The sequence below is a fragment of the Astatotilapia calliptera genome, chromosome 3 (genome assembly GCF_964374335.1).
Source record: "Astatotilapia calliptera chromosome 3, fAstCal68.1, whole genome shotgun sequence".
Lineage (NCBI taxonomy): Eukaryota > Metazoa > Chordata > Actinopteri > Cichliformes > Cichlidae > Astatotilapia > Astatotilapia calliptera.
This window is the reverse complement of record NC_137424.1, coordinates 75572166-75716344: the sequence shown is the minus strand read 5'-3', so window position 1 is coordinate 75716344 and position 144179 is coordinate 75572166. Positions and strand designations below refer to the sequence as shown.

At 43.4% G+C, this 144179-nt stretch overlaps 4 protein-coding genes across 4 annotated transcripts; 3 read left to right on the top strand and 1 right to left on the bottom strand.

Annotated features, from left to right (window-relative positions):
* Nucleotides 1-36218: 36218 nt before the first annotated feature.
* LOC113019727 (E3 ubiquitin-protein ligase TRIM35-like) lies at nt 36219-38418 on the top strand. Its single transcript, XM_026163547.2, has one exon. The coding sequence runs from the start codon at nt 36219-36221 to the stop codon at nt 37608-37610; it is 1392 nt and encodes a 463-aa protein (XP_026019332.2). The 3' UTR covers nt 37611-38418.
* Nucleotides 38419-57083: 18665 nt separating this feature from the next.
* On the bottom strand, nt 57084-98076 carry LOC113015623 (uncharacterized). The gene is made up of 16 exons (XM_080296095.1): nt 97118-98076; nt 96845-97032; nt 96249-96301; nt 88942-89312; nt 88629-88837; nt 87854-87980; nt 87594-87743; nt 81392-81667; nt 81048-81149; nt 77128-77363; nt 75585-77021; nt 72243-72786; nt 71130-71303; nt 61746-61919; nt 60410-60583; nt 57084-59431 (listed from the first exon to the last, which is right to left on the bottom strand). The coding sequence occupies exons 1-16, from the start codon at nt 98074-98076 to the stop codon at nt 59422-59424; spliced, it is 5184 nt and encodes a 1727-aa protein (XP_080152221.1). The 3' UTR covers nt 57084-59421.
* An 11214-nt stretch (nt 98077-109290) lies between these two features.
* On the top strand, nt 109291-111589 carry LOC113019674 (nuclear factor 7, brain-like). Its single transcript, XM_026163468.2, has one exon. The coding sequence runs from the start codon at nt 109291-109293 to the stop codon at nt 110710-110712; it is 1422 nt and encodes a 473-aa protein (XP_026019253.2). The 3' UTR covers nt 110713-111589.
* Nucleotides 111590-141020: 29431 nt separating this feature from the next.
* LOC113019734 (nuclear factor 7, brain-like) lies at nt 141021-142778 on the top strand. The gene has a single exon (XM_080299249.1). It carries the CDS (start codon nt 141021-141023, stop codon nt 142410-142412), a length of 1392 nt encoding a protein of 463 aa, XP_080155375.1. The 3' UTR covers nt 142413-142778.
* The last annotated feature ends 1401 nt before the right edge of the window (nt 142779-144179 follow it).

Genomic DNA, 144179 nt, shown 5'->3' with positions numbered 1-144179 from the left:
AGTTAAGGCATGCACTCTTGGAAGCACCATCTTTGATACATCCGAGGATGATAACAAAATCGGCCTTTCTATTGAAGACAAACTGTTCCTAGAGGTCATGAAGAGAGAGATGTTCATAGATGACAGCAACAGCTGGGTAGCTCCACTTCCATTTAAGGGACCTCGCCAGTGGCTGCCCAACAATCGCGACCAGGCCGTCAAACGCTTATCCTCTCTTCAGCGCACCCTTGAAAAAAGGCCTGAAATGAAGAGGCATTTCTTTGCTTTCATGCAGAACATATTTGATCGTGACCATGCTGAACTGGCTCCTCCACTTGAGGTGGACAAGGAGTGCTGGTACTTACCTACGTTTGGGGTGTACCATCCTCAGAAGCCGGATCAGATCAGGGTTGTGTCTGACTCAAGTGCAAAGTGCCATGGCGTCTCTCTCAATGATGTTCTCCTCTCTGGACCTGACCTCAATAATAGCTTATTGGGAGTATTGTTGAGGTTCAGACGTGAAACTGTTGCAGTAACCGCTGACATTGAACAGATGTTTCACAGTTTCATTGTAAGAGAGGACCATCGAAACTATTTGCGCTTCCTCTGGCATGAAGACAACAATCCTGCCAATGACATCTGTGAGTATCAAATGAAGGTTCACGTGTTTGGCAACAGCCCCTCACCATCCGTAGCTATATACGGCCTTCGATGTGCAGCAGCTCATGGTGAAGAGGAATTCGGATCAGATGCACGACGCTTCATTGAGAGGGAGTTCTACGTTGATGATGCGCTTATGTCAAGGCCCACAGCCAGTGAAGCTATTGATCTAATGAAGAGAGCACAGGAAATGCTTGCCACATCTAACCTTCGCCTGCATAAAATAGCATCAAACAGCTCTGAGGTTCTTGATGCGTTTTCTCCAGATGACCGTGCAAAGGGGCTTAAAGAGCTAAATCTGGAGACTGATGTGACACCTACACAGCGAAGTCTTGGTCTGATATGGGACCTAAAGAAAGACGCCTTTACCTTTCGAGTAGCAGAGACAGTGAAGCCCTTCACAAAGAGAGGTGTCTTAGCTACAATCAATGGTCTTTTTGATCCCTTAGGATTTGCTTCACCGGTTACAATCCAGGGAAAGATGCTGCTGAGAGAACTTTCAAGTGAGGCCCTAGACTGGGACACTCCACTGCCTAGAGAAAGGGAGGCCGAGTGGGATACATGGAAAGAATCTCTTGTCGATCTCAAGAATGTACATATTCCAAGGACCTACGCTTCTGCTACGATGTCAACAGCAATCAGAAAAGAGTTACACATCTTTTCAGATGCCTCCACTAAAGCCATTGCAGCAGTTGCATTCCTAAAGACCACTGGCGAAAATCAGAACCATCAGGTGGGCTTCGTTCTAGGAAAAGCAAAATTAGCCCCACAATCTGCTCATACAATTCCAAGACTGGAATTGGGAGCTGCTGTGTTAGCTGCAGAGCTTGCTGAAGTCATCACAAGTGAACTGGACCTAAATCTTGAGGCAGTTGAATTCTACACAGACAGTCGTGTGGTTTTAGGCTATATAAGCAACCAGACGAAGAGGTTCTATGTATATGTTGGCAACAGGGTGCAGCGAATCAGGAGGATTTCAGAACCAAAACAATGGCACTATGTCCCTACGAGCTCTAACCCTGCTGACATAGGCACACGCTCGGTGCCTGCTGCCATGCTTGGTGACAGTGCCTGGCTTAAAGGACCTGCCTTCTTGTTACAAGCTAGTGTTACAAGAGAAGCTGAAACCTATGACCTTGTGGACCCCGAGTTGAATGATGAAATACGCAGTTTTGTCACTCACACGAGTAATGATGGGTCTCTGCTTGGATCGCAAAGGTTCAGACGTTTTTCCTCTTTGAAGAAACTCCTCAAAGCCCTTAGCTTGCTCATTCATATTGCAAAGGTCTTCAAGAGCAAAGATGAAGGTCCCTCTTGCAGTTCATGGCATCATTGCAAACAGTCTCGCACAGCAGAGGAACTGACAAAGGCTGAGATTGTCGTCATCAAAAGTGTGCAGAAGGAAATGTTTGAGGAGGAACTTGTCTGTATTGCTAATGGTAAAGACATACCAAAACACAGCTCTTTACAAAAACTCAGTCCCTACTGTGATGATGAAGGACTCTTGAGGATAGGTGGAAGGCTCAAACACGCCAACATCGACTACAAGGAGAAACATCCTCTCATTATTCCAGGTGGTAGCCATGTTGCCAAGTTGATAGTAGAACACCATCACCAGCGAGTAATGCATCAGGGACGGGTGTTCACAGAAGGTGCAGTCCGTACTGCTGGATATTGGATTACAGGAGCAAGGAGGCTAATCAAACAGATTATCCACAACTGTATCACCTGCAACAGACTTAGGAAGAAAGCAACTGAGCAAAGAATGGCAGATCTGCCTTCTGATCGTATCAGCACCGAACCTCCTTTTACCTTCGTGGGTTTGGATGTATTTGGCCCTTGGTCTGTGGTCGCAAGGCGCACAAGAGGAGGCCAGGCAAATAGCAGAAGGTGGGCTGTTCTTTTTACGTGTCTTAGCACACGTGCTGTGCACATTGAACTGATTGAGTCGATGGACGCATCAAGTTTCATCAATTCCCTGCGTCGATTCTTCAGTTTGAGAGGGCCTGTTAAGCAGATTCGATCCGATTGTGGGACTAATTTCGTTGGTGCTTGCCGGGAGCTAGGTTTCACACTGACAGACCCCGACGTGTCAAGCATTAAAACATACCTGGGAGAAGAGGGATGCACCTGGATCTTTAATCCACCTCACTCTTCTCATATGGGAGGAAGCTGGGAATGTATGATAGGGTTGTCCCGACGTATCCTGGATGCAATGCTTCTCCAAACCCCGCACTTTCACTTGACACATGAGGTGCTTTCTACTCTAATGGCAGAGGTAACAGCCATCATTAATGCTAGACCTTTGTCTCCTATCACAACAGATCCTGACACACCCTTCCTGTTGACACTTTCCATGCTTCTCACTCAGAAGGTGTGCACTCCTCTTCCCCCTCCGGGAAGTTTTATTGAGAAAGATCTCCATCGACAGCAGTGGAGGCAAGTTCAACACCTTGCAAACACATTTTGGACAAGATGGAGACGGGAGTACTTAGGGACACTGCAAAGCCGGAACAAGTGGCAACGTAACCATACAAACCTCAAGGTGGGAGATTTGGTGCTCATCAAAGACGCACAAGCGAGGCGCAATGAATGGCCAATGGGACTTGTCAACCAGATCTTCCCGGATAAGGATGGCAGGGTCAGGAAGATTGAAGTGAGGGTCTCAAGAAATGGAACTATTAATACTTACCTGAGACCTGTGTCAGAGACAGTGTTATTGATGTCCCCAAAGGACTGAGAAGTATGTGTGTCATGATGGTAAACATTATATTCAGATATAATCTGTAAAATCTTGCAGTTTATGATGTTTCAGTTGGTTCATAATGGTATTTTACAATACCAGATGGGGAGTGTTATGGCATGCATAGGTTCTTTCTCTTCAGCACCCTCTGCTGGTCATAATGGGATTTCTTACCTGCTTTTATTTTGGTGGGGTTTTTCTGTGTTCCTGTGGGTAGAGGAAACAGGAAGCTGGTCGCTTGTTAGCCTGCAGGATATGTTGTTGCTCTTTAAAACGTTTCTGCCTTGGAGAGTTATTGCTTGTGAGTATTAATGTACAACATGTTTACAAGTTTGTTTGGTGCATTTCTATTACATAGATTTGTTTAGAAACCAGTTATTTCATCTGCTATGTTTATCTTTGAGGAAGCTAAACTCGCTAAGTTGTATTGTGATCAATACTGAGTCGCTGTTGATTACACATACTATATAACAGTATAGTTCATATCCTAGAAGTGTGTGTAAAGAGGAAAAGACATCTTGTGACATTTACTTTGTGTTTGTTTTTAGTTTTACGGGAAGAAAAGGATGTCAATCATTGAACTACTGACGAAGTAAAAAACCTTAAACTTACTTCCGCCTCCAATGTTCATTGAAACCGTTAGCTGTCTGTCAAGTTGGGCAAAGGGACGCACAATAAGGACAGAACATTGTTAGTTATAAGACAATTGATAAGTGTATTTGGTAATACTGAAGCTTAAATGAATTTGTTCAAATCTAAACTACCATTTGCTTTCATTTTCCGCCAAAATCTCCGGCGTCTGACGTCAGTTACAACATGAGTCGCTTACCTTGTCCGTCACTTCCGTTACTCCAGTGTTTTCCTAAGTCTTAGCTTTACTGTGCCGTTAGTTCTCTCTACCAACCCTGCACTTTGTGGGTGATATGAACAATGATGTTTTAGTGTTATCCCTAGATGCTGTGCCATTAATCCAATCACTTCATTTACAAAGTGTGGACCATTATCAGTATAAAAAGTCTCCGGAATCCCGTGTTCAGGGATGATATTCTTACATATTGCTTTGGCAACCGAAATGACATCTGCTTTCCTAGTTGAGACAATTTCTACCCACTTTGGAAAAGGGCACACTATCACTAAACAGTACTTATAGTTAATACAGTTGGACAGCTCTATAAAGTCAATGTGAATAACTTGAAATGGGTGACTAGGTCTGGGGAATTTCCCTCTCTTAGGTCTCAAATTACCCCGAGAATTGTGCTTCGCAACATATCGTACATGAACTGCAAATTTTTTTTTTAAAGGTATTAAATCCTAGAGTATAAAAATGTTGCACTGCTGCTGCCATCATCTCCCTCCTTTTGGGACACGGCATGGCCCATGGCTCAAAATAGCAGCAGTCTTATACAAATTCTAAGGCAGTATTGGTTTGTCACACAAATAATAAACAACATCCTGCAAGCTTGCTCCCTTTGTGAGTCACAACTGTTTTTCTCCAGTAGGTGAGTGGGCCTACATGTCTGCCAGTGCATTTCGCATAATAGGCAATGTCTGCTGATGTTGCACTGCTAGAATGTTAACACCATGTGCTCCTAAAGCTGCCTCTTTTGCATTCTTATCTGCAAAAGCATTCCCTAATGCAACTGGATCTTTCCCTCGGGTATGTGCTGCACATTTACTGGATAATAATACTGCCTCCAGCAGATTTTGCAGGAGTTTGGCGTGTTCTACAGGTTTCCCTGTTGAGGTTGTCATACCTCGATTTATCCACTGTGCTGCAAAGAAATGTAATGTAGCAAATGCATACTGGCTATCAGTGTATATTGTCACATTTTGTTTCTCTGCAGCTTTACACACTTCTGTTAAAGCTGCTATCTCTGCTGCTTGAGCAGACATGGAGCATGCTAGTTGTCCTGCACAGATAATTTTCTCACTATCTACTACAGTAAAACCTGTTTTAGCCTGTCCCTCTGCTGTTTTAAAACTTGAACCATCAACAAATCAAACCTTTCCCTCACCAAGTGGCACATCTGTTAAGTCATCCCTTGGCTCACACTCCTTCTCCACGTGCTCTCTACACTCATGAGAAATGCCCTCTTCTTTCGTTGGCAAAAGGGTTGACGAATTCAGAATTGTGCACCATTTTATGGTTATGTGTGGTTGTGAGAGTAAAAGTGATATTAAAGACAAGTGTCTTGCAGCTGACAGAAATGTAACTTTAGTCTGCAGTAGTAGACATCTACCTCGTGTGGAACTAACAGTGTCAAAAGGTGAAATAGACTATTTCCTGAAACATTGTATAGCTTAAGCTGTTGCACATACTAATCTCACGCATGGAGGTAAAGCACAAGCAACTAGAGCTAATCTTTTAGGATAGTAAGTTATTGGCTTCACTTGTGGACAAAGTGCTGTTCGTTATTTCACAGTCACCTGGCATTTGTGCAGTTCACAGAACCACAAGTCCATCGCTGGACTTCCTCTGCGCTGTCACTTTTGGAGCTTGGCACGCTCCCTTCATCCTCCAGGTTCTCATGTTCCAACGCTGCTGAAGATTTTAAGGCAGAGCACGTCGTACACCTTAGTTGTCTTCCTCAACGTCAACGTCGAAACTCTTTCATTTTATTTAAGATTTTGCTGCGCAAAGTCTCCTCATGACGATCTCCTGGAAGCCCAGTAGCACAGCCCTCTGTGCGATGTCTGCTGTGCTGAAGGTTATCTCTGATCCTCCTGAAGCCTCTATCCTGGCCTCAGCTTCCATCTTGTGGACGATCCTCTCAGTCACTCCTTCTCATCATGGCACCTCACGACATCTGCAAATGAAAAAAATGACACTCCTCTCACCACATGGCTTTCGCCATGTGTCAACTTCCCAATGAGACATGTACAAGAATGTTGCACATTCTCTCTAAAACAATCTCCAGGGTTTCCCACTTGGAGCAGCGATACTCCAACCTGTAACCCTGTGTAAAAACATTAGTCAGCAATTAAATGTTTGGATTGTTTAACTTCCAGCTCCACCCAGAGCCTGTATCCTAGAAGACAAAATCTTTAAGTTAAAACAACTTTACATTTGCAACCAACTGCAGCTCATAAGTGTAATAAAGTATTCAGTATCTCAGAGACAAGTATCATTGCAGGTTTATTTGAAACTCATTAAACTCCTACTTTTTCCATAATTTGCTCCAAATCATTGAACATCTCAGCATCATTCCACATTGTAATCAGTGACCTTCCTTAAGTTTGTCTAGGAGGACATGGGTCAGTCTGTAGATTTTGGAGGAGGAGTTCCAAAAAACATAACAACATTCCATACGTGAAAACAGCACCCCCCACAGGGCTGAACTCAAACTCTGATGTTTTCACAGATCATTGATGATGATGTCATCAATATTAATATGTAAACCCAGTGCGGGGGTGGGGGGGCGTATGGGGGAGTATGAATTTAAAAAAAGAAAGCTTGGACACTGCTAGCATACTGGACAGGATTTTTGACCGGGCTCCCACACAAACGCAATGCAGAAGATGAAACATTGCCAAATATGTTTCCAAACCAACTTCCTTCAAAGCCAAAGACTAGAAAATATGATGAAGCATATCTTGACTTTGGCTTCACCTGCACAAGTGCCAAGGTAGATCTCCCTGGCAGAATTAGTTTCCCCTGCGTCTGGAGCACGCGCTGGGCTCTCCAAATCACAGAAAAACAGTATCCCACATTCTTGATTTTTAGTTCACAAACACTTCTTGTAATGACTAACTACTACTGACATTTTGGAGATGTTAGCTGTTTATACAGTAGAGTTACAATGCGGTAAAAATAATATCAGGCTGATCCTGCCACAATTTGTTCTCCCGGTTCAAATCACGGACAAACAGTATCCCACAGTTGTTTATGTTTTTGAACCCATTTGCACAGAGAGGCATTTTTTGACAAATGTATTGATAGCAATGTTGAATATTATTACACAGGAGAAAAACAACTACACGTAAAATAATCACACAGTGATGCTTCTGCCTTTCTAAATGGAGGGACAGTAACTGCATGTGTATGTAAGCGTGTAAAACCTGAAGATAGTCAGATTAACAGTAACAGTATTTTGTCTCTATCTGCCATTCTGCACTTCATCTCATGTAAACAATAATGTTTTCGTCATCCACATACAGGGAGTGCAGAATTATTAGGCAAGTTGTATTTTTGAGGAATAATTTTATTATTGAACAACAACCATGTTCTCAATGAACCCAAAAAACTCATTAATATCAAAGCTGAATGTTTTTGGAAGTAGTTTTTAGATTGTTTTTAGTTTTAGCTATTTTAGGGGGATATCTGTGTGTGCAGGTGACTATTACTGTGCATAATTATTAGGCAACTTAACAAAAAACAAATATATACCCATTTCAATTATTTATTTTTACCAGTGAAACCAATATAACATCTCCACATTCACAAATATACATTTCTGACATTCAAAAACAAAACAAAAACAAATCAGCGACCAATATAGCCACCTTTCTTTGCAAGGACACTCAAAAGCCTGCCATCCATGGATTCTGTCAGTGTTTTGATCTGTTCACCATCAACATTGCGTGCAGCAGCAACCACAGCCTCCCAGACACTGTTCAGAGAGGTGTACTGTTTTCCCTCCTTGTAAATCTCACATTTGATGATGGACCACAGGTTCTCAATGGGGTTCAGATCAGGTGAACAAGGAGGCCATGTCATTAGTTTTTCTTCTTTTATACCCTTTCTTGCCAGCCACGCTGTGGAGTACTTGGACGCGTGTGATGGAGCATTGTCCTGCATGAAAATCATGTTTTTCTTGAAGGATGCAGACTTCTTCCTGTACCACTGCTTGAAGAAGGTGTCTTCCAGAAACCGGCAGTAGGACTGGGAGTTGAGCTTGACTCCATCCTCAACCCGAAAAGGCCCCACAAGCTCATCTTTGATACCAGACCAAACCAGTACTCCACCTCCACCTGGAGTACTGGTCAGACTGGAGCTCTCTGCCCTTTACCAATCCAGCCACGGGCCCATCCATCTGGCCCATCAAGACTCACTCTCATTTCATCAGTCCATAAAACCTTAGAAAAACCAGTCTTGAGATATTTCTTGGCCCAGTCTTGACGTTTCAGTGTCTTGTTCAGTGGTGGAGGTCTTTCAGCCTTTCTAACCTTGGCAATGTCTCTGAGTATTGCACACCTTGTGCTTTTGGGCACTCCAGTGATGTTGCAGCTCTGAAATATGGCCAAACTGCTGGCAAGTGGCATCTTGGCAGCTGCACGCTTGACTTTTCTCAGTTCATGGGCAGTTATTTTGCGCCTTGGTTTTTCCACACGCTTCTTGCGACCCTGTTGACTATTTTGAATGAAACGCTTGATTGTTCGATGATCACGCTTCAGAAGCTTTGCAATTTTGAGACTGCTGCATCCCTCTGCAAGATATCTCACTATTTTTGACTTTTCTGAGCCTGTCAAGTCCTTCTTTTGACCCATTTTGCCAAAGGAAAGGAAGCTGCCTAATAATTATGCACACCTGAAATAGGGTGTTGATGTCATTAGACCACACCCCTTCTCATTACAAAGATGCACATCACCTAATATGCTTAATTGGTAGTAGGCTTTCGAGCCTATACAGCTTGGAGTAAGACAACATGCATGAAGAGGATGATGTGGACAAAATACTCATTTGCCTTATAATTCTGCACTCCCTGTATAAACAATAACTGGCACACAGCATGACGTGAAAAAAGGCACACACCTTTGACGTTGCATGACGAACTCTGTATTCCTCAAAAAACTGAGTTTTCGAAAATCTCCAACCTGGCAGGAGTTTTAAAAAATCTCAGTTTTTGGTGATTCCCTCCGTTTGCGTGTGGACGAAAGGTCCAAACGCATAGAAAAAACTATGTTGTCAAAAATACCCGTGAAGGTATGGACATAGCATAAAAGAGGTAATAGTTTATTTTATCGCTTTCTGTAATTTATTGCAGTTTACTTTTATTTGTTTAATTGTCCAGGGGCAGTCAGACGCTCAGGCACGATCCAGTGATCGAACTGAGTGGACAAGAGCCGGCTCATATAAAAGGTAAGGCACATACCTGTTGAATTATTTCAAAAGTGTGCCAAATTGGATGTTTAAATTAAAAGTCTACTCACTAAATTACTGGTAAATGTCTGTGGTGATTTTGACAGTTGAAATAAGTTTGAAAGGACAGTACTGAGTAAAGAGAGAAAGAAATGAAAAGAGAAAAATAGAGAGGTTTAAGAGAATATAGAGTAATAGGTAATTGGTGAAGTGTTTGTGACAGTAAAGTCTCAACTGAATATAAAGCCGGGCTTGGACACCAATAAAATTGCTTGTGCAATTTTGTGGGGTGTCTTTAAAGTAATTACATTTTTAGAACGGGACTCCAGGAGTCCTTAGAAGTGCAGGGTTCGAAGGTGACGTTTCAAATTTGTTTTGCGGACGCGCGCATTTTCCTCTGGGAGGGATAGTTTGGTCTGGCTACCGTGGAGAACTGAAGACACTCCAAAATAAGATAGTGGTTGAATCACTTTTACCATCCGGGACAGTGGATTGCACTTGTTTGGCCAGCAAAGGTCGGATCCTTGGACGTGACACGCTTTTAAATTGTGTTAGGGCATTAGATATCTGACCACAGTCCGGGATTGATATTGGTTAATTGATCGCAAAAACGTTGGACTTTATCCGTTGGACGGTTAATTTAAATTTGTCAAAATTGTGTAGGCGTTAAAAGGCCTGATAATCTCTGCAGTTGTAATTAGATGACGTCTTTGTAATATAAAATAAGAGATTTTTGTGTGAAAGGAGTCTGTGAGTCAGCAGTGAGCTGAAAGGGTGATGCTATTTTCAGACTGCGTGTGTGTGTGAAAGTGCAAATGAGGAGGCGGTGAAAGGCTTAGAGTATTATCGGCTTTATAAACATTGTTGCAAACATTGCTACATGCCTGTAATTAAGACTCTGGTTTTGCTGATTACAATATTACAAAAAAGTTTGGATTGATTACGGTGAATGTCTGCTCTTTGGTTGGGTTTTGATATAGAAGAGACAAAGTGTGCATGATTCAGACCGGCATTTCAGTCTGAAGGTTGAGATTGAGTGGAGTTTGAGTGATAAAAACAGGTGTGATTTATTTCATTTTTGTTGTGTGAAGCAGGATTTTGTAAGATTTTTTAAGTGTTTTTTTCTTTAAGTTCGATCACATATAAGCAGTTACATTTGACATACCTAATTATTTTGGATTTTATCTTAATATATGGTGTGATTAAGCGTGCATCTCAGTACAGAAGGTGGTGTAGTAATTTCATCGTTATTTAGATAAAAGGTATGCTTATTTCAGGGTCCTGCAGGATTGAAATTTCCTGTGTAGGAGATCTTCTTTACATGAAATGCGTTTGTCACGGTGTGACGGTGGAGACACCTTATGGATTTACTGTGTCTGCAGAAATAAGGGAGTCAGAATTAGATAACTTCTTGTTCCGTTGCTTCCTTATATTTCGTTGCTTAGTCAAATACTGTGCGAGGACAGGACAGGAACCACGAGAGGTGGAGCGGTAATTTTCCTCTTTCTGTGACCGCACATTTGACGATTTCCAAATCCAGTATCACTGGGCTGGGTGACTTATGCCTTGTTGATTGATGAATCCCAACAGAAAGGAATGGAAGATAGAGTACCCCTTGGCCTGGTGTTTAGAACAGAAGGGGAGAGATGCGAACAGTCACTGAAACAGTTACAGGAGGAGTCGGGGGCTGCTCAGTTAACCGCAAAACCAAAGGAGAGATGAAGGCTCTAAGGGAGAAGCATGCACAGTGCTATAAGTGGCTGTTCCTGTGCAATGGAGCGCCTTCCTGGATGGAGGAGGATGTGGAAATGACTGGATCTGCCAAAAAGGAGGAGAAAGGAGACATGGTGAGTATAATGCAGTCTCTGCAACAGTTACAAGAAGAAAACAAGAAGCTGGGGGATCAGATGAAAAATTTGACTCCAAAGACGGAGGAAGCTCACAGACAGTACGCTCCAAAATTATATCCATGGGTCCCGAAAATGCCCAGCGCACCGCCACCCCCATATATGATGCCCATGATGACCTTTGAAGGGGGCCATGTTCATGGCCCAGATGGACAAACTGGCATAGTCCTTGGAGGAATTGCAGACGTCTGATACACAAACACACCCACCGCGACCCACGTAGAAGGGTCAAGGGCAGCGGAATGCCAGCCCATCCAAGGGGGAGGGACTGTGATAGCCTCAGCTGCAGATGAAGGCTCGCCCTCACTTCCCCCTTGGCCTGACCGTGTTTCCATTTCACAGGACGCAGAATCAACTGAGGGGCAGCAAAGGCCTCACAGCGGGGCTGAACTGACCTCTCCAACGGAGGACATGACATCACCGGGGGACGTAATCAGACAGCCCATATTCAAGGAACTGCCAACACAAGGAAGAGAGGGACAGGTACAGACAGGTAAGTTAGCAAGAGTGAAGGAGGACCGGTGGGAAGGAGAAGTACATGGGCGTGTGCACGAGGACCGAGACGCCCTACTGGCGGTCTTAGAGACACTGAACTTAGTCAAGCAGAAAACATTGAAGGAACTTGGGGAGGAGGAGAACACAGACTGTGTGACTTCATCAGAGGAAGAGAGTGATGAGGAGGAGGGCGTGAGAGCAGAAGCCGAATCTGACCCAGGTACAAGCATCAACCTGAGAAACAGAAGTGTGAACAAAGAAACAAAAAAGAAACTAGGTGGCTGAGGATCGCGGAAGCCCATGTTCAACATGGGAAAGACAAAAAGAGCAAGGAAGTGAATTTTGAGACCAAACTATCTATGCCCCTAATAGTAGGCCCAAAACACAAGCAAGTTTATCGCGCAAATAAAGTGAGGGATTTGGGAGCATTGGTTAAACAACTTCCACCAATAACAGAGGGAGGAGGTAGCTGGCTGAGGAAGCTGGGCATGCTGACCGAAGGGGAGGAGTTAGCCATAGGCGACTGATTGATTAATACAAGTGATTACTGAGTGAAAGAAAAGTCCATTTTTGGGCTTTTAAACATGATCTTAAGAATTTTAACATGTACCTGTGTTGTCCTGTCAGCTTGGCGGGTCATGAGTGGATTATATGGTGAGAAAAAACAAAAAAAAAAAGGGGGAGAGAAGGCTGACACAGGGCCTGGCCCCGGTGTTCCTCCCCTCTCTGAATAACGCAGCCAAAATAACATCATTTTCCTGTTCGTTCATTTTTGTTTTGTTTTTGTTTTGTTTTTTCTCTTTATGCTTGATTACAGGCTGCCTTGTCGGCCCGGAAAGCTGAGGCTGACCCGGGATTCCTGCTCTCCCCCCCTACCATCTTTGCTCTCTCCTCTACCATCTTTGATGTGACCCTGACCAAATGCTAAAGCAGCTGGACCCACAACAACAACTTGAAAATGTCAACAGTGGTGCAGGAAAACGATCTCATGCAGCAGAGACGGAGAGCGTTATATCCAAGGCCCGTTTCACTACACGGGGAGATTTCCATCAGCGTCTCTTCTTTCTGAGAAGACTGAAAAAGGCCCGGCTCCCACCACCGATTCTGACCACCTTCTATAGAGGAACTATCGAGAGCATCCTGAGCAGCTGTATCACTGTCTGGTTCGGGAACAGCACCATGCCGGACAGACGAGCTCTACAGAGGGTTGTGCGATCAGCTGAGCGCACCATCCGCTCCGAGTACCTTGACCTGCACTCAATCTACAGCAGGCGGTGCTGGACCAAGGCCAGGAAGATCGTGAAGGACCTCAGCCATCCCAACAACAGACTGTTCTCCCTGTTGCTGTGTACGTGACAAATAAAAATCTGAATTTGGAAAACGAGGCATTCGCAAAGCCACCAGCATTGTGCCTGATCAGACACACCCCTCTCACACACTCTTCACATTCTTGCCATATGGAAAAAGACAGCTTCAGCTGACAGAGCTGTGACGAGACGCCCATTAACCCCGGAGGAAAAGTGAGGCCGAGCAAGACAATGCTGACCTTAACCACTCTGCATTAAAACTGTGCAGGACAGTGACGGACCAACACGGATGATCGGGCAGCAAAAAAGGGCGTGACTGAGACAGGAGGAATAACTGAGGTCAGGAGGCACCTCAGAATGGACAAAAGCACCAGGAGAAAATAAGCTGAAGGCACAGGTGTCGGGGCTCGGCCAGGAGTCGACCTCTGAGAAGAGCCGCAAAAGGCTGTGGAGCAAGGCAAGGGAAACATCAATGGACTTGTACGGAAAAGACTCTGAGGTTTCTGCCCTCAGTAAGAGCTCAAGGCATCAGAGCAGAGACTAGCATGGCTCAGAAGGAGCTGGCTGATAATCGAACCCATCAGTCAGGCTTGGAGTCCCAGACACAGGACTTGGAATCAGGCCGGAGCTTGCTGGAGCAGGAGGTTGCCAAACCTGACGAAAAAGCTCCAACAGCAGGAGCAAGCCCTGAAGGAGCTACAGAAGCAAAAGGGTCAAGTTAAGGAGGAGTGGAACAAGGAGAAGATGCAGGACACTGGAGAAAAAGACCTGCCTCAATTGGGGCCAGAACCAGTATGGACAGAACTTTGAGCAGCAGCACCAACGGATGCAAACGGACTGAAAAGGAGGAGGGCAGGACCCCAGGGCACGCTTCAGGCCGTGGTTTACTCAGAACACCAGAACAGGAAAGTGATGAAAACAAACACCCACACAAACACACACATCTACATGCACTGACTCAGAATGAAGAGAAACACACATATGAACATATGCACTCGTTGATTGAGTGAGAACTGACGCACACACACACAAATCGAAATGCTGATTCAATTCACTGAGAAGTGATCCATACACACACACGCTGATGCAATGAAGAATGCTTTACTAACAAATGCTACACACAAACATCCAAATATGGAGTCGGTTACAACAATAAGAACTCATTGATTGTTTATTGGTTAAATGCATTTCATGCCACACAGAGGGCATCTGTGTAGATTTAGGGGACAGGGTCTAAAGCAGTTGGGTTGTGAAAACAATGTCTGTGCGTGATGTCTATTTATGGCTTAAGGCCTCCACTGAATTGTGTACTGTGCTTCACACAGCCTGATAAGGAGCAGTGGTACAGAGTGAAAATGATGAGTGAATGGTGTGAGTTTTATTTCGGAGAGAATATGAAAAGGTTGTGTTGATTTGACTCAGTTGTTTAAGTTTCTGCCAAAGCAAAGCATTTGTGTGTAACCAATGTCCACTATTGAATTAAGTTAATCCAACATGTTTTTGTCAGTGCAAAAAGGAGTTACGGTGCCTGTATGCCTACACAATATAGTGTGTGAAGTTTTGGTTGATTTTTGGGTTTTGTTTGACACTAGGTTGATTCTATCAGTGAGGTTTGGATTGTTCTCTTTCTCTAAGAGAGAGAAAGATGGTTTGATCTTTGGACATGTTTGCAATGGGCCCCAGTATCTGTTATTATATGAGTGTTTTATTGGTTACGTTTGTTTTTGCTTTTGTTACAGTGCACTGAGATAAGAACATCAGAGAGGTGTGATCCACTGGTGGCGATATTTTGGTATTTTGTGAGTTCCTGATCTAACAAATCAGCTCTTTAATCCAGGCCTGAGAGATTGAACTTTAAAGCGCTATAAAATATTCTTACTGAAAACAGTCGCAAAGTATTTTTCTCCATGATTATAATGAGCTTGGGAGAAATTCACTTATATGGGACACTGATCGAATGAGAAGTCCTGAGCCTAAAAGGATTGCAGCGAGTCAATCCAGTCCAAAGAAGGAAAAAAAACAAACAAGGAACTGTTTCCTTTAAAATGATGACGTCATCTTGCTGGTGATGGAGGCTCGAATAGGTTGCGCGTCAGACTCCATTATCAGCAACTTCTGGTATGAATGTGTGTGGATGTATGCATGTGACTGGACTGTGACGGACTGACGACTAAAAGTTTTAACTGACTTGATATTGAGACAAAAATGGTGCCGACTTTAGGATTATTGAATGTCCACAACAATTCACCCAGCCTGTAAAAGAAGGGTGGATGTTTTGTCTTGCTTTGTTTTGTTTTTGCAAGAACAGAAGGATGATAGAGACTAAAGGGGGAGGCTGTAGAGGAGTGTGAACTGCAGACTTAACCCTTTGGTTGCTAATTTTGAGTTACTGATGTTTACATTAAGAAAATTGTGTTTTAGTAGCTGTAGTTTGATTAATGTATCATATTATATGGTTGGGAATGTTAAATGCTAAAGTGAAGAAAAGGTTTGATTCCACTCATAAGTGAGCAGATTATTATTAACCATAGCAGGTCACTGTAAAGAGTCAATTAACTTTTATAGAGGTAAAAAAACAAACAAACAAAAAAAAAACCCTCCACTGAGGTCTATGAATAACAGGGGAATGATAGACAGCCACACTCAAAATGGAGATATGTAATGATAAACACTGGTCCCCGTCTTTTGGGTGCTTTCTTGAAATAGTCAGCAATTTAAAAGTAAGATAGAACCGACAGGGGCATGTGCTGAGGGGTGGTGCTGCACAAGAACAAGAGTAAAATAAAGAAAAATATTGTTTTTAGCTTTGAGAAGTTCAAATTAAAATGTACCATTACACTCAGAGGATCGATATGAAGTTCGATATATGCTAATTTTGTATGAAGTACATGACTGATGGCTGTTCTGTCCTGAGCTTTTGTTTTTACAGCACCCGCTTGACCACACCAACAGTTTCTCGCCACCGAAAAGGGGTACTTGCAAAGAATAGAGAATGGGGAAGAATATCATCAAAACTGGGAAAGGTAAGCCCCAAAGGGGGTGATAATACCATAACTTTCACTTATGGTCAAATTCTCAAAATTTGACCCCGAACTTGAAAAATTCTTCAAACATTTAGAGACAGAGTGGAGGTTTAGATAAACATAATGTCACAAACCACATAAGGATGGAGCACTTGAATCGATTAGATGGTGAATTGACACGCAGTAAAATTTTGATCATGTTGATTATGTTTATTCCAGTGTGCAGAGCAAGGTTATTATTATTAAAGACAACAAATGAAATAACAAAAACTAGAAGTGGAAAAACATTTGCGTTAACAGAAATAAAATCAAAACAAAAGGGAAAACTAACTAAAACTGTAATGAATGTTCACAAAACTAACTAAAATTAACTAGATTTATAGCAAAATGTGTTTAGTTGCATTGATGTGTGCGTGCCCTACAATAGAAGTCAACGCAATAAGTTTGTCAAGTCGTCTGTGTTGCTGCTCCGTCCACGCGCAGAATCATGTCAGGAAAAGTCGGGAGAAAGCGCCAGAGTCCAATTTAGGATTACTTTGAATATGACTGTTTTTTACATATAGCAAGTGTCTTGTAGTGGAAAGAGACACAATGTCCTCCTGAGACCCAGGGAGGAAAAAGAAAAAAGGAAAAGTATTTTCCTTTTTTCTTTTTCTTTTTCTTTTTTCTTTTTAAGATAAATCAAGTGTTGGGACGGTAAAATAAACACATTACAAAAACAAAATTGTTTTTAACTAATTTTATTTAAATTTTACAACATGTGCACTACAGCGCACAAGGGGAGTTCATTGATCATGAATGTGAAACTAACAACATTCAAGAGCTATTTAAGAAAATTACATGTTCCACTGAAATTTTTGTAAGCAGGATATTAAAACTTATTTATATAACAATATCATAAAAATGTAGATCAGGGATCAACTTAGAAGTCACTGACACTTCACTAGCTGTAAGCCATTGGTTCAGGAATAAGTGATTGCACTGGGCTTTCTATTTCACAAAAGTCAATTCGTTTATGATATCTGAGGAAGTACTGTGATTTTTATTTGGAGACACAAAGGAACATTTAGCACTTCCCACATCTCACATGTGTTTTACTGTTGCACCCAACCATTCTACAACTGAAATGCCTTGGACTTTAACCATTTCAGGCAAGTGGAGTGAACCATATTTTGCTACACTCTCATCTGATGGGGGCTTCCTTTTCTTGATTTTTGGAGAGAACTCTTCATTACTGGTATTATTCAGGTCTTGTTCACATGTTTGTCCCATGTTTCTCAGCCAAGAGGAGCTTGAACTCCAGATACTGGGAGTTCTTTTTGCACATTGAGATCACTGATAACTTTTAGCAACGACGTGATCTTGTAGAAACAATTAGGTGTCATGGATTCAACTATAATTGCGACTCTTATTTTTTACTTTACTGGAAATCATTTCTGCATTTTACCCATATTTTATTTTTAACTCAAAATCAAAAAATTCCAGATTCTCCTAAATGTTGGTTTCGGACCAGATAGGATGACAGATTTCAGGTGGCCCTGTGTTTTTCTCTATTACATCTGACACTGTATCTCGATAATCTTCGTGTGGCTCCTCCTGTGCTCTCACCCTCTCCTATCTGGCTCACATGACTCTCATCTTCTGAAAAATCTCTGTTTGAATCTCGCTCAATTATTCTGTTGAGAATTCTCTCCGCCTTTGTTAAAGAGTTGTCTACTAGGAAAAGAGTGAAATAAATATAAGTACAAAGTCCCGACGTGCACTAGGGTACACATTAATAAATTAGTCATGTTCTCTGTGAAACTAAATAAGCCTAATTCTTAAAGACCCCTCAAATTATTTACTAGATGTTTATTTTTGAAAATTAATAAAAATCTGAGTTTAACAAAACATTTTAAATGTAAATATCAAGCTTACCTTTCTTTCTTCCATAAAATGTGTTTGTGGGCATGCCAGCCATTTTGAAAAGGTGGGAAAAACAATTGGCAAGGCCACACCCCCACACATGTGATATAATGTTAAAGGTACTGTTGTCCTCTCTAAGAAACATCAGGACTTAGAGGAGTGGCAAGTAGAGGATGAGAGCTACAAGCAAAAACTAAATGTGTACTACAGTGCGCAAAAATGAATTACTGGGTCATCAGGGGGTTATGAGGGACATTTATAAAACAAAAAATCCCACAAACCTTAAAGTGCACTTGAAAAGCTCACACAAGAAGGTTAACCTAGCTTATCTTGAAGAGCTCCCCCACTCAACCCGCATCCCCAGAAAATAGCTAACCCCAGATAAGGCAGCGTGATGCATCCCGAGACAACAGGACTGGGACATCTAAATAATTGTGTGAGTCAATCGCCTTCTAAAAGGTTATCAATTCACTTGAACCAAAACTAGGACCACCCGGTGCTGCAAGAGTTAATAGTCTCAATACCCAAGGATAAGCAGATGAGCATGACTGATATGATGGAACTGGGATTTGGTTGCACTTAATTTTTGCAAAACTCAACTAAAACTATAACTGGCGCTAATCAAAACTAAACTGAAACTAAGGATTTTCAGAAAATAAAAACTAGACTAAACTAGCAAAGAATTGGTAAAAACTAATTACAACTGGAAAAAATTGAAAATCTGGAGTCGAAACTAAATAAAAATAAAAACTAATGAAAATGGCGAAACGTTTAAAACCCTGGTGCAGAGATTGGCGAATCTGACCAGGAAAGGTTATAAAATGGATTGTCGGAACAGTCAGCGTTAAAGTCACCTTTGACAGTCCATACGAGGATGGCATTGAACAGCTTCAGGGCGGAAAAGGGTTGGTGTGACCAAGGTGTGGTTTGGCTTGTTGTATGTATATTTTGAGATCATGTGGCTCTGGATGGACCAGTTACCAGGGCATGGAAGGAGGACAGACTCATTAAAGGAGGAGAAGAAATTTTCTGGGATTGGAGATCCTCTGGGTGAGTGGTTGACTGAAAGCATGTATAAAATAAAAGTTATCTGTTGTTATTGATTGGTAATAGATTGATAATTGGCCACATTTACAGCTGTATTGACTTGTTGTGGACATAGTCGACTTCAGGTTTAAGCACTCTAATTAACAGGTTGAAAATAGTGACATTAAAGGAAGAGTATGCAGCGCCACCCTGTCAGACACCAGTGACGGTGGGGCTCAGTGATTAATTAGGTGAGCTGCATTCATGGCTGACTCATAGCGGAGTTTCCCCTGCTGTGGTCAGTGAGGGAAAAACCAGGGGGAAGTCAAATTTAAGAGAACCATCTATAAACGTTTATGTGTCAAGTTAAACGGGACGAAAGGGGGTATTTTACTGTTATTTTAATATCAGCATTATTATTGCATCAGAATCATGCAACAAGCATTGCATTGATGATCATTTATTGAAGCTTTTGACCTTATACTAACATCTGTGTTCCTGTGATTGTTGTAACCTCTGATTAATCTTCTATTTACAGGTGTTAGGATAATCATATAATTTTTCATTGCTGGTGTAACCATGATCATTTTTATACATATTGCAATTTGTTGCTCATTGTAGAGTTGTGCTCAAGTTAATAAGGGTCAAAAGCTACAGTCAACGCGATGTTTGGCTGGTCTATGGTGTGGAGTGACTTCGAGCATAGAAGGCTGCACGCGCTTACATAACATTGATGTCATGTTATTCTTTGTGATTTTTATTCAATTATGTCTTTAAGCTAAGTTTAGTAAGTTTTAAATAGTGGCAGTTGATTAAACGACATTTATTAAAATATTAAATACCTGAGTAAGAACATTACACGCAGATCAACTTATCAATCTGGGAAACCTTGTAGCTGCCTAACCTTTTCTTTTAATGTTCTAGCTCCGTTGATTTGACACATGGGAATGTGTCAAAAAAGGGGGGCAAGTTGAGCTTTAACATCAAACAAGGATTATTTGAACATTTTATAACTTCATTTGTGTCTTTAATAACTTAGGAGTGGTAAAGCTTAAGCTAATAGTGGCCCGAGAAGTTTCCGGACTTTTTGTAGAGGATCAGTGAGAAGCATAAATCATTATTTCCATTGTTACGATTCGGTGTTGTCAGTGTTTTGTTTTTCCGTGACTGTCATGTATTTCCTGTTTTACTTTGAAAGTCTGTGTTATCTTAGTGTGTTCAGTTTACGTTTCCTTGTCTCGTCAGGTCTAATTTGCCCCAGCTGTGTTTCCCTCCTGTGGTCCATTCCCTGATTGCTCCTTCTATGTATTTAAGCCTTGTGTTTCAGTGTGTCATGGTCGTGATCCCCCCCGTGTTGTAAATAGTTTGGTGTTTTGTTGTAAATAGCTGTAAATGGGTTTTGTCACTCCTTTTGTTTTGAGACACTTTCGTTTTGGGATTTTGGTGGAGAGCCTTAGTGTTTTTCTTCGTGGTTTTATTTTCCTTATCTTTGTTTTTCTACGTTGCACCCCGGTTGCCTAGGCCGGGGTGTAACACCATGTTTAGGCATTAATCATTGAAATGAACTGAATTAATTAGACAAATTAATAATTTTCAAACACACCTTGCAAATGTGCTTATAGTGAGTTGGCACTCGGCCTTTTGAAGGGCATAAGCTTCGTTCGGCGTGATGGTCCGGACTGATAAAGTGTAGGAAATGCCTTGAGTGCAGAGGGCTAAATGCAAACACGCTTACACACACATAGGATATGATTAGAATAAGTCCCTGGGACATTCTGAATGTTTTAGACCAATTCTGAATCACTAGAAGGTCAATAGATAACAACATTAGATTATTAGGGTTAGGAAGAGAGGTGTTTTGGTTTTCTGTCTCTTACAGAGAAAGGAACAGACACCAGACGAGGTCACAGAGATGCGAGGATCCTCCGCAGCAGAGACAGACACAGTGACTGCCGAGACACCAACTGAGTCCAAGGGTCATGGCGTTTGGGCTCCGGGTAGTCACCTCAAAAGGATGGATCCCATAAACATAGCAATAACCATGAAGGGGTTGGCGGAAATCCGGGAACACCAGACCAACAAGGTTCGAGAGGCTCTTGGGCAAAAGGGGGACACGTTCCGGTTCCTTTTTCTGGAGGATACACAGGATACATAGGACCCGAGGATACACAGATCGTTGTTCGAAATCGGGGCAGAATAATCCCCTGATCTGTGCCACGACTGAAGGGTTGTCTAACCCCTGAGGTTGAAGAAAAAGAGCAGAGGATCACCCAACTGGACGACACTGGTAGCTGCAGCAATAAAATAAAGGCTAAAAGCTCCTTGGACAGAGGTTCTAGTCTGAGTACGTCGGAAGGGTATAAGGTAGCACCAAATAAAGCTGTGGGAGAACTGGGGAGTGTCATCTGTACCTGCTATTGTTGGAATAATAGTTTTTCTTGCATCTGAACTGCGCAAACACAGAGGTCATCTCACATATGGTTCGCCCATCAGGGGGACAAAGGACCTCAGGAGTGAGAAGAGATGAACCCGGCCACACTGGATTATAGGGTGTTGATGAGGTCATTATTCTAATGAGCTCATCAGGGGGAATTGTTAGATTATAATATTATTTTATGCCATGTTATACCCCTAATTAAAGATTGTGAATTATTATGTAGTTTTAGTTTGCATTATTCTCCTGAATTAGAAGAAGCTGATAACTATTGCATTAGTTAAACTGATTTGCATTACATTAGACTGCTGATTTATTGTGGATGAATGATATTGTTTTATGATGTTATAAGAAAATACTGTTTGCAGAAAGTCATCGCCTTATTTGTCTGATTAGAAGAGAACGGAACATGCTGGAGTTTTCTGCCCCATCTCAGCAGGAGCAGATAAACGGGGAGCCAAGGTCGTAGCTTAGGCGCTGTGTGAGAGAAAGAATGTGAATGTTTAGGCTTTTATGATAAGGTGGAGGCACCAGAGCCTATAAGAGTTTGAGCAATGCTCCACCATTTTGAGATCTGAGGCTGTCTGCATACAGTGTCCATCTCCCACGCGTGTGATCATTAAAATCATCGTTTGACTTAACCCGGTTGGACCAGTGTTGTTATTGTGGTTTTTTCTCTTGTCTCCATCCCCAATATTGAACTCGTAACAGTGCACGGCATACTGACTGCATCGAGCCCTCCATTACAGCCTGTGAACATTTTTTGTTAACTTTTTTATTAAGAAGGTTTCCTCCACCAGGGCTCAAATCTCTAATTCTGCTCATGACCTCTTAGTCTCTCTTCCTTGCTCTGTTGTCTTTGATAGGTTTAAGCCTGTCCTCTGTCCTCTTTATAGGAGATTTCTGGTTGTTTGAAGCCTGCGGGAACTTCAAATTATGTTTTCCTTCTACGACTCTTAAAATAGGTGTTACCTACATTTGGACCTTTGGTTTTTGAGATGGTAAACCACATGTTTTTGTCAGGTGTAGTCCATAAAGATTTTAAACATGCTGTACTCAAACCTCTGATTAAAAACCTGCTCTTGATCCCACATTTCTTGCAAAATAAATCCCTTCCTCCAAAGTACATTTTCCTTCAAAACTTCTTGAAAAGATGTCTGTGAAGGTTCTCAGTCATCCAGGTCATCGTAGTCAAAGGAGCTTGCAAAGAAAAGCGTCTGGACTTCTTTAAGTTGCTTGAAGATGTTTCACCTCTCATCCGAGAAGCTTCTTCAGTTCTAAGGTCAAATGGTGGAGAGTCCCAGATTTAAACCCAGTGGGAGTATCCCCCCAAAGAGGGACAAAAGGACCCCCTGATGATCCTCTAATCGCCTGAGCCAAGGTGTGAAAATGGGTGTGGGTCCCAATCAGCCAGGGTTTCAGGTGAGCTCATTGTGAAACCTGGCCCCACCTTATCATGCGAATTCCTGAGGTCAGATGGCCCAGGATGTAAGTGGGCGTTAAGGCGTCTGGGAAGGGAACTCAAAACAGGATTATAGATGGCAGAGAGCTGGTGTTGTAAACCACCGCCTCTGTTCAAAGATGGTCGCTCACAGTGGACATAGATGGCTTCTTTCACTGCTCTTTCAAACCATCTGTCCTCTCTGTCCAAAATGTGAACATTGGCATCCTTGAAAGAGTGTCCTTTATCCTTAAGATGCAGATGGACTGCTGAGTCTTGTCCTGTGGAGGTGGCTCTTCTATGTTGTGCCATGCGCTTGTGAAGTGGCTGTTTGGCCTCTCCAATGTAGAGGTCTGGACATTCCTTGCTGCACTGTACAGCATACACCACATTGTTAAGTTTGTGTTTAGGAGTTTTGTCTTTCGGGTGAACCAGTTTTTGTCTGAGCGTGTTTCTGGGTCTGAAATGCACCGGGATGTCATGCTTGGAGAAAACTCTCCTGAGTTTTTCTGATACACCGGCTACATAGGGGATGACAATGTTGTTGCGTCTGTCCTTCTTATCCTCCCTCGCTGGTGTCAGATCTTCTTTTCTGTGCCTCTTTGCTGACTTTATGAACACCCAATTAGGATAACCACATGTTTTGAGTGCTTCCTTTACATGTGTGTGTGTGTTCCTTCTTTTTTCCTTCAGGCTTAGAGGGAACATGTTCTGCCCGGTGGTGTAGGGTCCTAATTACTCCAAGTTTGTGTTCCAGAGGGTGATGGGAGTCAAAGAGGAGGTACTGGTCCGTGTGTGTGGGCTTCCGGTAAACTTCGATGTTGAGGTTGCCATTCTCTTCAATGTGCACAGCGCAGTCCAGGAAAGGCAAACAGTTGTCCTTTGTGTCTTCACTGGTGAACTTGATGTTTTTATCCACAGCGTTAATGTGCACAGTGAAGCATTCCACTTCTTGTGTCTCGATTTCAACCCAGGTGTCGTCCACATATCTGTACCAGTGGCTGGGTACTCTTCCTTTGAAAGAGCCAAGAGCCTTTCTTTCCACTTCCTCCATGTAAAGGTTGGCTACGATAGGTGACACGGGGGAGCCCATGGCACAGCCATGTTTTTGTCTGTAGAAGCCTTGGTTGTATTTGAAATATGTAGTGGTGAGGCAGAGGTTTAACAGGGTGCAAATCTGATCGGGTGTGAAGTTGGTCCTGTCTTCCAAGGAGCTGTCTTCTTGTAGTCGTTCTCTGACAGTCTCCACTGCCTCCGTGGTGGGTATGCAAGTGAAGAGAGAGACTACATCAAAGGACACCATGGTTTCATCTGGATCCAGGGTAAGTTTCTGGACCTTTTCGGTAAAGTCGGTGGAGTTTTTGATGTGGTGTGGGGTGTTCCGCACAAGAGGTGCAAGGATGGTAGCAAGGTGTTTTGCAGTGTTATAAGTGGCTGAGTTTATGCTACTGACTATGGGTCTGAGTGGGACATCTTCCTTGTGGATTTTAGGAAGTCCGTAAATGCAGTGTATCCAGGCCTGCATTTACGGACTTTATCCAGGCATCCCCTGGATAAAGGCGATGATATGTAAGGCGGTCAATGATTTTGTCCTTTTCAAAGTCTTGAAGGCAAGCTATAACTTTCTTTTTGTAGCTGCTTGTTGGGTCTCGCTTTAAGGCTTCGTAGGTATTGTTCTTGAAAACATAGTTCACAGCTATATTGACTGACCTTTCTGGAAAGGAAAATGTTTTAGAGGTTTTCCAATCTGGTTTTAAATCCTTAAAATCAGCACTGAATCAGCCCTTTTAAAAGGTTTTAGGTTTTTTACCACTTAGACCCCATGTGTATTTAGATACCTTGGCTCAATATAATAAGCCAACTGTCACAAACCTGGGGTCAAAGTGGACTCAGAAGTGAAGCTTGACAGTCAGATTAAGGTAGTCAAAATCAAGCTTCTTTCAGCTGAGGCAGCTGGCTAAAATAAAGCCAATTGGTTCACAGCAGCACTTTGAGACAGTTATTCACACCTTTGTTAGCACTTGGCTGGATTATTGTAATGCACTTTATATAGAGGTCAGGGCTTCATACATTACTCATTATCTTTCTGAGCATCTACGGCCTTATACACCTGCCCACCTGCTTCCTTGGGTCAGCTGGTCAGCTGTTCCTAAGTGTGCCCAGGACTGAGCGTAAACTTAGAGGAGATCATGCTTTTGCTGTAGCAGCTCCAAAACTGTGGATCTGCCTTTAGAGATTAGACAGACCTCTTCTCTGCCTGTTTTTAAATCACTTCTGAAAACTCATTTCTGCACCCTGGCCTTTGACACCCTGTGAGATGTTGGTTTTTAGTTTATTTTTATTTCAGTTCTTTTTTAGTTGATTGTATGTTGTTTTATGTTTTTTTTTTATATAGGGCTGTTTTTTAATATTAATTTATTATGCATTTTATTTTATTTATTTATTTGCTGTTTAGTTTTATGTTTATCTTATTTTCTGTACAGCACTTGCTTGCAATGTGCTGTTATTATGAGAAGGATTTGGACCTCCATTATTTTCCAGGTGGATTAAAGATTTCCAAGACTTCCAAGGTTTTCACTGCTGATTATAACTCTGAGAGAAGTGGGATCCTGCTTTCCTGATTACTTCCATGAACACAGAGCACTGGGATGGAACACATCTTCTCACCACCACCAATTTCTCTACCCCCAAAGATAAGAACATAGAACTATCTCAGAGTGGGTTAATTCAATCGGTAGTTTTGAGGTGATTTGATTATTATTTAATATTGCTTTTATTTATTTTATTTTGCTTGGCTCCTGCCAATTTGTTTTAATAAAATCTTCTGCAATTACAGTCTAAACTATGGACATTCCCTTTTAAACCCATGTAAAACAATAAAAGTATAAATCTGAGTATAAATCTATGTTAGTCCAAATAGCTCTAATACGTTGCTCTAGTCTTTAGCTCTAACCATCCCATATCAACAACTGCCACAATTTAGAGGGGAGCTGCCATAATAGGTGGGAATGATAAGATTTGACCTGCAAGGCTTCTCGGGTTTCTTTATATCAGGGGACGCAGGGAAGACACCTGGGCCCTATTTCAGGAAACCGGTTTAGTGCAAACTCTGAGTAAGTATACCCTGAGTTAACGAAAACTCTGGGTTTTTGGTTTCACAAAGCGAGTTTAGATTAATCCTGAGTGAGTTACTATGACGACACACTCCGTGAAGCTAACCTGCCCCTTAGCAGGTTTACTACAACTAACCCTGACTGTCTCCGCCTCTGTGTCGGAAACCTGACAGTAGGAAGTGTCAGACATGACGTGCCCCTTCCTTGAAGAGCCAGTAGATGTTGAAGCCCAAATTCTCCGCAGAGCTCTCCGCCGGGAGAGAGTTATTAGAGCGCGTTTGGACATTTTATCATTTCCTGATGATTTTCTGTGTGAACGTTACCGTTTTCCAGCACAATCTATAATTTATTTGAATAACATCCTCAGGCCTAATATTGCTCATAAGACACATCGTGGACATTCTCTCAGTTCTGTACATATTATTTGTATTGCACTTCGGTTTTTTGCAAACGGGAGCTTTCTGTATAATCAGAATCAGAATATGTTAGAGTTTGTATTGTTGATTGTCATTTATGCTTGGAAATATTTACTTATATATGCTTAGAGTTTTGTAATTAGTTGTAGATTGGTAGAGGTTTTGATCCTTGATAGTCTGCAAACTTTGTGTGTATTAGAGAGCACTCTGGGAGCACGAGAGAGGTCGTACCTTGTCTTATTGTTTTATGGTAGGATTAACGTAGCTACGTCTGTTCTAGTCTAAGTGCTTGAACTGCTGGACTTCCTCACGGTGTTATCTAGGGTGGGTGGGGGGGAGAACTTTGGTGCCTTCTTCGTGTCTTGCTTGCTGTGTAATTATATTGTCTTTAACGTTCCAGCGAATAGGTTCAAGCTACTAACCTATCAGAATACTTTATTGATCCCTGGGGAAAATTATTTTTTGTTACAGTGCTCCATTTTAAACCAACATTAAGACAAGACAGACAATACACTAACTAAGAATAGTACAATATATACATATATATATACATACATACATACATAAGTCACTCATAAATAAATAGTTGGAAAAGAAACATGTGTAGTTGTAGCAGCAAACAGTGTGTTAAGTGGATGCGTTGTACAGGGAGATGGCCACAGGCAGGAAAGATTTCCTGTGTCGTTCAGTGGTGCTTTTTGGTAATCTCAGTCTCTCACTGAACGAGCTCCTCTGACTGACCAGCATGTCATGGAGTGGGTGGGAGGTGTTATCCAACATTGTCTTTATCTTGGACAGCATCCGCCTCTCCGACACCACCTTGAGGGTGTCCAGCTCCATCCCCACAACATTGCTGGCCTTACGGATTAGTTTATTAAGTCTGTTGGCATCTGCGACCCTCAGCCTGCTCCCCCAGCATGCAACAGCATAGAGGATCGCACTGGCCACAACAGACTCATAGAAAATCCTCAGCATTTTCTGGCAGATATTGAAGGACCTCAGTCGCCTCAAAAAATAGAGACGACTCTGGCCCTTCCTGTAAAGTGCTGTGGTGTTTTTAGCCCAGTCCAGTTTATTGTCAATGTGAACTCCAAGGTATTTATAGTCCTCCACAATGTCAACACTGACCCCCTGGATTGAAACAGGGGTCAAGTGTTTCCTGGTCTTCCTGAAGTCCACGATCAGTTCCTTGGTCTTTGCCACGTTGAGCTGCAGATGATTCTGCTCACACCACATGACAAAGGAGTCGACCACAGCCCGGTACTCTGTCTCATCATCCCTGCTGATGCATCCAACCACCGCAGAGTCATCAGAAAACTTCTGAAGATGGCAGGTCTCTGTGCAGTGGCTGAAGTCTGTGGTGTAGAGGGTGAAGAGGAAGGGGGAGAGGACAGTCCCCTGTGGTGCCCCTGTGTTGCTGATCACCTTGTCAGACACACACTGTGGGAGACGTACATATTGTGGTCTTCCTGTCAGGTAATCAACAATCCAGGACACCAGAGAAGCATCCACCTGCATCGCTGCTAACTTATCACCCAGGAGGGTCGGCCTGATGGTGTTGAAAGCACTGGAAAAGTCAAAAAACATGACCCTCACAGTGCTCGCCGGCTGGTCCAGATGGGTGTAGACACGATTGAGCAGGTAGATGATGGCATCCTCAGTTCCAAGACGAGGCTGATAAGCGAACTGAAGGGGATCCAGATGTGGTCTTACTATGGGTCGCAGCTGGTCCAGGATGAGCCTTTCCAGGGTCTTCATGATGTGGGAGGTCAGTGCCACGGGCCTGTAATCCTGGGGGCCACTGGGACGTGGCGTCTTTGGTACAGGGACGAGGCATGATGTCTTCCACATCACTGGGACCCTCTGCAGACTCAGACTCAGCATAAACAGTTTATGAAAGACTCCACACAGCTGGGGGGCACAGGTCTTGAGGACAAGGGGACTCACTCCGTCTGGTCCAGCAGACTTGCCTGAGTGAAGTCTCCTCATTTGCATCTCAACCTGGTGTTGAGTGAAGGTGATGGGTGGGGGAGGGGTGTCAGGAATCTCACAGGAGGCAACAGCGCCATGTGAAGAGAGAGGCTGGCACAGTGGTGTGGCTCTGGATTCCAGGCTGACTACAGGTGAGGTTGTGGGGGTGGGAGCAGACACTGTGGTGTCGAATCTATTGAAAAACAGATTCAACTCATTGGCTCTATTCTCACCTCCCTCAGCTCCCCTGCTGTTGGTTGGCCTGAATCCAGTGATGGTCTTCATGCCCCTCCACACCTCTCTCATGCTGTTCTGCTGGAGTTTCCACTCCAGCTTCCTCCTGTAATTGTCCTTAGCCTCTCTGATCTTGTCCTTTAGTAACACCTGGGTCTTCCTCACCTCCTCTTTGTTGCCCCCTCTGAAAGCCCTCTTCTTGTTGTTGAGGAGGGCTTTGATGTCCTTAGTCACCCACGGCTTGTTATTTGGGTAACAATGAACAGTCTGAGCTGGAACAATGGAGTCGGTGCAGAAAGTTATGTAGTCTGTGATACACTCAGTAAGCCCATTGATGTCCTCGGCGTGAGGCTCACAGAGTGTTTCCCAGTCGGTCACCTCGAAACAGCCCTGTAGTTCTGCTAAGGCCTCCTCTGACCACCTCCTAACAGTCCTGGTGGTCACAGGTTCCCTCCTCACAATTGGCACATAGCGGGGGGTGAGGTGAATCAGGTTATGATCTGACCTACCAAGTGGGGGGAGGGAGGAGGAGCTGTATGCATCCTTGACGTTAGTCAAGTAAGTCTAAAGTTTTCTCTCCCCTGGTGGGACAGTCCACATATTGTTTGAATGTTGGTAGTGTATTGTCCAGTGATACATGGTTGAAGTCACCCGAGATCACAATAAAGGCACTCGGGTGCTGAGTCTGTAACCGAGCTACGGCAGAGTGGATAGTGTCACATGCAGCTGTGGGGTTAGCAGAGGGAGGAACATAAACAGCCACCAAGATGACGTGAGAGAATTCCCTGGGTAAATAATACGGCCTGACTCCAACAGCACACAGTTCAGTGTCCGGGCAACAAATCCTTTCTTTTATTGTTATGTTGGCAGGGTTACACCACCAGTTGTTAACTAAAACAGCAAGCCCACCTCCTTTCCGCTTACTGCTAGCGATGCTGTCCCTGTCCGCCCGAACAGTGTGGAAGCCTTCCACGGAAGCATTCTCATCGGGAATGTCCTGGTGCAGCCATGATTCGGTGAAACACATCAGGCTACACTCTCGGTATTCCCTCTGACTCTGTACCAGTGCTGAGAGCTCGTCGATTTTATTTGCCAACGATCGCACATTTCCCATCACGATAGACGGCAGACACAGTTTAAACCTCCTCCTTGCTTCGAGCCTCCGCTGTCTCACCGTCACCTTTTTTCTTCTCTTCTGTCCTTGACCTCTGCATCCCCGATGTGTTTTCCTCCAAATTTCAGCTGGTACTTCGACGGGCCTGGCCAGCGAGCCGGCCGGCATCAGGGCGATCAGCTGATCTCTGGAGTAAACAGTCCGTGAGTGTAGGAGATGTGCCGCGGTCCCCTTCCTTGATAAAAGTAACAGTTCCACGGCCACCAGAAGAACAAAAACTCTCTCAATCCACATGATTGAGTAAGAGATAGAAAATGGAGGAAAATACAAGTCAGAAAAAAAAAGAATACGTAAGAAAAAAATAGCTAAACTAAGAGAAAAGCAGGAGCGACTGTAACAGGCTGCACGCTGGTTGGCGCATGCGCACTATAATATTGATGACGCTGAGCACGTTTCCAAGGCTACCGTCTGTCGGGCAGTCAGGAATGTTACAGTTGCACTGAAACGTCTCCTGCACTGGTTTGTGGTGTTCCCCGGTCATAGACCCACAAGATTCATCAAAGAGGGATTCCACAAAATTGCAGGTAGCAGGATGAACAAAACTTAATTCATGTGGTGATACTTGAACTACTACTTACATTTTACATTTATTTTCACGGTTCCCAGGCGTGATTGGCTGTACAGATGGCACTCACATTCCAATCATTGCTCCTTCAGTAAATGAAGGAGACTATGTGAACAGGAAGTCTTTCCACAGCATTAATGTGCAGGGACATAGTTCCCTGTAGCATTTCAAACTAACAAATTATTTCATTATAGTAATGGATGCTAATTTGTGTTCTCTGCACTGTGAAGATCATATATGATGCTGCCAACATTATCACAAATGTGGAAGCCAAGTGGCCAGGCTCTGTGAGTGGTGGTGGTGGAGGACCCCCACCTGTTTTTCGGGCCTCCGCTTTTTTTCTAGTGGCCATAACGGGTCACATTTGAGCATACAGAGTAAGCAAATATTTACTTGTAATGTGCTCAGATAATTTCAATAAGTGCTTACAGAAAGAAAATTAATGTAGCCTCTAACTGCAATTGATTTACATGGGACAAACAGACCAAGCACTATGGCTCGTAATACAATTACACCTTACCTGTTTGGACTATATTTTTATATTTCATTTTTACGTGCTGCCAGGAACGTTTGGGGCCTGTTGGGTTGCACCTGCGCTCACATCACATCACAAAATAAAATGTATAAAATAAAAAATAAAATATAATAAAATAACGTGTTAAATGGGTGGAAATCCCTAGATCAATGTTTAAATTAACACTCACGCATTGACTCTGTCGGCTATGTTTTGCCATGCATGCTCCCTTTGTTTTGCAGCTGTGGCTGTGTTACTTTTTTTCCGCAAAATTTGCATGTTATCGGCATATGCTGCCATCAGAATTTCGGCCTCAAGTGCTGTAAGATACATTGACCGTGCCTTCTTTCCCTCCGTCTCCATGGTGACTCGCTTAATCTGTGCTCCACTAATCAGGGCTTTATGTATCCTCGTGCGCGCGCTTAACTTGGGGTTAAAGCAACTCCGCGTTGATTGAACTAATTGTTATCAGCCTTTCTGAAACCGAATATTCCGAGTTGGACAGTTCGGGGTTACTCAACCCTGAGTATCGTTTTTCACTCTGAGTTTTCTAAACCGGCTTCCTGAAATAGGGCCCTGGTTGTCAAGGCAGTCAGGCTGGACAAGCCCCCTCACCCACATCAGCTCCAGAATCCTCCAATATCTACTGGGCAAGACTGAAAGAGAGATAAGGACTTAATGTAATGTAATGAACTTTGTAGGGCAATATAACTTTGACTAGTGTTTCTGTTTAATGAGCGCTGTAAAAAGTATAATTTTTGGCTGGTCACTAAGGCTATGTCCACACTAGCCCAGATAGATTTGAAAACAGTCTTTTCGTCTGAAAACGCTCCGCGTCCACACTGTAAGAAGAAGAAAAAGAAGAAGAAGAAGAAAGAAGGACATGAGAAATACTGTTAATGTAAATGTGACCTGTGGAAGACGCTGTTTAAATAGGAAACGAGCCGCAGGAATGCAGTGAGTTCACAAGATTTAATGCTAATACAAAACAGTCTTTTTATAGACATGGAAGTAGTTCCAAAGAGACAACGGATCTACTTTATTAAATACATTCAAACTTTAAAATTGTAGTACTATTTTATTGTATCTATTGTACATATTACCTGACATCTGTATGTGGACAGCAGAGAAAGAATTTCATTGTACAGAGAAATGCTTTATTTTCTTGGTACGCATGATGATAAACACGTTAAATCTTGATAGTACGAGGGAGACAGGATAAGCTGGTTTTTTTTGGTGCTCATAAACGGCGCGGCGAGATGTACAAAGTGGCGTTTAATGACCAGGAAAAACATTGCTTTTTACGTCCTGGACCTGAGAGCAAAGCTACACATGATGGGAGGTTGTTATGGGAAAATTTGCTCCAGGCCCAGGAACATCAGCAGTGCCTGTACAACAGAGGGGCGAGACTCACTTCTCTTTAGTTTCTGTATGAATCATATCAGGTTTTCAATGCATGGAGACACAAGTGATGTAAGTCTCAGGTAAAACTCTCTGATCTCTTATCTGCTGCATCATTTACAGACCAAAACTTCAGCACAGCATGGTTGAGTCTGTGTCCTCACCACATTTCACAGGCCAGACGTTTGGTGAAGCTTCTGCTTGGTTTATCCTAAAAAGTTTAAGTACGTTTGGCTTCACACCAACAAACAGACCCAGCTTCAACAGATAACCTAACTAACTAACTGGTTCTATTTATTATCTAAGTTCAGGACATTATGTTCAGACTCCCTTGGCCCAGAAAATATCCCCCTGACTTTAACCAGTTATGATGGCAATGTAGCTTGCCATCACCAGTGTGTGAATGTGTGTGTGAATGGGTGGAGGACTGAATGTGTAAAGCGCTTTAAAAATGCAGGCTATTTACCATTTATAATGTGTAAGCATGTTTTGCAAAACCCTCTGCACTTCTGAAGTGCATGAGCTGAATACTTAATTTAAAATATTGCACATAGAAATGGAGGACATGATATAGATATCTATATATATATCTGACATAAAGTAAACTTAATTTATCTAAACGTTACAGCAGTGGATATTGATAAACACAGCTATAAAGCATTTACAGCAAATGATTAAATGAAGAAAAAACTGTATAGTAGGTTTCAGTATAGTGTAGTGGACATAGAGGGGTTTAGTGTTCGGTGTTGTGCCAGTGCACAGGTCAAAAAAAGTGTTAACATTAGAGAGCAGGTTTTCCCAGGCAGATACATCTGTCTGACAGGACTCCTGTGTAAAAATATAAATTTAAAAAAAGGAAGCAGTGATTTGCAAATCTCAAAGTCGTAATTTATTCACAGTGGAACATGGAAAACATGTCAAATGTTTAAACCTAGACTATGTCGTTAAAATAACTCCTTTTGAATATGATGTTTCAAAACAGTTGGTATGGGGCAAGGCTGGAAAAATAAGTGGTTCTAAAAAGGAAAGGCTGGAGGGACATTTTAAAAGTAATTAGGTTACTTGGCAACAGGTCAGTAACATGATTGAATATTAAAAGAACATCTTAGAGAAGCAGAGATGATCTGAAAGAAATACGGGGGGAGGTTGATCAATCTGCAAAAAACTCCATTAACAAATTGTGCAACAATTTCAGAATAATTTTCCTCACTGTAAAGTTGTGAAGACTTGAAATATTTCATCCTCTGGAAGCATCAAAATACATTTTATCAAAAGATTCAGTGACTCTGGAGAAACAATGAGGCTAAGGGTCATGATGTCAGTGATCTTCAAGCGCTCAGAGGAAACTGCATTAAACAAACATGATTCTGTCATGGAAATCAGTGCATTTCCTGTATCCTTTGGAGCTACACACCTGAGTCACTCTTTTAGAGAAGTACGTGTGATGTCCCACTCTCTGGTGTTAAGTTTAAAATTCGTGTAAGACTTCCAGAGTACTCAGGTGACATTGAGAAGGACATTTCCAGTTTACATGGAAAACAATTCTTTTTTTTTTCTTTCTTCAGATTACTTATTTACACCACAGTTTAGAAAACGTGCATACAGGTCTGTTTTAAAACTGCATATCTGTTTTTTAATGCATGTTGAAAGGGCAAAAATATTCCTGAGATGCTGTTAATATTTTTAAAATCGAAGGCTATTATACAGTGGTATTACTTTAAACTAAGCAAAACAGTGGTTTGATAAAAGTTTCTGTCATTTATTTGCTTGATCATGCTCTCCTTTGACCATCTCTGCACTGTGTGGGTGATTGGTGGCTCCCTGCGTACGACGGTCTCGTACACAGGGACAAGGTGCACCAGGTTGTGATCAGATCTTCCCAGGGGAGGGAGAGGTGATGGACTGTATGCCTCTTTTGCATTGGCGTACTGTAAGTGTCATGTTTTAATGCCTATGGCGGGGCAGGTCACATACTGGGTGAAAGTCGGCAGTGTGGAGTCCAGCGATGCATCTGGAGATGAGCCCAGTCTTATTCTAATGGCTGATCTAAAGAATTACACACACAACAGTTCTGGTCTCCTCCCTGTACAGTAAAAACCCCCACAATGGAAAAACACATGCACAGTGACCCACTAACCCCCATCTCCTTTTAAGGTAATATCCGTTTCCCATTTGTCTATCACCCTAAGTAACTGTTGCTACCTGTCCTGCACCCTAGTTCTTTGTTTACATTCCAAAGCTATTATTCTATATGTTTTCTTACCCCCTAGCAACCACCATATTATAATATGGCAAGCGATGACAAACTATAGTCCCTGTAACTCTTATGTATATTAAGCAATCTATTATCCTCAACAGGAGCGACCTCACATTTCCAATGATTACAGAAGGAGGAGATGGTCTGTAACGTCTCCTTCTTGGGCGACAACACTCCACTTGAATGACCAGAACTAACATGAAACCACAGCAATTAGATTCTGCCATCATGTACTAAGACTTAAGTTAAAGGTTAAGAGAAGTGAAGGGGAAAATAAGAAAGAAGATCAGAAATGAGCGAAGCTGCTGTAACAGACACAGTTAAGGCCTCCACTTGTTTCAGAAAAAGCATTCTGTCGTTTGCTTGTTTGATCGTGCTTTAAACACATCAAAATGCACAGTGGGATTATAATACAAGTAAAAACTGTGACACGCATTGGTACCGAATAAACAGTCACTTAGCAGCAACAATCTGTGATGAATTATTGGGGTCTGCGCTTCTTTGATTGATGCTGAACACTGGAAAAAAATGCCATTTTTATCTTTCATCTTTGAACACTGTTTTCTGCTGATTGACGTAAAAAGCGGCGTTCAAAGACAGATAAAAACTGCGTTCTCTTCAGCTGCTCAGAAGGGGTGTTCAAGGCGCCACTCTCTGGCATAAAATACGGCATAAGGCCGTTTTATTTTTTTATTTTTTTGTTGTTGTTCTTTACAGCGTCCTGAATTATTAAACGGCATTCTTTTTTTCTTTTTTTTACACCATTTCATAACCAGACGTGTTACAAAACTCGCGATATTTGGCTGAAATGGCGTGCCATACTGTTGCAATTTAAAGTACGCGTCAAGCCGAGAACGCGAAAAATTCCCAGATGTGTTCTCGTTCTGCTCGTTTTATCGAGCATGCGTTGGTGGTGATTTGTGTGTACTTGGTACAGCTAAATATCCCAGAATGTATTTTGTCCAAAACTGAAATGGGCAATGGCGGAGGAGCGTGGCTAAAGACTTTTAAATAGACTCTTTCTGGGTCACAAAATAAACTTTGAAGATATTTTCAGGTGAGACTGTAGCTGTGTAAGCTTCAAATATCTGCTCGGTTTATCAAGATATCACATATTTGCAGGAGTGCTCTGACGTTTTCGGAGAGGAGCAGACCGGGAGCTTGAGGCTCAGGTTAAACATGATATGTAAGTCTCCTGAATATCTTCTAAATCTGTTTGGTTTATTTCAGTCTTTTATTTGTTCCTGAGTAAATCAGTTTGGCTGAGATTAAAGTTAAGCTTCATACCATATTAATCGCAGTTAGATTAAGGGGATGGCAGTAAAAACTCCGGAGCTGTGACATCATCAAGTACGCTGGTGTTCCAATTGTACAAATCGCAACTCTGTACTCGCATTCTCGCCAAGTCCGGACTCCCGTGTGGACTTACAAGGTCCAGACTAAGCGAGAATGTGAATACAGACTCGCACACTTGAGAACTGAGATAATGCTTCAGTGAAGGTAGTAGAGGTCGGACGGGAGCCAGGACTGACTGTACTTCCTGTCTGCTGTTTTCAGCTTCACTCACAGACTCAATGGCTTCCAGATCAGAGGAGGATCTCTGCTGTCCAGTCTGTCAGGAGGTCTTCAGAGATCCTGTTCTTCTGTCATGTAGCCACAGCTTCTGTAAAGACTGTCTGAAGAGATGGTGGAGAGAGAGACCAACACACCAGTGTCCAGTTTGTAAGAGAAGATCTTCAATGGATGCACCACCTTTAAACTGGGCTTTAAAGAACCTGTGTGAGTCGTTCTTACAGGAGAGAGATCAGAGAGCTTCAGAGGCTCTCTGCAGTCTGCACTCTGAGAAACTCAAACTCTTCTGTCTGGACCATCAGCAGCCAGTGTGTCTCGTCTGCTGTGCCTCAGAAAAACACACCAATCACAGATTCAGACCCATCGATGAAGCTGCACAACAACACAAGAAGGAACTTCAGGAAACTCTGGAGCCCTTAAAGAAGAAGTTAAAGGTTTGCAAACGATTTCAAGTGAAGTTTGATCAAACAGCAGAACACATTAAGGTCCAGGCCCGACACACAGAGAGGCAGATTAAGGAGCAGTTTAAGAAGCTTCACCAGTTTCTAGCAGAGGAAGAGGAGGCCAGGCTGGCTGCACTGAGGGAGGAAGAGGAGCAGAAGAGTGGGATGATGAAGGAGAAGATGGAGGCTCTGAGCAGAGAGATAGCAGCTCTTTCAGACACAGTCAGAGCCACAGAGGAGGAGCTGAGAGCTGAAGACGTCTCATTCCTGCACAACTACAAGGCTGCAGTGGAAAGAGTCCAGCGCTGCCCCCTGCTGGATGATCCACAGCTGCCCTCAGGAGCTCTGATAGACCAGGCCAAACACCTGGGCAACCTGACCTTCAACATCTGGAATAATAAGAAGGACATGGTCTTCTACACTCCTCTCATTCTGGACCCAAACACTGCAAGTCCAGAGCTCATCCTGTCTGAAGATCTGACCAGTGTGAGTTATGGAGGAGAGAGGCAGCAGCTTCCTGATAATCCAGAGCGGTTTGATTACTACTGCTCTGTCCTGGGCTCTGAGGGCTTTAACTCAGGGACTCACAGCTGGGATGTTGATGTTGGAGACAGTATACGGTGGGGACTGGGTGTGTTGGCAGAGTCTGACCACAGGAAGGGTCCCATACGGTCTGGTTCATGGAGAATAGGATTTTATAATGGAAAATATTCAGCACGCTCTCTATCAGGTCCAGAATCTGCTCTCTCAGTACAGAAGAAGCTCCAGAGGATCAGAGTGAATCTGGACTGGAACAGAGGAAAGCTGTCGTTCTCTGATCCTGATACTAACACACACATACACACCTTCACACACACTTTCACTGAGAAGATGTTTCCATACATTAATACAAGGAATGAAGTGAATGTGTGTCCGTTGAAGGTGTCAGTGTCAGTGCAGCAGATGAGTTGAGGATGATGATGTTTCTAATGTTGTTTCCTGTCAGTGAGTTGAAGCTGTTAAACTGCAGCTGTCCTCCTGCGGTTTGTCATAAATTTTCACAGTTTTAGTCTTTGGTTATGGAATTTCTGAGCACAACCAGCCTGAGGAGACTTAGTACATCTGCTAATTAACAATGAGTAAACTATTATCATGGTCTTTCCAACAGTAATTTAATTGATTTTACTTATTTTAAATATTCAGAAAATGTTAATCAATTGTAATTACTATACACTGTTATAAGAGATCTTATCGAGTATGTACTGATTGATCCAATATGATTAATGATAATTTTGTGTATTTATTCATCATGAACATTGAAAGATCTGGATGTGGCACTTTCAGTGGGAGAAAAATTTCGTCACTCATACAAGTGACTTCTTCAGTCTCAGCTGACCTGCTGCGTCCAGATGAACTGAATCAACCTTTTGGGATCTGCTTACATGGTTGATTGCGCATGCATGAAGATTGCCATATAGGCAGTTGTTGCATGGCCTTGATCAAAATCAAAGTGAGAATTTTAAAGGCAACAAATGTATTTACTAACCATGGAAATGGTCCCACCCTGTATATGGTGTGGCTCATATTATAGTCAGCTATTCATAGTGATTGTTATACATACCTTTTCTGATATTTGTAACCCTTAAAATACCTACAAAACATAAGCCTAAACAGCTTAATCATCATTCATTATAGAGGACCAGAATTTTCACATGCACCAAATAAATCATTTTGTGCTTTAATAATGAATTGTGCAATAAAGTATGCATCAGTAAATTCACTTATAATTTTATTTTTGATTGTTTTACTTATTTAGACATTCAATCTATTCTCTTTCGCTTATCCTTGTGAGGTTTGGAGCCCATTCCAGCCATCTTAGGGCAAGAGGCAGGGTGCAACCTGGACAGGTCACTAGTCTGTCGTAGGGCTAACACGTAGAGACAAACAACCATTCTGTCACAAAATGGCTGTGTGTAGGCAGGAGAGGACCCAAATGTAAAAGTCACCAAGACGGAATGTGAACTCAAAAATGCAGCTTTATTTGCTAAAAACAAGGCAAAACGGTGCAAAACCAAAGTGGGAAAACTAATAATAAATCATAGATTAAAAACACAGGGAGAATCACACAGCTATCAGGGAGGATGCGAAACTGAACACAGGAAATACACACATGAGATGATCAGGAGAAGTGGCAACACATGGGGAAAAGCTGAAACAAATGAATACAACAACGTCACAAGGGAAACGTAAAACTAAACACAATAAACACAGGACCTCTTTCAAAATAAAACAGGAAACATTATGAAATGGACAAGGAAGACTTAACACAGGGGTTGAAAACACAAGAGGAAACTAATAAACAAATTAACTTAGGAAACCCAAAGAACTTAAACATAAATCATAAACATCAAAATAAACTAAAAGACTAAATGTCAAAAGACCCAGGATCGTGACACATTCGCACTCACACCTATGGGCAATTTAATTCAATTAAACTATTTTTTCTGAAGAAAAAAAAAAAAAATAATAATAATAATTCAATTAAACTATTAATGCAAAACACATTCCAACAATTTCAGTCACCATTTTTGAATTCCAATGTAGAAAACAGGGTTTGGAAGTCTTTTTGAAAAGGAATGAAAGTAAATAGATTTTAAAATCAAATTATAGATACAGTTTTATTCTAGGAGGAACACACACACACATGAAAATTATAGTATGATGATGATTAAAACTTGGTGGTTGCATGGGAATTTTGAGATTTTTGGTTTACAATGACAAATAAACAATTTATCAACATGTTGCTTTAACTGTTTATAACCCATAAAGTCATAAAAACACAAAATTTGAGACTTTTTTTTGTTGCCTGTCCCGTTTGGTTCTTTTGCCATCAGAATTATTGTCTAAAGGCAAAAAAAGATTCCCAATGGATTTACTTTACCAAATGGGCCATCCCAGCTTTGCCGTAATGGTCCATTTGATTCATTTCTGCTTGGCCGTCACCTAATGATTTACATCCCTGATAAGCAGAAGGAGTCTCACTATCTGTTCAATGTCTCCCATTACAATGGCCTCACTGTGTTAACATTCCACATGCATGCAAACTGGTGACAAGAGTGCTCTTACTATAGTAAAGTGAGAAAGTGATATTACTATAACTAATGTGATATGATTAAATATGTGATTGATACGTGAGAAAAGAAATTTGCCTTCACAATGAACAGAGCTAAAAAATAAACATCCAAAATTCTCCAGAGAACAGGGAGTACATGACAGGAGGCTAACCTACAAAATGAAAACGAGCATAGGAAATACCTTATAAGTGCACAAAAGGGAAATAGTGAAATCTTTCTGATTGGTTGCAAAATTATTTAACCCTTTCACATTTTACTGTTAAATAACCTGATTTTAAAAAGTATAGTATATTATTTTGATTACATTTTTCATGACTGTCGAGAGACATGGGACATAGATAGATTGTGTGCTTTTACTAATAGTAACTTTATTCTTTATTCTTAATCAAAAGAGATAAGGTGAAGCTGTGTGTAAGGAAGACTGTGAATAAGGGTGTTCTTCAGGAACTCACTCACTCTGCAGGAGGGGGAGATACAGGAGAGGTGGAGGAAGATCTCAGCCTGGGCGTCTATTGTCTTGTGTAGTCTGGAAGATGAGCGGATGACGGGGTGGGTGCAGTTTTCTCTGTGGTGGGGCCGGGGGGCGCTGCTGAACTAGGCCCCGGTCCGGATGGGCCTGGGCCCCCTTTCCCTGTCGGGTTGCAGAGTATGGGAGTGCCTACTGGGGTCAGCGGGGAAGCTGGGCCCAGGGAGGGGTCACTTGCCCCTCCCTCCCTTCCCTCCCCATCTCCAGCTGCCTCCCTCTTCCCGCTCCACCACAATCACCCACACATGCAGGGCCGTGGGGTAAAGGTGTGTCACCAGGGTGCAGGGGTGACACCCCCCTCCCCCTGTCCCCATGAGACCATCAGGGTGTACACCTCACCCCTGGCGTCGTTGCCCACCTCTCAATTTTAAATACACGTAGACATTGAGGGTTATCAGGAGGGACTATGCGCTTACCTGCTGCTCTCTGGCAGGTAGCTCCATGCCCTCCTGGGTTTTAAATGCACCTTAGAACACACATGCATCAACACTACAATGAGCGGGTGGAGGGAGGTTTGGAGTCTTCACACACACACCCGTTCTCTGCAGCCTGCTGGAGCGGGGGGGCTACGAGGAGGAGGAGTTGGTCGCTCAATTGGGGTCTGGAGTGTGGGGCCTCCCTGCTCCTGCACAGTCGGGGCGGTCTGCTTCTCTCCACCGCAGGGAAAAGGGTAACACCACCTGGGTCTGGGTGCAGTTCCCCCCTCCAGGGCCAAGGGTACCTAGACCCGGTTCGTAGAGTACGCTTGGGGAGTGTGATCGTGTATACAGTGTCTCTATATGTCTGTCTCCACGTTGGTTGAGTGTGGAGTAAGTGCATATGAGAGCATGAGGGTGGAAATGGATGTTTGTGTCTGTGTGTGCCTGTAGGGCTGTGTCTATATGTCAGGTTGGGTATCAGACGCCACCTATCTGGGGACATCTCCCCCCACCACTTCCCCTGCCAGTGGCAGACTCCCTCAGACATCGGTGCGTTGGTGGTTCTTTGTGTCTGGGGGTGGGCGTCCGGGTACCCACCGGCTCACTCCTTGGTGGCTGCTTGTCGTGGCCTGGAGCCTGGGGCTTGCTCAGGCCACTTCGGGGGTGGGATGCCCTCGGCCTCTCGGCCTGGGGCTCGGTCACTCTGGCACAGCTGGCTGCTGGCGGAGCTCCCGGGCACGTCACTGCAACCCCCCCCTGACTTCTGCTCCGTGGCTGCTGCTCATCTGGGGCTCTCCTCAGTTTTTTCTGGGATAGTGGCGCAGCTGCCCCTCTGTTAGTCTTACTTGGTCTCTTGTGTTCTGGGGGCCTCTGGATGTCTTGATCTCCTCCATACCTGCTTCATGCCCCAGAGCAGTGGTTCCCAAACTTTTTTTGCTGGGCCCCCCTTTGTTTGTGTCCTCGAACCGCACACACCCATATTTTGTTTTCAAACTCCATTGCGGTTTATTTCACACCTCAAACATTTAGTAAACAATTAAGCAAATACAAGTAATCTGCAATAAATTACAAGTAGTAATAAAATAAACTACTAACTCTTTTACGCTATCTCCACACCTACACAGGTATTTTTGCAAACGCAGCTGTTTCGTCCACACGTTTCGAACAGCGTTTCGAATCACCGAAGACGAACATTTTTTTAAACTCCTTTTTTGCGTTTCCGTGTGGACGAGGAATACAGAATTCATCTCGCAATGTCAAAGCTATGTGGCTATTTTCACGTCACGCTGTGCGCTATGTTATAGTTTACATGAGATGAATTGCAGAATGGCAGATAGAGACAAAATACTGTTAATCTGACTATCTGCAGGTTTTACACGCTTACATAAACACACGCAGTTACTGTCCCTCCATTTACAAAGGCAGAGGCGTATTTTACATAATAATAATATTCAACATTGTTAGCAATACAGTTTTCAAAAAATGCCTCTCTGTGCAAAATGGGTTTAAAAACATAAACAACTGTGGGATCCTGTTTGTCCAGGATTTGAACCGGGGGAACAAATCGGCAGGATCAGCCTGATGTTGTTTGTATCCTGCTTTGTAACTTTACTGTATAAAGTATAGTATAGTATGTATAGCTCTAACATGTCAGGAGTAGTTAGTCATTACAAGAAGTGTTTGTGAACTAAAAATCAAGAATGTGGGATACTGTTTGTCCGTGATTTGAACAGCCCAGCGCTGCTCCTGACGAAGGGAAAACCAACCCTGCAGGGAGACCTACCTCAGCACTTGTGCAGGTGAAGCCAAAGGGAAGATTTGCTTCACCATATTTTCTAGTCTTTGGCTTAGAATGAAGTTGGTTTGGAAACATATTCAGCTATGCTTCATCTCTTGCTTTGTGTTTCTGTAGGCGCCCGTGCTAGCAGTGTCCAAGCGTTTTGTTCCCCCCCCCCCCCCCCCCCTTTTCATCCCGCGCCCCCCCTGCCATGGCTCTGCGCCCCCCACACTTTGGGAAGGTCTGCCCTGGAGGACGGGGCTGTGGCCCCCCCACACCCTCTAGCAGAGCATCACATGAAGGAACCTTTTAAAGACAAGCGCGTCCATGCTCACAGGTGTACACACGGGTGCTCACACACACAAACTACACCCTTTTTGGCTCCTACCTCAAAGCACACTGTGCGCTGTCGATATTACGTGCTGCACAATAATGTTTAATATTTAGTATTTACTGTCATATTCCCATATATCATCCTGATGTTGTTTATTGTATTGCTCTTTTTTTTCTGCTTGTTTTCTCTTTTTTCTTTCTCAACAGGTGATCCAGGTGATTGATATATGTATTTTTTGTCTGTTTGTTTTGATGTTTTTTGTTCTTTTCCCTTTATCGCCGTCCCTCTTCACCGCTGTTTTTCTTTCCCTTTCTTTTCCTCATTCAAGTCTGTCCCGTATTTAACAAGTGAAAATAAAATGAAATAAACAATAAAAGGTGAATCAAATGGACCATTACGGCAAGGCTGGGATGGTCAATTTGGTAAAGTAAATCTGTTGGGCATCTTTCTTCGCCTTTAGACAATAATTCTGATGCAAAAGAGCCAAACGGGACAGGCAAAAAAAAATAAATAAAATAAGAGTGACCCACACACTGATTTCTGAATGTCTGACTTTTAAGGCGAACGATTTAGTAAAAATAAATTGTATTGAGTGATTTTCGACTGAAAAATAAAGAGCTTTAAAGTGAAAAAGTATTTGGGTTAAAAGGAATAATTCCAAGCTGAATGAGTACATGAGAATGTACTAATGAAATGTAAATTGCATAAAATGAATGACACATGAAGTGAAGCCTACTCATATGTGACTTAATGTTCATATGAAATGGAATTTTCTATATTGAGAATGAGACTGAAAATAAGAAAATGTAATGGCATGATTTTTAAGTTTAAAGTTTTAAAATCAAGTATGTGAGAACAAAGGTAGAGATAGAATAACAGGGTGTGGCTGGACATGGGATGAACTTATGTAAAAAAGGTGATTGAATGGCTAGATGAAGGAGAGAGGAGGGGGCGAGTAAGCACTAGGCAGCACATTAGTTGGTGGTTGCGGTAATGGTATAAAGATTTTTTTGTGAAAGAACTGTGGGAGAATTTCCACTGAATGCCCCACTGAATGGGGATGCTTCCTGTTGATTGATTATCATCAACTCAGAACTCAGAGATAGATGTATCTTCGGATTCAGTAGTGCCTATTCTCTCCAAAAAATCAGCATTAGCTCAGAGCAAATTAATTAGGCAAGTATAATGGATGTGGTTTCATTATTGTTTTGTGATTATTGTTGTCATTAAAGCAACATTGCTTTAATACAATTTCCTGCAATTGAAGTCTAAATTTTGGATATGCCACTTTTTAGGTCTTTGTGAAACAGTAAAAGTAAAAATCTGAATATTAATCCTTTTTAGTGTGATTAGCTCTTACAGGTTACTCCAGCCCTTTAAAAGTAACAGATCCATGATGTCCTATCCTAAAATCAACCCAGATCATCAGTTGCAACAATTGAGAAGGTTGCTGCCTCTAACAGGTGTGGCTGTTAACAATAGACCTGCAAAGCTATTCAGCTCCCTGGCTCTTATCAGAGGAGGCAGGGAAAAAAAACCTGGACTTCAGTGTGGTCAAAACAATACTAGAAAGGGGGGGGGACCCAAGTGACAAAGGCTAATAAATATGAGCCTTTATTTTGGAGGCTGAACAAAAACATTAGGTGTGTCACAAAACGTAGGCTGCATCCTCCTGAGGCGGCATTTGTAGACCAATTATGTCACAGTGTGTGTGTGTGTGTGTGTATGTTTGTCTGTGTTTGAGCTGGGCTACTCTCACACAGTATTGTGTGCGATGGTTTATCGACCTCCAAAATACAATAATGACTTTGCTGACATGTTGTCAATAGAAAATTGTACTTAGTAGTCAGTATAATCTTTAATGATATAAGTTTGCATATGGTAGAATACTGCATGTAATCATTTGTGTTTAGAAGTATATAGTTGGTGGCATATTGAAAGAATGTCTCATCCTAGGAAGTCTGTAACAACGGTGTGTACTTTCCAGGGTGTTCTGGCTTCACCCCCACATCCTAGGAGCATGGGAAAGGTTGTACCTTGTCTTATTGTTTTACGGGAGGATTAACGTAGCTATGTCAGTTTTAGTCTAAGTGCCTTTTTTACATATAGATGAACTGTTGGATTTTCTAGACCAGCAGGTTAAAGGAAGTCGTTCATGGGGTCACACTCTGACACACACACACACACACACACACACACACACACACACACACACACACACACACACACACACACACACACACCGCACACACCCACTGAAGTATGTAAATAAAGACCAGGGTAGTCCTCAGTGCGAATCTTGGAGCCTCACTCTTGTGTGAGCTCTGGAGGCTGCCCTTGCTAGCAAGAAAATTTGTGTGTTTCTCCTCTCTGATTCTCTGCTGAAGAAGTGTTTTAGAATATATCTCTTAACATTATTACTGTGCTCTACAAAACCATTGTAACACCGTTATATAACAACTTTTTTTTTCTCTCACAAATCCAACTTTTTAGGTTTAACTATTGCCCTCCCTGCCTTGGTTCTGACCACATCAGTGTTAACAGGTGTAGCAGGGATCACACTGGGTGTTTGAGGCTTCTGCAACACAGGCACATTAGCAGGTTCATGCACTGCTAATGTCCTGTTGAAGTTTGCCATGTCCATCATCCTCTTCTCCCTTTCCTTTTGAGCGAGCAGTGCGTCGTCCGGCAGTGTAGGCTCCAGCTGTGATGGAAGTATTGGCAGTTTGGTTCGCAGACGTCTGCCCATTATGTATATATCTATCCACTTAGCACTTTTAATTCTTATTCTTATTTTTATATTTTTATGACAGTATGTTTGCACTGAAGCACCGCAGCAATTTCCTAATGTTGTAAACCTGCTCAATATTTGGCAATAAAACCCTTTCTGATTCTGATTCTGATTCTGATTAAAAACTCTGCGGGGCTGTATCCGGACTGCAGTGGTGTAGCTCTATAGGCAAGAAGAGCTAGATAAGGATCAGCTGCTTTTTTCAGAAGATTTTTTACAGTCTGCAGAGCACGTTCTGCTTCTCCATTACTTTGCGGAAACTTGGGGCTGCTTGTGATGTGTTTAAAGCCGTACGCTGCTGCGAAGTCTGTAAAGATTTGACCTGAATACTGCGGCCCATTATCAGACATGAGGACCTCTGGGATGCCATGACGGGCAAAGAAAGATTTCAGGTGAGTAATGACACATCGTTTGATTTTGTTCTGTTTAACAAAGAAATCTCAACAAAGCTAGAGTGATGGTCAACAGCGAGAAGGTAGGTTTTCCCCCAGCTCGAAAAGATCTGTGCCCACTGTCTGCCATGGGTGGGCAGGATATTCTGTTGGCATAAGTGGCTCACTCTTATTGTGTCTTTCTTGAATACACGTTTTGCAATTGAGCACCATCTCAGAAATTTGTTGACTCAGCCCGGGCCACCGCACTGTTTTGTGTGCACGAGCTTTACATTTTACAACACCTTGATGTCCTTCGTGTAGTTTTTCCAGTACCTCGTTTCTCATTGCTGAAGGAATGACAAGCCGTGTGTCTTTTAGCAAAAGGCTTAAACAGTGAGCGTGGCTCGGTCAGGCCAGTAATTTCGCAGTAAAGGCTCTTGTTTTGCATGTTCTGGCCAGCCTTCGGTGCACATGTCTATGACGCGAGCACACACACTGTCGCTTTTCAGTTGTTCCTTCAGTGTTTGCATATATGATGAACTGACAGGCATGTGTGCTACAGTACTGTCCACATATATGTCTGTGCTTTCCATTAGCTCTTTGTCTGACAGGTTCATTGGTTTTTTCAGAGGTGAGCGGGACAAAGTATCTGCTGTCCAGAGCGATTTCCCTGGGGCGTACTGCACAGTGTACGAGTAACGCATGAGTCTTATTCTGAATCGCTGGATCCTGGGTGGGAAGAGATCCAGAGTGCAAAGAATAGGTAGCTTTTCCTGTGCTATATCTGGTGGTTGCATACAGGTGTCTAGACAAAGACCAGATCGAAGTTCCTCCTTTTCTTTCTCCATATCTTGTAATGGCTCTCCATTTGACTGTTCAGGCTCCATTAGTTCATTTACATCATGACATGACTCAAGCAGTCCAGCTGTTGTATCCTCAGTGGTTCTTCTTTCTGGTACAATTTGGTGGTTGAAGTTTCTGGGCAGTGCATCTTGAATATCTGCATCAGCAGTGTCATGTTCCGTCTCGATTATCTGATTACTTGTGGGATCAGCAAAAGTAGCTTCATCATCAATACATCTTTGTATTCTGATTGTATTCTGAATGCATCTCTTTTAGCTTTGATAATCCTGTTAACACATTCTTCATGTTCACAGTGTAGAAGTGTTGGTATCCTTTGAATCTGATGTGGCTTTTCAGTTGTACCTGCAGGAGCTGGGCTTCATTGCTAGGTCTGGGAAGACAGTTTACTGTGGTTTCCACATCTGATGGTACACAAACAACAGCCCCATGTATGGCTCTTTGCTGTCCTTTTGGTAATGCAATGATTTTGGCAAACGGGAGAATTTTAGCAGTCACTTGTCGTTCTAGTACATTTAATTCACTCAGTTCAATTGGAATGGGTGCTAGTGGTAAATTGTTTGCCACTGCGATGGATGACATCTTTCCTCGTTGTAGGTCACCGTCACAGTTGTAGCAAATCCACTCTTGCATTCTTTGTTTTGGAAAGGTACAATTAGCTGAGCATTCACTATTACGAACATGGACAAATTTTCCTGTCAAGCAAGTGGCAACAATGCAACTATTTTTAACATAATTTGATCTTTTGCAGTGTTTAACTTGTTACAGGCATGGTCCTTTAAGGATGAAGCCTGATGGGAAATGTATGCGGGGGTGTGTGTAGCGGAACTGCCTGTCGGGTGTGTGAGAGAGAGCGGAGAAGGGAAAGAAAAGTAACGGTTAGCTACAGAAGAGACGAAGAGAAAATAAATAAAAGGAATATAATAACTCCCTCGACAGCCAGAGTTGTGTCGGCGATGCCCGCTGTGAGTAAACTGTTTTAGCCCACTGTACACGGTGTTCGTGCCTTGGAGAAGAAATAAAAGTTCGGTGAAGCAGTTTCCTACGCCTCCCTCGATCTTTTTGCTAGCTGAGTTGACCTGTATAGTAAGCTGTTGCCGGCTACGAGTCAGTTACGGAACCTTCAAGTAACTGCCAGAGGTTTCCTTACTACGGTTCGGGGCCGCAGATCTGGCGCGGTAACACTGGGGGCTCTTTTCCGGGATTAAACTCCGCAAAGCGCCGAGAGAGAGGGAGCGAACTTTTTTTTCTCTTTTCCCTCGGACGACAGAGAAAATGGCGGCTCCGAGAGATGCTGAAGGGGATGGCATGGTAATGTACTTCAGTAAGAGCAGCAACCCATTTTTGTCAGAAACCCCAGAGAGTGGCACAGCTAATGTGGACCGTGCCACTTATGTAAACAATAGAATCCACAGCAGCAACCCCTTCATCACGGACATAGAGTTAACGCCAGCGGCGAGCATAGCAGCAGTCGATACGACAGAGTTTGAGGCTGCATGGCATCTCACCCCGCCACCTTCAGCTCACACCAACCCTTTCTTAACATCAATAGCGAAGCAGAATGCAGTGTGCAGTGAGTTTAAGCAGTTGCAGTGCTCAGACTGCGAAGGCCCTGGTAACACTGCATCTACACCGCTCACAGTGGGACAGCAATGCCCGCATGATCACCCATCTCGGATTGTTACATCTCGGCCATGCAGCCAGCCATTCACCGCCATGAACTGTACCTGCAGTGTCCTTAGAAAAACGCAGTTTACTGAGCCAGCGAAGCTACACATTATGCCGGGTATACCCCAACCTGCGCAATACAGCTATGAAATGCCAGCTCAGGGCTATTTTTCCCCAACACCTCGCATGGTAATACCGGCAACAGATGGGGGGTGTGGGCTTTGTAAGCATGACCAGGGTCACAGTTCAAAACAAGCCATGCCAGGGCCACGCGGCTGTTTTCCTGGTGTAGTGCAAGACGGTGGTTTTGCAGATTGTAGTGCTGATGGACAGACGAGGGGCAAGGAGAAAATTCCCACATTACAACCAGACCATTTCGATGGGTCAGGGTCATGGAACGACTTTCTCTATCAGTTCGAGACCTGTGCAAAGGCCAACTGCTGGACGGAGAACACCATGGCTGTCCAACTGAGATTCAGCCTGAGGGGCGCAGCTGGAGCCATAATCCACAAAAACCCCAAATCTGCGCGCTGGAGTTACCAGAGGATTGTGGAGGAGGTGGAGGCTGCCTATGGGCCGTGTTCAGAGCATGCAGCAGCCATTGGCATTGAGCTACGGCAGAGAATCAGGAAACCAGGTGAGGCCCTGCACACCCTCAGAGATGATATATATGAGAAGGTTTCCATTGTGTATGCCAACCGCTCCGAGCTGGAGCAGGACTGTATTGCTGTAGAGATCTTCACTAATGCTTTGGCAGATGCTGAAATGGTCCAGAAATTGTTGGAAGAACAACCACGCACCCTGGCAAGAGCCTATGAAATCACCCACAGGTTCGAGACAACGAAAAGGGCCGCCAGGGCAGTCATGCAGCTTATGCAGCCAGGGCCACGAGTCTCTACAGCACAGGGGACCCGAACAGCTGCATTACGGGAGAGTGTTCATATGCTAAGTTATGAACCACCGGAGAGGGCTCAAAGACCTATCCAGCGTGGGCGCCAAAGCTGGAGCACATCTAACAGGTCAAGCAGGCAGGAGGCTGTTTGCCATAACTGCTCCGGCATAGGACATCTACAGAGGAACTGCCCCTCTCCTCGCTCACCTGCCCAAAAGCCTGTAAAAGCTGCTAGAGGCCCAGCCCCTGACCCAGGCACAGTGTTCCACAACGGAGGCCAAAATGCGATGTGTGTCCAGATAGTAATACAGGGACAGGAAATACGGGCCTTGCTGGATTCTGGTGCACGGCGGAATGTGCTGCCCCTCCACTATTTTAACACCATCCCCGCAGAGTCAAGACCCCAGGTGCAGGCATCCATTGCTCAGATACAAGGCATTGGTCCAGAGGGATTGGCCGTTCTGGGCGAGGTCATCCAGCCTGTACATGTGGGAAGCGGTGTTAAAAATGTAGACTTTCTTTTGGCCGACATGGCGGAAGGCACTGAAGTTATCCTGGGGCACCCTTTCCTGCAACAATCGTGCGCTTGCTTAGACTACGGCCGCCAAGAGATAACCCTGTTTAATGAAAAGATACCATGTTTTGGCGTGGGCCCTCAACCCCAGGTGCTTGTTGTTAGGGTGGCACGCAGGCTGCGAGTATGTGGTCCCCGGGTTTTCCAGCTCCCACTGTGCCGCTCATAGAGACATGATGCTAAGCCCCACAAAGGGCTTTGTGGAGAAGCACCAAGTACTGGTAGCTCACGCAGTTGTGCAACCTAGTAAACCCTCTAGCATCCCAATCAGAGTCTTTAACCCTGGGGCCTCAGCTGTCACCTTAAAGCGGGGTGCCATGGCATGGGTTCTTCAGCCCGTGCAGGTCCTGGAGGGGTCGGGGGGTCACCCACCAAGGGTCTTGGCAGCCCTCGAGCTTAATGGTACTCCCCCTGCTTCTGTACCAAGCCATTTGCAGGCCCTTTATGCCGAGAGCAGCCCCGGTTTGACTCACGTTGCCCGCTACGATCTGGCAGGCCTGCTGAGGTCCTACGGTGATGTCTTCTCCACTGGCCCAAATGACCTTGGTCTCACTGGTATTGTCCAGCATGACATCCTGACCACGCCAGGGCCACCAGTTAAGCACCCGCCGCGCAGGATGGCAGGGGACAAACAAATAGCGGCCGACCAGCAAGTACAGCAGAGCCTGGAGGCTGGGCTAGCTCAACCTAGCAATAGCGGCTGGGCTGCTCCAATTGTGATGGTGAAGAAGAAAGACCAGAGTCCCAGACTATGCGTGGACTATAGACCACTAAATGAGCGAACCCTTAAAGACGCTTATCCCCTGCCACGCATCCAGGACACCCTTGACACGCTTTCTACTGCCAAGTACTTCAGTACACTAGACCTGACTTCAGGGTACTGGCAGGTAGAGATGACCCCCAGAGCCCAAAAAGCAGCTGCATTTTGTACCCGTAAGGGATTGTTCGAGTGGAATGTGATGCCGTTTGGACTGTGCAATGCACCGGCCACATTCCAAAGGCTTATGGACAGAGTCCTGGCTGGGCTGCAGTGGGAGACATGCTTAGTGTACCTAGATGACATCATTGTCCTGGGTCAGGATAGCACCCAGATGCTGGAGCGGCTCGAGCAAGTGTTCATCAGATTGCGTGGAGCCAACCTAAAACTGAAGCCATCTAAATGCTGCCTGTTTCGGGAGCAGGTGGCCTATCTGGGCCATATCATCTCTGCTGGAGGTATTTCCACAGATCCCCAGAAAGTCCAGCAGGTGATGGACTGGCCTGCACCGCGGACCGTCGCAGAAGTGCGTCAGTTTGTTGGCTTAGCCTCATACTACCGCCGGTTCGTGGAGGACTTTGCCACAGTAGCCAAACCCCTCCATGAACTCACTAAGAAGTATGCCCGTTTTAACTGGACCGCTGAGTGCCAGGGAGCATTCCAGGAATTAAAAAGACGGCTTACAGCAGCCCCTGTCCTGGGTTACCCACTGGACCAGGGCGACTTCTTCCTCGACACTGATGCCAGCAATTGTGGGATCGGAGCGATTCTCTCCCAAGTGCAAGGGGGCGAAGAGCGGGTCTTGGCCTATGGGAGCAGGCGGCTGTCAGCTACCGAACAAAACTATTGTACGACCAGGCGAGAGCTTCTGGCGGTTGTGGCGTTCACTTCCCACTTCAGACAGTACCTGCTGGGTAGGCCGTTCACTGTCCGGACCGACCATAGCAGCCTCCGCTGGCTGACCAGGCTGAGGGAGCCTGAGGGCCAGCTGCCCCGCTGGTTGGAGAAGCTGGCAGAGTATAACTTCCAGGTGCTGCACCGACCTGGGAAAAACCACCAGAATGTGCACACTCCCAGAGCCCACCATCAACAGCGGCCGGTTCGAGCATAAAGGTGTGCAGTGTAACTTAGAGGACTGTTGTACCAGCATAACCCCCCCAGGGCAGCCCCCAGTGGGGGTAGTGGGGCCTGATGGTACCGATGGGAAAAGCCGGGTAGCAGAACCAGAGTGTGCACCCGTAGCAGCAGTGGACTGTTGTTCCGGTAGTAGCCACGACACCCGCCCAAATATCCACCGGGTGGATGAGTCCCATCACACTAGCTTGTTCAGTGGCTGGACCCCAGAACAGCTCTTGGCTAGCCAGAAGAACGATGTGGATATAGGCCCAGTTTGGGAATGGAAGGAAAAAAGGGGAGGTCGGCCCGTCTGGGGTGATGTAGCGGCATGCAGCCCCGCAACCAAAGCCTACTGGGCGCAGTGGAAAAGACTGTACCTAAAAGATGGAGTGCTGGTGAGGAAATTCCACTGTACAGAAAGTAATGTGTTTTTCCCCCAAATCCTTCTGCCTCACGCCTATCATCACTCCGTAATGCAGCAGATGCACGATGGCCCAGTGGGCGGCCACTTTGGGGCAGAAAGGACCCTGGCACGCTTGAAGAATAGGTACTACTGGTACAACATGAAAGATGATGTGACCCTGTGGTGTCGCACTTGCACCAGTTGTGCTGAAAGGGCGCGGCCCCTAAAAACTCCCCAGGCAGCGATGGGCACGGTACGTGTTGGCGCCCCCATGGAGAGGATTGCAGTCGATCTGATGGGACCGTTGAACGAAACGGAAAGGCATAACCGGTTCATATTGGTGGTACAAGATTATTTCAGCAAGTGGGTGGAGGCTTATCCAGTCCCCGATGGACAAGCACCCACGGTGGCAGAAAAGGTTGTTGCGGAGTGGGTATGTAGATATGGAGCCCCACAGTCTCTGCATAGTGACCAGGGCACCAACTTTGAGTCAGCTGTGTTCCAGGGGATGTGTGAACTGTTCGGAATCAAAAAGACACGCACCACGCCCTTTCATCCACAGTCCGATGGCCAGGTAGAGCGTTTTAATGCTACCCTGCAGAAGGCCTTAGCCACCACCGCGGAGCGCTGCCACTGGGACTGGGATGTAATGATCCCCTATGCTGTCATGGCTTATCGGGCAACTAAACACAGTTCCACAGGACTGACCCCAAACATGATGCTTCTGGGGCGAGAGATAACCGAGCCTATTGACCTGGTCGCGGGTCTGCCGGCCGACGACACCCCCAACTGCACCGCACCACAGTATGTGGTACAACTCAGGGAAAGGCTGGAGCTTTCCCACCAACTGGCACGGGAGGCTCTCGGGAAATCTGTTGAGCGCGCTAAGAAACAGTACGATAAGAATATCTGCCAAGTTCAGTATCCAGTCGGCACTGCAGTGTGGCATCTGATCAAAGGGACCAAGAGAGTGCGGCACAAGGTTCGCAAGTTTCTGCCTTCCTATGAGGGCCCCTACTTCGTAGTGGGGCTGCTGGATGATTTGGTCTACTGCATTAAAAAGGGGCCCCGAGCAAAGGCTAAAGTGGTTCATCACAACAGACTCAAGCCTTATCACTCAAGAACGCCGCTGGACAACAGCTGGGTCTTCCAAGACTCCGACCAAGCAGCACCCATCGAGGTGCCTCCTCCAGCGCTCGACGAAAGCGATTCTGACATTGATTTCGGTCCCTTCGACTTGTGGGAGGCCCCAGCCGGGGCAGATCAACCAGATACTGGTGCTTTCCTGAGAACTGGCTCTCCGCCACCCGCTCTAGGAGATGGTAGCGGGTTGCCAGTCAGCCCTGTTCAGCCTTACATGGATGGGGCTGAAGGACCAGGACATCACCCTTCCTCCAGGTCCACACACTGTTCCAGACCACAGCGTGTGCGGCGGGCGCCGGACATGTTTGGTGACTGGATCAGTCACTAGGCTAGTATGTCCTAACTGAGTCGGGGTGTAGGCGGGTCGCTGCCCTGCTCAGTCGTTCAAAAAAAAAAAAAAAAAAAAATTTGTTCATGTTACGTGTGTTGAGTGATGTGACTGTTGTAGATTGAGTTGTTACAGGGGGCTATTCTTACGTGTATTGTTGGGCTTGTTTGTCTTGCTGTTTCCTGGTAATATGGCTTTCGACGGGCTGCAAGTTATTGTTTGAACTGTTTATACTGATAAAGTAGAGCTGGATATAGGGGCAAACGTTCAGCTGTAGTGCCTTAATGTCGTGCCGCATCTTGGATACTATGGGCATCACCTCTGAACGCTCATGGATCGGTGTAAATGCTGTTGTGTGTGGTTTTTTTTGTCTTTCTTTATGAATACTGTATATGTGAAGGACGGGATATGGACATTGACTTGCACCCTCCTCAAAGTGAACCCTGTACATCCTATGTTTTTTTGTGCGTAAGATATGGACAGTTGTCTACTTCAAGATTGTTCCGTCCTAAGGATCGCCATTTTTGGACTGGGGGCACGACTGCTGTCCCGCATTGAATGCTGTATGTTTCTTTGTTAATGGGGGGGTTCATGTGCTGGAATGATGTTAAGGGTTTAATTATCATCCAGAGTAGGGGTAGTGTTACAGGCATGGTCCTTTAAGGATGAAGCCTGATGGGAAATGTATGCGGGGGTGTGTGTAGCGGAACTGCCTGTCGGGTGTGTGAGAGAGAGCGGAGAAGGGAAAGAAAAGTAACGGTTAGCTACAGAAGAGACGAAGAGAAAATAAATAAAAGGAATATAATAACTCCCTCGACAGCCAGAGTTGTGTCGGCGATGCCCGCTGTGAGTAAACTGTTTTAGCCCACTGTACACGGTGTTCGTGCCTTGGAGAAGAAATAAAAGTTCGGTGAAGCAGTTTCCTACGCCTCCCTCGATCTTTTTGCTAGCTGAGTTGACCTGTATAGTAAGCTGTTGCCGGCTACGAGTCAGTTACGGAACCTTCAAGTAACTGCCAGAGGTTTCCTTACTACGGTTCGGGGCCGCGGATCTGGCGCGGTAACAAACTTGATTAGGAAACAGAGTTCTGTGGCACACTGTACAGACATGGGTGGGTCCTAATTGAATTCTTTCACGGAAAGCTAATGTGGCTGCTTGCATTACACTGTTCGCTAAAGGCTGGGGCTGTACTTCAGACTGTGGACCTTGCTGGAATTGTGTTACAAGTCGTCTGTATTTCTTCTTTATTCTCTGCCCACACAACTTTTTATAAAGGGTGAAAGATGCAGTGGTAGCCATTTTGTGTCTCTGGTACTGGGCACACCGCTGTATATGGTGCAGTCTGAATTGTGAGTCATTATGATATCTGGCATGAATTGATTTTTGTTGTTTGTGCCTGTAGTTTGGATCAGATGCATATTTTGTTCTTATGTATGCCCTCTTCCTTTGTCTGACATCATCCTCTCTGTATTTCTGGGCCATGTATTTTTTCTGTCTGCTTCGAAAGTCAGTATCTGTGTTGTATCTTCGGAACACATATTGTTTCTTTCTGGTTCGAAAGCTGACATCCGTAATTTACTTCTGAACCACATATTTTTTCTGTCTGATTTGAAAGTCAGGATCTGTGGTATATCTTCTGATAATGTAGTCTCTCTTTTTTTGTTGAAAATGAGGATCATTTTGGTATCTCTTCACATTGTGGGCTTTTATCTTCTCTTGAATATGAGGATTTGCATAATAATCTTTGGCTGATAACAGTTTTTGTTTATGGTGATGATAGTTTTCAGCATATTGAGTTTTCACAGTCTGTAATTTTTTAATTCGAAATTCATGACAGCAGGCATATCGTTCCTTTTCGTGTCTTTTTTTGTTTATCTTCTTTGCCACTTCTTCAGATGAAGATTTTTCTTTATCTTTTACATGCTGCTTGTGACTTTTTTGAGCTTGACGAATAGCTTTCCCACGTTGTCGTTTATTTAATTTGCACACATTTCTTGCTTTTGGGGGGTTTTATCTATGACTTTATCTCTTTCATTATTGAGTTCAAGATATTCTTGTTGTTCTGTCCAGATGTTGCTTGTTAGATCAACAGATGTTTCAAATTGATGTTCACAAATTTGATTTGAAGCCATTTTGTCTTGTGGTGAGTTTAAATCATTTTCTAACATTGTCATGTAGGTTTGGGCTGATTCTGGTTGAGGCACTTGCACAGTGAGATTTGTGATTTGTGGTTCATCATTTTGTGGTGATGATGTAGCTGTTGCTCCTGGTGTTGCCCGAGTTGACTGTGCAGGCTATTCGTTGTGAGTGCTGACTCTTTGGAAAGAAACAGGCACAAACTCATATCTTGCCTTGATTTTGAAAAAGGTTATGCAGGTGGGTGATCAGGTCATTCACATGAGTGAAAATGAGCATGACTGCTGTTCCATTTGGCTGGGGTAAACCTGCTGCACTTCTTGAATGTGAATCAAATAATCCATACCTCCCAGATTTGTCACGGAAAACTGCAATGCACTCAGGTGAGACCATGAGCAAAGCATAGTTCACATCTGTTGACAGACATACAAGGCAACTAGCAAGAGGCAACCACCACTTTTTTTTTGAGGACTGTTCTCTGCTGCTTCCAGGTATCCATAACTTATGTCATCCATTTTCACACTGTAGACATTTATGTCAGTATGAAGTTCTTTGGGTAGGTCCTCCATGGTCAGATGATCCTGTGTATAATGCCTCTCCTGCAGAAGAATTGTTTTAATCCAACAGTATAGAAATATAAAGTCATTTGGTTTGTTACGTTTGCCTGAGTTTAGTTTTGTGTCTTTGAGCTCAACATTTATTACTTTTGTAAATCTAATTTTTGGGGGTTAAATAAATGAAAAACTATTTTTCTAATAATTCCTGGGACTCCTCCTGTTTTTTAACTTGGTCCATCACAATGGTCATATAAAGAGAACTTTACATTTTTCTATGAACAGAAAATATCTGTTAATGAGACAGAAAATCTACTGTGAATAAATGCAAACATGTTTGTGATTTATATTGAATAGAAACTTGATGACTGATGTGAGATCATATTTAAATGGTTTGAGTGATGAACCAACAAGTAACTGAGTCTGAGTCCCAGTTTAAAACCAGGGTTCCACCATAAACAGTCTGATAGAGCAGAGCTAACAGTTCATAATGGTGTGAAACAAAGTCACACATGTTTCATCTACTTTGGAACTCCATGTATGAAAACCGAGAAAATCCCTCATGTTCCTCTCTCTATCTCCAGCTGTTTACATGAACATAAAGAACCAGTTAACTTTCTCTCCCAGCTCAAGACACACAGCTGATGCTAGCCAGGAAAACATTACACACTGACTTTAATACAAACACACACAGTGTGTTGTGTGAAGAAATCCAACATGAGCTGAACAAACAGTGAAGTTCCTAAAGACAAACTGTTAAAGGAGGAAACAAAGAAAACTTACAGTTTCTTCACACAGAGACACCAACAACAAGCTCCACTCCACAGCTGTGGACTTTTTTAAAACACCATCCTGTCTTGACTTATGTTATTCTGCCTTTAAACGCTCTTTGCTGTGTTTCTTTCTCCTCCAATGAGAAATCAAATCAAACAAATGTTTGCAGGATTAAAATGGTACAATATCATATTTGTCATTTCCCAAACTGCACACACTTGATTCGTCCCCTCAACAGCAGGATTCAACAAAATAAGACGTCCTTCAGACTTTAAAGTGCTGTCAATGAAATATCATAAACAGTTTGATTTCACCATAACTATTCTTTACTGATGATGTCACAGCTAACTGTTCATGACACTTTCATTAAATGGACAAAGTGGCCTCAGTAAAGGGCAGAAATGTTCATCATCCTAAATATCTGAAGCAAGTTGCATCATTTTGATGACTTAATTTCATAAACTGTCACTGTTTTTAAATCAATGCTGAATTCTTTCCAGCAGTTTCTTCAGTGGTTTGGATTTGAGCTTTGAGTGGATCCCTGAGCAGGAGAAAATGACACAGATGATTTCACTGAATAAGTTAGATGGAGGAGCATCATCAGAGCAGTCCAGATTCCAGGACTGATCCCTGAATCCAAACGCTCAGTCATTACTGAATCCTTTCCTTCTGCTTCTGCTGGAACTCACTGATATAGTGACAACTTCACAGATCAGTGGAAGAAGATTTAAAATTTACAATTTACACTTTCATTACAGGAAACTTTATTAAAACAGTTTAGCAAAATCAAATAATAATAATCAGATGACTTAAACTCTACTGATGTAACTAAGCTACTCTGAGTTTGTTCTTCTCTTTGGTGAGGAGAGGTCAGCCAGGCCTAAAGATGCTCTTATCCCCGAGTTCTGTGTTCATGATAATCCCCCAGCAGGAGAGCAGCTGGGCCTCCAGTGGAAGTGTGATGTCATCCAAATCCTTCTGAATGAACCATCTAACACAGCAACAATGAGCAGATGAAGCCAAAAATCACACAATCAGTTGACAGGTTCACAGGTTGGACTGAGGTTCCCCCTCTAGTGTCTCTGCTGGAGTCTTCAACATGAACCTTAGATCCAACCTGCTGACCTGCTCCTCTCACAAAGGACTCATTTATCTTTGATTAACAATAAAAATTCTTTATTATTAGGAAACAGAGAAAAGTTCTGTTTCAGCACTCTGATCATATTTAATCACATAAAGCTGGACATTAAGACCTTTGAACCTCTGAGCTGTGATGTAGACGCAGTCAGGGAGGACTTCTATATCTTTCTCCCCCAGGTCACATGACACTCGTACATTTGATTGTGCTATAAAATGATTGTAGGCCCATTTATTGACTAGTAATTATGAATAAAGCAGAGCTGTGTCTCTCTGTACTCACACAAACACCTGAGGAAGTCTCTGAATGAGCGATGTGAGGATCCACTGTTCTGAACCTCGGCTGACTCGACTTAGACTGAAGGTTGATTTAGACTTCTGTGAGTAATCTGAGTAACTTACGCCGTAACCTTCCACGTGACCTGACGTGCACCTCCTGACAAACGTAACTACGCGTTGGGTGGACACATGGTGACTTGAATGGCGTGGAAGGTTGCAGTGTCAATTCAAGTTAATCAATTCGACAATTTTGTTAGGTGCGCTTACCTGAAGTAAACTGCTATCTATGCTAAGAAAGAAATTTTCTCACCTACTGGTGGTTGAGGTGAGAAAACAGCACCCCAGGTGCATACCCAGTGGGGCCAAAATAGATAAGCACAAATGAGTGCAGAGAAAAGAGGTCCCATACTTTAGCATTGGCAAGTTGAATTAACCCCATGTTTGGGCTAGTCACTGCTGGCCTTAACACATTGTTTCAAACAGTATTGATCAACATGTGTTCACAAAGCAAATGGCACAAAGTTTTATTAATATAATTGTAGATAATATTTGACCTTTGGGTCAAATATTATTGTACTAGGACTTCCATATTTGACCTTTGGGTCTTGTGATTTCAGCATGTAGGTTAAATGCTCAGTGATTCCATCATATAAAACACCCAGGTGTATGTATATGTATGGTGTATACAAGTATATATGATTACATAGTATATATGAGAGTATATGTCATATATTTCATTAAAAAATACAAATAAAAAATCAAATCGGGACACAGCTCATCCTCTCTCACCGTCCTGTTTACCATCATCAGCTCCACCTGCAGAGAGAAGAAGGAAGAGCAGAGGACATAAACGAGTGTTTTTAGAGACTCTTCATCAGCTGTCAGTCAGTGATGCAGCACATCCAGTATAAAGAGCAGCAGGGACTTCAGTGCTGGGACTGTACTAGGACTCATTGTTGCTTCACTTTTTCTAATCTTTGGATTTTTATTGAAGTTGATGAACATTTTTCTCACTTCTAGTTTTTTTTGGGCTTTCATTCATTAGAATAAGATAAGACAAGATAAGATAAGATACGATAAGACAAGATAACCTTTACTAGTCCTACAAGTTGAAAATTTATTTTGTTACAATAGAAAGTGGACAGTGCAAAATTATATAGCAAAAATTAGAGAACACTGGAATAGAATAAGAATAAGATAATGTACACAAATTTACATAATACAATAAAATAAAATACTATATACAATAAAACAAAATAAAATATTATATACAATAGGATAAAAATAGAATACAAATGCTGTATGAAACATTTGTATTCTATGTTTTGTATAGCAGTCTGACCAAGGTTATTGTAAAAACACAATAACCTTGGTCTTTCCACTCTGAGCTCTTAAGGAACCCCAACAATCCAGATGGACGGTTCCAGCTGTTAACTGGAGGAATTCCATCCAAACATCTGCTCTCACTAAATTCTTCCTCACCTATAGACTGTGTTCTTCACTGCTTTAAACTTGGAAATGAAAGCAGCCATTGGTCTGTGTGCTGCTTTTTTCAGAGAGCTGATTGGCTGTTGACAGTGTTTGATCAGAGTGTGTCAGCCGTTACTATAGTGACCATTAAGGCAGAAACAGGAAGTGTTTGTTTCCAATCAATAAGCCTGTCACCATTGTCCTCTCACAGCTTCACTGAGAAGCTGCAGCTTTACAGGAAACACTGGATCTTTGTTTCATACTGACTGTGTTTAGTACAATACTGCTGACAGCACCACCCACTCACTCCATCACTCTACTGACCTCAGAGTCTCCAGTCTGTAGTCTGGACTCTGCTGAAGGTCAGACAGCTGCTTCACATCTGGATCCTGCAGCTTGTTTAACCACAGGTTTAGCTCTCTCAGATGGGAGGGGTTGGACTTCAGCGCTGCTGCCAGATAATCACAGCTGATCTTCGACAAACCACAGCTTCTCAATCTGTATAAAGAATGAAAGATGTAAGTTTATTAGACAAAGTGTGAGCTTGAAATCATTCAGTGTTTCATCATCTGTTCAGAGCTGAAGAAGGTTCAGAGTGTAGAAGTTTAGAAAATGGAAACTCCAAACAGCTGAAGCCAACAGGAAGCAGCTTCAAACAGGAAACTGTGCAGAGTTTTCAGACTATATGCCCCGATGCCGCCAGTTTGAGTTTGGAGATTTAAATCTCTGTTCTGTGACTAAGTCCTTGAATCATTTCTTCCAGTTGATCCAACAAGACAGACTAAGTATTGGACGTGTGTAGTTGCTCCATTAGGGGAGCTTCTAAATGTGATGTGATGGCCCCTCTGGGTCTGTCAGATCACAGGACTGAAGAGAGCTCAAACTGGGCACACAGTTGTTCCAGTCTGGACCATAGACCCTATACTGGAACTGAGGGACTGCTTTGACTGCACCCACTGGGACTTTTTAAAGGCTCATGTTCTCACTTAGATCATCGATTTCTACTTACATTTCTTTCTGGGGAAAAATGGGGATTACTTTGAAAACAGGAAGTATTTTCCCAATAAGCAGCCATGGATTAGTAAATCACTCCAACATGTTCTCAGGCAGAAGAAGCTGTCTTGTTATGAGGGAGAGAAGAAAAAGATTGAGGCACATAAACGTGTTCAAAGAGAGATAAAGCAGCTAAAAGGGGGGCAGGGATAGCTCAGTAGACAAGGTTATTGCTCCATTGTCGGAAGGTTGGTTGTTTGAATCCACTGAAAGGCTACCCTGAGGTACCCATGAGCAAGGTACCGTCCGTACTCACTGCTCCCACTGTGCCTGCTTAGTGGCTCCCCACTGCTTCATACATATTTCCCCACAGGGATCACTAAAATTCACAAAATTATTATTTAAAAGTAAAGCAGAGGATGAGCTGAATAAAGGACACTCAAGGCTGGCTTGGAAAGGAATGAAGTCCATGGTGGGGATGCAGAACAAGGACCAAAGATGAATGTGACACTGAATCAGCATAAGACATGGGAGGAAAATGATTGAAGTGTGCTGTGAACTGACTGGGAGATTTTCACACATTTTCCAGTCCTCCTTAGAACAACAGGAAGTTCCTAGCATATGGAAAAACAGGTTAAGTGTACTACATACAAACATGGTGACTGACCTCACAATTTCAAGTCTACATCCTGGACTCTCCAGAAAACCACACAGCTGCTTCACTCCTGAATCCTGCAAGTTGTTGTTTCTAAGGTCCAGCTCTCTCAGATGGGAGGGGTTAGACTTCAGCGCTGCTGCCAGATAATCACAGCTGATCTTTGACAAACCACAGCTCCCCAGTCTGTATGAAGAATAAATGTAAGTTTATTAGACAAAGTATGTGCTTGAAATCATTCAGCGTTTCATCATCTGTTCAGAGCTGAAGAAGGTTCAGAATGTAGAAGCCAACAAGAAGCATCTTCAAACAAACACAACAAAAGGTAAATCTCTGCAAGTCCTAAATTTATCACAAAAAACATGAAAAAGTCGTGTTTTTCATTCCAGGAACCACATGGCTTCACCTTTAAAAGTAAAGTTAGGAAGAAATGGACATATTTGAAGTCCAACACCTTTTTCCAGTCACATCATTAAAGTAGACAAACTACAAGCTCATTTTCATTCCAACAAGTCATCTTCTGACCTGGACTAACAACACTGTAGACGGTCCCTGAGCACTGGTCTCACAGCCAGCTGCACATAGAGACTGTGGAGATTAGAGAAATATTTTCCTGCTATTGTTCATAATCATTATCATTACCCTTGCATTAATAATATAATCTACAGCATTGATATTGCATTCAGATGTTTAAACATATTGGCACCCAATTAGCCTTTATTACAGGTGAAGTTATAACCACTTTAAACTGTTGAGTTGAATCTATAATCTTAAATGCTTTTGAATGCTTTTCATAATCTTAAATGTTTATATGCAGATTACATTGCATTATAAAAGAAAGGCCCAACTCTGAGTATAGTCTGGGCCTACAAATCTTGACAGGAAACTGTAGGTTTGCAGAGCATGCTTTGCATCCAGGAAGTGAAACTACATTAACCCTGATGAATCAAAAGCAATCTGAAGTGTCTTTTTGGGCGGAGATCTACAGCTGATGTTATGCAGTGTACATCTCACCACATGTGTTCATTAAAATCAATTGTTTGACCAAGCTCTTCTGGACCATGGTTGTTTATACTCTCGTCCTCAATATTGAACCCTTAACAAGACCAAAGTGCAACAGTGAAAGAACATCAGACACAAATTTGTTTCTGTTGCTTTCACATAAACATCTACTGTCATTATTTTTACTCAATGCTGTGGAGTCCTTCATTGGAAATTCAAATGTGATTTTTTTTCAATCTGTTAGCATCTCCCAAACTCAGCTATGTGACTTCCAAATGAATAAAAGCAGCAGAAGTGGCTTTACAAATGAAAGAGGAAGAGGAGAAGAAGAGGAGAGGGAGGCCACCCTCACCATCATTCCAGCTGAAAACATCACACTTCCATTAAAGTTGGTGAGAAAATGTTGAGCAGGATCAGCTGCTGGCTAATCTGGAGGCTGTAGTAGCAGCTCACAATCACTCACGAAAAAGCTCAAACTGCTTTATTTCATTTCCATATTCCAGTGAGGCCTCCATAATGATTTCAGGTTTTCTGTAGACACACTGTGTGTCCTGTATGACTAATTATTGAAGAAGGAAAAGAAGCTGATCATTCAAACTCAGGTGGCGAGGGTCCATCACAAATCTCACTGACAGCCAATAGAAATAAAGAAAAATTCAGACCGACAGTCTTTATGGGGTTAGGCAGTGAACTGCTCACGCTGCATTCAAATGCATCTCAAACTATTGGAATTGGATTCAACTTTTTGAAGAAGATTTCTTCTCAGCTGCTGTTTGGAACATTTCTCATTTGATCATGAACTGTATTAAACTCTGCAAATGAACTGAGAACTATTTCAACATTTGAAACTAGGGATTCATTTTCCATTCACTTCTGTACGTTAGTGTATAAATGAATGTTAGACTGGGCTCCATGGAAACACTGGTCTCAACTGCCTTCTTTCTGTAGTCATTCCAACAGTCCTTTCTCTTCTCCAGCTTCTGTTTGAAATCTTCTCACAGAGCCTGAATCCTGCTTTGTTGTCATGTTTGGGCCTGTGTTAGGCTGCACTGTGTTCCTCTGCTTTAACACACACCTAACCTGTGTTGTCTTAAGCAGCCATATCAGCTTCTGATACCATGAACATCATCACAGCTCCTAACTTCACCTTTGTTAGCTTTGACATTTATGTCTTTCTTTTCTCTCTCTCTACTTCCACAGAAGCTCAAAGTCTCTGCAGCCGGTTTTTATCTGCTATCATCAGATCTTCAGCAGCCTCACTCTCATCGCTCACACACTCTACAGCCTCATCAGTACTGACCTGATCTTCACTGACTGATGGAGCACAACATGAACCTGTGGAGGCTGAAAAACTGTCCTGTCAAACATCTCTCCATCACCACCCCGCTTCTGTCAGCCTTTAAATGAACCCTGATCAAGTATGTCACTTCTATTTGGAGCAAAAAGGAAAAACTGTTGTTCAGTTATTTGGAAAGACACAACATTTCTGAAAGCACTCAAACTTCTTCACATTTATCTTCAGACACATTATTAAAACCCGATTCTTTAATCGCCATGATAGAACAGAGAAAACCATACTCATAGTGGTCAAAACATTTATAATTCCATCCATCCATCCTCATCCGCTTTATCCGGGGCCGGATCGTGGGGGCAGCAGCCTAAGCAGAGATGCCCAGACCTCCCTCTCACCAGCCACCTCCTCCAGCTTATCCGGGCGAACACCAAGGCGTTCCCAGGCCAGCCGAGAGGTATAATCTCTCCAGCGTGTCCTGGGTCTGCCCCGGGGCCTCCTCCCGGTGGGACATGCCCGGAACACCTCATCTAGGAGGCGCCCAGGAGGCATCCTTGTAAGATTGCCAACTGGCTCCTTTCGATGTGGAGGAGCAGCGGCTCTACTCTGAGCCCCTCCCGGATGACAGAACTTCTCACCCTATCTCTAAGGGAGAGGCCAGCCACCCTTTGGAGGAAGCTCATTTCCGCCGCTTGTACCCGCGATCTTGTTCTTTCGGTCACTACACACAGCTCCTGAACTTCGCTTTTACACTCAGCTCCCTCTTCCCCACGACAGACCGGTGCAGCGTCCACATTACTGCAGCCGCAGCCCCAATCCGTCTGTCAATCTCTGGCTCCCTTCTCCCATCACTCACGGAAAAGACCCCGAGATACTTGAACTACTCCACTTGGGGCAGGAACTCATCCCCGACCCGGAGTGGGCACTCCACCCTTTTTCGGCTGAGAACCATGACCTCAGATTTGGAGGTGCTGATCCTCATTCCCGCTGCTTCACACTCGGCTGTGAACCGTTCCAGTGCGAGCTGGAGGCCTTCACTTGATGAAGCCAACATAACCAAATCATTCGCAAAAAGCAGAGATGAGATTCTGAAGCCACCAAAGTGAAAGCCCTCCACCTAGAAATCCTGTCCATAAAAATTATGAACAGAATCGGTGACAAAGGGCAGCCTTGGGGGAGCACATCACCCACCGGGAATGAGTCCGACTTATTACCGCAATACAAACCAAGCTCTTGCAATGGTTGTATAGGGATCGAATGGCCTTTAGCAATGGGCCAGACACCCCATACTCCCGCAGTAACTCCCACAGGACACCCCAAGAGACACGGCCGAATGCCTTCTCCAAGTCCACAAAACACATGTAGACTGGTTGGGCAAACTCCCATGCACCCTCAAGTATCCTTGAGAGGATAAAGAGCTGGTCCAGTGTTAGGTTTTGTATTGTTGATTGTCATTTATGCTTAGAAATATCTACCCATATATGCTTAGAATTTTATAATCATTTTTAGATTGGTAGAGGTTTGATCCTTAATAGTTTGCAAACTTTGTGTGCATTCCAGAGTGCTCTGGCATGCAGACACACTTAAGGTCAGGAGAGAGGTTATATCTGCTCTTACTGATTTATGGTATTAGGAGGACACATACTCTGTATTTGGTTAATTATAAGAGTCTTTTGTTTAGACGGACTGCTAGACTCCTGGCACCAGCTCTGGGGAGTCTTCACAGGTTCACATTCTGACACACACACACACACACACACACACACACACACACACACACACACACACACACACACACACACACTTACAAAACCACAGGCAAGGTACTCTTTGTCTGTATGTATATGTCATATGTTAATGAACCTATGCATATTCATGTAACCACAATAAAAGAGCAGTGTTACGGGAGAGCGGACCAGAGCAACTGGGGTTAAGCGAAGGAACGGCGTTTGTTCAGTTCTCTCCCGTGCACGTGAAACTTAAAGAACGTTGCCTACTCGTGTCTTGCTTGCTGTGTAATTACATTGTCTTCAACGTTCCAGCGAATAGGTTCAAGCTACAAACCTATCATCCAGTGTTCTGCGACCAGGACGAAAACCGCATTGTTGTTCCTGTATTCGAGGTTCGACTAGCGGACGAACTCCCCTTTCCAGCACCCTGGAATAGACTTTCCCAGGGAGGCTGAGGAGTGTGATCCCCCTGTAGTTGGAACACACCCTCCAGTCCCCCTTCTTAAAGATGGGGACCACCACGCCGGTCTGCCAGTCCAGGGGTACTGCCCTTGATCTCCACGCAACATTGTAGAGGCGTGTCAACCAGAACAGCCCTGCAACATCCAGAGCCTTCAGGAACTCGGGGCGGACCTCATCAACACCAGGGGCTCTGCCACCAAGGAGTTGTTTAACTGCCTCAGTGACCTCGCCTCTGGAAATTGGCGGGTCATTCCCCTCATCCCCAGACTCTTCGGAAGACATGTCAGTGGGATTAAGGAGGTCCTCGAAGTATTCCTTCCACCACCTGACAATTTTCTCAGCAACTTCAACTGAGAAAATTGTATACACAGTGCAGGTAGAGCACTGCTTTCCCCTCCTGAGATGCCTGACGGTTTGCCAGACTCTCTTCGAGGCAGTCCAAAAGTCTTTTTCCATAGCCTCTCTGAACTCCTCCCACACCCCAGTTTTTGCTTCAGCCACTGCCCGAGCCGCGTTCCGCTTGGCCTGTCGATACCTGTCGGCTGCCTCCGGAGTCCCACAGGCTAACCAAGCCCGATAGGACTCCTTCTTCAGCCTGGTGGCTTCCTTCATCCCTGGTGTCTACCATTTGGTTTCTGGGATTATCACCACGGCAGGCACCAACCACCTTGCGGCCGCAGCTCAATGCAGCAGCTTCGACAATGGAGACGCTGAACATGGTCCATTTGGACTCAATGTCCCTAGTCTCCCTCGGAATGCTGTTGAAGCTCTGCCGGAGGTGTGCATTGAAGATCTTGTGGACTGGGGCCTCTGCTAGATGTTCCCAGCACATCCTCACTATTTGTTTAGGTCCACCGGGTCTGTCCAGCGTCCTCCCCCGCCACCTGATCCAACTCACCACCAGGTGGTGATCAGTTGACAGCTCAGCCCCTCTCTTTACCCAAGTGTCCAAAACACATAGGTGATACAATTACAAAATCGATCATCGACCTGCAGCCTAGAGCGTCCTGGTGTCACGTGCGCTTATGGGCACTATGTTTGAACAAGGTGTTTGTTATGGCCAAACTGTGATTTGCACAGAAGTCCAATAACAAAACACCGCTCGGGTTCATTTATAATTCTTTTTATTCAATAATCTTCCGGAAGAGAGAGCCCTGCACAGCCCAAACTTCAGTTGCAGGATCTCTAACATTAGAATCATAAAATTTTTCTCATATAGGTGTTATTTTGGTACTTTACACGTCACACAGTTTCGATATGCCGTAAACCGCTCTATTTCATTTGTTTGATTTTATTGTTTTTAGCTAATGTTGTGCAACATGTCAGTTCAACACTGTCGTATGATGGACAGACTTTATTGGAAATCACCTTGTCCACCAACGTTTCAGTTTGGTTTCAGTTTGGTTTGGTAAAGATAGCCAGGGTTTTCTGCCCCCTTACCGGGAAGCAGTACCTTTGCGCTGACATCCCCTACCACTGCCACCAGATATGCGTAAGTGACGCAGGAGACGGAGTACCCATGAAGGTCGCCTTGTTAAGCTGAGAATCCGGATTTCTTACCTTCCTCACGATCTACGCTCCATTCGTCAATCTTTTCCACCACTCTTGGTACCATCGCGTGATCTGGATCCTGTGGATTCCTAGTTGGTTCCCTGTTAAATCATGCCCTCTTCGGCATCTGCGTTGGAGGGGAATGGACCGATTAAACCTTCGATCGGTGGATCTGGTTGTCACTGCTGTGGAGGTTTCCGAACCAGCTCCCCTCAGGTTGGGTTTAATAAATGCCAGATCGGTGGCGAATAAGACCTTCATCCTGAAGGATTTCTTTTCTTCCCATGCATTGGATATCCTCTGTTTGACTGAAACCTGGAGTTCACCCGGTGAGTTAAGCGTTTTTTCTGAACTGCTGCCCGCCGGCTGTGCTTATTTTAGTGCTCTGAGAGCTTCTGGTCATGGCGGGGGGTTAGCTGTTTTTTTTAAATCACACTTTGAGTTTAAGCAACTATCCTCATGGACACGTCACACCAGCTTTGAACTTTGCCTGTGTGAACTGGGCCACTCGCCTTCATTGCTGTGTGCAATAGTTTATCGGCCTCCTAAATATAACAAGGAGTTTTTATCTGAGTTTTCAGAGTTTCTCGCTGACTGTGCATCTCGGTATGACCAGGTCCTGCTACTCGGTGATTTTAATATACACGTCTGTTGCTCGGGGAATCATATGGGTTATCTGTCTGTATCTTACATGTGGCGCATGCTGTATTCTCTGACCATATGCCCATTCTATTTGACGTTGTTCCTCTTAGTCCTGTTGTTAAACCGGCTGCACCTATGCGATGTTATCATGCCTTCGGCTCAGATACTGCTGAGGATTTTCCAACACTATTTGAACAACTTGTGTCCAGTCCCTCTGAGTCGTCCTCCGTAAATGGATTACTATCTCACCTGGACTCTGTTTGTAAATCTGCCCTTGATGTTGTTGCACCTCTAAGACTCAGGCAGTGTAAACCCAAGTCCAGCCCTTGGCTAACCGATTTTACTCGAGCCATTAGAAGAGAATGTAGGAGATGTGAAAGACGATGGAAAAAGGACATGCTGTACGTTTCTCTGGAAGCTCTTAAGACGAGCTGGAAAGCTTATCAGAGGGCAGTAAAGACCGCCAAAAACTCCTATTTTTCACAACTTATTGCTGTTAATTCACATAACCCTCGTGTTCTGTATAATACCATTAATTCTGTACTGAATGCAGAGGATCATGTTCTTTTGCAATCTTCTGAGGTGTAATAGGTTTCTTAATTTCTTTGTGGATAAGGTTGCAAGTTTGAGACCCTCCACTTTATCTTCTGGTGGCCCGGCTGTGCATGTTCCCTGTTTAAATTTGCTTATTGCTTTACAACCAATTGTTCTACCTGAACTAGAGAAGGTTGTGTTAACTGCTAAACCATGCAGTTCTCTGAATGATGTCGTTCATCCCCGTTTTCTGAAAGAGGTGTTTCCTACTGTTGGACCACATATTCTGAACATAATCAATACCAGCCTCTTGTCAGGTCAAGTACCAAGTGAGTTTAAGCATGCAATTATTTATCCCTTACTTAAGAAGCCAGGCTCAGATATTTCAGTAATGTCAAATTTTAGACCCATCTCTAAACTTCCTTTTCTGAGTAAGATCTTGGAAAAGGTTGTTCACACTCAGCTGATGGATTATCTAAACAACTCTCAAATGTTTGAATTTTTTTAGTCCGGCTTTAGGCCGTTTCATAGCACAGAGACAGCTCTCATAAAGGTTATGAACGATATCCTGGTAGCGACGGACTGTGGTAAACATGTAGTGCTTATACTACTAGATATGACTGCTGCATTTGACACAGTGGATCACGACCTTCTGATCTCTTGATTACAGCATTGTGTGGGCCTTTCTGGCTTGGCACTCATGTGAATAAAATCATATCTCTCAAACAGGAGCTTCTGTGTTAAGTTGGGCTCGTCATCGTCCTCTGTGGCCCCTCTGTCATGGGGTGTACCACAGGGATCTATTCTTGGGCCATTACTGTTTTCATTGTATCTCCTGCCACTGGGTGCGATCTTTCGTAAACACAAAGTTGCATTTCATCTATATGCTGATGATTGCCAGCTTTATTTTCCTTTCAGTCATTCTCATAGCTCCCAAATTAGACTCCTGCTTGATTACCTTAGTGATGTTAAGTCATGGATGGCTCAAAACTTTTTAAATTTTAATGAACGTAGAACAGAAGCAATTCTGTTTGGCCCGAATTGTTTCTCTGATATCCCTGATGTTGACCTTGCTGCTCTGACCCCTCACCTGAAGAGCTCGATTACCAATCTTCGGTTAAAAATCGACTCTGCACTTACCTTTGATGGCTATGTGAATGGAGTGGTGAAATCGTCATTCTATCAACTCAGGCGTCTGTCGAAGTTTAAACCTTTTCTTTCAAGGAGACTGTTATCCACGCTTTTATAACCTCATGCTTGGATTATTGTTACTCCCTTTTAATAAGGGTTGGACCGGGCACTCTGACACGCCTGCAACTAGTACAGAATGCTGTGGCACGGTTTTTATCTAGTAAAAGGAAATTTGAGCACATTACTCCAGTCCTGGCCTCCTTGCACTGGCTTCCAATTCAATTTAGGATTCATCTTAAAGTTCTTTTATTGGTTTTTAAATCTTTAAATGGTCTGGCACCTGTGTATCTGTCTGATTTGCTGAAGCCCTATGTCCCCACTCGTTCGCTCCGGTCAGCTGAGCAGCTGTTACTCTCAGTCCCCAAATCATGCCTGAAACTGAGAGGAAACCAAGCGTTCTCCATTGTGGTTCCTACGCTTTCGAATAATCTTCCTCTTCACATTAGGCAATCGACATCAGTGATGGTTTTTAAATCCAGATTGAAAACACATTTGTATTCACTGGCTTTTGACTCTGTGGTTGATTAACTTGTATTTTATTGTTTTTGCTATAGTCATTATTTTATCGTATTTATTATTCTTATGGTAACTATTATGTTTCTATTGTTCAGTACTTTGGTCAGCCTTGCGTGTTTTTAAAGTACTATATAAATAAAAAATGATGATGATGATGATGATGATGATGATGATGATGATACAAACACCGCTTATATGGTACAAGTTCCTCTTTTTTGTCTGGCTTCCTGTATTTATTAATATGCTAGTATAGCTCTATACTAACTTCCTGTTTTTCAGTCTGGCTGAGCACTTAGTTTGTGAGTCACAAGTGGCCTTGCTTTACAAACCTTCATTATTAAAGTACATAAAACAATATAATCAGAAAACAAGCACTAAGAGTATATTAATTACATGACGACATCCTGAACATTTATTAACATCAATCAAAGATCTGAAATATAGAAAAATAAGAACATCTGCTGTCAGTGAACTCACCTCAGAGTCTTGAGTCGACAGTTGGGACTCTCCAGTCCAGCACAGAGAAGCTTCACTGCTGAAAACGTCAGGTCATTTAAACTCATGTCCACTTGTGTCAGATGGGAGGGGTTGGATTTCAGAGCAGAGGCCACAACTTCACACTGAGTCTCTGAGAGTCGACACTGAGTCAGTCTGTGATTAGAAAATATAAAATGTGTTATTATAAAAGAGGAAATTCTGCATTATAAACAGACTGAATGTACATGAAGACAAAACGGAGTGACGTCACAATTTGATGAACATCTGCTCTTCACATCTGTGCTTCAGCTCGTCTTACTGTGTTTGACATGACACAATGACTCAGTCTCTCTCAGACCTGCAGACTTTTAATGAGCATTTTTGTTTGGCTTTAATGTGCAGATGAAGGAGGGAAGATGGCATCACTTTAAGGCTTCCATAATGTTCGCGGTCTCTCAGTCAGATCTGATCCAAAGTCAGACATTTGGACTGTTTCCTGTTTTGAATCTGACTCCAGAACATTTTGAATGAGTTCAGCTCAGTGAAGAGTTCCAGCTGGAGAAAGCCGATATTTGTTTGCTATCTGCTGCTGTCAGGTACGACTGTTCACGTTGACACGCAGGAAAAATGTGGTAACTGTTACCAAACGGAGCAGAAATCTCATCACTGGACAATAATGACAACTAAACTCAGAGCTGCTGATATCATATCTGATTTCAAGTGAACTAAAAAAAGAAATGATTAGCTCATTTTATCTTTCTTTTTTTTTCTCTGTCACGATTTTTAACATTATAGTTCACTTCACTACAAAGATTCTTATTTCTGTCTTCTCTATAACAGGAGCGTCTGAATGACCAACAACAGCAGCCGCAGATTTAAAATACTGCCCCCAAATGACACAACACATGAACTACATGTAGAAGTGAGTCTACAATACACAGCATATGACTACCAATGCAGGATAATGCACATACACATTTCCTGATAAACAGAAAATATAATTTTATCTGAGAAACTCCAACTAATGAGAGTTGTTTAGTACTGTGTACATCTGAAGAACTAAACTACTAATCTACACTAATAAAGTGTGTTAATGATCACATCTGGACTCACCGAGCCTTTTGGCAGTTCCTCACAGCTGGAATCAGTCTCAGTTGTCCCTGCTCTGATATGTTGTACCTCCGAAGGTCAAACTCATCCAGAACCACCTCTGACATCTGCAGCATGAAGGCCAGAGCTGAGCACTGGATCTCAGAGAGTTTCTTCTCTGATCTGTTCTCTGACTTCAGGAACTCTTGTATCTCCAGATATACTGAGAGGTCGTTCATCTCCATCAGACAGTGGAAGATGTTGATGCTTCTGTCAGGATACATGTTATCACTGTTCATCATCTTCAGGTTGTTGATGACTCTCTGGATGATTTCTGTACTGATCACTGTCTGACCCAGCAGACGACCTAAGAGTCTCTGGTTGGACTCCAGAGAGAGGCCATGAAGGAAGCGAACAAACAGGTCCAGGTGGCCATTTTTACTCTGGAGGAATTTCTCCATGACTCTGTTCAGAAATGCATCGTATGATCGGAGATCCCTTCCAAAAAGCTTCTTGGTCATAGAAGTTATCTTTTGGAAGTAAATCATCTGCGTTCTCATCATAGTCTCTGGCTGTCTCTGACCACTACTGTGTGTTTTTTAACATCACCGGTTTTATTCAGCGGGAGACCTCGGTGCGAACTGTGAGGAGGCGCTATCTAACCTCTGAAGTGGCTGCAAATTTTACCAGGGTTTTAGACGAATGCCCCCCTGTGATTTTACCTGCATCCTGCGATTTGATTTTTAGTTATTTCAACAGCAAACTGAAGAAAAGCCTTGACTCCGTTGCTCCACTCACCACCAAAAAGATTAACGTAAAACATGCATCACCCTGGAGAAACGAAGAAGTCAAAAAACTCAAAAGAAATTGCAGGGCAGCAGAAAGGAGATGGAGGAAAAATAAAAATACTATCAACCATCAAATATTTTGCGAGCAACTTAAAGTGTACAATAATACATTAAGGAAGTCAAGAAATTCATACTTCGCCAAAATAATCAGTATTAACAAAAATAATCCCAAGGTCCTCTTTTCCACCATAGATCATTTATTTAACCCTGATTTTAACAGCTCCCAAAGAACCCCCACAGACTCGCTCTGTGAGCAGTTTGCAGACCACTTCAGGGGAAAGATCAGCGCCATCAGATCTGATATTTTATCTAATCGCGATATGATTGTAAACACATCTGAGGGCTCGATTGTACCTGAGGAGACACTGGACAGCTTTGTCCTGGTTAATGCTGAGAACTTTCAGAAGGTTTTCTCCACAGTGAGACCCACCACATGTCTTTTAGATCCAATTCCTTCTTCACTCTTTAAAACACTTTATGGATTTTTTGAGGCTGAGCTTTTATGCATGATGAATTGCTCTCTTCAGTTGGGTGTCTTCCCTGCTGCCTTTAAAACGGCGGTGGTGAGGCCCCTTCTGAAGAAGAGCAATTTGGATTGTAATGATTTTAATAACTACAGACCTGTATCCAACTTACCATTTTTAAGTAAAGTCTTAGAAAAACTTGTTTTTACTCAGATTACTGATTTTCTCAATGATAGACAGATCCTGGAGATATTCCAGTCTGGATTTAGGGTGAACCACAGCACAGAGACGGCTCTCCTAAAGGTTTTAAATAATCTTAGATGTAACTGGGACTCCCAAAAGCTCTCAGTCCTGGTGCTACTGGATCTAAGCGCAGCCTTTGATACATTAGACCACGCTATTCTTTTAAACAGACTGAAACACATGGTGGGCCTCTCTGGTGCTGTACACAGCTGGTTCACTTCCTATCTCTCTGACAGAACTTTTATGGTGAGTATGGATACATGCTCCTCTAAGATCCATAAAATGACATGTGGTGTGCCTCAAGGGTCGGTTCTAGGCCCTGTTCTTTTTAATTTGTATATGCTCCCTCTCGGCGGTGTCATCAGGAGGCATGGAGTGAACTTCCACAGTTACGCTGATGACACGCAGCTGTACATCTCCGTGTCTCCTGATGACACCAGACAAATGGATGCCCTTTTTAACTGTATCTTGGATATAAGATCTTGGATGGCAGAAAACTTTTTACAACTTAACCAGGACAAAACTGAAGTTTTAATTGTCGGTCCTGAGGCTCAGAGAGAGAAACTCTTGCCTAAATTAGAGGCATTTTCACTATGTCCTTCGCTACAAGTGAAAAACCTGGGTGTTATTTTTGACTCTGAGCTTGGTTTTATCCCACATATTAAACATGTAACTAAAATTGGATTTTATCATCTAAAAAATATAGCCAGAGTCCGCCCTATTCTCTCTCGGGCCAACACGGAGATGCTGATGCATGCTTTTATTACCAGTCGCATTGATTACTGTAATGCTCTGCTCTCTGGTCTTCCTAAGAAGAATATTTCAACTTTACAACTCTTGCAAAACTCGGCAGCTCGTGTGCTGACGAAGACCAGAGGGCGGGCCCACATTACACCGGTTTTAGAATCGCTGCACTGGCTCCCCGTGTGTTTCAGGATCGATTTTAAAGTTCTTTTATTGGTTTTTAAATGTCTTAATGGTCTTGGGCCTTCTTATCTCTCAGATCTGCTTTTACCATACGAACCCTCGCGGACCCTGAGGTCCTCTGGTACTGGCCTTTTGATTGTCCCTAAAGTCAGGACACATACTCACGGAGAGGCAGCGTTTCAGTGGTATGGTCCTCGTCTGTGGAACAGCCTGCCGGAGGAGCTCAGGGCCGCAGAGAACGTACATGTTTTTAAGAACAGGCTCAAGACCCACCTTTTTAATTTAGCTTTTACTTAGCGTTTATTTATTTTATGCTTATTTATTCTATCCTGTTATTCTATTATTAATTTAGGATTTACCTAATATTTGTTTGATTTTATTCTTATTCGTTTTTTAATCTTCTTATTCTATTTATATTTATATTGTATCCTGTTCTTATTTATTTTATCATTTTACCCTATATATATTGTATTGCGTCATATCTCCAGTGTTTCCTCGGAGGGCGCTCTCTGCACCGGGACTGTTATTGACCGTGGCTGCTGGGTCTCTGGGGTCCTCTCAGACTGGCTGGGGGGCTCCTTTGCCTCCCTCCTGCTGTGTGCCCAGCCTGGAGGCTGCGGTCTGTGACCGGCTCCCGGTGCAGACGGCTCCCTGTTATAGTGTTTCCTCACTTGGCTCATGCGAGCCCAGCCCAATTTTTACTCTTTAAGTGTGCGCGTGTGTGTATGTGTGTGTGGGTGGGGGGATATATGTGTATTGAGAGTGTGGGGAGTGAGTTGGAGGGTGGGGTGGGCTGCTTTTAACTATGTAAAGCACTTTGTGCTACATTTTCTCTGTATGAAAAGTGCTTTATAAATAAAGATTGATTGATTGATTGATAGTGCTCTGGTCCCAGACCTCTCTTGGATCCACGTAATCATTCACCAATCCTTCATCATCACTATAATTATCAGTATCACTATCATCATCTTCATACTCTTCCTCCTCATCCCAGATGAAGTTTCCCACCTGGGGACATAGGAAGTTCTCCACCACCTCTGTCTTCCTGTTGGTGAAACAGTGGAACATGTAGACTGCAGCCAGAAACTCCTGAATGCTTAGATGAACAAAGCAGTAGATTGGTTTGTGGAAGATCACACACTCTCGTTTGAAGATCTCTGTACAAACTCTTGAGTACACCGAGCCCTCTGTGACACCCAGACCACACTGTTCCAGGTCTTCTTGGTAGAACATATTTCCTTTCTCCAGATGTTCAAACGCCAGCCTCCCCAGCTTCAGAAGAACTTCCCTGTCAGCCTCCGTCAGCTCATGTGGACTCGTCTCATGTCCCTCATCGTATTTGTTCTTCTTCCTCTTTGTCTGAACCAGCAGGAAGTGTGAGTACAAGTCAGTCAGGGTCTTGGGCAGCTCTCCTCTCTCCTCTGTAGTCAACATGTGCTCCAGAACTGTAGCAGTGATCCAGCAGAACACTGGGATTCTACACATGATGTGGAGGCTCCTGGATGTCTTCATATGGGAGATAATTCTGCTGGACAGCTCTTCATCACTGAATCTCCTCCTGAAGTACTCCTCCTTCTGGGCATCAGTGAAGCCTCGTAGTTCTGTTATCCTGTCAAGACATGTAGGAGGGATCTGATTGGCTGCTGCAGGTCGGGAAGTTATCCAGACGAGAGCCGTGGGAAGCAGATTCCCCTGGATGAGGTTTGTCAGCAGCTGGCTGACTGATGACTTCTGTGTAACATCAGACAGCAGCTTCCTGTTGGTGAAATCCAATGAAAGTCTGCTTTCATCCAGGCCGTCAAAGATGAACAAAAACTGACAGACAGCCAGCTTCTCTGCTGTGACCTTCTGTAATGTTGGATGGAAAACATGGAGCAGCTCCAGAAGACTGTACTGCTCATTTCTGATCAGGTTCAGCTCCCTGAATGAAAGCAGAACCACCACACTGACATGTTGGTTCTCCAAGCCCTCTGCCCAGTCCAGAGTGAACTTCTGCACTGAGAAGGTTTTTCCAACACCAGCCACGCCGTTAGTCAGAACCACTCTGATGGGTCTCTGTTGGTCAGGTAAGACTTTAAAGATGTCCTGGCACCTGATTGGAGTGCCATGGAGGGCATCCATCTTGGAAGCTGTCTCCAGCTGCCTCACCTCATGTTGGGTATGAACCTCTTCACTCTGTCCCTCTGTGATGTGGAACTCAGTGTAGATCCTGTTGAGGAGGGTTCTACTTCCTGTTTCATCACATCCTTCTGCCACACGTTCACATCTCCTCCTCAGGCTGATCTTATGGTCATCTAAAAGCTCCTGCAGACCAACAACTGCTGAAAGAAAGAAAAACAGAAAGAAAACTCTTCAATGTGTGAACAACACAACAAAAAGTCCAGTTTTCAGAAACGAGTCCATCAGCAGACAGATGTTTAGTCTTACTTTGGACACAGCTGCTTTGACTGGCTGTCTGCAGTCCAGCTCTGGTTCTGGATCTTTCTCCACACTGGGGACAGGAGGAGTCTCCTGATGAAGCAGACTGGTCCCAGTATGAGGAGATGCACTGTCTGCAGAACCAGTGTCCACAGCTGGTACAGACTGGATCCTTCAGGACGTCCTGGCACAAAGCACAGCAGGGCAGCTGCTCCTCCTCACAAACACCACTGTTCTTCCTCTCTCTGTGAACACATTTCTTTATCACTAAAATCATTTACTGACTTTTGCACAAAATATCCAAATTTAAAAGATGGTGCAGAAATCCTGTGGGTCAGAGCATTCAATCTGGAAACAAAGTGATGATTCATTGATTTCATCAACACTATTGAACTCATTTTCTGTCTGCCTTTCTCATTAAACATTCAGCAATCTGCTTGCAGTTTGCTGTGACTGCATATTTCCCGCAAAGACTTCACAGTAAAAGCCTTCCATTGGAGGGTGCTGTTTATATCCTTCATGTTTTCCAGTCAGTGTATACAGATTATCTTTGTTTAGTTAATTGTGATTACTTTACAGAAGTAACTGATTAGTTACAGAAACATATCCAAGGTGAGCAGGTACCCCTCCAGCATAAACTCTAAGCAGCTAAAACATGAATGAATGTAAAAGGTGTCCCAGCTGTCAGTCAGACTGTACTCGGTGCCACATTAGAGATGTGGTTTCTGACAGCTGCTCCAGCTGCAGGATCAAACAGAAGTCCAAATATCTTTGCCTTTGTTGCTTCTTATTATTGAACAACACAGCTGAGCATTGGTAATGCAGCCTTTAACATTAGCATTGTTAGCATATATGCAACAGAAATGTGGTCAGAAACTGGTATTGAGGGGCCGGCATAGTGAGAGGAGACGGTCGCTGTTCCCACTCTCAAGTATTACAACCAACCCACTGCTGACTCGGTAAGAGTCAGGGGGTCATGCAGTGGGCCAACCCTCTCCCACTCAGTCTGAGGGGAACCCACACTGCACACTGGTCCTAATGTCAAACCACACAACAATTCCAAGGAAGGAGGAGAAGAAAGAAAGACTGAGGAAAGGAAACAATCAAAGGGAACATTAACAGATCAGCTTCTGTAGCGTCTCCAGGTTCTCCTGGTGACCAGCTGCTGTGTCCACACTGGCTCCAGTAGCTTCTCTTAATCTATTTAATCATTTATTAGTTAGGTGTGTAATTCTCATATTCTTTTCCCCCAACCTCATTTTGATCAGGACAAGTTTTTCTCTGAGTTAAACTAATAAGACTAGACATCTCTGTTCAGCAGCTGTGAGATGAAGGCTCCAGGACATCTTCAAGGATACTAAATATTTCAGAATAAGCTTCACCACAATCATTTTCAGAGCTCTGGTCTCTGCTATCAAACCACAACTGTTAAACTAGAACTACAGATTTCAAAATTTTATTTTAGAAACTTATTCTCAAAGGACAACATGAAAGACTATATCATTTTTTTCCAAAATTTCTTTTTCATAATTTTTAATCATTATTACATATATTTTGAATGAGTTGTATCCATGAAGTAAAGAGAAAAAAACATGTTTTAGAAGATCAGTCATTGCAGAACGAAACATCTATGAGATCAAAGACATTTATGAAACATTGCTGACAGTATCTCCTGTGACAACTTTGTGCAGCAACTCTAAACATCTTTGTAACTGTTGATCGTTCATGTCAGTTTGAGTTTGTTTGGTGCTTCTAAAACATTTTCTTACGTTACTTTGACGACATTTAGAAGAATTACTTGTTTGCTTTGTGTCTGTCTTGCTTTCTCCTGACATTTTCTTCATATACACAATATCCTTCTGAGAACCAGCCTATACATTAATGTGATCTGTAATGGACATTTTTTTTTTTTTTAATCTATATCTTTTGAGTTATTCAAGCTGCCATACTAGTCAAAGGAGTTTGCAAAGAAAAGCGTCTGGACTTCTTTAAGTTACTTGAAGACGTTTCACGTTTCACCTCTCGAGGTGACATCACCAAGCACAATGGTCCAGTGGTCTAGAGCACATGGCCACTGGACTCTAGAGCTGCGGAGATGTGTTCTCCGGAGTGACCAATCACACTTCTCCATCTAGCAATCTGATTCACAAGTATAGATTTGATGGTTTCCAGAGCAAACCATCCAGAAAATTTGATTATTTTTTCACAGCTGAAAAACAACATTTATTCTCTATTGGAATCTGCATCGTCCAATCCAAAGGTCACAATCTGAAGGAAACATCTGGTTTTGTTTCCTGTGATTAAATCTGAGCATCAATATCGTGGGATTTATCCACTACATCCACACCACTGTTGTTCAGTGTTGTCATGATGGCTGTCTCATTAACAGCAGCAAGTATGATCCAGGCTTTAGCTGCTTTGGTTGTCACATTCAAAAATATAACTTTTTGTATTCGTATTTAAGTTTTTTGTCTGATTCTAGATTCAAAATGAAAACATAACTGTAAATTCAGACACATGAGGTTGTGCTGAAAAGAATGATACCAAACGAGCCAAATAAAAAGTTTTTAAAGGTGAAATATAGATAAATAAAAATAAATAAATAAATAAATTTAACCACTCAAAAGTCATTAAAAATGTCCAATTACACCCTGGACCCCAGAGGGTTAAACATTTTTTTAAAGTAACGCTATAGTTACTTTTCAAGTAATTACTTTTAGAATCTTGTAACTCAGTTATTAACTAAGTTAATTTTTTGATGAAGTAACTTGTAACTGTAAGTAATTACTTTTTCAAAGTAACTTGCCCAACACTGCTCAGTACGCACTTTCCCCACAGACATGAGCATCACTGTCCTCAAACAGCAAATAACCAAGTATAATATTTTGATCTTTTCTCTTTCATTGTTTTCTTTTTAACCCTTTAAGACCTACCATAGAACCAAGTCCGCCAGAGCTTATATTATATTTTTACCTGCTGTGGAGCCATTTTTGGGAGCATTTCAAGTTGCTATACATCAATACAACCATTATAGCCCAGATTTTAATAATATGTATTCATTAAGTGCATAGTAATTACATAAATTGCAAAAAAGGTCAATAAACTACAAAAAAATTGAAAATCGTTTTTGCTTTTTTAACATATATTTGTAGTTAGAGAAATTTAAGAGGCTTATCCCTCAAAACTGTAAATACAAAAAAGTTGCACAAACTAGTTTCCCACCACAGGAAATTTATTTTGAGTGTCTTCATAGTTTTATTTTTGAAATACACCAATTTTTATACACTGCAGGAAAAACGAAAATAAATATTATAGTGCAAATTTGCAAAAAAGCAGCATATGCATCAAAATAAACTATTTCCAGCAGTGCAATATGAGTCCTCAGCATCCCAGAAACGACACAGAAAGTCACAAAGTCAAAGATAACTTTTAAAAAGACCAGTATATGCACTGAGGCCCTGATCATAAAAAAGACTACATTTCCGCGAAAATGACGTCACTTCCGGTTTCGGGCAGGAAATGGCGGAAATGCAAAAGTTCGCGCTGACGTCTATTCCAACATAGGAAGTGTTTTGAACAGCTGATTGGATCGGCAAAGCGTGTTTCTGGAATATTATGTTTTTGTTCCTGCAAGCGCTTTTTATGCAGTTTTTGCAAAGCTTTATGTGGAAGGAAACCGTGACCTAGGACAAGCTGATGGCATCAGATGTAAGTACAACTCCTCCGGTTTCATATGCAAAAAAAATTATTGCGCTAGCTTACGTGGTTGCAGAGCTACCGGGATTTAAAAATAGTTACGCAAAACAGAGCGTGCCCGCTCCGATCGGCTGTAAAGGGTTAATGAATCTTTGTAACAATCTAAGGATGTTTCAGGTCATATTTATCCAGGAAAACACAAACATGTAAAGGAGTCATCACAGCTCTCTGACCTCGTTGGTCCAGGTTCACCACTGACGTTTGGATTTTCAGGTTTGGACCAGTCACTCCTCACAGACGGACAGCTGGACCCTGCAGACTGTGACCTCTGACCTCTGCAGACACAAACACGATTGAAGCAGCTGACTGCAGATTATGCAGCTGTTTCCTGTCAGTAACATCCTCTTAGATTAGAGTTCAACTTTTTACAGGAAAACTGGACAAAACTGAGTTTTGTTAGAAATTCATTTTCATTTCCTCTCAGCTGACAAACACAGTCAGAAATTCAACCAGAATCAACACTAATTATAATGTCAGTGCAGAATTATCTGTTACTCAGTGAATTCAGCTCTCTGACCTCGTTGGTCCAGGTTCAGTACTGAAGTCTGGAGGATTATCTCTGGAGTCGTCACTTTCACAGCTGGATGCTGCAGACTCTGCTCTGTCCTCCTCTTTCTCCATCATCATCTTCTTGTGGACTTTAGTCAGTCTGAAGTCACAAACACTCCGTGAGTTCACATTAACAGAAGTAACTGAGTTACAGTCGCTGACCTCTGACCTGTCATGTAACCTAGAAAAAAGGTCACATGATCCAGAGCAGCGATCACAGAAACATGATCTCACCTGCTGACTTAGAAATTTAAGTCATTCCGAAACACAAAACGCAAGACAATGACTGAACATTACGAACAGCTCTGAGTGTGATACAGTCAGCTCACTGCAAACTCTGACCTCATTCATGTTGATGCAGATCTCAGTCCCACATCAGCTCTGCTGAATAATCTAAAGTTTCTCTCTGACATCAGGATTCATGTCATGTCATGAACACACCTCCATGTTTCTGTTTCTCTGACACACTAAATTCAAACAGTCTAAGGAAAAACGATGAATTTAACCCTTTACCATAGAACCAAGTCCGCCAGAGCTTATATTATATTTTTACATGTTGTAGATAGGGTTGCCAACCGTCCCTTAAAATACGGAATCGTCCCGTATTTAGAAACAAAAGTACATGTCCCATATTGAGCTAATAAGGGACGCACTTTGTCCCGTAATACAGTGAGAATCAAAAGTAGTCTATAACTTTTAATGGAATTAACGCTTTGTTTGAAAACATAATTCCCAGCCCCTCTCCTGCTTTGTGACCAATGAGCTGACAGCACACTTATGACAATTTGATTATGACAATTCAGATTACCGCTCATCTCATTGGTCGAGGAAAGGTCGCTTACGGAGAAAATACCAGAAGACAACAGATGACCACAACAAGAAGCATGGCCAACAGGGAAACAAACGCCGAGACTGCGGTGCAAGTCTCGGACGACAGTACACCTAAAGCTGGGCAGACACTGTGCGATTTTTTTTCAGTTGCGTTATTCAGCTCCGGCTCAAACTGCATGATTGACTCGCAGGGGTTAGAAGTTGGTAGGTCACGATGTACTCTCACACTATACTGCCTGATGCTCTGATGCGACCTGAGAGCTCACACTGTGCATCCATAAAATTAAGGTTATAACAGAAAATCTGTCGCTCTCTCTCCCTCTGTCTTTCACTCACACAGACACACACACCACCACCATAAACTTTGATAAATCACTGATCGGGCAGCTAAGTGCATATGAGAGCATGAGGGTGGGAATGGATGTTTGTGTCTGTGTGTGCCTGTATGTCTGTGTCTATATGTCAGGTTGGGTATCAGACGCCACCTCTCTGGGGACATCTCAGGCCCTCCAAGGTTTGGAGGCCTGTCTCCACCCACCACCACTTCCCCTGCCAGTGGCGGACTCCCTCAGACATCGGTGCGTTGGTGGTTCTTTGTGTCTGGGGATGGGCGTCCAGGTACACACCGGCTCACTCCTTGGTGGCCGCTTATCGGGGCCTGGAGCCTGGGGCTCGCTCGGGCCACTTCGGAGGTGCGGTGCCCCCGACCTCTCGGCCTGGGGCTCGGTCACTCAGGCACAGCTGGCTGCCGGCAGAGCTCACGGGCGCGTCACTGCAACCCCCCCTGGCTTCTGCTCCGCGGCTGCTGAGTGAGCCCTCATCTGGGACTCTCCTCAGCTCTTTCAGGGACAGTGGCGCGGCTGCCCCTCTGTTGGTCTTCCTTGGTCTCTTGTGTTCTGGGGGCCTCTGGATGTCTGGAGCCTTGATCTCCTCCATACCTGCTTCATGCCCTGGAGGACGGGGCTGTGGCCCCCCCACACCCTCTAGCAGATCATTACATGAAGGAACCTTTTAAAAAAAACAAGCGCGTCCATGCTCACAGGTGTACACACGGGTTATCACACCCACAAACTACACCCTTTTTGGCTCCTACCTCAAAGCACACTGTGTTCTGTTGATCTTATGTGCTGCACAATAATGTTTAATATTTAGTATTTACTGTCATATTCCCATATATCATTGTGATGTTGTTTATTCTATTACTCTTGTTCTCTTCTGCTTGTTTTCCTTTTTTCTTTCTCAACAGGTGATCCAGGTGATCGATAGATGCATTTTTTTTTCTGCCCATTCTGTTGGTTTTTGTTTTTTGCCCTTCTCCCCGTCCCTCTTCTCAGCTGTTTCTCTTTCTTTATCCCCTTCTTTCCCCCAGTCAAGTCTGTCCCGTATTCAGCAAGTGAAAATAAAATAAACAATAAAAGGTGAATCAAATGGACCATTACGGCAAGGCTGGGATGGTAAAAAAAAAATAAAATAAAATCTCTGATGGGGCAGATGTGATTGAGCAGCAATGTAAATCCAACTATTTTCACGGTTGTTGTGGTCGTGATAATTTTTTTGATGCCACATTGAAAAGGCTCGGATGAGCTTTCCAAAGTTCTACAAGTTGTGCCTCCATTGCTTGTGTCCAGATCACAGGCTGCACAACCGTGCTGCTCCATCTTTTTCCCCGACGTTTATGTGTTTGCGCGTGAGCAGTGTGAGCGGCTGTGGTGACACCCTCACGAGCGATTGATGATCGGGAGCTGGTCGTGAGGTGTTAATCGCTTCTCGTTACACGACACACGATATGGGACAAAATCGGTCCGATCACCAAAACGGTCGCACGACTCAAAAATCAGCTCAAAATGGGCCTAAAACCGCACAGTGTAAGCCCAGCATTAGAGCAGCAATGTTTGTTCCCCTCAGAGAAAGGGAAGAATGGGAAAAGGAAAACACCTGGCTGGAAAAAGTTAATATGGACATGTGCAGTGAATATCAGCGCTATGTGGCCAGAAGTGTGATAATATAACTTATTTTGTGTAATAAACTACTGCAAGGATAGATGATTACAACAAATAGATGACTAATACATAAAAGTAATACATAGATGAATAATGATGATGAGTTAAGATGCATAATCATGGGAATAAGTGGGTTTACAAACAGGAGCAGCTGATTAGCATTAGAAAAGAGCAATAAACTACAAAAAAATTGAAAATCGTTTTTGTTTTTTAACATATATTTCTAGTTAGAGAAATTTAAGAGGCTTATCCCTCAAAACTGTAAATACAAAAAAGTTGCACAAAATAGTTTCCAACCACAGGATATTTATTTTGAGTGTCTTCATAGTTTTATTTTTGAAATACACCAATTTCTATACACTGCAGGAAAAACGAAAATAAATATTACAGTGCAAATTTGCAAAAAAGCAGCATATGCATCAAAATAAACTATTTCCAGCAGTGCAATATGAGTCCTAAGCATCCCAGAAACGACACAGAAACCCATAAAGTCAAACATAACTTTTAAAAAGACCAGTATAGGCCCTGAGGCCCTGATGGTAAAAAAGACTACATTTCCGCGAAAATGACGTCACTTCCAGTTTCGGGCAGGTAATGGCGGACATGCAAAAGTTCACGCTTTTTATGCAGTTTTTGCAAAGCTTTATGTGGAAGGAAACCGTGACCTAGGACAAGCTGATGGCATAAGATGTAAGTACAACTCCTCCGGTTTCATATGCAAAAAAAATGATTGCGCTAGCTTACGTGGTTGCAGAGCTACCGGGATTTAAAAATAGTTACGCAAAACAGAGCGTGCCCGCTCCGACCGGCTCTAAAGGGTTATAGGAAACATGAAGAGTCTAGATCAGACTGCTTCCTGCTCTGCAAGTTCTCACCACTGCTGACCAGAAGACCACAAGGTCTCACATAGACTCTGACCTGATCTTCTGGACTCAACTATGTGATCCTTGTTAAAGTGTTTTACATCTTTGCACCTGAACATTTCTAACAAACTGGCTTCACTGACTGTCTGATGTAGAAGGACTTTATAACAAATTATTCTTAGTTTATTATAAATATTATGCTATTGCTATTAATGGTTAAAAATTGACTGATTCATGTTCTTTTGTGTATCTGACTGCGTGTTTTGTGGTGATCTTAAACTTTATATGAGTAACTCGAATAACATCAAGTAGCGTCATTCAGACCGAAAACTCACAAGGAACAAATTTTCAAAGTCCTAGACAAAACAGCCCAAAGACAAGAAACTAGAAACACAAGAGACACACACTGACCAACTATTAATGGTTCAAAGCTTCAAATGCTAAAAGAAAATTGAGATCCACTGATTAAAAACACAAAAGCTGCAGAGTCCAAACACTTTGCTTCATATTATGACTCAAGTCAAATCCTCCACAGGCAGATATATGAACGCTGACATTTTTTAGAACAAACTGATTTTATGTAATTTTTCCAGTTAAAAGAAGCGCAATGATCTATCAGACCAATGATTAGTGTTTGATGGCTCTAAAGTTTCATACAGATCTATTTAAACTGTTCATCACAGTAACCAATGTTTCAGTGCTAAGTTACTGACTGATAATCAGTGTGGATTCAATCAATCAATAATCTATAATACCGTGGATTTGTCTTCAAACACATAAATTTTGTCCTGGAATGAGAGTTGAATATCAGGTCCAAACATTACAGAGTAGAAACAAAAAGCAAACTTACGGTTTCTTCACACAGAGACAACAACAACGAGCTCCACTCCACACCTGGACACTAAACAGGGACACACAGTTGAGCTGCTTCCTGGAAGGAGGCGGGACTCCATATGAAGCTCAGGCGGAGCTCAGCAGGAACAGTCGAGTTCATTTAACTGGACACTGAAACATTTCTCTGCTTTCATTCTCTTTCATTTCCATTAAATTTGCATTTGATGTGCCTGTGTGTGTCTCTGTGTTCAGATGTGACTGACTTCTTTTTGAATTTTTTGCTGCATGTTCATCTCCATTACGGAGATGTGTTTGTCACAAGATTTTATCTTTACTGATTTGGCTTTTAGACCCCAGAAAATGTTTCACTGCTCTTAAAAAACTTACTTAAAAACAGGAAAGTTTGAACAGAAGTCACTTTCACTTCTTTACAAGCTGATCTTTAAAATATCAACCTTTGCATTAAACTATAATTCATAATCACTTTCTTTAACTACAGTGAGTTTTAATGAATGATTTAAAGATGTTCCTTTGGAGAAGACAAATCAAATCAGTCCATTAATTTCATTGATGTTGATCATTGTAGAAACTTTACTGAATGTCTAATAAAATGTATTTGTGTTTTTTTTATTCAATGTAGCCTTCAAACTGGTCAGACTGGTTTAGATTAAAGTTTTGATATGAAACCTTGATGTAGCTGCAGTGTGAACACACTGATACCTGATCAGCTCTGACACAGTCACACTGTTTGCAGTATAAATATTTACACTGCAAACATTCAGAGTGAGTTTCTGTTTCTAGTCTATGGATCCAGTCACACTTTCTACCTTTCCCAGTGAAGTAAAGCCTGAGAGCAGAGTTGAAACCAACAGTGAGCATCATCAGCACCTGCGCTTCATTCAAATGTGGTGACAGGGTTTGGTTATTTGTTCAGCTGCAGGGGAAATTTCCTTTAACAGATGCAATCATTTAAATGTGAGTTTCCTAATTCTCAGTAATGTGCTGGGACTGCGAGTCTGTGGGCAGTGATGTAAAAATAGAGCAGTTCAAACTCTGTAGTACAGAAATAAAGAATCAATCTGTGTATTGTTAGTGTTTTTGTTAGTGATTTTCAGATGAAGCTTCACGAGGCTTTGAACCTTCCAGCTAACTGGTTCACAGAGTTTAATTTCTCAAGGGTCAGAATAAGAAAGACTTTATTTATCCCCAAAGCGAAAATTAAGATACAACAGAGCAGCATGACGTTGAAGATAAAGACAGGGCATAAACTGGCAATAAGATTAAGACAATAAATACACACAGAACATACAGTATATACACTGTTTTAAAATTAAACTAACTGAAAGGTGAATAAATAACTGTAAGTGACTAAAAGTGAATAAAGTGTCGGCAGTATAAAAAGAGTGCAGAGTAGTTTATGTTTCTGGTGTGGGAAATGTTCTTATCGGCTGGAGTTAAAAAGCAGAGTGGCTTTGGGGACAAAGGTGGCGCTCCTCCTCTTAGTCCTGCAGGAAATGCAGCGGAGGCGTCGCCCAGAGGGGAGCCATTGAAATGTGGGGTGAAGAATATGAGAGGGGTCGTTGATGATTTTGGCTGCCTGTCTAAGGGCCTGTTGGCTGAAAACCTGTGCCAGAGTTCTGACAGGCAGGCCGATGATTTTGATGCAGTGTGCTGCAGTCTGTTCCTGTTCTGAAGGCTGAGGGAGTGGAACCAGCAGGTGATGGAGAAGGTCATGATGCTTTCCAGGAAGGCATAGTAAAAAGTCATCATGACTCCAAAGGAGTTGAATTTCCTAAGGAGGTATAGCCGTTGATGACACCGCCTGAGAATCTCCTCTGTGTGAGCAGAGAATTTCAGGAGGTTGTCAAAGATGGTTCCCAGGTATTTGTACTCCTCAACTACCTCCACTGGCTTCCAGTGGATGGTGGTGGTGACTGAAGCAGCCACGGGAAGGTCACCACCATCTCTTTGGTTTTGCTCACATTCAGTTCAAACTCCTGCAGAGTGGGCCCTTGGTGTTGCGAGGGGCCTGACAGCAGTGACAGGACAACTGTGTTGTCAGCATATTTTACCATGTGACAGTTGGGCTGTGTGGGTCTGCAGTCATCAGTGTTATAATATGTATATGTATGTAAATATGTTATGATAAAGAGCAGGGGGGAGAGCACACAGCCCTGGGGGGAGCCAGTGGAGGTGGAACGGAGACTGGAAAGAGAGTAGTTGACCCGTTGGTCAAAAAGTCCAATATCCACTGGATCAGCTGATCATCCAGGTGATATCGGGAGGAAAGTTTAGTGGCCAGGATATGAGGCAGCAGAGTGATGAATGCTGTTGAGAAGTCTGGCGGTTGAGTCAGGGAGCTCCAGATGTTTGGGGATGGAGTTCAAGATGAAGATTTTTGCATCATCAACACCGGCACAGTAAGCAAACTGGAGTCAATCCATCAGGGCTCAGTTGCTCTTATGATGTGCTGTTTTATGATCTTCTCCATGACCTTCATCACCACGGAGGTGAGGGCCACAGGACGAAGATCATTCAGAGACTTTGGGTTGTTTCTTTTGGGGATGGGGATGACTGTGGAGTGTTTCCACAGCTGGGGGACGGTGTGACTGTCAGTGTTGAAATAGAGTCCGGAACACACTTCCTAGTTGCCCTACACAGTGCCTCAAAACCTGACTGCTGATGTTGTCAGGGCCAGGTGAGCTCCTTGCCCTGGTCCTCCTGAGAGCTCTCACCATGTCCTCAGTGCAGAGTGCAGAGCTGCCAGGTTTGAGTGAGGATCTGGACTCCTCAAGCTGGGCCATGTTGTCCGTTTCAAACCTGGTGTAGAAAGCGTTAAGGTCGTCAGGGAGGGAGGAGGGGTTGCTGCCCTCCACCTGGATGGTTCTGGGGTGAAGACCGCAGTATTCACAGAGGCCATGGTTTTGAGGCCCTGCCAGGCTGAGTGGAGGTCCCCTGTGGTCAATTTCTTTTCAACTGTGTTTTTATACTTCAGTTTAGCAGTTTTTATGACCCTCTTCACCTCTTTTTTATCCAGAGCAGAGCCGGTGAAGAAAATCCTCTTTTTTTTATCAAGGATTTCCTTGAGCTCCTTGGTGATCCAGGGTTTGTTGTTGGAGACTGTTTTTGAGAGGATAATGTTGTCAACACAGAAGGAGATGTATGATGTCACCGTGTTGACTTGTTCGTCAATGTCATCAGAGGGAGAAAGAAGGCTGTCCCAGTCAGTGGCTTCGAAACCTTCTTGTAAGGTGAGGATACTTTCCTCTGTCCACTGCTTGATATTTTTGGTGACCTTTTTAATCCTCTTGATGACTGGGGTGTAAGCAGGGGCCAGCAGGATGGTGTGGTAGTTGCTAAGCTGAGAGGGGGGAGGGGTAGGGCTTTAAATGCATCTGGTACATAGCCATAGCATTTATCCAGAGATTCATGTGCACAGAAACCTCCCTGCTTGTTAAAAATAGGCGCAGTTATTACAGGTCATTTTAAGAACAGGATTTGTGATACAGACCTTCTTTAGATTTCAGACTATCGTAATTTAAAGAAACTGCTGCAGCTTTTTGGACCTCACCTTTGTGTATTTGTGTAAACCAGACTTCAGGTTTATGAATTTAGTGACTTTTATATTTCACATTTGTATATCACCATGGAAACCTATGTTAAAGTCTGTGAATAATCTGGACTCCACCTGATGAAGTCACATCATGTGACTTTCCCCCTCACCCTGATGACCTTAAACTGTGCTGTGTAAACAAACAAAATGAAACGAGCTCTCAGTTTGTTTCTGCTCCAAGATCCGACTGTAAACACTGAAACCGGATGTTCCAGTTTCAGGATCTTGAACCCTGAAGATGATTCTTCTTATTTATTTATTTTTTTAATTTTTATTAATGTCAGATATAATGCCAGATTCTACAGTTATTAACAGTTTTTAACAGAAGAATACGGTAAGTCACTACTATATGGGACCTACTCATTGGTGCCCCCTGAGTTTAATTCTATCTCATCTGCTGATCAGAAGGTACTTCAGTTGCTGCCTTTTTCAGTCTGCATGCCAAATATATTTGGGCTAAACAATAAACCTTCCAAGTTGCTCTCTGATGCATCTGTCAGCGTATTAATGTGTGTGGATATTAGAAAGACTTACATAGAAAAAGGTGCTTGTATGAGGTGAATCAGGCAAATTGCATAAAGCTCTTTAACTGCTCAGGGAGAGAAAGGTAACCAGTGCATTTACCATGAGTACTTGACAGGCTCGAAGAGTGTGAGAGTCAAGAAAAGATAAAAAAAAACCCACATCTGTTCCACTCGACTAACTGTTCAAAAAGGGCCCTTTAGCATTTCATGTGCCGACAGAGAAACATGATGTGTTTTTGGTTTAATTCTGGATGAACTTCAAAAAATATGACTTTTAGACATGTCACATATTCTTTTGAATGAGGCAAATTGTAAAAAGCTCTTTGAGTGCTCAGGTAGAGCAAGGTCCTTTATAACCAGTGTATTTACCATGACTAGTGGACAGGCTCAAAGAGCGTGAGAGTAAAGAAAAGACAAAACACTCAGCATTTCATCTGCCAGCAAAAAACATGATGTGCTTAATTCTGGATGAAGTTAAAAAACTTTTAGACATTTCTCAAATTATTTTCTTGCTAACACACATAAGAAAAGAATTCAAAAGAAGTCGTATGTAAGCCACATCATGATTAAGAAACAACAAACACTGCATTTCGTTATGACTTATATTCAGTTTCTCCAACTAAGATTAGTCATCCTTTAATAAGATTTATGGAAATTATAAACATGTGATGAAGGCAAATGGAATCAGTCCAACATGTTTAATGGATCCTGATCATGTGCAGACTTTACTCTGTAGAAACAGATCTTTGGTTTTATAATTTAATGTTAATCTGACTACAGCTTCTGAGCTTCATCAGTGTGTTTGACTTCAGGCTGGTTCACAGTAAAGTTCACTTGTTAACATGAAACCTTGTTGTATCTGCCAGCGTGAACAGACATCTAATACAGCCACACCCAGACTGCTGGCTTTATTTACTGAATAAATATTTATACTGCACACACTGACAGTCAGTTTCTCTGTTTCCAGTCTACAGATCCAGTCATCCTTTCTGTCTTCACTGTACATTAATCTGCTAACTTTGAATGATTTTCATTAAATATCTGATCACTTGTCACTGAACTGATTTCAGATCATTTCATTCTGTTTTAATGAACATTTTCCACAAATTGTTCAGACTTTCTGTACATGCAGGTGGAGGAGCAGGGAAAGGTGTGCTGTTGGACGAGGGGTCAGGTGACTGGAAACAGTAGGAACACACTGCGGCCACCTACAGGGCAGGTGGGGAACAGCAGGGATCTGAAACCATATGAGATGTTAGTGTGTGAGAAGTTAGAACAAACGGACTTAAGATGCTCTAAGCGATCAAAGTTGATCTGAAACAGAAGATAAATCCACTGATTCTTTGTAAAGTTCATCTGCTGCTCACATAAATCCTGTGATGAAAACTTTATTTCACTGAATGTTTCTTCAAAGCTCATTTCAACCTGTTGAAGTCATGAATGAAAGTGCAGACTGAGAGTGGATCACATGATGTTTAAGGTGTGTCATGTGACATGCTCAGTATTGTCACACATGTCTAGATTGTCCCTGATATCATAACTGCTCAAACACTGATGATTATATTTGAAGGATTCTTACTGATGGCAGCAAAGTTTGAATGGAGCTCTCTGTCTCTGCTGATTTGTCGCCCTCTGGAGGTCAAAACACAAACTGCATGATGTCACTGTTGATAGGTTTGTAGCTTGAACCTATTCGCTGGAACGTTGAAGACAATATAATTACACAGCAAAAGCATTGAACACCAAGTAGGCAAAGTTCTTCGTGTTACTCGTGTGTGTGTGTGTGTGTGTGTGTGTGTGTGTGTGTGTGTGTGTGTGTGTGTGTGTGTGTGTGTGTGTGTGTGTGTGTGTGTGTGTGTGGGGTCAGAGTGTGACCCCATAAATGACTTTCCTAAACCTGCTGGTCTGGAAGTCCAACAGTTCATCTAAACAAAAGGCACTTAGCCTAAAACAGATTCAGCCACGTTTATCCTGCCATAAAACAATAAGACAAGGTACGACCTCTTCTCATGCTCCCAGAATGTAGGTGTGCATTCTAGTGTGGAATACACACCAAGCCTTTGCAGCCTGCTAAAGATCACACATCCTATCACTACACAATTGATTATACACCTCTAAGCATATATGGTTAAATATTTCTAAGCATAAATGACAATCAACAATACAAAACCTAACATTCCCCCCTTTTGACCTTTATGCTAGAAAAGTTCCCAGTTATGAATACCTCATGTCTGACAGTTTCAATGCAAACATTGTTATACACAGCATATGTCAATCACCCTAAATTACTGTAAAAATACACAGTTTGACAAATGTATTAGCAGTTATCCCATTACTCATTGATCTCATCTGTTAGATTTGGTATTGTTGATTGTCATTTATGCTTAGAAATATTTAACCATATATGCTTAGAGGTGTATAATCATTTGTAGATTGAAAGAATGTCTCATCCTAGGAAGTCTGTAACAACTCTGTGTAGCATGAAGAGGGGAGTGCGTTCACTCCTCTACAGAGTGTTCTGGCGTGGATCACACACCTCCTAGGAGAGGTCGTATCTTCTCTTGCTAATATATGGCATAGCAAACACACGTATATCTGTTTAAGTATAAGAGCCTTTTGTTCAGATAGATCTGCTAGACGCCTGGCACCAGCTTTGGGGAGTCTTCACAGGGTCACATCTTGATCTCACACACACACACACACACACACACACACACACACACACACACACACACACACACACACACACACACACACACACACACACACACACACACACACACACACACACACAACGGAGAGAGCAACTGGGGTCAAGCGAAGGAACGGCGCCTGTCCGGTCTCTCCCGTGCACGAGAAACATGAAGAACTTTGCCTACCCGTGTCTTGCTTTGCTGTGTAATTATATTGTCTTCAACGTTCCAGCGGATAGGTTCAAGCTACAAACCTATCATCATCCAATGGCAAACTGCATCCTACGAGCAAACAAATGAATTGTTAATTTAATAGTTAAAATAAGAAAGTAACATTTTCAAAACATTCCAGCTTGGTGATGCTTCCTCCGGGTGTGCAAATCACATGTCTCTGCAGAGTGGTTTGAGTTCTGCAGGGCGTCACCAATGTCTCTTCCAGTTGTTTCCATCACTGTTCATAGGAACACAGTCCAAATGTATGTAGAATAAACATTCAAACATACCAGTTGGTTTTGTTGTTTGTCAACATGGGTCTCAGCTATTTCCAAAGCTGCAGACCTCTTTTCAGCACTCTAGTTTTATGGCCTCTACCAACCCCCATCACCTCACTTCAGGCCTTCGTCTTGTGAGGGGGATACTTATGACTCCTCCACTGTCCACGCTTTGCAGAAAAACACCTCTGTGAAAAGGGTGCTGGATCCAGTTATCTTACTGCTGTTATGATCCCAGCAGTCTTCAATGTGCCAGCGTATGCACAGTATAGTGACACAGCATTAGGTGATGTTCATAGGAAACTGCTGTCATCACCACCATAGCTTCTGGTTCCTGTGCTTTTCACAGAATCATGATGCCATCCTTAGACTCCCTCTGCGTTGTCAATGGAGCTTGGCACGCTCCCCTCATCCTTCAGGTGCCCGTCCGTTGTCCACAATCTCCTCTGTTGGCCTCTGGAAATCCCCTTTGGCACAGCTCTCATTCCAACGCAGTTTCATGGTCCTTGCTGAGGCTCTAAAGTCTGATCTCATGATGGGCCCCAAACAGCTCGACCTTTGACCTCAACCACTGCCTGGGCTGTCAGCTATGCCTGGAATGTTTCTCGCTTCTCACTGGGCCTCTGAAGATTTTTCAGGAGATTACTGCTGCACCTGTATTTCCTTGCTAGGAGGAAAAACTTCTATTTGGAGAGCATGTCAACAATCATCAAACCACATTCTTTAGTTCAGTGAACTTCACTTATAGGCCATCAAAGCCTCATCTGAACATGAATGCACCACTTGCATAGGTTTAATACCTGTAAATAAACTGTTAATCACACAAATCACTGCAACAATCATAAAAAACATTATTTCATGTTAATCCTGGACCCCTCCTCTTGATGCATGGACACTCCCATGAGTCAACGCATCAAACCTGGATTCCTGTCTTAAAGAAAAAGGTTAGCGAGATCATGTCCCAGGTAACATCAGGGCATCTCCGCTGGAGTAGCTCCGTAACCCTGCAATAAAAGATGTTAGTGTGTTTTGCATATTAAATTTGCTTAACACCTGGCTCTCCCAGGAGCCTGCATACACACCATCATGGCCTGGAAAACAAGATCTGGAAGTGAAATCAAACTTCACACTTGTAAACAATTGTATCATAAGAGCAATAAGTATTCAACATCAGCAAGACAAGTGTCATGTGCAGGTTTTCTCAAATAAGTAAACTACAACTATTACCATAATTTGCCTCAGACATGGATAATCCCATGTACTCAGTTAACATTAATGTAATCGGTGACTTCCCTTAAGCAAAGTCACTCCACTCATATATTACTAGGAACTCAAAAGTGGCCACCAAATGAGCTCCATATTAAACTATTCCATAAACACTGCATCTCTTATTTGTTTTTCTCATGTCACTTGTCCGCTTCTGCTGAATCCTCTACATGCATTCTCAGAAAAACAAACATTAGCAATACACATTGACCGTGGTCAGACGGTGGTCAGACACAGGTCAACAGGTTCCAGAGGTGCCATAAAAACACCATAAAATCAACCATCCATAGCTGTTGAAAGAAGTGACACTAGTTTTCAACACAGGACATTTCTCACATGTTATTCACATTATCAAAGTAACCTTCACATTTTCCCAAAAACACAGTGTAACAGCATCACCACTCCTAACCTATAAACACAGTTTCTTCACACATAAACCCAGAAATCCTGTAGTAGGAAAAAACATCAACCAGTTGTCCTGGTATAAATCGCATCATCAAATCACATGAAGAACTGTAATGCTGTAGAAAAGAAATGCAAATGTTAGCACTGCACAGGTGTGTACACACTTTCTCACAGTTTCCTCTGTGAGCAACACAGGATAGTGAATAACACCCCTGGTAGATGCACAGACACAGAAAGTGGCATTTAAAAGGTTAAATCGTCATGCAACCTCGAATGTTGCTGTCATCTTTCTGCTCCTGTAAAAGGAAGCACACATAAATTCATCTGCACCTTTTTCAGGTGGGGGTTAACTTCACACAGTTGTCATGGATCGCTGTGTGGCAGGCAGGATGAGGACCCAATCGCAAAACTCACACACACGGGGATGAACTCAAAAAACACAGCTTTATTGCTGGCCACGAGAAACAATACAAAATAAACTAAACTGGGAAAACTAAAGCACAAGGAGAGAGAAACAGGGAAATCCACACAGCATGAGGGAGAACGCGACACAGAACTGAGGGAGACGCAGACATAAATACACCAAGGGTTAACGAGCGGAGTGGGAGCACATGGGGAACACAGGTGACACTGATAATAATCACGAGACATGGCAGGAGTGAACACAACACTGACGGGAGAGGTGAAACAGGAAGTACAGAGGTTCAGACAGGAGGAGAGAGAGCACGAGTAGAACACCAACATAACAGGCAGGGGAGACACGGAATAAACACGAAAGGGGACGAGGGCTCAAGAATACACAGAGGGGCACACAGGGAATAAAAGTCACAAGGGGAAAACACATAAGGAACAAAATACAAAAATACATGGAAACTAAGAATACTGGGCCAACATGGCCCAGGACCATGACATCACCCCCCCCCTTAAGGGCTGGCACCAGACAGCCCAAACACAGAAAAACAAAACCAAACAGAAAACGACCCAGGGCGGGCGGCGGGGGCCTAGGACGGAGGGCACGGAACAGAAAACAAAGGAGCACAGCAAACACCGGAGCCCAAGAAAAACAACCCAAAACACAGTGCAGTTCAGGGGGCCGACCATGCGGACGGCAACGGTGGAGACGTGGAAACAGTTCAGGGGGCCGGCCGTGCGGAAGGCAACGGCGACGACGTGGAAACAGTTCAGGGGGCCGGCCACGTGGAAGGCAACGGCGGCGACGAAGGAGACGACGGAGCAGTTCAGGGGGCCGGCCGCGCGGAAGGCAGCGGCGGCTGCGAAGGAGACGGAGCCGTTCAGGGGGCTGACCGCGCGGAAGGCAGCGGCGGCGGCGAAGGAGACGGAGCCGTTCAGGAGGCCGGCTGCATGGAACGCAGCGGCGGCTCTCCAGTGTTAGGCATGCTGGCCATGGCCTGGTGGGCACAGGACCAGCCGAGGCAGGACCAGACGAGGCAGGACCAGACGAGGCAGGACCAGACGGTGGCGATGCGGGGGCCGGACCAGGCGTCGCTGCAGAGGCTGAGGCTGGACCAGGCGACGGCGAAGCAGGAGCTGAGGCTGAGGCCGGACTGGGCGAAGCACAGGCCGAAGCTGGACCGGGCGACGTTGAAAGCGATGCAGAGGCCGGACCGGGTGTGGGTGATGCGGGGGCCGGACCGGGCGGAGATGGAGCTGCAGCAGGCGAAGCGGAGGCTGGGCCAGACGAGGACGAAGTCTCAGATGAGGCTGGGCCAGACGAGGACGAAGACTCTGAGGCCGGGCCAGACGAAGCCGGGGCCAGACCAGGCGGAGCAGAAGCAGATGGCGGCTGGACGGGCCCCTCGGGCCCTCCAGCGGAGACAGGAGGCTGAACGGGCCCCTCGGACCCTCCAGCGGAGACAGGAGGCTGAACGGGCCCCTCGGACCCTCCAGCGGAGACGAGGAGAGGCTGGAGAGGTTCCCCTGAACCCCCAGCGGAGACGAGGAGCGGCTGGAGAGGTTCCCTTGAACCCCCAGCGGAGACGAGGAGCGGCTGGAGAGGTTCCCTTGAACCCCCAGCGGAGACGAGGAGGTGCTGGCCGGGCTGGGCAGAGCCGCCAGCGGAGACGAGGAGCTGCTGGAGGGGTCCTCCTGAACCCCCAGCGGAGACGGATGCAGAGCCAGCGGGTGCGGGGTCCTCTGGCACCGCGGGCGCTGACTGTAGCGGCACAGGGCACGCAGCCGGCTTAGGATGCGACGGCTGGGGCTGTGTAGGGCAAACAGTCAGTTTAAAGTGTGTCAGCACCGCGTAATCTTCAGCTGGTGAAGAAGGCTCACAAAGGCTTCCAGCTGAGGTGGGCAGTGACTGAACGGGTTGCTGGGCTAAGCACTGAGCTGGTGACAGAGACAATAGCTGAGCTGACAAACTAACAGGCAATGAGGCAAAGGACTGAGGCGGTAACGGAGCGGATGACTGAGCAGACTGTGGAGCCGTTAACTGTGCTGAAGACTGAACTGGTGACAAAACAGGAAACTGTGCTAATAACTGAGCCACTGACTGAGTTATGGACAGCAATGCCAGTTGTAGTGGTAGTTGCGCTTGTGGTAGATTAGGTGTCTGGCTCTGGGTTGCTCTCCTTCTGGGAACAGGAACAGGTGCTAGGCCTGGCCGAACACCAGCCATCCCCACCCGAGGAACAGATACGGGTGTAGGGACGAGCTGGGCTCTGGCTGCCTTTACCCTGGGGGCCGGTGTAGGTGCAGGAGCTAGCTGGACCTCTGTCGCTCCCACCCGAGGAACTGAGACGGGTGCAGGAGTCGGCAGGGTCACGGCTGACCTCACCCGGGGAACCGGAACAGGAGCAGGCAAAGGCAGGGTGTCCATCAACCCCACCCGAGGAACAGGTACGGGTGCCGGGATGAACGGCGCCTCTGCCAGGCTGGGGACAGAAGCAGGGACCAGCTGGACCTCAGCCACCCTCTCCCGAGGAACTGGTACGGGAGTAAGGGAAAGCTGGGCCCGCGCTGCCCTGGTTACAGGAACTGGAGGCGGAGAGCGGAGCACAGGAACAGAAACAGACACAGGGAAAATCGAGTTAGTGGAGCTAGAAGCAGTGTTAGCGAACAGAGATTCATGGCGAGTCACTCCTGGCAACTCTGTAGGCCTTAAGCTGTCCATGTTAGGAGTAGCAGTCTCTAAAACAGTCATAGCACAGGAAGATCCAGGTTTAGCAGAGTCAGAGTCAGTAATACAGAGCACAAAGGGATCCGTTGCGGACACAGGAGCATTCACACAGACCGTTTCTAAATATACAGGTTGGAGAGCAGCATAGTTCAGGACTGAAGAAACACCATCCACAGTCTTATACATAGGAGGTACAGGAGTTGGGGAGTTAACACAGGCGGTGTCCGAGGCAACTTGGTGAGAAACTAACTCAGGAATAGTCAACCTGAGCTCCCCTAGCAGTTTACACATGACGGACGGTAACTTGTTGCACTTAACCTTAACAGTTGTGATTGAATGCACAGTCTTAGTGTTTTCAAAACCTGAGTTAACAGACTTCGCATCAGCTAGTGTTAACACGAGAGGAGCAACATTCTTTATCCCTGGAGAAACAGAGTCAGAGCTAGCAGACAAGGCAGGAAAAGCTAAATGTGGCAGAGGGTCACAAGCAACCTGAGAAACAGAAAGTGTAGCCTTTGGAGGTTGGCAGACACACTGTTCATTTTCCAGGGGGTCCCCTCTGGTTTTAGCAGGAAGAGGAACCTCAGGACAGTTTGTTTTAACACTTAGTTCACAAGTATGCAATTAAAAAATAGTCTTTTTCTTTTCTAAAGTGGGATTATCAGTCTGTGTGTCAATTACTGCTGACCCGGGAGGAGCAAAGGAAAAACAGTCATTCTCAAACATGGGTGTGAGGGTGGGTAATGCAGACTCTGGATTAACTGACCCAGAATTACCAGACACAGAGTTAACGGTCTCTGGGATGACGCACACAGAGTCTACAGTGCCAGAGTCTTTTAAGTCAGCCTGAACAGCAGTCTCTAGGGGGGCAATGAACTCAGTATCATGCTTAATAGGTGCAGAGGTGAACTTAGAAACGTTATGAGGCCTGGAAACACAGTCATTTTCAAACTTACTGTTCGTCTCTGATGAGTTACAGACGTGAAAAACTGCGGACTCAGGAACAGAATATTGTCCGAGTTGGTCCGACTTGGAAGTGGCATGGAGGAAACAGTTAGTGTCACTCACCACCGGAGTTTGCTCAGAAACTTTAGGGCGGCGGCGGCGTGAGCGCCGTTTTCGCCGAGAGGGGGGAGGAGATGAGCCGGGCCGCGAATCCGTCAGCAGGCCGGGCTGAACATCCAGACACCATCCGCTGTAGACGGACGGCTACGGTCTCCCGGTACTCACCCTCGGGCAGCGCCACCAACTCCTGACAGTGATACTCCACTGTATACATCAGATCCTCCCGGAGGTCAGCGGAGGGGTTGTGAATCGCTGGGTCCATGTCGTGGTCGCGTTCTTCTGTCATGGATCGCTGTGTGGCAGGCAGGATGAGGACCCAATCGCAAAACTCACACACACGGGGATGAACTCAAAAAACACAGCTTTATTGCTGGCCACGAGAAACAATACAAAATAAACTAAACTGGGAAAACTAAAGCACAAGGAGAGAGAAACAGGGAAATCCACACAGCATGAGGGAGAACGCGACACAGAACTGAGGGAGACGCAGACATAAATACACCAAGGGTTAACGAGCGGAGTGGGAGCACATGGGGAACACAGGTGACACTGATAATAATCACGAGACATGGCAGGAGTGAACACAACACTGACGGGAGAGGTGAAACAGGAAGTACAGAGGTTCAGACAGGAGGAGAGAGAGCACGAGTAGAACACCAACATAACAGGCAGGGGAGACACGGAATAAACACGAAAGGGGACGAGGGCTCAAGAATACACAGAGGGGCACACAGGGAATAAAAGTCACAAGGGGAAAACACATAAGGAACAAAATACAAAAATACATGGAAACTAAGAATACTGGGCCAACATGGCCCAGGACCATGACAACAGTAATGTTACATCAGTAAAGTCTTGTCAGCTTTTGTCAGCTTTTTCTCTTTCACTCATCCATTCATGCATTCATTCTTTCTTTGCTGATAGTGGAACCCATCGTCACATTTAGTTTCCACTCTCAGCAAAATGACGTCATTTGAAAAAGAAAAAGAAGAACTTTAGATCGGATTACCTCGCTGAATCCTTTTTAGGCAGGGACTCTCATTTTCTAATTGTCCCAAATAAGTGGCTTTCTCCAGAGCCCATTTTAATGTGGAGAAACTCACTTGCAACAATTTCCTCGACGAGGTGCCGTACAGCGCTTTCTGTTCTAATCGTGCAGATCTGCTCAAACGACAGAGATTATCAAACCAAAATTTCAGTGCACTGTGAAAGTATTAAAATAAAAAGGCCTTGTTAAGTCATGACACAAGCTCCTCAACTCAGGAGGGTAAATCATACCATTAGCATGGTTTATCATACCATCATACTAATTGGCAGGCTCAACTTCACAACAAAAAAAAATCATCAGCTAAATTCACTCCAAACCAACCATCAGCTGCACAACACACAACATAACCCTAATGTCTTATTAGCTATGAGTTTAGTCACCAGGTCTGTGCTCTTCACTCATTTAGGCCACAGATTTTATTCAGTTTTCCTTTCTGCCTTCATCATAAAACATGTGACATGTTGTCATGCACTTCACAAAAGAAGTTTGTTCTTATGTATTCAAAGTTGTGTATCTAAATACAGGATTCACTCGCACATCAAAACAGGAAACTCAGTGTTTTAGGGTCTCCACTCAACACACAACAAACTCCAACACATCTCATTCACTCGTGCTAGAATTCAGTCACCTTTCATTAATCTAAGAACGATCAACTAATTTGCATATCAGCTATTAACCCACTAAGTTGACAGGACGACAGAAATGCATGTTCAAAATAATATCACAAAAATAGAATTTCCCTCATACAGTAAATTACTTGTGCTGCATCAATCAAGCAGGAAGCATCTCCCAATTTACTATATCAACAACTAAATTTATTGTCTGATCACTGGTTGGTCAAACCAGAATCTTTTTTCCCACGAAAGTTAAACTGTTGTCCTGCAACCTAGAGAGTCAATTTTTTGCATTGGATAAATTCAGTATTTGATAACAAGTGTCTGTTAAATTGACACTATTTTAACACTGATGAAAGATAACAAGCTAATTTTCATTGCATGTGTTTTTGTGTTATTAGGCAGGTTTAATGCATGTCTGTGGAGCTGCATCTCCAACAGAGCATGTTCTTAAAGCTGCCTTTCCTACACACTTCTCTGCTATTATTTGATCATTTCTTAACTAATGTGCTATGAGTCCACTGGTCTTTGCGTCACACGAGGTGACTTGGACAAGATGATAAACAGACTCACATGCTTAAGATGTTGTCTAATCTTCATAAGCTCTCTTGTGTTTGTGTTAGTAGGGTTAATGCATGTTCTGCTTGTGTGTGTGATTTTGTATATGTTTCTTTTTTCGCAGTGTTTCAGACTCCTTCACAATTTTCCCACTTAAGCTGTCAGTTTTCTTTTCCCCAGGTTTGCTAACCCAAATTTTGATTTCCCACATTAAATAACAAAATTCCTATGTGTTCTCACCACTCCTCTCACTCTGTTGTCCTCTCACTCTTCAACAGTCCAACAGCCGGCATTTCTCCTTCAGCTTTGTCCTGTGTTCCACTGTCTCTTCTTGCCATTTTCTCCAAAGGTGGCAAATGTCAAACTTCAACAGTCTCCTCAGTTCTCCTCAAAAGTTTTCTTCACATGCATAGTGAATTTGCAGCTTGTTGGAAACACAGTGCCATTCATCCAATCAGGCAGGATGATGGGTTTGCTCTTCTTCTCTGATGCTGTTTGTCCATACCTCTGCTGTTTGCTTGGACTCTTTGCTCAGGACTTGCTGCTGTCTCTTTATCTGCCATTTTATTGCTCTTTGGAGCTGCATTCCTTGTCTTCAGGGAGGTGTGAGAGCTTGCTTGTGAGGGTGAGAGACACATGGCGCTGTAAATAAGTCAGCCAGAAACTTGGCCTGAATGTTTCCAATGATGTTAAACTATGACTTTCTTCCGACTGCTGCATGTGGAAAATTGATTCAGGTCTGCTTTTCACCTGAAAGTGACAAACTAAGACATTTTCATTATCATCATCACTGCTTAATCAACACACATCTCTCTCTCTCTGTTTTTGTGAACAGTCCTTTCTTAAAAGCAGAAAATTAGATTGTAGTTGTTCTTGGCTGATCAACACAAAACCTTTTTCCTATGATTTTTTTTATCTACAATATAAATTCTTTCTCTTTTTCACTCTTTTTTTTTTTTTTTACAATAGCTGGTGACCTGCAGAATCACCGCTCTCACAATCAGAGGCAATTACTTTTACACAGCGCACAAAAACACTGTGACGTCAGACACATTCACACTCACCTTTTCATCTGCATAAATAAATCATATGGCTGATGATATGTGCCATGGTGATCCATAGGCATGATCACAAGTTTATTTAATTATTTTTAACCCAACAAAACAAAAAAACAGAAACATGATGCTGATGCTATGAACACTCTACACACATGAGTCAAGATGCAGAAAAACTGCTCACGGAAACGCTGCACACTCCAGTTATCACAGTTATAGTTCTGTTTCCCTCTCTTCGAGGAGTTCTCAGACAGCTCTCGATCTGATAATGTGTAGCTTGCTCATCAGCTCAGAAAAAACCGCAACGCAACCTCACACAGTGGTTGCGTGCTTTTCCCACAGTGGCAAAGACTTACACTTTCATATTCAATTCAGCTTCTCCATCATGTACTTTTAGATGTTTCATACAGGGTTCAGCATATTAGTTGTTTTCACAGGTGTGCTCTGTATCTCAACAATGGCTCATAATAAGACGACAGTCTTTCACACAGGTCAAGTGCCTCTATGCACTTCATTAGTTTAAATATTTGCCTATTTTACTACATCTCATATGTCATTGTACTGAATTTGAGCAACCACAAGCTTAATGTAGATTACTTTTAGCAATTATCCACCTCAATTAAATCTATGGTCTGGAACACAGGCTGTTGTCGATCAGGGAAAGCTAAAGAGTTAACATTTTGTGTCAGCAAGGGGTGGGGGAAAGCCATTCACCAGAGCACATCTTAAGTGCTACTGATGTGGGCTGGCCTTCTCCACATGCTCTTCAAGGCTGGTGTGTTTTCTGAAAACTTCTAACATTTGAATCTCTTCCATTTATAAGCCTGCGATTAACCGCACGGCTCAGGACCACGTGAAACCCGCGCGACCATGCTCACGTGAACCCGCGCAGCTAAGGAGCCGTCGCTCTCTTTGTTTTTTTGGTTTTTTTTAATTTAAATACTTTGTGCTGCCAGGAGCAAAGTCCAGCATAAACGTCTGTTACCCTCCGACACACTCTTGGTTGCTTAGGAATCCATGATAACGACAACAGCTAGTGTCACGGACCACGTGTTCCGCTCTGCACGCACTCACACAACAACAACAACGAAAACAACAACGACAACAACACAAAATAGGCCTATCGTCCAGCACAGTCTGGACCCCGCGGAACTTCTCAACGCCCCACAAAGTGGCGGAGAACTCACCTCTCGCTCTACAAAGTAGCGAGGAACCTCTCGCTCCACAAAGTAGCGAGGAACCCAGATAACCGAATTTCCCAGAGGAACCCACCCGAGGGATTAATAAAGTTCTATCTTATCTTATCTCTTATCTTATCTCTCCACAAAGTAGCGAACTTCTCAACGCCTCACAAAGTGGCGGAGAACCCACCTCTCGCTCCACAAAGTAGCGAAGAACTCACTTATCGCTCCACAAAGTAGCGAACTTTTCAACGTCTCACAAAGTGGCGGAGACTTCACAACCACACAGTTATAGAGTCGGGCTCTAGGGACTTACTTGGTGTTGCTTAGTGTGTAATATCAGCCTCGGATCCCGCCGATTGTCATTCATCGAGGAGAAAAGACAGACAGTTAATCCACAGGAACTTCCTGGCTGACGTCAGTCTTTCAGCGTGTCTCTTCTCCCCTCGGTGAATGTCGACTCCAGGGCTCCGGCTCTCGAAGGACCAATTAATGATAGCTTTCTAGCTTGAACCTATTCGCTGGAACGTTGAAGACAATATAATTACACAGCAAAGCAAGACACGAGTAGGCAAAGTTCTTCATGTTTCTCGTGCACGGGAGAGAACCGGACAAACGCCGTTCCTTCGCTTGACCCCAGTTGCTCTCGTCCTTTCTCCCGTAACACTGCTCTTTTATTGAGGTTACATGAATATGCATAGGTTCATTAACATATGACGTCTACATACACACAAAGAGTACCGTGTGTGTGTGTGTGGTACTGCTGATCAAAGGGTCCTATAACATGAAAGCACAAAAGCAAACATCCTTGGTCAGGAAGAGGGTAGTCTCCCCCTCACCCTAAATGGTTCACCCTAGATAACACGGTGAGGAAGTCCAGCAGTTCATCAAACCAAAAGCACTTAGACTAGAACAGACGTAGCTACGTTAATCCTACCATAAAACAATAAGACAAGGTACGACCTCTCTCATGCTCCCAAAGTGCTCTCTAATGCACACAAAGTTTGCAGACTATCAAGGATCAAAACCTCTACCAATCTACAACTAATTACAAAACTCTAAGCATATATAAGTAGATATTTCTAAGCATAAATGGAAATCAACAATACAAAACCTAACACCTGCTCCATGGTTTTTCACAACATTCTGCACATCACTATTTAATACAGGAAGTAGGTGAACTAAAACAAGTCATCGTTCTTTGTGAGAGGACCATATTAATGAAACAAACCTCAATGACATCATAGGGATCCCTAAAGATGCTCCTGCTGCTTCTCTTCCTCCTCATCCTAAGCTTCCTTCTCCTTGTCCTCGCCTTCCATCCAATTGTAATTCAACCTAATTGTGTTTCTCCCCCTCCTCTTCCTCATTTTGTTGGAGCTGTGAACACAATTAATGTGAATCTGGATTAATTTGTGCAAACAAGAAAAATCTACAGCTTTTTGGTCAGAGGTGCTCTTGTGATTTAAGCCGGGTAGAGTAGATTTATCTGTTGATGCTACCTGCTTCAGCTCTGGCTGCTGAGTGATATTTATACCCTGGCTGGATTACAAACTTTAACCATGTGCTGAACTTTGGCCCGGCGTTGATACCTCTTGTTAGTATAACGACCTCTTCTTAGCTTGTATGTATGATGTATGATGGTGGATAAATGAAATATACAAAAAAATAACTATATTACAAAAGAACATGTCACGGTTCTGGGCCCGTTGGACCCAGTATTTTGAGTTTATTATGTTTTGGTTTATTTTTGCATTATGGATTGTTTTCTGATGTTCTGGTCCTTTGTTTATTATTATCATTATGGATCTGTTTCTGTTATTCTTGGTGAGGGATCAGTTCTTAGGTTTTGGGTTCTCATGTGTGTTGCAGTTTCTGTTCAGTGTCATGTCTGCATCTGGTTTAGTACTTCTTGTTTCCGGTCTTATTGTGAAAGTCTTTGTCTTATGTTAATGTGTGCAGCTTAGCTCCACCGTCTCGTTAGCCCTGATCTCCCCCAGCTGTGTCTCCCTTCTGTGCCCCATTCCCTCATTACTACCCTGTGTATTTAAGCCCTGTGTTTTCCCATGCTTGGTGTCGTGTCGTACCTTCAGATTATGCCTGTGTGTTCCTGTTCTCCGGTTTCAGTGGTCACTTCATGTTTTGTTTTCGTACCAGCTATAAAGCTGAGGTTTTTGAGTTTCACGTTAGTGTCTGAGTCCTGCGTTTGGATCCTCCTCTCCGCCTGCCCACACACAGAGCCCTGACAGAACATCTATCTTGGAAACATCAAATGACCGGAGCATAACTTGTCAACTAGTCCGAAACTAAGTTATGCAGGAACAGTCAAAGACACCTTCTCATGTCACATTTCTATTCATTTCTATATAATTAGATTAGACAATAAAGAGTTATCTAATCTAATTATTCATTCAAAACTCTTATGCATAGCTGTACTTTATACAGCTCATACAGAATTCAAAGTACAGGTTCATGTGAGTATTTAATGTACAGCTCATATCTACAGAATTTCAGAGTTTCTAGAGCAGACACAGAGCTCACGTCTCAACAGGCTTCAGGCGCCATTTTAGTGACTTTAACAATATATTAAATTTTAATTTCGGTCTAGCTGACATTAGGTTATGTACGCAGCACGCAATTGAACCACATATTTTAGAAGCCAAAGGTTCAAATTAGATGGGAGCACCTTCACTTAATTATAACAGTGGTTTTGTTAGGAAAACAGTTGGATACTAAATTGCGCTGACCTCAACGGCTAACGTATCTAGCTAATCGCTACTGTTAGCACAACATTAACAGCAAGCTACAATGACGAGTAACAAAAACAAAACAGTAATAAGGTTTCAATGAAAATGGTTTACCTTTTCCAACAGTCCCAGTATCCAGAGCTTCAAAGTCCAGCAGGTACTGAAGACTGTTATCCGTTTCGCTGTCACCGTCCGTGAGTTTTTTCCCCAGAAAGGTCAAGGCCCGCCGCTCGCACACTCTGTCTGCACATGCGCATACCAACGACTGACCCCCTCCGTCCGCTCCCGGGAGGTTATAGTATGACGTGTTCTGACATCACCCTCTCTCTCCCTGTCATTTATTTGGCTCGAAACACATATTAACAAATTGCTCAGTGATGAACAACTACTCAGATCATTTACCTAAGCAGTGTGCTTTGTCAAAACGAAGTGTGTGTTCATTACACTGACATTCTGTTCTGCAATTGTTATTTACTTGTATTTTATAATTTGACTTTACATACTGCTGGGTGGTTTGTAAAGTTTACAATAACTAGTATTATCATTATGCTATATTTTCAAAAATATATAATAATCTCAAAAGTAATGCCTTGGAGTAGAAAATAGTAATGCTTTATTAAAATTTAAAACTAAAGTACAGTATTTGAATGTGTGTATTGTGTCTACTGTTTGTTAACTCACCATATTCATAATGGGTTTGCGGGGTTAGGGGTGTGTGTGTGTGTGGGGGGGTTAGGGTCTTTAGGCTTTGGCCCTCACCCCTGCCACTAGTATATTTTTAAGCAAATATTTCTAACTTTTATTTGAATATTCAGTTTCCTACCATCTTCTCTTAAAGGGTAATTGCCAGGTATCCCGCCCTTCCCCTTCGCACACACATGCACACAAAGAAAACACACAGTATAATTCACAGCCTCATTATAGTGAATAAATATTTATGCCATTTACACCATCAAACTTAGATTGCTAAGGATGAAGAACCTTTTGTTCTTTAAAGAACCATTTGTAATAGCTGAAGAACCATCCACAAAATAAAAAGGTTCTTTGACGTATGATGGTTCTTTAAAGAACCATGAAGACATCTGAAGAACCATTTAAGAACCATAATTTTTCTGAGTGCAGTGGAGGTGGTGAGTGACAGGAGAATGGCAGCTAAGCTGTCATCCCTGTTGGACAACATCTCCCACCCCATGCAGGAGACTCTGACAGCACTGAGCAGCTCCTTCAGTGACTGTGGCACCCACGGTGTGGGACGGAGAGATTTCACAGGTCTTTCCTCCCCACTGCTGTCAGACTCCACAACAAAGACTTTAACTGATCAAACACACACATCCACACATGTGCAATAGCAATAACACTAAGTGCAATACTCTTTTCTGACAAAGTTGTATTTTTACTCAGTTGTATACAGCATGTGTATTCTATTTTTATCCTATTGTATATTTTATTCTATTTATACTACTGTATATAGTATTTTATTTTATTCTATTCTGTATAGTTGTGTACAGTATTTTATTCTTATTGTATTCTATTCTACAGTAAAATATGCTGTGGGGCTGTGTGGACAGTGCAGGGACTGGGAATCTTGTCAAAGTTGAGGGACACATGGATTCCACTCAGTATCAGCAGATTCTGGAGACCAATGTCCAGGAATCAGTGACAAAGCTGAAGCTGCGCCAGGGATGGATCTTTCAACAAGACAACGACCCGAAACACTGCTCAAAATCCACTAAGACATTCATGCACAGGAACAAGTACAATGTTCTGGAGTGGCCATCTCAGTCCCCAGACCTGAATATTATTGAAAATCTGTGTTGTGAATTAAAGAGAGTTGTACATGCTCAGAAGCCATCAAACCTGAATGAACTAGAGATGTTTTGTAAGAGGAATGTTCCAAAACATTCAACCACAATTCAGACTCTCATTGGAACCTACAGGAAGCATTTAGAGGCTGTAATTTCTGCAAAAGGAAGATCTACTAAATATTGATTTCATGTCTTTTATTGTGCTGCCCAAATTTATGCACCTGCCTGATTTTGTTTAAACAATTATTGCACACTTTCTGTAAATCCAAAAAACTTCATTTCACTTCTCAAATATCACTGTGTGTGTCTCTGGCCACTATATCTGTGGGGATGGTGTTCACTCTGTGTTGGAGTGTCCTGATGACATCCAGTTTGTGCTTGAGTGTTTGATAAGTGTATGTGTTGGTTTACTGTACACATCAACTTTTGTCCCCTATTGGTGATGGAAATCTCACAGTTTAGGAAGGCTAACCTGTCATATTTTCCACATTCTCCTTGGTAAACCTGATGTGTTGGTCCACAAAGTTCATGTGATCAGTGAATACCTGAAACAATGACTTGGGTAGGGTTTTCCTGTTAGTGTCACCTGTCTATGAATGATACTTGATCTCAGTTTCCTGAAAATAGTGTCATTTGAATGCTAGCAAAGGGTATGCTCTTCCCAAGCATACTGATAGGGGAGCCTTGTTGTATGTATGTAATGTCCCCGATCTAATAACACCAGGAATGCACAGAGGACACACACAAATTTGGATTCATAGTTATTATTTAGTTAAGACAAGAAAATACACCGCTGTTCAGGATGAAGCAACAGCATGTATGGGAGGAGGTGGATGAGACTCCGCCTCTGACCTTACACAAGTGCTGCGACAAACCAGGAAACAAGCTGTTCCTCTTTCTCAGTAAAGGGAGACACACAGACGATCAGTGAGTAGCTGTAGCTGCACGAGTGAGTGCAGCGACAGTGTAAAACTCCAACACTGCTGCTTCAAGCTGCTGACGCTCCACACACTGAATGTGAGTTTGAGCAAAAACACGACTCAAAGGAAGTTTCAGTGAAGGTGGTAGAGGAGGGAGGGGAGCCAGGACTGACTGTACTTCCTGTCTGCTGTTTTCAGCTTCACTCACAGACTCAATGGCTTCCAGATCAGAGGAGGATCTCTGCTGTCCGGTCTGTCGGGAGGTCTTCAGAGATCCTGTTCTTCTGTCATGTAGCCACAGCTTCTGTAAAGACTGTCTGAAGAGACGGTGGAGAGAGAGACCAACACACGAGTGTCCAGTTTGTAAGGAAATATCAGTGGATGATCCACCTTTAAACCGAGCTTTAAAGAACCTGTGTGAGTCGTTCTTACAGGAGAGAGATCAGAGAGCTTCAGAGGCTCTCTGCAGTCTGCACTCTGAGAAACTCAGACTCTTCTGTCTGGACCATCAGCAGCCAGTGTGTCTCATCTGCAGAGACTCAGAAAATCACACCAACCACAGATTCAGACCCATCGATGAAGCTGCACAACAACACAAGAAGAAACTTCAGGAAACTCTGGAGCCCTTAAAGAAGAAGTTAAAGGTTTGTGAAGAAGTTCAAGTGAAGTTTGAACAAACAGCAGAACACATTAAGGTCCAGGCCCGACACACAGAGAGGCAGATTAAGGAGCAGTTTAAGAAGCTTCACCAGTTTCTAGCAGAGGAAGAGGAGGCCAGGCTGGCTGCACTGAGGGAGGAAGAGGAGCAGAAGAGTGGGATGATGAAGGAGAAGATGGAGGCTCTGAGCAGAGAGATAGCAGCTCTTTCAGACACAGTCAGAGCCACAGAGGAGGAGCTGAGAGCTGAAGATGTCTCATTCCTGCACAACTACAAGGCTGCAGTGGAAAGAGTCCAGCGCTGCCCCCTGCTGGATGATCCACAGCTGCCCTCAGGAGCTCTGATAGACCAGGCCAAACACCTGGGCAACCTGACCTTCAACATCTGGAACAACATGAAGGACATGGTCTCCTACACTCCTCTCATTCTGGACCCAAACACTGCTCATCCAAACCTCATCCTGTCTGAAGATCTGACCAGTGTGAGAGGAGGAGAGAGGCAGCAGCTTCCTGATAATCCAGAGAGGATTGATTATTACATTTCTGTCCTGGGCTCTAAGGGTTTTAACTCAGGGACTCACAGCTGGGATGTCGAGGTTGGAAATAATACAAGCTGGATGCTTGGTGTGGTAGAAGAGTCTATTCAGAGGAAGGGAAACAAAGAGTTTGGATTTTGGGGTGTGATTTTCAGTTTAGGTAAATACTCAACACGCTCACCATCAGCTCCTTTCACTGCTCTCTCAGTTCAGAAGAAGCTCCAGAGGATCAGAGTGAATCTGAACTGGAACAGAGGAAAGCTGTCGTTCTCTGATCCTGATACTAACACACACATACACACCTTCACACACACTTTCACTCACAGGATGTTTCCATTCATTCAAACTGGTGATGAAGTGAAGGTGTTGCCGGTGACGCTGACGGTGTCAGTGTCAGCGGCACCGTTAGCAGATCAGGTCAGTTCAGGATGGTTTTTTTTCTAATGTGCTTTCTTGTCAGTGCTACATGTAGCCAAAACCCCAAATATTTCAAAGATATTCTTTTTGTCCTTTTTAACATTGTGCTCTAAAGCTTCTGTGACTATAACTTATTCAGTTCAAAATTTTAAGTTTATTCGCAATGCATGACAGCAGTAAGCTACAGCACAAATGGTTGTATAAAATCTGTTTTGGATTGTTTGTTATCTTATATGGGTACATGCTGTATTAATTATTTTTTTGTTCTTTTTGAGTTCCTTGGCCCCCGCTCCAGTCTTTCTGGGTTTGAGTGAAAGAGGAGGTTGAGCTGGTTTACAAGAAGAAGCCAATAAAATGGACTGAACCATGTCTTGCGATCACACAGGGGGGGATGGTGTTCTTCTTAAACACACACACACACACACACACACACACACACACACACACACACACACACACACACACACACACACACACACACACACACACACACACACACACACTTTTTTAATAGTTTGGACCTCTGTGTTTTTGGCTTATTGGTCCCTAATAGTGCTGTCCACCTTTTCACATGGAAAATCATTTCACTGTTTCTCACTGAATGACTCCCCAAACTAGATTTGAAATTCTATCAAGTTTCTAATCATTACAAGTTATTCATGTTTCTATTTGATGTGTAAATGGAGATGATTTAGTTTGCTGGGATATGGACTGACATGTGTTGAATGGGAGGAGCAGTTTGTTGTTGTCTTCTTGTCTGTTTATGACAACAATAAATATGTTGTTGAAACAATGATTCATGTTTAACTCCATATATGAAATGTTTCTGATCTTTGAATTCTGTTTGATTAAAGACTTTCTTCATGACACAAATGAGATTTCAGTGTATTAATAGAACTAAATAAGCTCAGAGTTGAAAGGCTGGAGTATTATGTACGTGCTTCACTGTCAGGATCTTCAGGGGGATTCAAAGGGAAACATCAAACTGCTGTAGTGAGTATTATGTAAAAATTATAAATTGTTCATCAAATTGCCCTGCGACAGACTGGCGACCTGTCCAGGGTGTACCCCGCCTCTCGCCCTATGACAGCTGGGATAGGCTCCAGCATCCCCCACAACCCTGAAAAGGATAAGCGAAAGCGAATGGATGGATGGATGTTTATAAAATAAATAAAGCTGTGTGTTATTGTTTTAATATATACACGATGCAAATTTGCTCATAAATGGGTTGGCGTTTCATGTTTTCAGAGTCAAGAGCTTCATTCAGTGTTAATGTTTGGATTTGAAATATTGCCGGTAGACATAGAGTGCAGAGGGTTTTTCAGCATGCTTACACATACACCAGTGATGGCTTTTTATACGTCTCTGGGTCACAGAGTCCAAACAAGATGTCCTGAACTGGGCCTTAGAATCAACTGAAGGATAACATTCGATAGTCAAGGCTACACAGGGTGTGTTTTTGTGTCCATGTTTCTCTTATTTCAGGAAAAGGAACAGGAACTGCCAAAGCAAATTAAATCTTTCTAAACCACAAATATTTCTTCTTAAATATTTGAACACAACAACAGTCAAATAGTGAAAAATAGGAAGTAAGCATGGTGCGACTGGAGTCGCGTGTGTCAAGACTGATTTCAGCAGGAATGGAGAGAGGGGAGAGTAGAGTGAACAGGAATTGTTTAGAAGGGTTCAGCAAATCTGAGCTGGCAGCAATCGCTTCTGAGTGTCAGGTCAGAACACTTGCAACTTTTCAGATGCAAGAGGAACAAACTGCCAGAGTCCAGGAATAAAGTTGTCATTCTTTATATTTCAAGAATGGGCCCCATGGGTGGGCGAGAGTGTGGGGTGTGAGTGTGTGTGGTTTGGTCTTATGAACGCACACACTGTCGGTTGTGCGGCTGCCGTTTGTCTCTAAACTGAAGCTGCATGTGTACACATGAGCCAGCTTCAAACTTGGCAGTTTTGTGTCTGGATTAATGCAGGAAGATGTTAAATATTTGAAATACTGTATTTGTGTTTCTGATAATATCTGTGAATACTGGATTACTATACATCAGAAAGAACTGCGTTTTTCCACATTATTACTTCTGTTTTTATTTGCCAACTTCAGAAATTATTTTTGAGAATAATAAAAGAAATGTTTGAAAAGAAACAATGTAAACAATCATGGATGAATAATATATGATGACAAGATTATATTTCTAAAGGAAAAAGCTGCTGTAATGAGAAAAAACCATTTGGTTCTGAGCACAATTATCTGTAGTTTTTTTTCATTGAGGAACACTTCTGCATTGCAGAGACAACCTTGTTTGTCCTGACAACTCCTGTGTGAATGTAGATGAACATCAAAGTGTCAGATAGAGATACACCACATGTAGCTGTAAAGAAGATTACTTATACTCACTGTAGAGGATCCACAGGGACACCTTATGACAATGTTTAGAATCAGCAGCTTATTTAAACCATTTACTACCCACAAACATGAGGTCATGACCTGAAATAGTTTTCCAAAAGTCTTGAAGGAGTTCCCAGAGATGCTGATCACTTGTTGGTCCTTTTGCCTTCACTCTGTGGTCCATCACATCCCAAACCATCTCAACTGGATTTAGGTCAGGTGATTGTGGACGTCAGGCCATCTGGACAATAAGTCTCACTATCTGTTTAACAGATAGGTTATGAAGTTACAATTCCCCACTGTTTGTATTTGTATGTGTGTAGAACATATTTGTGATATTATCCTTTATGTATATATGTGTATATGTGTATATGTGAAGCGCTTTGAGGGTCTCGAAAAGCGCTATATAAATGGAATCCATCATTATTGTTATTATTATTATTATGACACAAAAGTGACATTACTAAAACATGTTATCAATACATAAAATAAAGAATTATCAATCACAATCCCCAACAGTGTCACCAGCAATGCACCTCCACACCATCACACCTCCTCCTCCATGCTTCACAGTGGGAACTTTGGTCTTAAGTGATGTGGTTGAAAGGTTTGAGTGCGCCTAACTTTTGTGATGGTGCGCCTAAGAAAAAAAGTTAGGTGCACCAGTGCAACCATGGAAAAACGTTAGTCTAGAGCTCTGCGTCTGCTTGTTGCTTTTTCTTAGTAGTGGTTTCTTAGCAGTTGTTTGACCATAAAGGCCTGATTCACAGTCTCCTCTGAACAATTGATGTAGAGATGTGTCTGCTACTGGAACTCTGTGTGCCATTTACCTGGGCTCTAATCAGAGGTGCTCTTACCTTGTGATTTCTGAGCCTGGTCACTTGGTTGAAATTATCCTCAGCAGCAGAGTTGACTCTTGGTCTTTCTTTCCTGGGGCGGCCCTCATGTGAGCCAGTTTTTGTGGTAGCACTTGGTAGCATGGTTTTTGTGACTGCATTTGGAGACACATTCAAAGTTTTAACAATATTCCGGACTGACTGACCTTCAGTTCTTAAAGTAATGATGGACTGTAGTTTCTCTCTCTCTTGGGGCAGGGATAGCTCAATAGGTAGAGTAGCTGCCTCATGATTGGAAGGTTATGGGTTCAACTCTACTGAACAGCTATCCTGAGGTACCCCTGAGCAAGGTACCATCCCTACACACTGCTCCCCGGGCGCTGCATTGGTGGCTGCCCACTGCTTCACTAGGCGAATGGGTTAAATGCAGAGGAGCAATTTCCCTACGGGGACTATCACATGCAAATTATTATCTCTTTACTTGGCTGATTAGTTCTTGCCATAATATGAATCCTAAGACTTGTCAAATAGGCCTGTTAGCTGTGTACCAACCTGACTTCTGTGCAATACAACTCATGGTTCCAACCCCATTAAGAAGGCAAGAAATTCCACAAATAAAGCCTGACAAGGCCCACCTGTGTAGGGAAAACCATTTCAGGTGACTACATCATGAAGGTCACTGAGACAAGGTGAAGGGGTTCAGGAATCTAAATATATATATATAACATATAACATCGACTAACAGGTGTGATGAGATGAGTGAGTGCACTTCCTGTGAGGAGAATAATGGTAGTTCAAGCCAGAATGATACACAGGATAAAGCTCAGACCTTTGTTAACCGTGTAGATTAAGTTTTGGTTGGAGGTGGAGACAACGCTCAGCAGCAGCTAGCTTCAAAGTAAAACAGAAAACTCAGTGCGTCCGGAGGGGAAAGCAGACGTTAAGTGAAGGAAGTGACAGGTCAGGTAAGCGACCCATGTTGTAGGTGACGTCAGACGCCGGAGATTTGGCGGGAAAAAAAAAGCGAATGGTAGCGTAGAGTTTAACAAAGTTTCTTTAAGCTTCAGTATTACCAAATATACTAATCAATTGTCATATAACTAACAACATCTGTCCTATCATCTCTAACACCCCGGAAGACAACGGGGAGAGTTTAGACGCTCTCCAAGATTACATCAACCGCTGTTTCCAAGATTTAGTAATGAAGAAGGCCCAGAGTGCATCTTCCCCGGCCAAAATTGAGACGCCGTCATCGAAGAGATTTCGCCCGGCAGACTCCCCTGGCACATCACTTGCCGGAAAAGACATCGTAGATATCCTACAGTCAATCAACAAGCGATTGTCCAGTTTCGATGCGAGGCTGTCCCTGGTGGAGATTTTACACCGGGAATTTAAATCTCTGAGATAATCCCTGGAATTCAGCCAGCAGCAGCTGGAAACGCTTGCCGCTGAAAATGCCACGCTACGGGAGTCGGTCTCACCGATAACATGACCCAGCTAAACATAGAAAATAAAAAAATAAAAGAGTCTGTTATTGAGCTACAAGCCCGTAGCATGAGAGATAATCTTGTGTTTTCTGGTATTCCAGAATCTGCCGGAGAGGACGCGGAGGCAACGGTGAAAAGCTTCATTAAAATCCACCTGAAGCTGCCGGAGGACACCGTAAAGAACATCGAATTCAATAGAGTGCATCGCTTGGGGGGTGTGAGGTCGCGGACCTGGAGACTGAAAGAAATCTCCGTCCCGGGTTCATCCGTGGATCGGGTTTCCTCCGAGGCGTGAGCACCGATAAGCAGAGTTCTGTATAAAATTTATTATTCAAAGTAAGCTTCAGGTATGCCGTTCAGCAGGTTAGTTACAGCGCCGGGAGTAGCTTGGGAGAACAAAATGACACAGAAACTGCTACAGGTTGCTCTTCCAAAATCAACTCAAAGGTTTATTCAGTATACAACAGTTTATATAGAGGAAAAAAAGGTTCGTGTGTCAGCAGGTTCTCAGTTCAAACCGGTACAGACCAAATAAGGAAACGTCTTCCTGCCTTCTGAGCAAAGAAGTATCCTTTGTGTAGTTTATCAGTTCAGCTACAATTTATGATCATCCCAGCAAAATACACTCCTAGACATAGAATACAGAGTTCTTTCATTAGTGAAGTCTGGAACAAACCACCTGGCCTTTAACAAGCTCTTTTCTAAAAGATAAGGAAGGGAGGATGGGAGTAAGGAAGTGGTCTCGTCTCTGTGGTATTTTCGACCTTGGGGTACCAGCCTGTGATTCTTACACATCAATTCTTGGGTCAGAGAGAAAGAGAAAAACAACTAGTAAATGGGCCTTATTGAGTAACAGTTTTCCTGTATAATCTCACTACAAAACAATATCCTGTAAATGCTAACCGTAGTGCTAAAATTCACAACAGTTCTCTCCTTTTATCATAAAATGATAACATAGTATAAAGACAGAATGTAATAACATAATCTAAAGACAAATCATAAACGTAAAACAAATCATGAATCATGAATCATGAATCATGGTCCTTCGAGCAAGCTTAATATCAAAAATTCTGAGAGCGTATACATGGTATCACACAACAGACAATAATCATCGAAAACAAAATAATACATGCTGCAACGGTTACAAAGGCTACAATTAGTTCCTTCCATTTTCCAAACGTGTCCTGTAGCCACTTATCTAGCCACTGACCGTGGCCTGTATTGGCAATTAGTTCTATCTTCAATGCTTCAAGTCTATTCATAGCTTGTGTGAATGAACCGTTAGGGGCGGTATTATTGGGAATGAAAGTACAGCATACATCAACGGTTACTAGACCACAGGTACCGGTCCAATTAACAGGTAAGGCTAGTCTAAGAGTATTGTTGCACAACCAATAACCGTTAGGGATTGCTCTAGTTAGGCGCGTGACCATGTGTGATTTAACTAACTCCCCCCAGTCAGTATCATTTAAGACACCCTCTGGGGGAACAATGATCGATTCTCCGCTCGAACTTAAACTGTGTGTGTGTTCCTCCAGATATGATAAAACTTCAGCCACAGAGACAGCTAGCCATGTCTCATTACAGCGTGCACCTTTTTGTGGCTCTTTCAGGCGTTGTGTGTTAATCAGTGATTGCGTGTGTGTAGGTGTATTGGATCCGGGCGCTGGCTCGCCGGAGTCGTCATCTACCCGTGTGTATTTATTTGTTCTGGTTCCCGGCGCTGGCCCGCCTGAGTCGTCGTCTGCTTGATCCGACACCTGAGATGGTCTGGTTGGGCTGGTCTTAACCCTGCTGGCATGAATCCACTGAGGTTGTCCGTCTGTGAGGATGCTGGTTCTTCGTCACTGCCAGTACAGTCTGGGGGCTGGAAAACGCGCGGCCTCCCTGAGTTTCCTTGGTTTTAGCGACTTCACCAACACCGCATCCCCTGGTCTCCACTGGTGGAACTGTGGAGGGGAGAGGCTGAGAAAGACAAACTTTCTGATAGTTATTATTCAGTGTTTCTACCAGATTGTGAACATAGTATCAATGCAGTGTCTATGTCCCCTTCCAATAGCGGTGCCCCTCTGGAGGCTGACCATGATGTTGGAAATGGTCTTCCCATGATTATTTCAAATGGAGATAATTTGGTTGCTGCGGATGGAGTCATAATGTATGAAATGGAAAATCTGGTTGTGATAAATGCTGATGTTTCGCTTTTGGTCTCCCTACATTAGTTCGTGCACATGTTAAGACAGGTTGCTAATATGCTTTTTACTGCATGTGATGTTTTCTCAATTACAAATCTTGATTTTGATTTTATTGCCATTATTACCCCTCTTTGTCCGACATGACTCATACCGTGAAAATATCGGACAAGGACTGGCAGCGGGCAAGATGGGAGGGCAATCAAACCCTTAAGATTTTGTATAGGCCATCTCTGTCATCTAAGGTACAGTCATTATTCTCCCAATATGTGTAATCAGATGCAGAGGCTTGCTCTTGTATGAATTTTAAATCAACATTTGTTTCTAAATAGTCTGGGAGTGTAACAAGTGGCAGCTGTAGGGGCACAGATAATACTTCCTGTGGAGGGGCTGCAGCCTTGGCAGTCACGTCTGCTAGGGCATTACCTGTTGCTTCGTCTGTGTCAGCTGTACTGTGTCCTTTCGTTTTCACAACTGCAACGGCCGATGGTAGCTGTATAGCCTGCAAAAGTCTTTGCACAAGATCAGAATTAGCAATCGGTTTTCCATCAGCAGATCTAAATCCTCTTTGTCTCCACAATGTGCCAAAGTCATGTACGACGCCAAATGCATAGCGGCTGTCTGTGTAAATTGTCACACGCCTATCCACATGGAGCTCACAGGCGCGTATTAAAGCCATGAGCTCTGCTTTTTGTGCTGAGTGAAATGGTAATGAGTGAGCCTCTAGTATGATGTCAGGCAATGTCACCACCGAATAGCCACAAAAAAATGAGTTGTCATTCGGCCTTGAACAGGACCCGTCCACATAAATCGTGGCTGAGTCTGGGATAGGTGTCTGCTCTAAATCTGGACGTGGTGCTGTGGATTCCTGTATACGCGTCATGCAGTCATGATCGTCAAGCCTGTCTGAGCCATCCTGTCGGTCAGAAGAACACAGCATAGGATCAATAAATGTGCTGGCGAATTGGGTGTGCTGCTCGCTTTTATAGTGAGATTTGCATATGTTGTGTAGTTATGTTTGCTAGAATGGTCGTGACCTGGTGATTGGTGTGTAGAATAGTGTCATGTGAGAGTGTAAGCTTCTCGCAGTCCCTTATCATGATAGAGCAAGCTGCTACTGCCCTCAGGCAGGCCGGCATTCCTGAACAACCACGGACAGCACCTTGAATAGAAGGCTACTGGACGGTAGCCACTGCCATGCTCTTGGGCCAGTACACCTGTGCAGGTTGACAACAGTCACGCAGAATGTGGTCATGAAAAGAACAGTCTGGTATCCACTGTCTGCAATAGTTCATCATGCCTAAGAAGGACAGCATTTCCTTCTGTGTAGTGGGCCGAGGGACGGAGGTCACAGCTTTGACCCTGTCTGCAGTCATGGAACGTTTTCCGTGAGACAATGTGAATCCCAAATATTGAACAGAAGTCTGACAGTTACTGCATTTTCTTTGCCGATGCTTTGTGGCCAGTCTGTTGGAGGTGCTGGAGAAGCATGTGTGTAGCAGTTTGACATAGTTCCTCACTCGGAGCACAGAGGAGGAGGTCTTCCACGTGTGGATCAGGGTACAGCCCTGGAGGAGTGAAGCTGTCCAGGGTAGCACGGACCACCATTGAGAAAGCAGCAGAGCTATCTACCATGCCTTGGGGCAAACGGGTCCAAGTGTACTGCTTATTTCTATGTGTAAATGCAAATAACGGCTGTGTGTCTTCATGCACAGGCACTGAAAAAAAAAGCGGAACACAGGTCCACCACGGTAAAATGTGGATGGAATGGATGTCAATATGTTGGGAACGTCTGGGACGAGAGGTGGCAGAGGCATAATGAGTGTTATATGGAGATACTGTGGGCTTTATTACTCCTGTAGTCAATAAATCTCCTATGATGACATCTAGAGCTGCGGCTTTTTCGGTGGAAATGGGACATTGCTTGACATATACTGGCTTGTTGCATTTCAGCTGTGCGTGATAAGGTATACAATCAATATAGGGTAGGTTAGATCTATGTGTCGACATGGTGTAGTTATGTCATAACCTATGTCTGAGTTATGTGACAAAATCACTGCTCGACCATCACTTGTGTGAGCAGTTATCATGTTGTTGAACAGTGTGAGAGAAACAAAAGTGTGGCTTGTTATATTTGTACACGTTTTTTTTGGCACAGTGTGTGACGTGGAATACCAGAAAAAGGATGTTGAGTTCATTCTCTGCTGAGGCGTCCAGCTGACACAGAGGCTGTTCCTTCTCCATGATGTCGGTGCATAAGGCAGAGAAAACATAAGCTGTTATCAGTGTCAGCAAACATTTCACCTTTTGTGTTAAATGAAATACACAAATTCATTTTTGCTCTGGGTGTCTGCGGCTGCTGGAAAACTGAGCTAAATTTGCACCTCTAGCTTGTCTACCTTGTGGATTAAAATTCGGGTTGTAAGGCTGCCTAGATGTGGGGCCATTATTGCGTGCTTCCCGTTGTTGCCAGTTACCTTGACTGGAAGAGCTCTGCTGACGCCTAGTGACAGGAACTTGTACTGCGTTCTGTGGTCGAGGCGCATGTGCCCTGTTGGAAGCTGCAAATCGACACTCCCTAGACCAATGTCCTATCTTCCCACAGCAAAAACACACAACTCTACTCTTATCTTTCCATCCTCTGAAACTTCCTGGCTGTGCTGGAGCGGATGATCCTGCATACATTAGTTTCTCGCTTTCTTCTGGATCTGCAACATCAAAATTCAGCATTATCTTAACACTTTTAGCTTTCGTGGTAGTATCTGCACTGGCCTTCAGTTTTACTGACCTGTTTTCTGGCGATAATCGTTCGGGATAGGGCTCCGGAAATAAATTAGAATGCATTGAACTTACAGTTCTTAAGTTGTAAACAAAGTCAGTCACGTAAGTACTTCCGCATGTTCTGGATACGTAATCATGGAAGTCTTCACCGATTCGCGGACGTAGGTTACACGTAACCGGAAGTGGGAGTCGTACTGAGCCGTTATTTGTGATTTTATATTTTATTTCATTATTTTTTGGTTTTACAGGTAATTTCGATTTTTTATCGGACCTGTCTGTGGTCTTTGAATTATTCTGACCCATGTTCAGTGATTTCCAGAGGGGTTTACACGCTTGAAGGATTTATGTTAGTATTTTGCTGTGGCACAGCTGAGGTTACTTTAAATTTTATCGCTAGCTAGCAATTTTTTTTTTTTTTTGGGTGAGCAACTTCACGACTTCAGCGTGAACGACCAGTTCCCCAAAGAGATCCTGGAATGAAGCAAGGTCCTGTTCCCAGTTCGACGTAGCTTCATCCAGAAAGGCTCCCGTACTGTCATCGCCGCGACCCCGGCACCACACCGTGGTTATATTGACTCCACTCCAGATAAGTAACTTTAATTGGAATGTTTCCGTTTCTTTTCTTTTTTTTGTTGTCGCTCACAGTTCATGTGATTTATTTCTTTCTCCTGTCTTTCACTGCTGTGATCACCTACTTCCCCACTGACCTAAAAACAACACCCTCTATTTCTCCATATTTTCACACCACGATCACACAAACACATGGACAGATACGCAAGCCACGCTTGTTCATATTAGTGAATATTCACACATAGTCAGACTTATGGAGCCTCTCACCACACTTTTTTTTTCTCTTTCCATTTACAAACAAGTGATGTTTCCACATTCTCTCAACCCGTCTAAACGAAACACCCAGCGTACATCATTAGACATACACACACAATTATGGGCACGCTGAGGTTTGTCACATGGAATGTAAATGGAGCTGGCACCAAAGGAAAGAGGTTAAAGATATTTAACCAGCTTAAAAAACTACAGGCAGATGTTGTTTTATTACAAGAAACTCACAGACCTGTCACAGCTTTAAACGAACTTAAAACACCTGAGTTTCCTAACGTGTTTGCAGCCTGTTATAATTCTAGACAAAGGGGAGTAGCAATTTTAATACATAAAAATGTTAATTTTACAGTACTCGATACAGTTATAGATCCAGAGGGTAGATTTCTAATTCTTAAACTATCAATATTGAACAAAAAACTATGTATTGTAAGTATATATGGTCCAAATGTTGATGAACCCTCATTCTTCCACGGATTTTTTATTGCACTCTCTGAATACCTCGATTGCGCACTCATTCTTGGAGGCGACCTCAACCTTGGACTAAATGAAGAAATGGAAAGGCTCAACACAACAGGAACTCAGCTCAATTGGCAATCCACAAATACAATCAAACAGTATATGAGCGACTATGGTCTTTGCGATGCATGGCGCTCTTTTCACCCCAACAGTAAGGAATATTCTTTTTTCTCACATGTCCATCACTCCTACTCTGGTCTGGATTATTTTTTTGGTCAGCAGCTCACTGCTGAGTGACATTTCAGGCACTGAGATTCACCCTATAGCTATCAGCGATCATTCTCCTCTATCTTTAACACTAATGCACAAGAATAATACTACGCCAAGTAAAAACTGGAGATTTAATACATCACTACTTAAAGATGAAGACTTTATTAAATATTTTAAAAAGGAATGGACTTCATATTTAGACTTTAATGACACTCCCGGAACATCTGCTTCTGTTCTATGGGAAGCAGGGAAAGTTGTGATGAGAGGTAAAATAATTTCTTTCTCATCACACAAAAAGAAAGAAGAAAACCAAAATATTCAGGAATTAGAAAAAAACATCAAATCCTTAGAAGAAACCTACGCGTCCCACCAAGATCAAGAAATAATGAACAAACTATGCAAAACAAAACTAGAATTAAATGAAATTATTAATAAAAAAACACAATTCCTTTTACAAAGACTTCGCTTGCAGAATTTGGAACACAGTAACAAATCAGGTCGATTTCTAGCAAACCAGTTAAAAATAAATAAAGAAAAAACAACTATATGTGCTGTTAAAGATTTATCGGGGAACACAATATATGACCCTGGAAGAATAAACAACATTTTTAGGGATTTCTATGAAACTTTATATTCACCACAAATAAACCCATCTAAAAATGAAATTGATTTGTTTCTTGACCATACCATACCATACCAACTTTATTTCTAAAGCACTTTAACATAAAACCAGAGTTTCACAAAGTGCTGTACATGTTAAAATGTTGACAACGTAACTCTTCCAAAATTACTAGACAGTCAAGCAATGGCACTGGATTCGCCACTGACACCACGTGAACTCCAGGAAGCCCTGATAAGTATGCGCAATAATAAGGCTCCAGGTCCAGACGGCTTTCCTGCAGAATTCTACAAAGAATTCTGGACAATTTTGGCACCAGTATTCCACGGAATGTTGCAGGAAATCAAGGAAAATGGCAGACTACCACCAAATATGAATTCTGCCAACATTAGTCTCCTGCTAAAACCAGGCAAGGACCCTTTATTTCCCTCTAGCTATCGTCCAATTTCTCTTTTAAATGTAGACCTTAAAATAATCTGCAAAGCTCTCTCAAAGAGATTAGAGAAAATAACCCCCCTCTTAATTCATCCTGACCAAACTGGTTTCATAAAAGGTCGGCACTCCTCAACAAACACTCGTAGATTACTTAATTTAATAGACTACTCATACAATAAAAACATTGAAACCATAATATTATCTCTAGATGCAGAAAAAGCATTTGACAGAATTAACTGGAAATTTTTATTTGCAACTTTACACAAATTTGGTTTTGGACCCTCTTTCATAAACTGGATAAGAATATTATACAATTCCCCAACAGCTCGTATCAGAACAAATGACCAAACATCCTCCAGCTTCTGTCTCCTGAGGGGCACCAGACTGGGATGCCCACTCTCCCCTTCACTTTTTGCAATTTTTATCAAACCTCTAGCAGCAGCATTTAGACAGGCTACAACAATTAAGGGCATAAAATGTAAGAACGTAGAACATAAAATCAGTCTCTATGCAGATGATGTGTTACTTTTTCTGCAAAACTCACAAACCAACCTTTCTGAGGTAATTACTCTATTAAACTGGTTTTCAAGAGTTTCAGATTATTCAATTAACTGGTCAAAATCTACAGATCTTCCCATTAACTGCTCCTTCCATAATTCTTCTTCTGCCCCACTACAATCTGGAAATATTAAATATTTAGGTATTAATGTTTCTCTTAAGCTTTCAGACTTAACTAAATTAAACCACATCCCACTTCTAAAGAAAGTAGAAGGCAATCTGACTAGATGGAAATCTCTACCCATATCACTCATGGGAAGGGTCACCACTATAAAAATGATGATCTTGCCAAAAATAAATTACTTATTTTTAATGATCCCTAACAAACCATCACAAGATTGGTTCAGATCTCTGGATTCATATGTTTCTAAATTCCTTTGGAAAGATAAACCCCCGCGTATCAGCTTAAAAATGCTACAAAGGACCAAGGATAAAGGAGGATTAGATCTGCCTAATTTTCACCAATACTTTTTAGCCAACAGGCTAAATCTCAGAATCATCTCAGAATGTTTAAAACATACCTTCTTAGATGAGCCCTGGCTGGATGTTGAACAGGCACTATGCAATGATCTAGAGATGTCAAACCTACCATTTATCAACTCAAACATCAAAAGACATGAATGCTTTAAAAGCATCAACATCAGCTTTTCTCTGACAGCATGGTGGGAATTTCTAAAAATAACGGAGTCTTCATTAATCCCATGCAAACGTACACCTATCTGGAATAACCCTGACATATTACAAAACAATAATGTGATTAATTTTCCAGAATGGGGTTGTAAAGGAATTAAATACTTAGAACATATATTAGAGGGAACAGAATTTATCCCATTTGACAGACTAGTTGCACAATATGGGATCAACAAGAAAAGATTTTTTGAATATCAACAAATTAAATCCATAGTAAAAAACACACTGTAGTGTGAGCAGTTGTTGGTAGTAATACACCAGACAATTATATCCACGCTCTTTGGTTCTGTCCACCAGTTCAGAAGTTTTGGCGCGAGATATGTGAAGACTTATCAAAGTGTCTGAAATGTAACATTCCTGCTTCCCCTTTAGTGTGTTTGTTGGGCAGCTTAGATAATGTCACTACAGATAACAATATAGCCCATATGGTTTTCACTGCCCTATGCATAGCCAAGAAAACAGTCCTCATGAACTGGAAAAATAAAAATAATCTTAATTCTAACCAATATAGAAAATATCTATTAGATTACATTAGTCTAGATACAACCTCTGCCACCACATCAGATCAATTGCTCTGGGCTCCTTTGATTAGCTCCATCACCTAATGGGGGGTCATAGTTTGGTCCCACCTTCGCTGTTGTAATTGGTGTGAGGGTAGGGACAGGCTTAGGGCATCGGGGGGTTCCCCGGGAGCATCTTCCTTGGGGGGCTCAACCCGGGGTAGCGGTCAATGCCTATCAAGGGCTCTGTTGGCTCTTAGGTGACGGTTTCCTCGTGGCTGCGTGCAGCTGGGCTAGGGGAGGGTCTGTGCTGACAGACGTGGGTTACTGACCTGGTAGCCTGGCTTCCCCTGGGTGGGTCCGGGACAGGCATGAGGTTCTGGGGACGCTCCGTCTCTGGGCTGGGGCCCTGGCGGGCCTCGGGGGCTTGGGTCCTGGTTGGTATGTTGCTGGGGTTGTGGGCGGGTGGGGGCCCGGCCCTGACGCAGGGTGCCGCCAGTGCATCGAGCCACCTGGGGGCTCTTCAACTGGTGGGGGAGGTTGTTACACCTTGCAGGAGCTCTCCTCTCTTCAGGAACTCACTCTGCAGGAGGGGGAGATACAGGAGAGGTGGAGGAAGATCTCAGCCTGAACGTCTATCATCTTGTGTAGTCTGCAAGATGAGTGGATGACAGGGTGGGTGCAGTTTTCTCTGTGGTGGGGTCGGGTGGGCTGTCCCGGGCTCTGTGGGGCCGGGCGGCGCTGCTGTTCTGGGCCCCGGTCCGGATGGGCCTGGGCCCCCTTTCCCTGGTGGGTTGCGGAGTATGGTGTTGCCTACTGGGGTCAGCGGGGGAGCTGGCCCCAGGGAGGGGTCACTTGCCCCTCCCTTCCTTCCCTCCCCATCTCCAGCTGCCTCCCTCTTCCCACTCCACCACAATCACCCACACATGCAGGGCCTTGGGTAAAGGTGTGTCACCAGGGTGCAGGGTTCAAGGTTCAAGGTTCTTTATTTGTCACATGCATAGTTATACAAGTATAACACACAGTGAAATGTAGCCTGACACGCTCCTCGACATGTGCAAAAATTTGGGGGGGGGGGGGGTGTAGAGGAAGAACATTATATATGTATATATATAGTATATACACTGGGTGAATGTGCAGTAGTAGCAGCAAGCAGGTGGATTCTGTACATTAATATGAATAGACATCTGACTATTTTACAGGATGGACAATATAAACATATTTAAAATTAAAGGAATTTGGAATGTACATTGTGCCTTGGTTTAGAGTGTCTGGAAGAGAGTCCTGTCTCAGTCAATTATAGATGATGTAAGAGGGCGGGTGTGTGTGTTTAGGGCACGGATGGCTTGGGGATAGAAGCTCCTCTTGAGTCTCTCTGTCCTTGCCCAGATGATGTGGAACCTTCTACCAGATTGCAGAAGTTGGAACAGTTTGTTGCCAGGATGGGACGGGTCCTTCAGTATCTGCGCTGCTCTAGTCCAGCATCTCCTGGTGTAGGTGTCCTGAAGCGGGGGGAGAGCAATCCTGCAGCAGCGTTCTGCTGTACGGATCACTCTCTGGAGAGCTTTTTGGTCCTTCACACAGCTGTTCCCAAACCACGATGTCATGTTCTGTGTGAGGATGCTCTCCACAGCGCCTGTATAGAAAATCCTGAGGATCTTTGGAGAGACCCTGAACTTCCTCAGTTGTCGAAGGTGATACAGGCGCTGCCTAGCCTTTTTGGTCTGGACCTGAATGTGGGCAGCCCATGTCAGGTCTGAGGAGATGTGGACACCAAGATACTTGAAGGACTGCACCCTCTCCACTGGAGCTCCATTGATGATAATGGGCTTGTAGTCTCTGTGCTGACCCCTTCTGAAGTCCACCACCAGCTCCTTGGTCTTGCTGACGTTCAGCTGGAGGTGGTTGTCCTGGCACCACGATGCCAGATTCTTCACTTCATCCATGTAGGCCGCCTCATCGTTGTTGGAGATGGCACCCAACACCACTGTGTCGTCAGCAAACTTCACAATGGTGTTGGAGCCATGGATGGCCACACAGTCTGAAGTGTAGAGGGAGTAGAGCAGTGGCGAGAGGACACATCCCCGAGGTGCTCCTGTGTTGATGGTGATGCTGTTGGAGAAGCACCTGCCCACCCTCACCACCTGAGTTCTGCCAGTGAGGAAGTCCAACACCCATGCACACAGACGGCTGTTATGTCCCAGATCCCTGAGCTTTGTGAACAGTCTGCAGGGCACTATTGTGTTAAACGCTGAACTGTAATCAACAAACAGCATTCGCACATAGTTACCCTGTTTCTTGTCCACGTGGCTGAGAGTGGTGTGTAGGACGTGGGCGATGGCATCCTCTGTGGATCTGTTGGATCTGTAGGCGAACTGCAGCGGATCTGTGGTGTCTGGGATGGAGGAGGAGATGATGTTCTTCAGCAGCCTCTCAAACACCTTCATTACTACCGAGGTCAGTGCAACTGGCCGGTAATCGTTCAGGGATGAGGGTTTGCTGTTCTTGGGCACAGGGATGATGGTGGATCTTGTGAAGCATGTGGGGACCACAGACTTCGCCAGGGACTCGTTGAAGATGTAAGTGAACACACCTGCTAGCTGGTCAGCACAGCAGCGCAGCAGACGGCCGGTGATGCCATCTGGCCCCGCCGCTTTCCTTGTGTTCACTCTCCTCAGTGCCGCTCGGACGTCATGCTCCGCGATGCTGGTCACCGGTCTCTCGCTGATGATGTCACTGGTCCTTGGTCCTTGGGGATGACAATGTTGTTGCGTCTGTCCTTCTTATCCTCCTTCGCTGGTGTCTGGTCTTCTTTTCTGTGCCTCTTTGCTGACTTTAAAAACGCCCATTTAGGATAGCCGCACGTTTTGAGTAAAGGAAGCACTCAAAACGTGCGGCTATCCTAAACGGGCGTTTTTAAAGTCCCAGATATAAACCTAGTGGGAGTGACCCCCACAGAGCTCTACATTGGAGAGACCAAACAGCCACTTCACAAGCGCATGGCACAACACAGAAGAGCCACCTCCACAGGACAAGACTCAGCAGTCCATCTGCATCTTAAGGATAAAGGACACTCTTTCGAGGATGCCAATGTTCACATTTTGGACAGAGAGGACAGATGGTTTGAAAGAGGAGTGAAAGAAGCCATCTATGTCCACTGTGAGCGACCATCTTTGAACAGAGGCGGGGGTTTACGACACCAACTCTCTGCCATCTATAATCCAGTTTTGAGATCCCTTCCCAGACGCCTTAACGCCCACTCACATCCTGGGCCATCTGACCTCAGGAATTCGCATGACAAGGTGGGGCCAGGTTTCACAATGAACACACCCGAAACTCTGGCTGATTGGGGCCCACACCCAATTTCACACCTTGGCTCAGGTGATTAGAGGATCATCAGGGGGTCCTTTTGTCCCTCTGTGGGGGGTTACTCCCACTAGGTTTATATCTGGGACTCTCCACCATTTGACCTTAGAACTGAAGAAGCTTCTCGGATGAGAGGTGAAACGTCTTCAAGCAACTTAAAGAAGTCCAGACGCTTTTCTTTGCAAGCTCCTTTGACCATCATTATTGTTATTATTATTATTATGACACAAAAGTGACATTACTAAAACATGTTATCAATACATAAAATAAAGAAATATCAATCACAATCCCCAACAGTGTCACCAGCAATGCACCTCCACACCATCACACCTCCTCCTCCATGCTTCACAGTGGGAACTTTGGTCTTAAGTGATGTGGTTGAAAAGTTTGAGTGCGCCTAACTTTTGTGATGGTGCGCCTAAGAAAAAAAGTTAGGTGCACCAGTGCAACCATGGAAAAACGTTAGTCTAGAGCTCTGCGTCTGCTTGTTGCTTTTTCTTAGTAGTGGTTTCTTAGCAGCTGTTTGACCATAAAGGCCTGATTCACAGTCTCCTCTGAACAATTGATGTAGAGATGTGTCTGCTACTGGAACTCTGTGTGCCATTTACCTGGGCTCTAATCAGAGGTGCTCTTACCTTGTGATTTCTGAGCCTGGTCACTTGGTTGAAATTATCCTCAGCAGCAGAGTTGACTCTTGGTCTTTCTTTCCTGGGGCGGTCCTCATGTGAGCCAGTTTTTGTGGTAGCACTTGGTAGCATGGTTTTTGTGACTGCATTTGGAGACACATTCAAAGTTTTAACAATATTCCAGACTGACTGACCTTCAGTTCTTAAAGTAATGGTGGACTGTAGTTTCTCTCTCGCTTGGGGCAGGGATAGCTCAATAGGTAGAGTAGCTGCCTCATGATTGGAAGGTTATGGGTACAACCCTACTGAACAGCTATCCTGAGGTACCCCTGAGCAAGGTACCATCCCTACACACTGCTCCCCGGGCGCTGCATTGGTGGCTGCCCACTGCTTCACTAGGCGAATGGGTTAAATGCAGAGGAGCAATTTCCCTACGGGGACTATCACATACACATTATTATCTCTTTACTTAGCTGATTGGTTCTTGCCATAATATGAATCCTAAGACTTGTCAAATAGGCCTGTTAGCTGTGTACCAACCTGACTTCTGTGCAATACAACTCATGGTTCCAACCCCATTAAGAAGGCAAGAAATTCCACAAATAAAGCCTGACAAGGCCTACCTGTGTAGGGAAAACCATTTCAGGTGACTAGATCATGAAGGTCACTGAGACAAGGTGAAGGGGTTCAGGAATCTAAATATATATATATAACATATAACATCGACTAACAGGTGTGATGAGATGAGTGAGTGCACTTCCTGTCAGGAGAATAATGGTAGTTCAAGCCAGAATGATACACAGGATAAAGCTCAGACCTTTGTTAACTGTGTAGATTAAGTTTTGGTTGGAGGTGGAGACAACGCTCAGCAGCAGCTAGCTTCAAAGTAAAACAGGAAACTCACAAACTGTTTTACAAACACAAACTCAGGGACACGAACAGAACATGAGGGGGGAGAATACAGGTTGGAGTAATAAACCACTGAACACCAGAATCAAACCCTGAGAACTAATACAAAATCAGAAGAAACTAGAAAATAATAACAATAAACTCAAAGCAATGGGTCACTGACCCAGGACCATGACACATAGTGGGCAACAGAGCATTTACTTTCAGCTTCTCTGACCTTCACATACTGACCCGTTCACTATGATCATAACACCTCTATTCATTTATATTTTGTAGTGCTCATTATTCATTTTTGATTGTTTTTACTGCTTTAAAGAGAGTGCAATGTTTTACAACTTTAATGTAACACCATCCACTCATTTTGACGCTATGTGGCACCTAAAATATGAAGGTAGCTGATGTCCACAGCTGTGCAAACACATGAGTGAGAATGAAAGAGACATAGGAGAGTTCACCTATAACATGAGGAGACATGTTACAGCAGAATGTGAGCACAGAAATGGATGATTCTGTCTTCCAGCAAGAATCAGAGGACATGCATGAGTGGACGGAACAACTTTTCCTAATCTATGACTAATGATTTGACCATTTCTGTATTTGATTTGATTTGATTTGATATTTTGGAAGGGTTGGGTCGGGACTGCTATCACTCAATGCCTCTAGATCAAAAAGTATATAATTCCCATTTAACATGTGTGTATGTGTGGCAACGCAAGGGAGTGATGATGAGAGGGTAAAAAGGGAAAGCAATCATGATGCACGCACACTAGGGTGGTGGTGTGGTGACTGCAAGCTCAAAAGGTTTACTGTTACAAGAAAAAACCTGAAAGCACCACCCATATTACTTACGGCTTGTATATTGTACATTTTATATATATATGTTTTTCCCTATGTTAATACTGTCCATATGTACATAGCGCTGCAGAAGTGTACCCCCCCCCCCCCCCCCCCCCCCCCCCAGCATGTTTACACTGAGTAGGAGATGCTCTGTATCTCATTGTACAACTGTATAGTGACAATAAAGGCATTCTATTCTATTCTATTATATTCAGTCACACCCACTTTAGGCTTTCAGCTTTGAATAAGGGAAACAAAAGTTTTGAATATATCCAAAACATGAAGACAGTCGTCCTCTTCACCCTCTGTAGTTACTGTAGAAACACACTGGTGATATACAACAAAAGAATAAACCGAATCTCCAGTTTAAAGCAAACAAACTATCCAGTAGTGTGGATTGTGCTATAGAATTAAAAAATCAGTGCCTTCAAAACACATTAACAAATTAACATTAACAACATTATTTTTCAAGGGACCTTAAAACCCGAGCAATAAACAAAGATTAATGCTAACTAGTACCCATCACGTTATAGAGCTGGGCACTCCCTTAACCACACGCAAAGCAGAATAAACAAAGTGGAAAAAAAGGGAAGGGCAAAGCAGTAGCTCTTCTGTAACACAGCCCAGAGTAGCAGTAGTGGCTCCGCTGAAAGAAAATATATAAGTGCAAACCAGGTATCTAGAATGTGCAATAAATTGTGCAAAGTCCTGTTAAAACATTTACACTGACCATTTCCAGTCAGATGATGGGGGTGTGATTAGGCCTCACTGAAAGTAGAAACCTATATTTAATAGTCTTTTGTGCATTACTGCACCCTTTGGATAGAACTGTTCCCCCTTTGGAAGGCCATGACAGAAACTGTATCCCATGTACTAAACCCATAAATACTCATCAACCTATATTATCTCAGACCAGGGCCAACAGTTTGTATTCTCTGTATTTAAAGGAGCCGTCAGACAATGGAATTTCTAGAAGATAAAGACTTCGAAACATCATCCCTAAAACTACCCAACTTGAAAGAAAGGATGAACCATTGAGGTAAAGATTCTTTCATATGTTGTTCGGCTCAGAGATTATTAAACCTCCGTCAGGGCCGGCGTACAATCGCAGATTATGTAATAGAATTTCGGACCGCAGCTGCAGAGGCAGGCTGGCCGGGTCAAGCCCTTCAGGGAGTTTACCTCTGTTCCCTGAATGAAGCTATGAAAGATCAAATGGCCTCACCTGACAAGCCAGCCACCTTTGAGGCGTTAGCCTCTCTCTCCCTTTGTATTGATAATTGTCTGAAGGAGAGAGAGGGAGAAAAGAGTTATAGTTACCAACGTTCGCATGTGATTCACAAGCCCTGTCTTCTTCTCTCGGTGTCATTAATTGTCAACCAGGTCACTCACTTATTTCAGGCTCTTGTTGAATCAGGCTGTGAACATAACCCCTTGATTTGTATCTGGCTAGTCAGTTAAATATACCTCTCCTGCCCCTGGATTGCCCTTTTCTGGCCAGTGCTAATGGTAACCATAGAGAGACACTGCCTTTCTTCATCATCTGTTCATGGTTCAGGGTTCTGGGGTGGCCGCTATTTATCATGACCTCCATCCAAGAGGTTTTCAATAACAGTAAAGCCCTGTCACTTCCACCATTCCACGACTGCACCATAAAACTCCTTCTCAGTGCCAGTCTACCCACCAGTCACCAGTACAATCTGTCAAAACTAGAATGAGTTGCCATGGAAAACTTCAATGGGTGCAGGGTTTGTTTTTGTGGGGGAAAAGGATGACTTGCATTGCCCCTGACTTTCAGGGCCTCAAAAAAAACCATAAAAAAAATACCCTGTTCCCTTCATCAGCTCTGCATTTCAGCTTCACAATATTCACCAAACTCCACTTCTGAAAAGCATACCATTCGGTTCATGGTGTGCCAGAGATAAGGTACAGACTCTGCATCCTGTGTGACTTTTGTAGCCTTTATCCAAACCTCACAGGCCATGGTCAAATATAATTAGAGATGGACCGATCCGATATTACGTATCGGTATCGGTCCGATACTGACCTAAATTACTGGATCGGATATCGGAGAAAAATAAAAAATGTAATCCGATCCATTAAATATCACGAAAGCACCTCACAAAACTTGCAACACGCCGTAACTCACCTCAGAACGTTAGCACGTCGGAGCAGTATGCATCACGTGATAGAGCAGCTGTGGCATGCGGGACCTGTCGGTGGTCTGGATAGCATTTGGAGCTTCGCTAGCAACCCGGCATTTCATCTCCGATAAAGTTATCGCCGAGAGAAGTAAAGCAAGTGTGTAAGTCCATCTCTGAATGTTTGTAAAGCATTCCTGCGTTAAGCTTAACAAGCGACTGCCTCTTCCTGCTGCTGCTTCAATCATGAAACTGCTTAATGATCAGCTGATCGGCTTTTCTGTTGCAAGTCCATCACTCTTGTTTGTTTTTGGCCCACTTTGCACCAGAAAGAGGAAACCAGCAGTGGAACAACAGCAGCACGTTTAAGCTTGATCAGTTGTTGTTAGAATTTATTTAATATTACTTTCTACACCAGGATCTTTTTCTATGTAGCTGACGCTGGTAACTGTGCAGGGGCGGATCTAGCAAAGTTTAGCCAGGGGGGCCGATAGGGCATTAACAGGGAAAAGGGGGCACAAAGACATACTTTTCTTTCTTATTCTCATTTAAAATGTCGAGCTTTTAATAAATAATTATCTGACACCCAAAGTTTTAATTTGATGTAAAAGGAATAGAAGTCAATTACTGTATATAGTGACTATTAAGTCTAATATATATACCCTAGTAAGCTATAGTACTTTTTCCTTTGGGAAGGTACCATCTGTGCAGTCTGCAATTTTGTTGAAGAAAGATGTTGAATCTATTTAATATTTCTTGAAAAATAATTGATTTCTGTGCATTTTTTTCCACACTGCATCAAATTAAGGTTGATTACGTCGATTAAGCATTATGAGGTGGAGCGTGAGGGGTGGTTCCCTATTTTTTATTTATTTATTTTTGTTGTTGCTGGGAGTTGGAACCCTATTAGTTAGGTTGCTTAATATTTATGCTAATTACTCTTTAAAATACCAGAATAGGGAGGATGGAGTAGGTTTAAGTTTATTAGATTGATCAGTATTGCTGAACTATGAAATATTTTTTTTTGCATACAGGTATAACAGAATAGCTTTAGTGTAGTTGTTGTTTTAAACTTGAGTATGAACTTATACAAAATGCAGCAAGATATTAAAAAAAACAGTTTTGTTGATTAAAAAACACTATATCGGATTCATATCGGTATCGGCAGATATCCAAATTTATGATATCGGTATCGGACATAAAAAAGTGGTATCGTGCCATCTCTAAATATAATATTAGACTTAGTCACTGGTCACCCAGTTTCCTCTGGGAAAACAACCATGCTTACCGTCATAATCCCAGAAAAGCTCCCCACTGCTTCCTAAACTGCAAAAACACTGGTTGAAGAAGTATTCAACCAACAGCATACAGGGGCTCCTACATACTCCCTGTCACAAGATGTAATAATAATAATAATAATGGATTGCATTTATATAGTGCTTTTCAGGGCCCTCAAAGCGCTTTACAATTCCACTGTTCATTCACTCCCACCTTCACGCACTGGTGGAGCTACAGTTGTAGCCACAGCTGCCCGGGGGTAGGCTGCCATATCGCGCCATCGGCCCCTCATCACCAGTAGGCGGTAGGTGAAGTGTCTTGCCCAAGGACACAACGACCGAGACTCTCCGAGCCGGGGCTCGAACCGGCAACCTTCCGGTTACAAGACATATTGCCACCTCTTTGAGCCACGATCACCCTTGGTGCAGCTGGCTGCAAAAGACATTCCCCTCCGGACATCTTCTTGCAAACCTTCACCTAGTATCCTCGGCCCTTTGATATTGACACAGTGCTAAGTCCTGCAGCTGTCATGCTCAAGCTTTCTTTCATCCATGTGGGTCCATCTCACATTCCGCGTGTTCCAAATCAAAGTGGTGCTTTCAAGTGCTCTGTGCCCACCATCTGAACTCTTGCCTCCACCCCAGCTCATCAATGGACCCCCGGCCTACTCAGTCCGGCGTATCTTAGATGTGCGGTGGCACGGCAGGGATCAGTAAGTTCTAGTTGACTGATGGTCTGGGTGAGTGGCTGTATTCTTCCATAGAGCCTGAGTTTCCACCCTGGGTGGAGCTACCTCGTTTCAATCACGATTTGCAATTTGGGCTGCCTGCATTTAAGACTAGTGCTCTCAATAATGCTTTGCCAGATCTTCTGCTAACCTGCGTTAGTGTGAGTCCGCCAAGTTGTTCCATCATAAAGTTCAACGTATGCTTACCTGGTGTTTTCTTGCTGTGGTTTTCAGGAATCCTCTGGTCCAACATTTAGGTCTTGGTGATACCACTCCCGGGCGCTGGTCTGTTTGGTAATTCACCTGCGTGCCTCCCTGCCACTGCTCAAAGGATTCACAGAAAACACTCCCTCTGGACCTTGGCTTCTGGACACTTACCCGGACCAATTTGACTGTCTTTCCTTCACGCCAGCCTCCACCTTAAAAACCTGTAAGACACTTGCTGTTATTTACTCTTCTTATCTGACCAAATTGCCACCATCAGTTCAATTTCTCTCTCTGTGTTCCAGTGCCACTGACCTCCCCTGCGTGGGCCACAATCTGCTCCCAGAGTTGTCTCCATAGCCCATGTGTCTGCTACAGCAGGCTGTCATGGGAAGATCCAACAAATGGGAATTGAAATACATGTCACTGTAAAAATTTCAGGTAATTCCTTTTATCTCTGGAAATTAGGCTTAGGAAAAAAAATCACACAAAAGCATATTCATACACGTTTAAAACATGACTCACAATAATGCTTTTTTAAAAATTTTAATTTCTTGATAGGTGAGACACTTTTCTTTTATTGGAGGGACCACACTGGAGGTGCGAGGCCATCTATGCCATTACAAATGAACTGGACTTGGGAGGAAAAATAAGGACCAGACCAAGCAAAAGAGGACACTTAAAAAGACAGCACTTAGCCTAGTAGTTTATAGGCTTATTCACTGCTAAAAACTTTTTACAAGAGGTTATTCATATATAGGCTCTAATTGAGCCTCTTTTTTTCTGTTTAACGTTTTTTGTGTTTGTTTTTGTACTACATGGACTGACTCTATGGAGGACCACAAGAGCCACGCGCATCGAAATAAAGATTTCTGTGCTTAAATAATGAATTGTAGAATAAATTCTACATTTGTAAATTCATTTTTGAATTCCAATTTAATAAACTGCATTTCAAAATCCTTTTTCCAATTGCACTTTAATAAACTGCATTTCAAAATCCATTTCCCTTTACTGTTTGCTCAGGGATTAACATGTGGATTAGCAGTTGGATTAACAACTTCATTTTAAAAATCGTGCAGATATTCAAATTAGCCAAACCGTGGGATGTAAGGAGCTCTCTGATTGGTTGGACAGACACAGGTTGTCTGCTTGGATTTTTCTAGCTCATAGCTTCGCCCAAGCGTGTGTGCTTGTACAAAGGCTGTTCAGCCTCGGGATTTACACTTGGCCTGAAGAATGAAGGAACCCTGCAGCGAAACGGAGAGCCCAGCCTCTGATTGAATGCCTGTTTTCGCAGTCTGACCACCTGTTGAAGGTAACGTGCTAACACTAGCATCACGGCATGTAGCCCCGTTATTTTAAGGTCATCTTACCTTATGAAAGTTTTATGTTGCAGCTGTACGAGCTGGCTACGTGTTTTGTAAGCTGCTGTGCTCTTCACAAATAAAGCTGGAAGCAGCTCAGACTGTTAGAACCAGCACTGAGGCCTGTTACATTTATAGTGTTAGAACAATGGCTGCAACCTACAGCCTTTAAACTAGCGATTAAAATGCTGACCGTAAACTCGTCAGTCCAGATGTTACCACATTACTTTATGATACTTAGAGTTAAAACAACTGAGACAGGCTGATTAAAATAACAGCTGTCAGTTCTCTCATTCCTTATATCAAGACTGGAGATCACACTACTGATTTCAGTTCATTTAATATGTGAGAGCACAGATTCATTCTCAACTGGACATAAATGATGATCAAAGGTTGTATATATGATGATTCATCAAATCCCAGCCTCTAACACAGTGCGCTGAATCTTAGCTTTGAATGTACAGTATATTCTAATCAGTGCAATTTAAGCATTCACTGAACCTACAGTATCTAAACCTGTGTGGCAAATGTGTGGTAAAGACACAGATAATGATAATTTAATTATTAATACAATATACATCATGAAAAACAAAAGCTGAAATTGATTCAGTTTAGTACTTTTCTCTGTATGCTCTGTGATTATAAAGGCCTTAAATTCTGTGATATATACTGTAAATGATTTTTACAGAGGTCTTAAAGTACTGAAATCACTGCTGATAGTCTGGTTGTTTATATTATCACATTTTTGTGTCTGTAGGGCTGTTTGATGACGATTTGGACTCCTCTGGGAGATGAGGACACACCCACATCTGTTCCATACTGCAGCCATGGATGGTGTTACAGCTCAGAGTCAGCTTTGGGCCATCAGATGCACACACTAGAAAACCAGCACCTGGACTTCATGCAGGAGAGACAGCCTAATCCAGCAACTAATCCAGAAGTTAATCCCTGAGCAAACAGGAAAGGGAAATGGATTTTGAAATGCAGTTTATTAAATTGGAATTAAAAAATGAATTTACAATTGCAGAATTTATTCTACAATTCATTTTTTAAGCACAGAAATCTTTATTTCAATGCGCACGGCTCTTGTGGTCCTCCATATGACTCAGCAGGTGGGGGTAAATGGAAGTTTCTGAGTTTGACTTCTCCTAAGGAATGCAGAAATGGCTCCGCTATGCTCCGGATGGGGGGTGCACGGATGCCCGATATCCAGCCCGATCCTGGAGTAAACTAAAAACAATGAGTTGTAAATAAGTAATTTAACAAAAAACGTCTTCATAGGATAATATTTTTTTCTTGATGCAAAATGTCTATTGTTATTTTGTTAATTACATAATACCCGATGCTTAATGTTATAGGGATATTATAATGAACATGGTAAGCTGAAAGAAAATGTCTAACATATATGGTAATCCTGTTTTTAGATAATACACAATTGTCTTTTACGCAGGTTTAAGTATTGATTGATTAATTTGCAGTGGTTTAGTATTGAATGAAATACCTATTAAGTCCTCTTTATTTTTAATCATGATGTAATTGTTGTTTTAATATTAACAATGGGTGCAAATGTTGTGGAAAATAAACACTAGAATTCCAAGATTTTTTCATTATTAACTGAGTGATGTAAAATCAATGTCAAATTTGAAGATTGATCTGATATCCAACTGTAACATTGTTTCAATATTAATTGAGGATGCAAAGGTGATGTAAAATCAACGTCAGATTTCAATGTTAATTGAACTGAATTGCCTGATATTGATTTAACATCATGTCAATGGTTGTGTCCAAATTAATGGGCTGCATCCTCCAAATGTGTCCTCCTTTTCCCCGAATTTGAAGGATGGGTCGGGTGTGTCCTTCGTGGCCTACCATATCCCAGAATTCATAGCGCGGCCCAGCCAAACTCCAGTTTCCAACAATGGCGGCCGGTACTAAGTTTTAAAATTACTCATACTAATCTTTCTGGGTCACAAAATAAACTTTTAACATATTTTCAGGCGAGAAAGTAGTTGTGTAAACATCAAATATCTGCTCGGTTTATCAAGATATCGCATATTTGCAAAAGTGCTTCGACGTTTTCGGAGGCGTCTGCTACCCACCAGCTCGATAGCTAGCTGGGAGCTCGAGGGTTACTGATGCGGCCGAGAACGGCACAACTCCCAGCACATCATTTTCAGATCACTGTGGACTTTCGCTGCTCGGGTTAAACGTAATATATAAGTCACTTAGACAAAATAAAAATGTTATTGTTGGGCTTTTGTCAGTGTTTTGTTTGTTCGTGAGTAAATCAGTTTGGCTGAGATTAAAGTTATTAGATTAGATAAAATAAAACTTTATTAATCCCCGGGTGGGTTCCTCCTTGGTTTTTACACAGCTGACTAAACGTCAAACAGAAAACTGATTAAACAGAAGTATGAGACAGTCGAGAATTTACGCCAGTGTCCCGTTAGATTTTAGATAGCAAGGAGCAGACGGCTGAGTTTATTAAACTCCACCGAGACAGCGGTGACGCTAATCAGAAGGCTAGCCCGTCCAATTTCACGGCTGTTTACTTCCGGCCTACCCGACCTTCTGAGGACCCGGCCCACGTAGACCGCGAAGGCCGGGTCCTCAGGAGGATGCAGCCCATGAATTTGGACACGACCATTGTCTTCTTGCTATCTATGTAAGTACAGGTCATTCCACATGAATTCATCCAATACCTCACAACTGACCACCAAACATCTGCCTGAAAAACTTCCAGCGGAACGTTTAAAACAACATTTCTTACAAACTCAAATTGATCAAACTGTGCTTCAGGGAATAAAAAAGGAGGGCTTAAAGTCAAAGGTTAAGGTTAGGTTGTCAGACAGAATGTGATGTTGGTGTTGGTCTGATGGAAAAGTGGCTGCCGTTACAGTAACTCATGGGTGGGCAACTCCAAGCATCAAGGGCCGATGTCCTGCAGATTTTAGATGCGTTGTTGATCCAATACTTCTGATTTAAACGGCTAAATTAGCTCCTTAACGTCTCTTGAAGTTCTCCAGGAGCCTGGTAATGAACTAATCGTATAATTCAGGTGTGTAGATGCAGGGTGACATCTAAAACATGCAGGACACTGGTCCTTGAGACCTGGAGGTGCCCACCCCTGCAGTAACTGCTGGTTGTTCAATGAGAGGAGCAAAAAACTCACATTTACAATCCGTTTCACTTTTACAGGTCAGTAGCAAAGTAAATCCACCTCATCACCACCTGTTTGTGTGACTGCATTACACTCCCACTGCTGGGAAATCTGACAAATAACCAGAACAAACTCTGACATAAAAGCTGACAAACAGCTGCACCACTGAGACACACTTTATTTTCTGAGCTTCAGAAAAGTTTTTCTGACCTGCAATAAACATCTGCGCTCTGCTTTCACACTCACATTTTTGGAGATAAAATATCTTTTAGGAGCAGGCCTACGCCTCCAAACACTATTTACACAAACATATCTATATATGATTCCCCCAGTTATACAAGCTGTTTGTTCTTGTTTTCCTGCCCCACCCTTCTTCCCCTTTTGAATCCTTTCACTTATTCACTTCTCATTAATACATGGGGATCTGCTAGGCCCAGGCCCTCCGCCAAGGTCCCCTCCAAGGCTTTTCCCAAATCGTAGCTCAGTTCATGTCTAAGAGATTCACCTTTGTCTACTAAATATGCTGTTAAACCTAAAATGAGGATGTGGGCCCAGCTAAGTGAAATAAGTGATAAGATGAAATAAGTCATGGTCATGGTCCTGCCACATCAAAGCCCGTCAGCGTCTCTTCTTCCTCAGAAGACTTAGAGACTTCCATCTGCCACTGAAGGTGCTCAAGAACTTCTACTCCTGCACCATCGAGAGCGTCCTGACGGCAAACATCTGCACCTGGTTTGGGAACAGCACCAAGAACGACAGACGAGATCTGCAAAGAGTGGTGCGCTCAGCCGAACGCATCATTCAATCAGAGCTCCCTGACCTGCTGTCCATCTACACCAAGCGGTGCAAGTCCAAAGCTAGGAAGATTATGATGGACCTCTCCCATCCCAACAATGGACTCTTCTCACTGTTGAGGTCTGGGAAGCGCTTCCGCTCCCTTAAGGCCAAAACAGAGAGAATGAGGAGGAGCTTCTTCCCCCAGGCTATTCGGGCCCTGAACCAGGTGTAGGACTGGACTCTCCCAAACACGTCACTATAAGACTGGACTCTCACACACGTCACCACATGCATCACCACAAATTTCCTATAATCCTATAATTCCTATAATTTATAATCTTTATAATCTTTATAATCTCTTCTGCTATTTGCACATTCTTTACTGTAAATTCGTAAGTTAATTTGTAAATTCTGTAGTAAACTGTAAATTGTAAATATTGTAAAACTTTTCTTCTGTCGTTTAATGGTCGGGCATTGTACAGCTACAAGCATTTCACCCCCATGTCATACTGTGTATGGTTGTGTGTGTGTGACAAATAAAATTTGAATTTGAATTTAAGTGGAAGTTTAATGAAGCTCCGCCTTCTCACGTCACTCACCTGAGAGAAATGAGGAAACAGGCTGTTCCTCTTTCTCAGTAAAGAGAGACGCACAGACGATCAGACTGAGCTCAGACCAAACTAGCAGCTTCCTCTGAGTGAGTCCAGCTACAGGAGAGATAAGTGGAAAACTCCAACACTGCTGCTTCAAGCTGCTGACGCTCCACACACTGAATGTGAGTTTGAGCAAAAACACGACTCAAAGGAAGTTTCAGTGAAGGTGGTAGAGGAGGGAGGGGAGCCAGGACTGACTGTACTTCCTGTCTGCTGTTTTCAGCTTCACTCACAGACTCAATGGCTTCCAGATCAGAGGAGGATCTCTGCTGTCCGGTCTGTCAGGAGGTCTTCAGAGATCCTGTTCTTCTGTCATGTAGCCACAGCTTCTGTAAAGACTGTCTGAAGAGACGGTGGAGAGAGAAAGGGGAACGTGAGTGTCCAGTTTGTAACAGAAGATCTTCAAAGGATGATCCACCTTTAAACCGAGCTTTAAAGAACCTGTGTGAGTCGTTCTTACAGGAGAGAGATCAGAGAGCTTCAGAGGATCTCTGCAGTCTGCACTCTGAGAAACTCAAACTCTTCTGTCTGGACCATCAGCAGCCAGTGTGTGTCGTCTGCAGAGGCTCAGAAAATCACACCAATCACAGATTCAGACCCATCGATGAAGCTGCACAACAATACAAGAAGGAACTTCAGGAAACTCTGGAGCCCTTAAAGAAGAAGTTAAAGGTTTGTGAAGAAGTTCAAGTGAAGTTTGATCAAACAGCAGAACACATTAAGGTCCAGGCCCGACACACAGAGAGGCAGATTAAGGAGCAGTTTAAGAAGCTTCACCAGTTTCTAGCAGAGGAAGAGGAGGCCAGGCTGGCTGCACTGAGGGAGGAAGAGGAGCAGAAGAGTGGGATGATGAAGGAGAAGATGGAGGCTCTGAGCAGAGAGATAGCAGCTCTTTCAGACACAGTCAGAGCCACAGAGGAGGAGCTGAGAGCTGAAGACGTCTCATTCCTGCACAACTTCAAGGCTGCAGTGGAAAGAGTCCAGCGCTGCCCCCTGCTGGATGATCCACAGCTGCCCTCAGGAGCTCTGATAGACCAGGCCAAACACCTGGGCAACCTGACCTTCAACATCTGGAACAACATGAAGGACATGGTCTCCTACACTCCTCTCATTCTGGACCCAAACACTGCTCATCCAGAACTCATCCTGTCTGAAGATCTGACCAGTGTGAGACGAGGAGGAGAGAGGCAGCAGCTTCCTGATAATCCAGAGAGGTTTGATTTTCACTGCTCTGTCCTGGGCTCTGAGGGCTTTAACTCAGGGACTCACAGCTGGGATGTTGATGTTGGAGACAGTACAGTGTGGAGACTCGGTGTGTTAGCAGAGTCTGTGCAGAGGAAGGGATACATACGGTCTGGATTATGGAGAATATATTTCTGTGAAGGTGAATACTACACACACTCACCATCAGCTCCTCTCACTGCTCTCTCAGTCCAGAAGAAGTTCCAGAGGATCAGAGTGAATCTGGACTGGAACAGAGGAAAGCTGTCGTTCTCTGATCCTGATACTAACACACACATACACACCTTCACACACACTTTCACTCACAGGATGTTTCCATTCATTGGCACTATTGATGGTGGTAAACTGAAGGTGTGTCCGTTGAAGGTGTCAGTGCAGCAGATGAGTTGAGGATGATGATGTTTCTAATGTTGTTTCCTGTCAGTGAGTTGAAGCTGTTAAACTGCAGCTGTCCTCCTGCTGCCTCGTTGTTCCAAAGCTCTTTGTTTCTCTTTTAGTTTCACTGTTTCTTTCTGTTTCTGCTGTCCACCTTTTCACATGGAAAATAATTTCACTGTTTCTCACTGAATGACTCCCCAAACTAGATTTGAAATTCTATAAAGTTTCTAATCATTACAAGTGATTCATGTTTCTATTTGATGTGTAAATGGAGATGATTTAGTTTGCTGGGATATGGACTGACATGTGTTGAATGGGAGGAGCAGTTTGTTGTTGTCTTCTTGTCTGTTTATGACAACAATAAATATGTTGTTGAAACAATGATTCATGTTTAACTCCATATATGAAATGTTTCTGCTCTTTGAATTCTGTTTGATTAAAGACTTTCTTCATGACACAAATGAGATTTCAGTGTATTAATAGAACTAAATAAGCTCAGAGTTGAAAGGCTGGAGTATTATGTACGTGCTTCACTGTCAGGATCTTCAGGGGGATTCAAAGGGAAACATCAAACTGCTGTAGTGAGATAAATTAGTGTAGAGAAAATATTCTGAGCTTTATTTTGTATCCAAGCAGAGCGTGTCGTCCAGTCGGAGGAACGTCTAAGACTGCTTCACATGGAAACATCAGCAGGAAGTTTGTAATGACAGAGCTCGTTTAATCAGCTCGTTTTTCCTTCATTTACAGCAGAAGAAGAACTGAAAGTGTGTGTGGATTCAGAGCGCTCGCTGTCAGTACAAATAAAGGAGGGCAAGAGATTTAAAGGAGCAAAGCGCAGTTTTTAGAGCTTTAAAGAGAAACCACATTTCCAATAGTTAGCTGATATACAGCTAACTATTTGCGTAAAATAGTTACGCAAATAGTTTTGCGTAACTATTTTAACTTGGGATTATTATGTTTATCCTGATATGGGTGAGTGTATAATGGGTGGTGCTGCAGCTGCAGGGAAAATTGTATTTAGTAGTCAGTATAATCTTTTAGTGATATAAGTTTGCATATGGTAGAATACTGCATGTAGTTATTTGTATTAGGAAATATTCAACCATGTATACTTAGAGGCATATAATCAATTGTGTGTGATCTCTAACAGGCTGCAGGCTTGGGGTGCACTCCAGGAATGCAACCCCACGTCCTGGGAGCATGAGAGCTTATACCTTGTCTTATTGTTTTACGGCAGGATTAACGTAGTTACGTCTGTTCTAGTCTACGTGCTTTAACTGCTTGACTTCCTCACCGTGTTATCTAGGGTGAGAGGGGGTCTACCCTCTTCCTCTCCTAGGATGTTTGCCTTTTGTGCTTTCATGTATATGACCCTTTGACACACACACACACACACACACACGCACGCACACACACACACACACACGCACACACACACGCACACACACACGCACACACGTACACACACACGTACACACATACACATACATACGCTCAATGGAGTATAAAATAAAGACTAGGGGCAAAGCTCAGCGCGAGTCTCTGAGACTGCCCTTGCTAGCAAGAACTTCTGTGTGTTTCTTTTCTCTGAGTATTTACTGAAGAAGTGTTTTAGAATATTTTCCCTAACAACCTGTAAACACAGTTTTCCTCACACATAAACCCAGAAATCCTGTAGTAGGAAAAAACATCAACCAGTTGTCCTGGTATAAATCGCATCATCAATTCACATGAAGAACTGGAATGCTCGGATGTCGCTGTCATCTTTCTGCTCCTGTA

Coding starts and splice junctions, on each gene's coding strand:
- LOC113019727 (XM_026163547.2), top strand. CDS start 36,219: ATGGCTTCCAGATCAGAGGAGGATCTCTGCTGTCCAGTCTGTCAGGAG.
- LOC113019674 (XM_026163468.2), top strand. CDS start 109,291: ATGGCTTCCAGATCAGAGGAGGATCTCTGCTGTCCGGTCTGTCGGGAG.
- LOC113015623 (XM_080296095.1), bottom strand. CDS start 98,076: ATGGACAGCTTAAGGCCTACAGAGTTGCCAGGAGTGACTCGCCATGAA. Junction 89,313..96,248: donor CCGCCGCTGCCTTCCGCGCG/GTCAGCCCCCTG, acceptor CCCCCCTCTCAG/CTTAGCAACTACCACACCAT. Junction 81,668..87,593: donor TCAAAATCATCGGCCTGCCT/GTCAGAACTCTG, acceptor ACTTAAATTTCT/AAGTCAGCAGGTGAGATCAT.
- LOC113019734 (XM_080299249.1), top strand. CDS start 141,021: ATGGCTTCCAGATCAGAGGAGGATCTCTGCTGTCCGGTCTGTCAGGAG.